The 136983-nt window shown below is 50.1% G+C and overlaps 12 protein-coding genes and 1 pseudogene across 20 annotated transcripts in view; 4 read left to right on the top strand and 9 right to left on the bottom strand.

The window, feature by feature from the left end:
- Positions 1–1869: 1869 nt before the first annotated feature.
- ATP1B2 (ATPase Na+/K+ transporting subunit beta 2) lies at positions 1870–6474 on the bottom strand (the record flags this gene model as incomplete). Its single annotated transcript, XM_079725073.1, has 7 exons — positions 1870–2034; positions 2142–2240; positions 3023–3079; positions 3317–3522; positions 3633–3737; positions 4453–4581; positions 6363–6474. 7 exons carry the CDS (start codon positions 6472–6474, stop codon positions 1870–1872), a joined length of 873 nt encoding a protein of 290 aa, XP_079581199.1.
- An 8298-nt stretch (positions 6475–14772) lies between these two features.
- On the bottom strand, positions 14773–19125 carry SHBG (sex hormone binding globulin; the record flags this gene model as incomplete). The annotated part of the gene is made up of 8 exons (XM_079725559.1): positions 18994–19125; positions 18737–18828; positions 17486–17675; positions 16431–16592; positions 16036–16195; positions 15783–15919; positions 15175–15382; positions 14773–14921 (listed from the first exon to the last, which is right to left on the bottom strand). The coding sequence occupies exons 1-8, from the start codon at positions 19111–19113 to the stop codon at positions 14773–14775; spliced, it is 1218 nt and encodes a 405-aa protein (XP_079581685.1). The 5' UTR covers positions 19114–19125.
- Positions 19126–20412: 1287 nt separating this feature from the next.
- Positions 20413–21865, top strand: SAT2 (spermidine/spermine N1-acetyltransferase family member 2). 3 transcript variants are annotated; one of them, XM_079725253.1, is made up of 7 exons: positions 20413–20519; positions 20690–20741; positions 20898–20981; positions 21081–21182; positions 21325–21365; positions 21499–21610; positions 21695–21865. In XM_079725253.1, exons 1-7 carry the CDS (start codon positions 20454–20456, stop codon positions 21742–21744), a joined length of 507 nt encoding a protein of 168 aa, XP_079581379.1. In that variant the 5' UTR covers positions 20413–20453; the 3' UTR covers positions 21745–21865. The 3 variants fall into 3 exon arrangements, with proteins under 3 accessions (XP_079581379.1, XP_079581378.1, XP_079581380.1); XM_079725252.1 differs by having other exon boundaries at positions 21499–21812; XM_079725254.1 differs by lacking the exon at positions 20898–20981 and having other exon boundaries at positions 21499–21812.
- Positions 21866–31471: 9606 nt separating this feature from the next.
- FXR2 (FMR1 autosomal homolog 2) lies at positions 31472–45191 on the top strand (the record flags this gene model as incomplete). Its single annotated transcript, XM_079726036.1, has 17 exons — positions 31472–31552; positions 37757–37809; positions 38160–38253; positions 38656–38727; positions 38842–38990; positions 39247–39340; positions 39817–39933; positions 41289–41459; positions 41663–41741; positions 42086–42195; positions 42432–42518; positions 42818–43040; positions 43240–43437; positions 43530–43730; positions 43825–43920; positions 44066–44166; positions 44489–45191. The coding sequence occupies 17 exons, from the start codon at positions 31472–31474 to the stop codon at positions 44582–44584; spliced, it is 2022 nt and encodes a 673-aa protein (XP_079582162.1). The 3' UTR covers positions 44585–45191.
- Positions 45192–46416: 1225 nt separating this feature from the next.
- On the top strand, positions 46417–53635 carry SOX15 (SRY-box transcription factor 15). Of its 2 annotated transcripts, none has more exons than XM_079726258.1 (2): positions 46417–47277; positions 53445–53635. In XM_079726258.1, the coding sequence occupies exons 1-2, from the start codon at positions 46751–46753 to the stop codon at positions 53494–53496; spliced, it is 579 nt and encodes a 192-aa protein (XP_079582384.1). In that variant the 5' UTR covers positions 46417–46750; the 3' UTR covers positions 53497–53635. The 2 variants fall into 2 exon arrangements, with proteins under 2 accessions (XP_079582384.1, XP_079582383.1); XM_079726257.1 differs by lacking the exon at positions 53445–53635 and adding an exon at positions 47919–48318.
- MPDU1 (mannose-P-dolichol utilization defect 1) lies at positions 48466–51718 on the bottom strand (the record flags this gene model as incomplete). The annotated part of the gene is made up of 7 exons (XM_079726259.1): positions 48466–49012; positions 49152–49262; positions 49427–49545; positions 49655–49740; positions 50074–50206; positions 50392–50457; positions 51616–51718. The coding sequence occupies 7 exons, from the start codon at positions 51716–51718 to the stop codon at positions 48887–48889; spliced, it is 744 nt and encodes a 247-aa protein (XP_079582385.1). The 3' UTR covers positions 48466–48886.
- Positions 53636–53748: 113 nt separating the features above from the next.
- Positions 53749–55657, bottom strand: CD68 (CD68 molecule). Its single transcript, XM_079726256.1, has 6 exons — positions 55554–55657; positions 54992–55470; positions 54689–54808; positions 54483–54555; positions 54196–54366; positions 53749–53895 (listed from the first exon to the last, which is right to left on the bottom strand). The coding sequence occupies exons 1-6, from the start codon at positions 55600–55602 to the stop codon at positions 53762–53764; spliced, it is 1026 nt and encodes a 341-aa protein (XP_079582382.1). The 5' UTR covers positions 55603–55657; the 3' UTR covers positions 53749–53761.
- A 748-nt stretch (positions 55658–56405) lies between these two features.
- Positions 56406–62921, bottom strand: EIF4A1 (eukaryotic translation initiation factor 4A1). The gene is made up of 11 exons (XM_079724765.1): positions 62884–62921; positions 61468–61516; positions 60884–61016; positions 60285–60424; positions 58847–59015; positions 58400–58509; positions 57919–58062; positions 57699–57836; positions 57508–57597; positions 57165–57244; positions 56406–57040 (listed from the first exon to the last, which is right to left on the bottom strand). The coding sequence occupies exons 1-11, from the start codon at positions 62904–62906 to the stop codon at positions 56896–56898; spliced, it is 1221 nt and encodes a 406-aa protein (XP_079580891.1). The 5' UTR covers positions 62907–62921; the 3' UTR covers positions 56406–56895.
- A 1020-nt stretch (positions 62922–63941) lies between these two features.
- Positions 63942–71993, bottom strand: SENP3 (SUMO specific peptidase 3). Its single transcript, XM_079726074.1, has 10 exons — positions 71268–71993; positions 68797–69036; positions 68588–68699; positions 68052–68199; positions 67875–67922; positions 67383–67460; positions 65226–65363; positions 64956–65039; positions 64783–64833; positions 63942–64326 (listed from the first exon to the last, which is right to left on the bottom strand). The coding sequence occupies exons 1-10, from the start codon at positions 71980–71982 to the stop codon at positions 64216–64218; spliced, it is 1725 nt and encodes a 574-aa protein (XP_079582200.1). The 5' UTR covers positions 71983–71993; the 3' UTR covers positions 63942–64215.
- Positions 71994–73566: 1573 nt separating this feature from the next.
- LOC307068526 (tumor necrosis factor ligand superfamily member 13-like) lies at positions 73567–76205 on the bottom strand (the record flags this gene model as incomplete). 4 transcript variants are annotated; one of them, XM_079726417.1, is made up of 6 exons in its annotated part: positions 73567–74450; positions 74715–74853; positions 75065–75183; positions 75327–75374; positions 75528–75606; positions 75948–76205. In XM_079726417.1, 6 exons carry the CDS (start codon positions 76203–76205, stop codon positions 74341–74343), a joined length of 753 nt encoding a protein of 250 aa, XP_079582543.1. In that variant the 3' UTR covers positions 73567–74340. The 4 variants fall into 4 exon arrangements, with proteins under 4 accessions (XP_079582543.1, XP_079582546.1, XP_079582545.1 ...); XM_079726420.1 differs by lacking the exon at positions 75528–75606 and having other exon boundaries at positions 75327–75369; XM_079726419.1 differs by lacking the exon at positions 75528–75606 and having other exon boundaries at positions 75327–75372.
- Positions 76206–77386: 1181 nt separating this feature from the next.
- Positions 77387–85244, bottom strand: TNFSF12 (TNF superfamily member 12; the record flags this gene model as incomplete). Of its 2 annotated transcripts, XM_079726415.1 has the most annotated exons (8): positions 77387–77572; positions 78014–78148; positions 78327–78451; positions 83378–83413; positions 83501–83554; positions 84226–84298; positions 84878–84925; positions 85086–85244. In XM_079726415.1, the coding sequence occupies 8 exons, from the start codon at positions 85242–85244 to the stop codon at positions 77534–77536; spliced, it is 669 nt and encodes a 222-aa protein (XP_079582541.1). In that variant the 3' UTR covers positions 77387–77533. The 2 variants fall into 2 exon arrangements, with proteins under 2 accessions (XP_079582541.1, XP_079582540.1); XM_079726414.1 differs by having other exon boundaries at positions 77387–78148.
- A 6752-nt stretch (positions 85245–91996) lies between these two features.
- Positions 91997–93291, top strand: LOC307067273 (eukaryotic translation initiation factor 3 subunit E-like; annotated as a pseudogene). Its single transcript has one exon. The product of its transcript is annotated as a eukaryotic translation initiation factor 3 subunit E-like (transcript).
- A 30280-nt stretch (positions 93292–123571) lies between these two features.
- POLR2A (RNA polymerase II subunit A) overlaps positions 123572–136983 on the bottom strand; it is a gene marked incomplete at its 5' end in the record, with an annotated part of 20341 nt that continues 6929 nt past the window's right edge. Inside the window, 25 exons of the mRNA XM_079725560.1 lie at positions 123572–125154; positions 125257–125406; positions 125546–125659; positions 125770–125956; positions 126144–126347; positions 126626–126808; positions 126902–127006; positions 127960–128060; positions 128348–128594; positions 128742–128966; positions 130617–130822; positions 130913–131018; positions 131112–131283; positions 131662–131845; positions 132293–132515; positions 132670–132873; positions 133019–133113; positions 133304–133472; positions 133555–133764; positions 134288–134498; positions 134585–134709; positions 135197–135329; positions 135929–136149; positions 136258–136419; positions 136732–136983. The exon at positions 136732–136983 is cut by the window's right edge and continues 30 nt beyond it. Of these exons, the coding sequence (XP_079581686.1) occupies positions 123998–125154; positions 125257–125406; positions 125546–125659; positions 125770–125956; positions 126144–126347; positions 126626–126808; positions 126902–127006; positions 127960–128060; positions 128348–128594; positions 128742–128966; positions 130617–130822; positions 130913–131018; positions 131112–131283; positions 131662–131845; positions 132293–132515; positions 132670–132873; positions 133019–133113; positions 133304–133472; positions 133555–133764; positions 134288–134498; positions 134585–134709; positions 135197–135329; positions 135929–136149; positions 136258–136419; positions 136732–136983 (5346 nt within the window). The 3' untranslated portion in view covers positions 123572–123997. The remainder of the gene's footprint in view (positions 125155–125256; positions 125407–125545; positions 125660–125769; positions 125957–126143; positions 126348–126625; positions 126809–126901; positions 127007–127959; positions 128061–128347; positions 128595–128741; positions 128967–130616; positions 130823–130912; positions 131019–131111; positions 131284–131661; positions 131846–132292; positions 132516–132669; positions 132874–133018; positions 133114–133303; positions 133473–133554; positions 133765–134287; positions 134499–134584; positions 134710–135196; positions 135330–135928; positions 136150–136257; positions 136420–136731) is intronic.

Raw genomic sequence — 136983 nt, forward strand, 5'->3', positions numbered from 1 at the left:
ATAAGTGTGTCTTCCTGGTGCCTAGAATGCACACAGTAGGCACTTTATAAGTATTGCTGTAGAAAAGGATGTAGGCTTCTTGCCTGTCTTGTATTGAGTGATCTCAAGATAGTATACGTGATGGAGCAGTCTAAGAGGTAGACACTTGGACACTGGTTGGAAGAGATCAAAACTGGGGAGGGGGCCCCCAAGGGCTGGGTAACTCCTGGGTCACCCAAATCCACCCCCACGCCCTTACCAGGGCTCTTCCAAATGCTCAGAAAGGAACAACCTGTACACAGGGCTCCCTGTATGATATATATTTATATATATAATTGCTCTCATTTTATTGTACTTTATCCTCTTTTTACAGTAGATCTGACACAGGCATTAAATAACTGCAGAGAGAGACCACTGGGGTGAGGGGAGTGCAGGAAAACATGGGGACCCAAAGGGAAGAGACTCAGATCCAGTGAGAGAAAAACAGGGGAGAGAGTCCATCTGTGGGGGGGGTGTGGAAGCTGCAGCATCAAAAAAAAAGGAAGTCAGAGGTGAGGAAGTGAAGCACGTGGGAAAAGAAAGAGTTAAAACGCCTCTATAACTCAAGATCACAGGCAGTCCCTCATTTAACATTCTATGGGCACTATGGGGTTGTTTAAGAAGGCAAAGGGGTCTGAAGGAGACGGAGCCAAGAAATTCAGAGCCTTAGATGGAGGAGGTATTTGCAATTTTCAGGCTGGCATGCAGAGAAAAGGGAAGGAGTTAGTGATTAGTTGATAACTTGCTAAGAGAAGCCAGAGGGAGAATGGTGGGGGCATATCGGGCCCAGAGGAAGGAGGTGGAATAGTCCCATAGCCAGCTGACGTTTCCAAGGTGGCCACTGGGGACCTAGCCAAAATGGCTGCCCCTCCCCCAGGGCGCCTGGGAAGTGGAACTTGCAGGATATTCTGGGAAAGCGAACAGGGGGAAGGGAGCCATCAGCAAAAACAAAGTGGACATTCAGCCTAGGTCAACCCCGCCCCTCTGAGTGCCTAGTTGGGTGACAGGAGGGACCAGAAGAGAATTTTCAAGAACCAACATGGACTTCTCCTTCAGACCCTCATTCCCAGCTCACGTAGTCAACGTGGGGTGAGAAGCCAGATGTGCCAGGAAAGAGGGAAAAGGCCACAGAGCCACCTTGTCGTCAATTACAAACGGTCCCCCTTTCAGTGGAGGGAATGGGGATGGAGAAGTGGGCAAAGACTGGCCAGAGGAGCCAGACAAGTCAAAAGCCACTGAGACAGCGACTGCTGTAGACAGGCAGAAGGTGTGGAAAACAGAAGAAGGTGACAGCAGCTGAGCTGGAATGGAGGGATAGAGGGCCACACTGGTGACCACTCTAATGTACAGAAATATTAAATCCCTATGCTGTGCACCTGGAATTAACGTAGTGTTGTAAGTCAATCCTCCTTCAATTTAAAAAACAGAATTGAGCGCCACCTTAGTGTGTGGAAGTAAGGGGTGAAATGAAATGTGTGTGTAGGTGGGTGGGTGGGCATTTTCTATAGCTCTCAGGGGATAAGAGGGCAGGACAGGTGGGTAGCTGTGAGGACACCCCACTCACAGCTACACCAGGACTAGAAAGGCTCCCAACTCCTCTGTGACCGTCTTGGGGTCCCATCTCCCTGTCTCTGACTGAGCTAGGGTGGGAAGAAGATGGTGGAAAATGTGGGTAGCCAGGGAATCACGACAGACATCAGGCCAGGTTCAGAAGTAAAGGAAAAGGGACTCAGTCAAGCCAGAGCTCTGTTATAAAAAATACCTTTGGGGTGGGTGAGGGAGGGATCAGGCAGGGTCAGGGATATTCCAGAAGCATCCGTAGGAAAGAGGTGGGGGCGGGAGGAAGGGGCCTCAGGTTTTGTTGATGCGAAGTTTGAAGGCCACGCGCCCAGCAAACTTGTCGCGCTCGTCGTCAGTGGCGATGTTGGCGGCGTTGACGCGGCACTCCACGTTCACCTCCACGTTGGGGGTCACATTCAGGAACTTCACGGCCACCAGGGGCTGCGTGTAGTTCACCTGGGCCAGAGGAGGAGAGCGAGGCTCCAGGCCCGCGGCAACTCGGCCTCCTCCCCAGGGCCCCGCTCCCCTGCAGGCGCCAGCACCCGGCCTCCCACGGGACTTACGTGGAACTTCTTGCCGTAGTAGGGGAAGTACATGAGGTCGATGTTGCCGTTCGCAGGGAACATGACGAAGTTGCCGAGATTCTCAGCATCTTCATCTCGCTGTGGGGGGCGCAGGAGGGTGGGGGAGAGCATGTGAGGGAACCCAGACGCTCGCCAGACTTCCCTTTGTTCCTCCTTGACCCCCAAATTATTCTGTCTCATATCCGTATCCCTTGAGCGTGGAGGCTGGTGTGTTTGCGCGTGCACAGGAGCGGGTGTCCCATCTCTTCCATCAAACTGGGAAGGCCTCCAGGACGCTAATGAGCCTGAAGCCTCCTACTGCCCTCCCACCCCAAATTCTTACCCCATCCTCAGGAATCGGTTTCTGGAGCGGAGCCAAGAGAGAACAGATAAATGAGTAAGGGCTCAGTAGGAAACAAGGAGGGGGATAAATGAAGAGGGGCAGGAAGTTCCTAGAGAGGACAGAGGTGGGGGGAGCAGGGTTCCAAGGACAACTTAGTGGTGGCAGGTGGTGCCTCCAGATCAGCAGCTACCAGATACCTAAAAAGAATTGAGGGATAGGAGAGACATGGGATGGAGAGCAGAAGACATGGTCAGGGAATAGAGGAGAACATGGAAGGGTTAGGGAGAGAAGCCAGAAGCAGGGCTTTGGGTGGAGTCAGGAAGGGGGTGTCTATCCACACAAAAGAGCAGACTTCTGCATCCTAGAGAGAAGCAAGAGGGGTGGCAGCCCCTTGGAGTTTGAGCCATACTGGAGCCCACTCTTACCCCCTTGTCCCTAGAGTGATGGAGCCTCTGGGAGCAAAGAAGATAGGGAGAGATGGGTGAATGACATGGAAACCATGAAGGACAAACAGGTGCACAACGCCCAACAAACTCACCTTCCCCACACAGGTAACATTCATGCTCTGGTTTGCTCCTGCGTAGAAGTTGATGACCTAGAGCGGGGAGAGTCAGTCGTGAGGGTTAAAGAAAGAAGTTGTCAAAGACACAAGTATCCAGCCTTCCAACCACGATCTCAGCCTCCAATGGCCCCATTTCTCTTGTTCTCTCAGCCATTCAAACATCTAAAAATCTCCCGAAGCCCAAGAGCCCCAGCAAAAGAAAGCAACTGCCAGCAGATGGTAGCCCCAGCTCCCTCCTCCGTTTCCCCTGGGAACTAAGGTCATGAGTACCCGGTTCATCTTGATGAAGACACAGGGCTGTCCTGTGCTGTAACCATAGTGGGTGGGGTCCCCAATGCCAGAGCAGTCGCCCAGCTGGGTCCGGTTGAACTGGCAGGCACGTTTCGGGTAGTTGAGAACTCCGTTATCTGGTTGTTCGTAATAGCGCCCAGGGAGGCAGACATCATTCTTTTGGGCTTGGATGGAGTCATTGTAAGCTACGGGGTGGGGAGGGGGGGGAGAGTCACAGGCCTCATGTTCTGCTCCCAGGGTCCCCAGTCCCCTGCCCCGAGGTCCTGCACAGCCACATCACCAGCCCCGTACTCACGCTCCAGGAATTTGTTGAGCTTCTGAACATGCTGGTCCCAGCTTTCAGTGTCACTGACATTGACAATGACATCTAGGTTCTCAGTCTTAGGGCGAATCATCAAGCCTAGTCAACAAAGGCGAGAGTGAGGGGTATATATAAGATGAGGGATCACACACAGAAGGAAAAAGATGGACATAGGGAACACCAGGGTGAGGGACAGGTGAAGATCCGAGATCGTCTTCCCGGGAGGGAGATCTCCTGTGAACATCTGCCACCTCCCCAGATCACAGAGCTCTCAGCTGTGGGAAATGGGAAGGCAGACTTCAAGAATTCCCCAGGGCTTCCCTGGTGGCTCAGTGGTTAAGAATCCTCCTGCCAATGCAGGGGACATGGGTTCAAGGCCTGGTCCGGGAAGATCCCACATGCCGCAGAGCAACTAAGCCCGTGCGCCACAACTACCGAGCCTGCGCTCTAGAGCCCGCGAGCCACAACTACTGAGCCTGCGCTCTAGAGCCCGCGAGCCACAACTACTGAAGCCCACAAGCCTAGAGCCCGTGTCCCACAACAAGAGAAGCCACCGCAATGAGAAGCCTGCACACCACAATGAAGAGTAGCCCCCACTCGCCGCAACTAGAGAAAGCCTGCTTGGGCAATGAAGACTCAAAGCAGCCAAAAATAAAATAAATAATTAAAAAAAAAAAAAAGAACTCCCCAGCACATGGTGACTGGATCATCAGAACCAAACCTCTGAGAAGAGCTGACAGCCTGTGAGTTCCTTTTGGATACCTGGGGGCACAAGAGCAGTTAGAGTGGCTGGTGGGGGAGCCTCATCACTCACCCGGTGTGGCCAGTCGGTCCTGGTACTTGGGGGTATGGTCAGAGACCGTCTGCAGCATCACCCACATGGTGAGGGTGAACATGGCGGTGAGGAAGCCATAGAAGACGAGGTAGAAGAGGAGGATAAAGGCTAAGGAGGAGGAAACAGGGTCAGCAGGTTCCAGGTCTCCCTCGATGACCTGACCTATCCCCACACACCCCTCTCCCACTCAGAGGTTCTGCACAGGAATGGATCGCAGAGCCTTGGGAAGCCTTCCCCTGGAAGCAAAAGGAGACAAGCTGAAAAACGGCAGTTGTGTCTGGCTTCCAGCCATGACTCCCAACCCTTCCTGGTCCCACAGCACAGTGAAGCCTGACCTTGTGGAGGCCACAAGAGACCTAAACTCTTGTTGCTGGCACAACTCATAGTATAGGCCGCAGTCATTTTGCCACAAATTACGTTCTCAACTCCTCAACCTTCGTGGCCCTGAAAAGGCACAACATCTGATACCACTGTATCGGTACTCATGCTTGAAGCTGTCTAGCACAATGACTTTCAAGCTGGCATTGGCCCCAGTTCACAGCCAAACTCTTACCCCATCCCTCAGGGCGTGGATGCCCACACTCAAATAGCAAAGTTTCTCTCTCAGAGCCCCACAAAAGCCAAACCTTGAATGAGGCTCCTGCCAAGCTACAAAGTCTCTCAGAGACAGCTGTCCAGAACCTTCAACAGTCACCTACCCCCCAATTCACACACAGCACCCAGGGCAGAGGCAGGAGTAAACGTAGACCTCCAATAGCCTTTCAGGCATAGAGCTGGTCCTTGGTGGATGTGACACGCCACTCCGTCACTCCTCAGCCTAGTGTGAGTACCTGCTGTTTCCACCACCCCAGACCCCCAGTCCTTCCATCTCAGAAGACACTTCACTCAAGAAGCCTTCTCAGATTCTCCCAAGCACTCGTGGATCCCTCCAGTCCCAGGGAGTGGACTTCAAATTTCCTGCAGCAAGGACTGCATCGGACCCACCTCAAGTGCCCCAAGTGGCTGGGCTAATGGGGACCGCGTTCAATTAGTGTGGATGAACTGTAAGCTGTGTCACACAATGTCTCCTGTGCTTCGACCTCCCTCGATTCTCCCTTTCGGAAGAATTCCACCCCTCACTGGCACCTATGCCCAGCACGGGACCCTCAACCAGACGCAACTCCCTCCACGCCTCCCCAGTGGCGCCAAGGTATGGGTGGGGAAGGAGCCAAGCCCCGCAAGCCCACAGACACACTGGGCCAGATGATGTACATGTCTCACCACTAGTGACCACTCCCTCCGCCTGCGACATCTGAGCCGAACACCCAGCCCCGAAAACCTCCCCATGTCACCCCGGCGCAACAGCCCCCCGCCCGCCAAGCAGTCACAGAAGGCTCCAAAACACCCGGTAGTAGGACACAGACAACTTCCGCTGTGAAGAACCCCCTCCAACACACTCCCCACCTCTCCAAGGCCCGCCCGCTCATGAACGTTCCCAGGGTCCAAGGGGTGGGCTCGAGCTAAAAATAGACGGGGCTGGCTAGCTAGTTAGAGTCAGAGGGAGGGAAGGGTCTCTCTTCTGGGGAAGGGGGGCGACTGTGCGGAGCTGACCGGCCCCCGACAGCGAGCGCGAGCGCCGCGGCGCGGACACGCGCTCAGAGCCCGCGACCCCCCGAGCGAGGGGGCTCCGCGGGGGGCGGGAAGGCGGCAGTGACCTACTTTCTCCGCCTCCGCAGCGGCCAGCCAGGGAGATTAGACCGGCGATTCGGCGCCCTCCCAGCCCAGAGCCCGGCAGGGGGGCCGGACGCCGGGGACCCGGGAAGGGAGCTAGGGCTGCGCCGGCGGGACCTCGTGTCCCCGGGGCGTCGCCCGGAGGACCCCCAACCCCTCGCGCGGCCGGCCCCGCATACCCCAGCTGGTCCCGGTGCGGCCCATGAACTGGTGCGTCCTCGGGTTCCACACGAACTCCTTCCACTCCTCAACCACCTGCCCGCAGCTCTTCTTCTCTTTCTGAATGACCATCTTGACGGCGGGGGGCGAGTCCCGCGCGGGGCGGGGGGCCACGGAGAAGCCGGGGTGCGGCGCGTGAAGCCCCCTCACGCACCAGAACGCGCGGGAAGCAAAGGCAGCGGGGGCGAGGGAGACCCCCCTCAGATATGCAGCTGCTGCAAATTCCGGGGCGCAGGGCCACACGTTGCGGGGTGCTGGCTGCGCGGCGTAGGATGCACAGAACCTAGCCCCCCCCTGCAATGAAAAGGGGGGTTGTCCGAGCAGGGGAGGATAAAAAGGGGAAGGGGTGCGAACGCAGCTTCACCTTCCAAACCTCCCAGAAGCAAAACGAAAAGGGATGCAAAAATAGACGGCTGCAAAACCCGAGAGAAGCGCATAAAAAATCGGGGTGCAAAGAGGCAGGGAGAGGTGGGGGAGGGGGCCGCCCCGAAATCCGAGATGCAAAGAGGCTGTGGAGGGGGGTCGGGTGACCGTTCAAGGCTCTTCTGCCGATCGGAGACCGCCACACCAGCGGTGGCTCGGCCGCGGGGGTGGGGTGGGGTGGGGACGCGCAGTTGTGGGGGACAGGCAGGGATAGGGGTCCCCCGGGCGGAGGCTCCGCTCTTCAGCAGTGCGGGGCCGGCAGCCGCGGCGCGCAGTCTATATACTCCGCGGCTCCGGGGGTGCCCGCCCCCTTTCCACCCCCCCCAGAGGCCCCGCCTCCTCGCTGCTGGCCTGGGCGACTTCATGCATATGCAAATTTGGAGAAAGGGATTGGGCCCGCCCCCCTGACGCCTCTTCAGGACCTAGAGGTCTCTCCCTTACCCACACCCCAGGTACTGGACTAGATCTGGGTGAGTGGAGAGGATAGAGGGCGTGTCCGGGCGGAGTAGAGGGAAAGATAACCCCCGAGAGACACAGAAGACAGAGAGGAAAGCAGATATATGCTGAGGTGGGGGCCCCATCTCAGGCAGGGAGTTAGAAAGAGACTAAGATCCAGGAGACGGGGCAGAATGTGAGACGAATAGAGAAGGAGCCAGAGATCAAGAAAAACAGATCGAAGAGACCAGCTGAGGTACTACACCAGCCAGGCTGGAAGCTAGAACAGTCCTCAAAGAGATCAATAGAGGCCACCACAGGAGGGAAATTCCCCTTATGGGAACTGCTACCAATCCCCCTCCTTCTCCAGTCCCACTGCCGCTTCTCCCACCACCTGGTTCTCCCCAAGCCTGGGGGCTTCCCTGCCTTCCCACCACATCCCTCATGAAACCCTTCCAGGGACTTCACTGGTGGCGCAGTGGTTAAGACACTGCGCTTCCAATGCTGGGGGCCCTGGTTCCATCCCTGGTCAGGGAACTAGATCCCACGTGCATGCCGCAACTAAGGAGCCAGCCTGCTACAACTAAGACCTGATGCGACCAAGTAAATATTAGGGGGACAAAAAAGCCCTTCCAACACCACATTCCCAGCCCCCAATACTGCCCTGAGACCCCAGCCCTGGAGCCCCATCTGCTTAGGTGTTCTGCCTCCTCCCACCCCCATGTCTGAACTCCCCTTCTCATTTGCCCATTTGGGTCAACAAACATTTATTGAGCACCTACTAGAGACCTTGTGCAATCCAGCGCTGGGGAGGTAAAGTCGTGGTTCTCACAGGGCTCCAGAGACCCACAGTCTAGTAGGGAGGTACATGGGCCTCCAAAGACCTCCTGTTAAGAATTATTATCTGGGACTTCCTTGGTGGTGCAGTGGTTAAGAATCCACCTGCCAACGCACAGGACACAGGATCGAGCCCTGGTCCGGGAAGATCCCACATGTCTCGGAGCAACTAAACCCATGCTCACAACTACTGAGCCTGCACTCTAGGGCCCGTGTGCCACAACTACTGAAGCCCACCTGCCTAGAGCCCGTGCTCCGCAACAAGAGAAACCACCACAACAAGAAGCCCACGTACCGCAACGAAGAGTAGCCCCTGCTTGCCGCAACTAGAGAGAAAGCCCGTGTGCAGCAATGAAGGCCCAACGTAGCCAAAAATAAATAAATAAATTAATTTTTTTAATGTTATTTTCTTTTTAAAAAATATTTATTTATTTTGGCTGCGTCGGTTCTTAGTTGTGGTGCGCAGGCTCTCTGGTTGTGGCGCGCGGGCTCCAGAGCACGCAGGCTCAGTAGTTGCGGCGCGTGGGCTTAGTTGCCCTGCGGCATGTGGGATCTTAGTTCCCTGACCAGGGATCGAACCTGAGCCCCCAGCATTGGAAGGCGGATTCTTAACCACCAGACTACCAGGGAAGTCCCCAAAATGTTATTTTCTTTATCTAGAATAACATTAAATAAATTTAAAATACCATGAAAAGTCGAGAGAAGAACCATGGAAGAAAGGAAAATATTTTATATTTTAACACCCCAACGACACTTTTTTTCCTGCTTCTTTTTTTTTTTTCGGTACACGGGCCTCTCACTGTTGTGGCCTCTCCCGTTGCGGAGCACAGGCTCCGGACGCGCAGGCTCAGCGGCCACGGCTCACGGGCCCAGCCGCTCCACGGCATGTGGGATCTTCCCAGACCGGGGCACGAACCCGTGTCCTCCGCATTGGCAGGCGGACTCTCAACCACTGCGCCACCAGGGAAGCCCTTTTACTGCTTTTTGAACAAGGAATTCCACATTTTCATATTGCACTGGGTCCCACAAATTATGCAGCTGGTCTTACTTCAGTCCCTTCTGCAGCAGACTCTGGATTAATTTTCTCAAAATACAGTTTTAATTAGGCCACCCCTCAGCTCAAAGTTCTTCGGTGGCTTCCTGTGACCCTGCAGGATGCAGTCCTGATCCTTCAGTCTAACCTTCAGGGTACTCCATATCTAGACCCAGTCTGTATCCCCAACCTCCTTTGCCATTAGGCCCCAACTAGTCCTCTGCTGGAGCTGAGCCCGCCACTCCTGGGACAGGCTGTGCTTACTCTTGACTTTACACCTTTGTCCATTTCATTTCTGCATCCTGGAAGACTGCCCACCCTTCAGAGTCCAGCCCCAACTCCCATTCATTCATTCAATGTGTACCTAATGAGCATTTGCTTAGAGCCAGGCACTATTCTGGTCCTTGTGCTGCTGGGACTCCCATTCCAATAAACAATAAAAACAAACAAATAATGTTAACATTATGCAGAAAAAAATAAAACAGGGTGATGTGCCAGAGTGCCTGCATGGGCATGGATGGCCTTACTGAGGAGATAATTTTTAATTGCCCCAAGGAACCCAAAGGAGCCATAGGTACAGGTAAGGGAAGAGCTTTCCAGGTGGAGGGAAGGGTGAGTGCAAAGGCTGGGCTTGAAGGAGGGATAGCAAGATTCGCACAGCAAGAGATCTGAGAGGTAGGCAGAGGCCAAATCATGCAGGTCCTTGTATGCCAAAGGGAGTAGTTTGGATTTTAATCCAACCATCACAGAAACAATTTGAATTTTTCTGTGGGTTTTTTGTTGTTGTTTATTTGTTTGTTTGGCCACACTGTGCAGCACATGAGATCTTAGTTTCCCGACCAGGCATCGAACCCATGTCCCCTGCAGTAGAAGCACAGAGTCTTAACCACTGGACCGCCAGGGAAGTCTTAATTCTACGGTTTTAAGCAAGGGATCGACATGATTAAATTTAATGAAAATCACCACGGCTGCCGTGTGAGGGTGGACCATGGGAAGCGAGGAGACCAGGTAACGGGGCTTTGCAGCAGTCTGGGTGGGAGATATGGATGGCCTGGACCAGGGCAGCAGCTTTGCAGATGGAGACAAGAGGATGGGTTCAGAATCTATTTAGGAAGTAGAATGATGACCATGGCTAGTGCCTAGGCTTTTGTCTTGAGCAACTGGGCTGAAAACTCTTGTATTTTATCTTTTCAGCTAGATTGTAAGCTCTTTCAGAGCAAGGCTTTCTATATATCCTCCATACCCAAGCAACCCACAGAGCTACCGAAGATAATGCCTGGTTGCTGAATTGGGCTTAAACATGGAATGGCTCCTTCTACGAGAAACCTCAGGGAAGCAACTTGCCTTTTCCTTCATCGGTTAAGGAGCACGGAAATGGGCCATTCTCAATCTGGAGAGATGAGGCCTGGATCTTACCCTCAACACACACAGCCTGGCAAACACAGGCCTGCAGATGGCCTCCAGACTGTTGGTTCAGTCTCTGCCCTGTACCCCAGGCTCACTTGGAAAAGAAAGAATGAATGTCTTCTGTACATTTAGGGCAGTTCTGGGGTAAGGCTGAGATAGTGTTGCTCCTTTCCATGCCTTCTCCTAAAGGTGAGGGTCAGCATGAGGAGGGCTGGGGGTAGGGAGGAAAGAACACTCTACTCCGTGCAGCATTGGTGTTCACAGGGAGACAAGCTGAGGCAGGAGTGAGGGGGCAAAGAGCCATTACAAACCTCCAACCTCTTTCCGGAACACAGCCCTCCCTCCAGCATCTCCAGAAAAGAGGAAGGGAATAAGAGCTCCCACACCCCCTCTCACATACCCAGAGCCTGTCTTAGGTCTGTGCCCAATGATTCCCTTCCCCCTACCAACCAAATCCCAGGGACTCAGCTGTTTGGGTTCCCAGCAAGATGGGTCTTTGTAGAGACAAGAACAAGGAAAGAAGAGAGCTCCAAAACACAGATATGGCGGGGTGGGGGTGGGGGGCAGTGGGAGGAAATGTAGCGGGTTATTATTTAATGGGTACAGACTTTCAGTTTTACAAGATGAAGAGTTCTGGAGATGGATGGTGGTGATAGTTGCACAACATCGTGAAGCTTAATGACACTGAACTGGACACTTAAAAATGGTTAAGATGAAGGGCTTCCCTGGTGGCGCAGTGGTTGAGAGTCCGCCTGCCGATGCACGGGACACGGGTTCGTGCCCCGTTCCGGGAAGATCCCACATGCCGCGGAGCGGCTGGCCCCGTGGGCCATGGTCGCTGAGCCTGCGCGTCTGGAGCCTGTGCTCCGCGACGGGAGAGACCACAACAATGAGAGGCCCGCGTACTGCAAAAATTAAAAAAAATAAAAATAAAAAAGGTTAAGATGGAAAAAGACTGAGGAAAACTGACTGGCTTGAATTTACTATTATAACACCTCTCCTTTCTTGCAATTGTAATGGCCTAGAGCGTCTTTGTTTTATGTGGTGAAGGTATGTGTGATATTATGAAGGTATATATTTGTATTCTGTAACCGTTAAAGACTTAGCCTGACTTTAAACCATGCCACCTGGAACTAATATATAAATGTTTTTTATCTGTTGGCTTTTCATTTCATCCATGTATTCAATATATCTTGATTAAATTGTAAATTTCTCAAAAAATTGGTTAAGATGGTAAATTTTATGTTATGTGTATTTTACCACAATTAAAAAAAAAGAAAAGAAACACAGATGTTCCTGTGCTGACTAGATCAAGCCCCAACTCCTCAGCAGGACATACAAGGCCTCTCACCCCGTGGCCCAAGGAGCCTTCCCAGTCTTCCCTCATTCCATCTCAGCCTGCCCCCAGTTCAGCCACATCACACACCCTTCCTTATCTTCCATACCCGGCAGGCTCAGACTTATATTTCAAGAACTATGCAGGAGGCTAATGATATAAACAAGAGCAACATCTCTCATACAGGGAGCACTTTCTATATGCCAAGCATTGTGCTACACATCTGACTTACATGATTCCACCAAACCCTCCTGGCAACCCTGAGTAAGGTGACTTGCCCATTTTGTAGATGGGGAAACTGAAAGGTAAAGAGGTTTAGTCATTTGTTCAAGTTCCTGGCACTTCCTAAGAGATCCCTATTAAATCATTTTACATATCTATCTCTCTCCCCAGACCCCTGTTCTCCAGGGCCAGGACCAAGTCTTATTCATGTCTGGAGTCCCTATGGAGTACCTAACACAGTGCTTGGCATACTGTCAGGGTCCAATAAATGTTAGTTGATAGAAAGAAAGAGGGAGGGGGAGAGAGAGAGAGAGAGAGAGAGAGAAGGAAGGAGGGAAGGGAAGAGAAAGGTAACACACAGGGTGGAGTGAGTGAGTAGACCAGGTTTGGAGACTACAGCATATGCTGTCAAGCTCCAGAATGGTTTTTAGGGGTGTGGGAGAGGCAGGGGACACTGGGCTGGCATTGTCGGTGCCCTTGGTGGGAGCCTGGCAGAGTCTGTGTAAAAGCAGAGTCAGTCTTAATGAAAGAGTGTAGACAGCTCTGGATGGTAATCAGGAATCTTGGAATCTAGGGCAGGCTGGAGAAAGAGAGGTTGGGAGCACAGTGTCCTGGACAGGATGGGGTAGAGGGAGGAGAGAAAAGCTAGCCCTTGGGAGATTCCTCAGGGACACAAGGCCAGGAAGTTGCCACTCAGAACAACTCCCTTGGTGGGGACCAGGTGTGTTCAAGCCCTTGAGCCTCTCTCCCCACTGGCTTGCTCATACCCGAGACCCCCATAGGACTGGTTTCTTTTCAGGTTTCTATTCAGGTCTCTGCTCAAGTGACACTGCCTCGGAGAGGCCTTCCCTGATCACCTGGCTAATGCTGCCCCTCCCCTACCACCCTTGATTCTACTACAGGATTTTATTCCCTTTATAGAGACAACCACTATCTGAAATGACCTTGCTTATTTATTTTTGTTTATGGACTATCTGGCTGTCTCCTCTCTTATACTGTGAACTTCATAAGGACAGGGATTGTGTCTATCCTTTTCATCAATGCATTCTCAGTGTCTAGAACAGTGCCTGGCACACAGTAGGTGCTCAGTAAATATCAGTTGAATGAACTTATTCAAGTGGCCCAGGCTGACCCTGAACATTGCCCAGGGGACCAGAGTTGAATTTGGGCTCTCTGGACATGCCGAGGACTCTCCTGCAAAACACTCTGACTGGAAGGAGGCAGCCATAGACTTGCAAACTTGAGACTGTGGGGGTCCAAGGAGGGGCCTAGGATGTGTCTTCCAACCCAGAGACTCTCTGGGGTCACTTAGGTCCTGGCTAATCCTTGTAGAAGGGGGACAGCAGGTCCAATGAGTGACTCACCCTGTTGCCTGGGTTACTGGTAGGAAGATCCTCGTAACCTAGGAAGCTGGGACATTGGGATCCCCATGGGGTCTGGAGATGGGGGATGGGCATGAAGTTTTCCAGGGAGCTGGGGCTGAGGCAGGAGGGTACCCCAGGGATGAGATGGGGCACCAGGATTCTCCAGAGGTCTGGAGGCTGAGTCACCATATATTCTTTGAGGGCAGAGATATTCCTGACTCTGTCTGTTCTTTCCAGCTGGGACCAGCACAAACCAGTTCCTGTTTAATGGAGTAAAGACAAATTCGTCTGGGAATGCGGTTAGTGGGTCGAGATGAGGAGAGATAGAGGCAGCCTTCTCCCTCTGCTCTCCCCCCCTTTTCTTTCTCCCTGCTGCCTCCACCCCTTTTCCCAAAGGCCTCCATCTCTCTATGACCCACTCACGCCCCCTGCTGCTCCTTTCTTGGATAGCAGTGGCCTGTCTAAAGGACAACAAAATCCCATCTCTTCCCTTCCCTCCTGATTTCTGGGGACCAGCCCCAGAGGAACAAAGCTAAAGCCCCAAGGCAGCAGCTGCGGGGGAAGGAGGTGGGCTGCTGGCTCCCAGGAAGTGACTCGCATCTGGGGTGTGTGTGTCTGTGGGTGCTGTTGCTGGGATCTCAGCCTAAGAAGTCACCACTTCCTCAGGAAGCCCTCCTTGATCCCCAGCCTAGGTCAAGGCCACTGGCCTTCAAGCTTTCTCAGTACCCTGCCTGCTCCTTTATGGCGCATATCAGAGTTCCCAATTATCCACTCACTTGTTAGTCTTTGATGGATGCCTGCCTCCCCCAGGGGACCACAAGCACCGAGAGGGCAGGAAGCAGGGTTAGTTTTTTGTTTTGTTTTGTTTGGCCACAATGTGCGGCATGCAGGATCTCAGTTCCCCGACCAGGGATCGAATCCAGGGCCCCTGCATTGGGAGCTCGGAGTCTTTTTTTTTTTTTTTTGCGATACGCGGGCCTCTCCCGTTGCGGAGCACAGGCTGCGGATGACGCAGGCTCAGCGGCCATGGCTCACGGGCCCAGCCGCTCCGCGGCATGTGGGATCTTCCCGGACTGGGGCAAGAACCCGTGTCCCCTGCATCGGCAGGCAGACTCTCAACCACTGCGCCACCAGGGAAGCCCGGGAGCTTGGAGTCTTAACCACTGGCACTAGGGAAGTCCCGAAGCAGGGTAAGTTTTGCTCATCAGTGCAACCCGATGCTCAGCACAGTGCCTGGTACATTGCAGATGCACAGTAAATATTTGTTAAATAAATGAATGAGTGACATTCAAAGGAGGTTCTTAGGTGGGGATTTAACGGGTAGTGTCAGTGCCATTGCCTGGGCTCTGGGGGCAGCTGTGAGTCCAGATGTCCTGGCTTCTGCTCAGGGCCCGGTCCATGTCCAGCCTCTGGCCTTGTGCCCAAAGGCCATCCAAGCAAAAGGATGCAGAAGAGGCCTCTCCTAGAGCGAGGTAGTATGGAGGGGGCATTAGGGTGGCCAGGGTCCAGAAGCTCCTCCCCACTTTTCCAGTCCTTTAACCTAAATTTTTTAAAGCACGTCCTCCCACTGTCCCCTTATCCTCTCTCTTCTTGTGGCCTTCTCCTCTTCCCTCGCAGAGATTTCCTTCCTCTAAAAATGCATCCCTTCCCACCTCTTCCCCTCCCCTTAGCTGTTTCCCATGGTGTGCTGAGAAACTTCAACATCACTTTGTTACCTGGCAAAGCCCCCAGGAAGAGACGCCCCTGTGTCTGGGCCCAGAGGTTGAGGAGGGAGCCAGGGTCCATGGGAGGCAGAGCAAGAATCTCCTTCTTTGTCCCCTGACTCAAAACCACCCTGGACACAGTCAGCTTCAGCTGAAGAGTGATCCCCAAGATGAGGGGCAGATCCAGCCCTGGCCCTGACACAGAAGACAGCACCACTTTCTGCAGAGTGTGTGGGAAGGGACATAAGTTGGGGAGGAAACAATGAACTGCATCTGCTCCGTGTGGCTCCACCCCTGGCCGCCTTAATTCCGTCTCTTAGCCATGCAGTCTATCTACTGGCCATTCCCACCACCTCCATCCTGCCTTAACTCTCCTGGCTTGGCCTTCTATAAAACCACACCCTCCCCAGGTAAATATATAATCTAACAGAAGTCACTGTTTGCTGTGGGCAGCTTTAATATGTGTCTCTGCCCGCCCACCCCAACCCTTAAACCATCGTAATATTGACATTTTATTTTATTTTTATTTCTTTATTTTTTCGTAATGTTGACATTTTAGAGTCCCCTTTTCTCCCACTGCTCCCAGGCTCCACTGAATACAGGCAGCATCCCCCTCTTACTTGATCTCGGAGGTGGAGGCTGAGCCAAAAAGGGTTTTCTGGGGTCCCAAGGGCAAGGAGGTGGCCTGAGCCTGCTGCTAGCTGGAGTCCCAGGTCCAAGGAGAAGGCCCAGGGCTCTACATGAGGCCGGGGAATGTCTGGGGGGAGAAATGATCCTCCTGAGGTCTGAAGGCTGGGGATTCATGGAGGGAAAGGGCTAGTGCTGGAGGGAAATGGACACAGAGCTGGCCATGGAGGGGGAAATAACCTTTACCTTGGAGACTGAATTCTGCACCAGTCCCTGGCGGGAAGAATATCCCAGGTTGAGACTCTACAGCACAGCTTCTGAGACTAGTGGGGACAGATGCTGAGGTCTGGGCCTGCTGGTCCAGCCAGTCATCCCGGCGCAGGCAGCCATCCAGGTCAGGGACCAGCTGGAGCCCGTTGGGGGAAGGGAAGATGCAGGGGATGCTGGAATCAGGATATCTGAGCCCCAGTCCCAGACTCCCACCCTGTTTATTCCCCTCCAAGACGCAAGCATTTGGCCTCCCCCATGCAGCTCTCACCCCATACCCCCTCCTTGAAGTGTGGACTTAGACCCCCATGGCCACCCAGCCAGCAATGCTTTATGAGCTTTGGTCATGGTTCCTGCTCCTGTGACGCAGTTACCGGCAACCAGAGTTTGGAGGCAGGGAAGAGCAGCACCCCCAGAGCAATCCTCATGGTGGGCTGGGGTTTGTTCGCCAGTGGCCCAGAGACCTGTCTCAGATGCAGCACCTCCTCCCCATCCAGCCCCAGCATCACAGAATCCACATGGATCTTAACTTCCATCTGCAAGAAGAAAAAGAGAAGAAGAATCAGAGGTTCCTGGGGCCTGCCTCTACCACTTTCTTCAGAGGCAGTCTAGAAAATGCCATACTGAAGATGGCAGAGTAGAAGGACTTGAGCTCACCTCCTCTCATGAAGACGCCAAAATCACAACTAACTGCTGTACAACCATCTACGAAAAAAGACTTGAACCTACCAGAGGCAGTCTAGTATGGCAGAAAGAACACGTACTTGAAGAGTCAGCTGGCATCCCCAGCTCACTCTGGACTTGTCACTTACATATTAACTAAGCCTCAGAACTCCCTTCTGAAAAAACGGGGACAAGAACAGCAACTTCTGGGACTTCCCTGGCGGTCTAGTGGTTAAGACTCTGTGATTCTGGGACTTCCCTGGTGGTGCAGTGGTTCAGAATCTGCCTGTCAATGCTAGAGGACACGGGTTAGATCCCTGGTCCCGGAAGATCCCACATGTCTCGGAGAAACTAAGCTCGTGTGCCACAACTACTGAGCCTGTGCTCTAGAGCCCATGAGCCACAACTACTGAGCCCGTGTGCCACAACTACTGAAGCCCGCACGCCTAGAGCCCGTGCTCCGCAACAAGAGAAGCCTGCGCACCGCAACAAAGACCCAATGCAGCCAAAAAAAAAAAAAAAAAATTATATTAAAAAAAAAAAAAGACTCTGCACTTCCACTGTGGGGGGCACGGGTTTGATCCCTGGTCAGGGAACTAAGATCCCGCATGCCAAGCGGTGTGGCCAAAAAAAAAAAGCAATTTCATGGGGCTTTTGTGTGGATTCAATGAGATGACAATGGTAAAGGGATGCCCAATAACTTGGTTCCATTCCCTTCCTCACACCAGCTCAAGACACCCCTCCCTCAGGACCAGATCTGGATTACCTGGTGCCACCTCCCATTGTCCAGCCGGGGTCCAGCGCCCACTGTAAGTTGGGCCCAGTGATTATGAAGTTGGATCTCAGGCCTGCCATCCCGAAGTCCCAGCACAAACCATTCATCCTCTGGGTTGGTATCACCATAAAAAATCACTCCCTCTGGATCCCAGGTCCGAAACTCAAAGGAGGAGATGGTTCTGGAAGGAAAGAAGGAAAGACTGTGTATGGGGTGTGCTCTTTGAGCATAGATGTGAGGTTGAGGGAAGTGGAGTTCAGGGAGAGAGAAGGACAGGGAGACAGGGAAAAGAGCGGGGCTGGTGCACTGTTTATAATAGCTAAGACATGGAAGCAACCTAAAGGTCCACCGATAGATGACTAGATAAAGAAGATGTGGTACATATATGCAATGGAATATTACTCCGCCATGAAAAAGAATGAAACAAGGACTTCCTTGGTGGTCCAGTGGTTAAGACTCCAAGCTCCCAGTGCAGGGGGCCTGGGTTCGATCCCTGGTCAGGGAACTAGATCCCACATGCTGCAACTAAGACCCAAATAAATAAATATTTAAGAATGAAACAATGCCATTTGCAGCAACATGGATGGACCTAGAGATTATCATACTAAGTGAAGTAATCAGACAAAGACAAAATACCATATGCTATCACTTACAAGTGGAATTTAAAAATGGATACAAATGAACTTATTTGCAAAACAGAAACAGACTCACAGACCTAAAAAACAAACTCATGGCTACCAAAGGGGAAGGTGGGGAGGGATACATTGGGAGTTTGGATTAACAGATACAAACTACTATATATAAAATAGATAAGCAACTTCTGTTGCTTATTCCTTGAAATGTGCCAGCTTATATTTTATCATCTTTTTTTTTAATCACTTCTTACTACCAAGTTTGAGCTCTGCTTTTTGCTTCTGTTTTAGGAGCAATGACCTCAATAAAGAATATTTTTGGAAAAAAAAAAAAAGATAAGCAACAAGGTCCTACTGTATAGCACAGGAAACTATATTCAATATCTTGTAATAAACCATAATGCAAAAGAACCTGAAAAAGAATATATATATACTATGTATCATAAATACATATATATATAAAATTCAATGACTTTGCTGTACCCCAGAAACTAACACAACATTGTAAATCAAATATACTTCGATTAAATAAAGCAAAAAAAAAAAAAAAAACAAGAGAGGAGCTGATGGAGAGAGGGGACTAGGTCAAAGAATTAGGTCAACCCCATACTTTATGATCTTGGTGAGGTTAAAGGTCATGATGGTTACAGGTTCTTGTCCAGGGCCATTGCTGAGGTGCAGAGCAGGCCGGTCCTGAGTCCTCTGCCAGAGAGAAAAATAAACAAGCTGAAATAAGACGTGCCAGAGACAGACAGGAGGGAGAAGCACTGCTACAAGGCCAGAGGAGGAAAGAAAGGAAGAGAGCAGAGCTACAGTGTAGCTCACTTAAACACACACAGGGCTTAGCACCCTGTCCTGCTCCTGCACCTGTCTGGGGAGAGTATGTCTCACGGCCCGTCCTTCATGGCTGGGAAGCAGCAGTAGCAGCAGCAGCGGCAGCAGCAGCGGCAGCCCATGCCATGTGGCCGGTGGACCTCCGCTCTCCATAATGAGTCGCGGTCCTCTCTGCGTCTCAGACAACTCTGAGGAGAATGCGTGGGGGCAGGCAGCGTCGCACATGGTTGGTGGAGGGTTAAAGGTTGCCCCGGGGGAAGACGGGAGGCAGGAGACAGGGCCACTGACCCTACGGCCCCTCTGAGGACAAATGGAGTGAGGGACAGAGTTCCTCCACTACCCTCCCCCACTGCTGAGAAAGTTTCTGAGCTGGGAGAGGACACCTCACTTCCCCTCTCCTTCTAGAGCCTGACCTGGGTCCTCCAAGCCTTCTGCCCACCTACGGAGGCTGCCTTGAGGACAAACATGAGATCTAGAAACAGACATGCCCGGATCCCCAAGTAGCATCCTCCATAAGGCCTAGAGCTGAGACATGGAATCCCAAATACTAGCTGGGTGACTGTGGGCAAGTCACCCTACCTGTGTGCTTTAGTGTCCTTGTCTGCAAAATGTGAAAAATACTTACTTTCCGGAGTTACTGTGAATGAGGATGAATTGAGATGATACAGGCACAGTGCCTGGTATCTGCTCTGAGCTCCTCCCTTAGTATTTTCCCAGGCTTCTGAGGCTTGCGGCATAGGGAGGTATTGTCTCTGAGTGTGATTCAGTGGATACTAAGAGTCCTGGTCCCTCTCCCCCATTATCGTCTCTTAGCCGTGGACTACAAGGCCTAACCATTTACCAGTAGAAATTCATCACCCTCTCCCTGACCCACCTTAAAATACAAATGCCCCCAAGAGGAGTAACACTTTGAGCCAGTAGAGCTGGAGGTCTTGGGGCTCACCCCGAGTCTGGATGGGCTGGAATGGGTGAGTTGGGGTGAAGGGTAGAGCAGGTATCACTGCACACTTCAGGGAAAGAAGGAGGTATCTTTTGAGCCGTGGGGTTTCTCCAACGGAGGCTGGAACACCCAGATAACAACAACGAGGAAGCCTCGGCAGTCCAGCCTTGACCCCGGCGGGGAGTGCAGTCAAGAGACCCGGCCATAGGGGCAGAGCTGGGGGTGGGGGGTGGGGGGGCGCGGGGGGCGGGGACATTCCTGCTCTGCAAGCTGATTGGCTGGCAGGTGCGCGCTGGAGGGGCCCGAAATTAGGGGCTACCAGGCCGTGAGGACCATTAGTCCCACCACTCTCTCCGCCCCGCGGCAGCCGCAGCCGGAATCGGGCTTCTGCTTCCCAGCCCGTGGCGCCCCCACCACCTCGCTCCCCACCACTCCCCCGGCTTTCCGGGATCCGAATTTGGAGGCCCCTTAAAGGGTCCCCGTTGCTCTTCGCCCGGTCCTGAAGAGCGGAAGTGGAGATCCTGGACTTCGGTTCCAGACGGTGGAGATCGGGATGGCTTCCGTGCTGATCCGAGAAGCCAAGGAGGGAGACTGTGGAAATATCCTGAGGCTGATTCGGGTGAGGGCTGCGGGCCGGAAACCGGGGTCCCAGAGGGGGTCAGAGCGGCGCAGCTGGAGTGGGGACGGGAAGGAGGAGGTGGGAGCAGAGGGAGGAGCGCGCCCAGGGCTCCTGCTTAGGGAGCAGTGAGGCCCTCCTGCCTTAATCTAGCCTCTGTCCGCACGCTGTAGGAACTCGCTGAGTACGAGAAACTCTCAGACCAGGTGAAGATCAGTGAAGAAGGTACGGGCCCAACACCTGAGTCCTGACGGACGCTGGGGTGGAAGTGACGGAGGCTGGGGTGGAAGTGACGGATGGGCTCCCAGGCAGTAACTCCAGACTGGGCACACACCCAGGCCTTCTTTCTCTATCTCTTTGTCACAACTCTGATCTCTGCAGCCCTGAGAGCAGATGGCTTTGGAGAGAATCCTTTCTATCACTGTTTGGTAGCAGAGATTCTTCCTGCCCCCGGGGAGTCACAGGGTAAGAGCACCCTGATCTCAGAGGTGCCCTCTCCAGTCAGCCTCAAAGGTCTCTTCCCCAGGTGCCCAGCGGCCTGACCCTTCTTTTTTTCTCTCTCAGGGCCCTGTGTGGTGGGCTATGGGCTATACTACTTCATCTACAGCACATGGAAGGGACGAAACATTTATCTGGAAGACATCTACGTGAAGCCAGAGTATCGGGGTACTGGGCAGAGGCCGGGATGGGAGAAAAGCAACCCATAGACTGGACCACCATCCCTTGCCTCTTAATCCTAGCCTATGGTCTTTTCTGATCCCCTTCAACTCAGACAATCCCTCTTTTTGCCTTTTTCTCCCCACATCAGGTCAGGGGATTGGCTCCAAAATAATCAGAAAAGTGGCTGAGGTGAGGAGAGGGATGGGGCTACAAGCTGGGCCCTGGCAAAGCAAAGCTGTATGGGAGGCACCTGGGTTGAATGGAGGGCGAGAAAGTCTTTTCCTTTTTGACCCAGGAAAGTGAGTGGTGTCTTCTCCCACAGGTGGCCCTGGATAAGGGCTGCTCCCAGCTCCGCCTGGCAGTCCTAGACTGGAACAAGGGGGCTATGGACTTGTATAAGGCCCTAGGAGCCCAAGATCTGACGGAAGCTGAAGGTTGGCACTGCTTTCGCTTTGAAGGAGAGGCGATGAGGGAGTTGGCAGGAAAGTGACGCCATCCCTTGGGGATCTCTATTTCAGCTTCTTCATCCCCACCAGCTCAAGCAGTCCTCAGAGACTGTCTCCACTGACCAAGTCTTCCCTGAAGGAAGGGAAGGAGGTTTGGAAGTGAATATTCCCAGATGGAAAGAACAGAGGTGAGGAAGAGGCAAACCTTCCCACCTCCTTGTTAAGGGTGAAAAATAAATGAGAATTCCCATGTGTTGATGTGGTGTTGGGTGGAGGAATTGAGGATGTGACAAGCTTCAGCTATTACGACCCTTCCTCAGTGTTTTCTGGTCAGTGGATGTTGCTCCTGGGGATAAAAGTGGGCCTAAGATGACTTTCACCCACAATGGACCAGAGTATTGGCTCTGGCCTCTAGCATATATATGAGGCTTGTTGGTCGGGTTTGGGACCCAGACAAAGGCCTCCAGTGTCTGGACTGGGCTGTGTGGAATCCGAGACTGAGGCAGGCCCACCGACTCAACAGATGGAGCAGGCTGCCACCTGGTGGCGACATTTTAGGGACACTGGGAAGGACCACTGGCCCCAACTTTTTAAAAAATCCGCTCAGCTAGCGAGTGCTTTTTCTTTTTCAAAAGTCACAAAGCCTTTATTTTCAGTTCAGCAGAACCAAAACAAACCTTTAGGACCCATGGAGACAAGAAGGGAAACAGGTTCATTTCCTACTTTCATAGTATTTTATTATACAAGTAATGCAGGTTTGTTGTAGAGAAGTTTGAAGGGACATATTAAAATAAAATCCATAGGGCTTCCCTGGTGGCGCAGTGGTTGAGAGTCCGCCTGCCGATGCAGGGGACACGGGTTCGTGCCCCGGTCTGGGAAGATCCCACATGCCGCGGAGCGGCTAGGCCCGTGAGCCATGGCTGCTGGGCCTGCGCGTCCAGAGCCTGTGCTCCGCAACGGGAGAGGCCACAGCAGTGAGAAGCCCACGTAATGCAAAAAAAAAAAAAATAAAATAAAAAAATAAATAAATAAAATCCATAGCCTTACTTACATCTCTACTCTTAACCCTTTGGTATTGATTCTTTAGACTTTTTCGATGTACATATATACATATAATTAGTTAAGTGTGTGGGGATTTATGGGATCAACTCTTTTGCAGCCTGTTTTTTCATTTAACAATAAATCAGAAACATCTGCCTAAGTTATTAAACACATCATCACTTTCAGTGATGACATATTATTCCTTTTGTGGAGGAACCATTGGTTAAATGGTCATAATTTAGACACTGAAAGTAGACAAGCAGGTAACATAAATGTGTAAATTGTAAAAAACAGGATCAGTGGAGTCTAGAGAGTTGAAGATCCATCTTAAAATTCAAAAAAAAATACAATTCAGCCAAACAACACTTCAAAGGCCCAAATTCTTCCAGAGTGGTGCCAATTTTGGGCCCTTAAAACGAGTTTACAACAGATGGGCCTTTAGGACAAACTTGATTGAGAAATAGTGAAGCTTGTCAGCCCCTTCCACAGATGGGAGCCAGAAGAATCCAGTTTCATGCCCTTGGCTCATCTAATCTGGCAGGGATGAATATCTTTTAAACATGAACAAGTTATCTTTTGATGGCACTTTTTAAACTTAACTCAGAATGAATTATTTCTGGAAGGACACACAAACAAGCAGAGAGTGGTTGCTTCCAGGGAGAGGAACGAGGTGTCCAGGTAACGGAAGGAAGGGGACTTTTCCCCATATCACTTTGGATCTTCTGAATTTTGTGCCTCACCCATGTAGTACTTCAGAAAAATGAATAAATAAAACTTTAAATGCTAATGCAGAAGAAAAGAGTATGAACTAGAGGGACTTCCCTGGTGGCGCAGTGGTTAAGAATCTGCCTGCCAATGCAGGGGACATGGGTTCGAGCCCTGGTCTGGGAAGATCCCACATACTGCGGAGCGACTATGCACGTGTGGAGCCTGTGCTCCGCAATGGAAGAGGTCTCGGCAGTGAGAGGCCCGCGCACCGCAACTAGAGAAAGCCCTCGCACAGAAACGAAGACCCAACACAGCCAAAAATAAATAAATAAATAAGAGTATGAACTAGGAAACTTAATATTTCCAAAATGTATCTTGCCCCCATCCTGTTTTGTCTTTGCTTTTCGGAGTTTACACTTGTTTTTTTCCAAAATGTATCTTGCCCCCATCCTGTTTTGTCTTTGCTTTTCGGAGTTTACACTTGTTTTTTTGTTATTCGCTCACCCTGACCCAGATCTTACCAGTTTTCATAGGGTGTCTTTGCACCCCAGCATCAATCCATTCTGCAGCCACCCCATGGTCTCCCACCTACTCATCACTTCATTAACCTCCTGTAGGGTGATTCTATTGAGTGCTGGGGCTGACCAGTATGGAGTGAAAATCACCTGGGTTCTGGCCATTCCAGGGAGAACAGAGGGGAGGGCATTTAGGGGGAGGGATTTTTAAAGAAAGAATAGAGAAAACTTAAAATATCTCTCAAATCTGTCCACATCCCTAACCCCACTTCCACTATCACCTCTCTTTGAAAATTCCTATAACCTCCTAACTGATCTCCCAGCCTCCTTCTGTAACTACCCCCTTCCATGAGGTTATTTTATTTTTAATCATAGATATACAGTATACTATTTAAAGTGTCAAATATCTCTACAAGACCTATATAAGAAAACAGTAGTCTCCCAATTCCCCTAACTCTTCAGAGTCAATCACTTTCAATTGAATTTTTAAATTGTATTGTTATGGGGGGAGTTGTATTCACCTTCATATTTCAAATTCAAAATGGCATACAGATATTGCTACTTTTTTTTTTTTTTTTTTGGCCGCATTGGGTCTTCGTTGCTGCATACGGACTTTCTCTAGTTGCGGCGAGTGGAAGCTACTCTTCGTTGCGGTGCGCAGGCTTCTCATCGCAGTGGCTTCTCTTGTTGTGGAGCACGGGCTCTAGGCGCGTGGGCTTCAGTAGTTGTGGCACACGGGCTTAGTTGCTCTGAGGATGTGGGATCTTCCCGGACCAGGGTTCGAACCCGTGTCCCCTAGCATTGGCAGGCAGATTCTTAACCACTACGCCACCAGGGAAGTCCAGATATTGCCACTTCTTGATGTTTCTGTTTCGAGCACTGGTATTGACCTCCCACTGCTAACCCTCTTTTCCAACCCCTCTTTCACCCCATCCCTACTTCCCAACCTCCCATCCTTCCAATATTATATCATAACTCTGGATGGATCTGTGTTTCGTGTTTACGTGTTATGATTATGCAAATGCTCTTCACAGTTGAGCCATGTGGATTGTTATAGGTGTTTTTCTTTCCTTCTTTTTTTAAAATTTATTTATTTATTTATTTTTGGCTGCGTTGGGTCTTCATTTCTGTGCGAGGGCTTTCTCTAGTTGCGGCAAGCGGGGGCCACTCTTCATCGCGGTGCGCAGGCCTCTCACCATCAAGGCCTCTCTTGTTGCGGAGCACAGGCTCCAGATGCGCAGGCTCAGTAATTGTGGCTCACGGGCCTAGTTGCTCCGCGGCATGTGGGATCTTCCCAGACCAGGGCTCGAATCCGTGTCCCCTGCATTGGCAGGCAGATTCCCAACCACTGCGCCACCAGGGATGCCCTTCTTTCTTGCATCATTTTTGTTTTCCCTGAAATTAATACTTGCCTTGTCTCCTTTATTCTATTCGTTTGCTTAGTTTTCTGTGTACTCTAATTTATCCCCCAATTCTCCCTTAGTTATGTTAATCTCTTCTTAAGAATATACAAACACGTAAGGAATTTGATCTATTTCATTTTGAAGAACTTTCTCACGGAGCCCTTAGACCTGCTCCAGCACACAGTCTGATCTTTAGGCTGCACTGTTGGAGTCCCCTTTCACATCCATCTTAGGGACCTTTGCCCCTCTCTTGACAGCCTGTTTCCCAGAACTTATGTACTCACATTTCTCGGTTTATTTTTTTTTTATTTTTTTGGCTGTGTTGGGTCTTTGTTTCTGTGCAAGGGCTTTCTCTAGTTGTGGCAAGTGGGGGCCACTCTTCATCGCGGTGTGCGGGCCTCTCGCTGTTGCGGCCTCTCTTGTTGCGGAGCACAAGCTCCAGACGCGCAGGCTCAGTAGTTGTGGCTCACGGGCCCAGTTGCTCCGCCGCATGTGGGATCTTCCCAGCCCAGGGCTCGAACCCGTGTCCCCTGCATTGGCAGGCAGATTCTCAACCACTGCACCACCAGGGAAGCCCTCTCGGTTTATTTTGATGGAGCTTCTTGAGAAAGGATGACTGGGAGGTAAATTTGTTGGAACCTTACAAGTCTGAAAATGTCTGTTCTACTCTTGTACTTAATTCACAGTGTGGATGGGTATCAAATATTAGATTGGAAATAATTTACCCTAAGAATTTTGAAGGCATTTCTCCATTGTCTTCAAGCTTCAGAAGCTGAAAGTTTGCTGTATTGCTGTTCAGAAACCTGAAATTTTTCTTATTCTGAATCCTATGTATGAAGCTTATTTTTATTTTCCTTCCCTCTTTCCCCAACCACAGCTTTTAGGATCGTCTCTTTATCCTAGCATTCTGAAATCTTCCATGGAAATGTCTTAGTGTTTTCTCAGTGGGTCTTTGCAATCTGGAAACTCATGTTCTTCAGTTATGGAAACATTTAAAATTTTTATTTTTTTATTTTTGGATGATTTTCTCCCTCCATTATCTCTGTGATCTCTTTCTGGAACTTTTGTTGTTATTCAAATGTTGAATCCCATGGACTAATCCTATAACTAAAAAAAATTTTTTTTTTCTTCCTTTTTCCCCATCTCCTTCATTTTCTGGCTCTACTTTCTGGGAGATTTCTTTAATTTCTATTTTCCAACCCTTCTACTGAAATTTTTTAAATCCTCTAATTGATTTTACTTATTTATTTTTCTTCCAGTTTTTTTTTTTAAATTAATTAATTTATTTATTTTTGGCTGTGTCGGGTCTCCGCTTCTGTGCGTGGGCTTTCTCCAGTTGCGGTGAGCGGGGGCCACTCCTCATCGCGGTGCGCGGGCCTCTCACTGTCGCAGCCTCTCCCGTTGCGGAGCACAGGCTCCAGACACGCAGGCTCAGTAGTTGTGGCTCACGGACCCAGCCGCTCTGCGGCATGTGGGATCTTCCCGGACCGGGGCACGAACCCGTGTCCCCTGCACTGGCAGGCGGATTCTTAACCACTGCGCCACCAGGGAAGCCCCACTGCGCCACCAGGGAAGCCCCTCCAGTTTTAATGAGATATAATTGACATAACAGCACTGTATAAGTTTAAGGTGTGCAGCATAATGATTTGATTTACATACATCATGAAGTGATTATCACAATAAGTTTAGTGAACATCTATCATCTCATATAGTTACAAAATTAAAGAAATAAAAATTTTTTTGTGATGAGAACTTAACAACTTTCATATATAACATACAACAATGTTAATTATATTTATCATGTTGTACATTACATACCTCCTTCTACTGAATTTTTATTTTTGCTCTCATGTTTTTAATTTCTAAGAACTCTCTTTTATTCTCTGCATTTTAAAAACATTCTGTTTTTGTTTCATGGATATATGTTCTTTTCTTATCTGAGAATATTCATCATAGGTTTTTTTTTTTTGTTGTTCTTTTTTTTGCGGTACGCGGGCCTCTCACTGTTGTGGCCTCTCCCATTGCGGAACACAGGCTCTGGACGCGCAGGCTCAGCGGCCATGGCTCACGGGCCTAGCCACTCCGTGGCATGTGGGATCTTCCTGGACCGGGGCACGAACCCGAGTCCCCTGCATCGGCAGGCGGACTCTCAACCACTGCGCCACCTGTTTGTATTTCTTCTAAATTTTTCTTTCTTTCTTTGTTTTGGCCTCTGCCTTTCATTTTAAAGGCTTTCCTCAAATGTCTGGTAATCCTCAGTTGTCTGCTCATATTTAAGATCGGGACACTAAGGTACTGATTGGAAACTGTGAGTGTATCTGTATGGGATGTAGGGAGGCATGTGGACCGTGAACTTTACTATAGGGTGAGCCATGAGGCCATTTCCTTGAACCCCTGATGTCAGTACCATTAGGTCTTTTTCCTTGTCTGGTTAGATTTCCTAGAGAAGATGCTTCCAAACTCCTGCCTGGAGGGTGTAAGCCTTGTTGTAGGTAATCTCAGAGCTGGGTGAAGAGGGAGTCTGGGGCAAGTCTCAACATTCAATCTGTAAACTTTCATTTAATCTCCATTTTCAGTATCTATCTAGCCATCCATCAATCTATCCATCTTTCTAACTTCCTCTCTCAATCTCTCTGTGTATTTAGATGACCTAAGGCAGGACTATCCTGGTGGTCCAGTGGTTAAGACTCCGTGCTTCCACTGCATGGTGCATGGGTTCAATCCCTGGTCCAGGAACTAAGATCCCACATGCCATGAGGTGCCGCCAAAAAAAAAAAAAAAGAAGTCCTAAGGCAAGCTGGGGCATTCTGTTGACACATTCTGTATAGTCCAGCTAGAATAATTTCACCTACAGGCAATTTCACCTAAAGGCAAGGTGGCTGAAAATCCAGTCACAGCTCCCACTGCTGTCAGCACAAAGTCCAAACTTCTGGCTAATCCCTCCAGGCTCTGGCCAAAACCTCCATTATCTGAAACATTATTCCAGCCTTTTTCCCCAGCAAGTCAGTTCTGACCATGTTAGACTCTTTCCAGTACCTCAAATGCACTGTAGTCTCCCCTTTGGGCCTTCTGTACATGCCATTTCCCCATCTGAAATGCTGTTCCCCCTTTTCCCCCCTCATCCTTGGCCTGAATGAACAATGACTAGGGCAGATGAAAAAGCGCAAAAGTCAAATCTGAGAAGACTGTTGCTGCCAGAGGCTTGGAAATTGATGATGGTGCCATTTCCAAGACAAAATCCAGCCACTCCTGTTGCTTAAGGGTCCAAACCCAAACTTTTTAGTCTGACAACCAGCACTCCTGATAATCTGTCCCACTTAATTTCTCTAATTCTCCCTCCCTACTCCTTATCAGAATCACTGCGGATAGTCTAGTCCCTTTTATTATTTCTGCTACCCTCGTTACTGATGTTCCTTCTCAGGCACTCTTGAAGGCACCTCTTCTTCTGCCAGCCCTTTATTTATTTATTTGTTTAATTTTTGGACACACTGCACGGCATGTGGGATCTTAGTTCCCCAACCAGGGATCCAACTGGTACCCTGCAGTGGAAGCATGGAGTTCTAACCACTGGACCACCAGGGAATTCCCTGCCAGCCCCTTAAATACTGTTGTAGTTGAGAGTTTTATCATGGACCCAATCCATTTCTAAGTCACTTTTCTTTAGACGTCTAATTTTCTCTTATAGCTTTAACTATGTCTAATACGCTGATAATTCTCACATTCACCTCTCTAGCCCAGATGCCTCCTGGGCCACACACTTGTGTGTCCATTGACCTACAGGACATTGGTTCCTTCAGTTAATATTTGCCATGCCAGGAACTGTGCTAAGTACTGGGTATACAATGCTGGGACAAACAGACCTGGAACCCAGTCTCTGATCTCATAGGGCTTACTTATAGTGTAATGGCAGAAGACAGATGCTGGATAAATGATTAAAATTACAACCATGATGTGTGCCACAAAGGAGTATAGGATGCTTTGGCAGTGTGAGGCAGGGGACCTAAACCAGTGTGGGCATAATGGAAGGCTAATGAAATTATATTTAAATTGGGATCTGAAAGAGAAGTTTGTTGAAGACAAGGGAACATGACCACCTGGATGGTGGACCCTCAAACTCGAAGAGCAAAATCAAACTCATTGAACTCATCAACTTCTCCAAACTTTTTCTCATATGCTCTCTCTTCCATGACTGGCATCACCACGCACTCAGCAATCCAAGGTAGAAATCTGTGTTCCTCCCACTTCTTCACTGACTCCACCCCATCCTTATCACCAATCCTTGTTGATTCTATTGCAAATTTAACAGGCTCAAATCAACTTGTACCTCTGTTGCCCACAGCCCTAATCCAAGGCGGTCCTCAACATCTTTCTCACCTGCAACAGCTCCTCACAGCTCTCACTGCCTTCTGGAATGCCCTTTCTCTTTAATCTATTCCCCACAGTTGTAAAACATAAACTTATTACATTATACTACTGCTTTAAATCTTTCAGTGCCTCTCCAGTATTGATAAAGTGAAGACCATTTTCCTTAACCTGATTTACAAGTCCTTCACAGTCTAGCTTCCCTACTTCAAGCCAAACGCTATTTGAACTAGTTGTGGTTCCCCAAAGGACATGTTCTTTCTGCTCCTCTGCACCATTGTAGTCCTTGTTCTCTCAAGAATACTCTTACTGCACTTTTCCTCTAGCAAATGCTTATTTACCCCTCAACTCTCAATTTGCATCACCTCCCCTGCAGTAGTCTTTCCCTATCACTCTGAAGAACAACTGACCATTGTTTGTCTCCTTGGGATTCCCTCAAAACTTAGTCCTTATCTTTATCCCATGTTCAAATTAACTCCATGCACTTACTTGCTTAAATGTGTTTGTCTGCTCCTTCCCCAACATATTATAAAATCCTTGTTTTGGGGACCACATCTTGTCTTTGTACCCTTACCACCTACCACAGTGGATGGAACACAGTGAGGGCTAAATAAATATTTGCTAAATGATTACTGCACAACACATGATCCTAATTTCTTGGCTATTTTATTCACTTCCACCGAAATTTCTTATCTTAGTTTATGAATCCTAAGTTTCCCCTCTACTATCCTTTCTCCGTAACAATTTTTCCTCTTTTGAATTTTCTCCGCATTTAGATATCAAATCTTGTGCTAAGTTGCATTTGACTTTCGGTATTGCCTTGAAATCTTTCTTTAACCTCTCTTTGTACGCATGATCAGAATCTTCTCAAGGCAAGAACGTGACTCTTAAACCGCATCGTGCAGAGATACAGAGGCTCAAGAGTCCAGTACGCCTTGTGGACCGTAAAGCCCAGCGCATGCGCACCAGGCCTTTTTTTTTTTTTTTTGCCTTTCGACAACTCCTTTTTTTTTTTTTTTCCCTTCGGAGCGTGCGCACCAAGAAAGACAAAGGTGGGGAAAGTGACCAAGCAATCATTCAGGCGCATGCCCATCCCTAACTTGTACAAGCCTGGTGGAGCGCACCGTGGTGAAGTGGGTGTGGTCTGACCAGGAGCATCAGAAGTCCAATCCGATTGAGCGAGCTCCGTCCCTCCCTCCCCATGATTGGTTAGCTCTCAGTGTTGTGGGGTGGGAAAAGGAAGAGACAGGGGCCGTGGAGAGATGGGGTGGCGAGGAAAAGAACCAGTCTGGTTCTGCGCAAGCGCAAGTAAGCGACCAGGAGGGGGCGTGAGAGAGTGAAGAGGAGTGTGGAAGCCCTGATGCGCTGGCCGGCGCGAGCTGGGTCGCCAGCCTTGACGCCTGCGCCTTGGCCCTCGGGGCCCGCGCGCGGCGGGCGGGTGCCCGGTGCGCCTGCGCAGTAGGCGGCGGCGGCAGGGGGAGGTGGAGGCCGTGGAGCGGCAGCGGCAGCAGCGGGTCCCGGGACTGAGGCAGCAGCGGGGGCAGCGGCGGGCGGAAGCTGAGGTGACGAAGGCAGCGGCGGCGGCGGCCGTTTCTCTCACGGTGGCGGAGACCAAGGCGGCGGCGGCGGACGGGGAGCGGCCCGGCCCCGGCCCCCTGCTCGTTGGCTGTGGCAGGGCCGCCGTGGGGCCGGCCCGGCTCCCGCCCCCCGCGGCTCCCCCTCCGGCTCCTCCTCCGGGGAGACGCCGGGGACCTGGCCCGGCCCGTACTCAGAGCGCTGCTGCAGCCGCCGCCGGGGGAGTCGGAGGCGGTGGCGGCGCCATGGGCGGCCTGGCCTCTGGGGGGGATGTGGAGCCGGGACTGCCGGTCGAGGTGCGCGGCTCCAACGGGGCCTTCTACAAGGTGAGGCGGCGCGCCGGCCGGGGACGCGGTCTTCAGCCCCCTCCCTCCAGCCAGAGCAGGGAAGAGTGGGGTGGGATCGACATTCTGGAGCTAAGCCCTGACCCTTAGAACCTTAGACCCACGCTCCCACCCGCGGCCCTCCTGGGGGGAGACCTCTATAAGTTAACCCCTTCCTCTTATTTTTGGCCCCTCTATTACACCTGCTTTTACCTGCATCTCAGGCATTGAGCATCAGGGCATTATTGTACTTGGTTCAGCTCCCCCCCAACCCCCCAGAAGAGACCCCATTTACCCAGCGTCTCGTTGATTTTTCCTGTCTCTAGTAGAAGACCTACCTTGGATCTGAATCACGTCTTCCCCACAGTCCAAGCACATGGAGAATTCTCTTTATTCTCCCCTATTACCCCCTTGGGAAGGCCGTCCCATATTAGATCTTTTCATCTTCCTCGGAGAGGCCTCTGCTTACTGGCTCTGGAAGACTCACCCCACTTTCATCTTATATTTCTGTTCCCACCCCAAGGAGAAACGGTCAGAATCTGTTTATGACATTTAGTAGCTTTGACCTCAGGAACTCTGGGCTGTACCAGTCTAGTTGCCTCATAGCCATAAGGTGGCATCTTTTCTCAAGTCTCTCGCCCCACCCCTTTATTCCAAGACTAGCTGGTTTACTGTTCTACCCAGGGATGGTTTTGTATTTGTCATCTCACTTTGACCTCATACATTTAGATCATTCATACAGTTTCTTCATCTTGAGGAGTGTAAGCTTCATATCCCTGATCTCTAAAAGGGGATCTCACAAGGAGTCCCTCTGTTTATCTTCTTCTTAAGGATTTCCACTTCTAGAAGACTTTTTGGCCAACTCGCCCAGTTTGGGAATCCACTAGCCTTTTTTTAAAGGAGACTATCTTTAAAAGATCCTTGTTTACTTCAGCTCCCTCGTTGCCCAGGATTGGGTTTTTTAGAACTCCTTTTATTACCACCTTTTAAATCTGTTCTAAATCTTATTTTTTAGGACATTTTTTTCCCATTTAGATTAAGCCAGAGGGAGACCCCTCTTGCCTCTCAGGAATTTTTCTTTATGTGACTGTTGTTATTTTGAACCTCTTTGGACTTTATGCCTGGAATTGTCTCAGAGACTTTCCTGATTCCTGTCTTCTCTCATTTTACCCTGAGGAGCAAGAGCAGAGTTATCTTATCATAACATTACTTGTGAGGAGAAGAACCCCCTTTCCTTCACTTCCCCTCAAGCCTTTCCTCCCATAATAGACCTCTCCACCTTCATGCCCTTGGAAATGACTTTCTCGAACTCCTTCCCTGTGAAGTCATATCTTGCTATAACTGGAAAGGGTCTCATATTTGCCCTTGGAGTAGGTTTCTGCCCCAACTTCGATTGATAAGTTCAGTGTAGTCATTTTTGACCCATTCTAAATGCCTATTCATTTCTGCCTTACTTCCCTCACCAGATTTCTTTATATTCTTCAGTGCCTGTGAGTACCCACATGTATCTTAACTTAACCTCTCAATATAAGTCTTTAGCTTTTTTTCCTAATATTTCTGTGTAATCCCCAGAAACTACCTATTCCATTACCCAGCTAAGATGGAAGAAGGAAGCTCCCAGCTGATCCCTTCTGTCATTTTTTTCTGCATCCTTTCCTAACTCATGGGACTTTTTCTTCTAGCCTGCCTCCATAGCATTTCTGTTTTCTTTGGCAAAGTCTCTTAATTCCTTTCTGATACTGATAGAGTGCATTTGTCTCTTATATCCTTTTCCCCCAAACTTGCATTACCTTTTTTGAAATACCCTTCCTCATAAGATTTTAGCCTCATTTCCCACAGTATCTTGTCCTTCATCTGGGTCCTTCCCATCCCTAAGAAAAGTGATTCTTAAACTGAGCCTGAGATCAAGATATGATGTTTGCTTTTGTTCTAGGAAGCATGGGAGTCAGACACAGCTGGGAAAGATTGGTATCCAGTTCAAATTAACTGTGTGAGACTGCTCGGAAAGGACATGTTTCCCTTTCCACATATAAGTGTCCAACAGAAAATGTGTCTCTGGATCTTTCTTCTGTGGGCTATGGCAGTGATAGACTTGATTGAGGGAATTGGGGCTAGGATGCTTTGAATCAGAGAATAGAGTTTGGACCTGAGCTGAAAGCCAGGTAATGTGGATTTTGTGTCCTGGCCACTTTGGCATTTTCTGCCCCATGCCTCAGTTGAAAACAACAGTAAATCCTTAAATTCAGACTAATCTTTCTTCAACGTTTAGTGCCATATAGATACTTACCCAATCTGTCCTTGCTGCTGATTTAATATTCATGACTCAGCAAACTTCAGTGTGGTTCAAGGAGTGTTTACATTGCTTCTAGAACTATAAATTTGGGAAGGTTCCTTTCATCGCTCTCAGAATTGGGTCCTAGTGTTGTTGATCTTCTTCCAGGATAGAACTGCAAATGTCAGATCTGGGATCTGAGTTATCTTTTAGCTATCCCATCAGCTCTTCCTTTTCTGTCAGAACTTAATGTGTTTTGTTCTTTAAGCGGTGCTCTCCCAAATGAAATATCTGTTCACCTTCCAGGGCACAGTCATCCAACTTTCCAGACCTTACCTGGATATCCCAATTCCAATTCCTTTGTTAAGGAATATGGCATCCTCACCTTCAACACGTGATTTTTATCCAGACCCTTCCTGATTTTCTTCTAGTATTCCCTCGTTTATTTTGAGAACCCAGGACTAGAAGATAGGTTGAAGGTGGGACCTAATTTTGTATCTTATAATTTGAGGAAAGTGAAGTACTTAGGAACCTAGGGCTCTCACTTCTCTGTCCAGTCCTAGGCTCTATAAGCCAAAGCTCCATATGCCCTGGCCATTGAATTGAATTGAGTTATCCTTTGGATCTAGGTAGCCTTCTAGAGATTCACTCAACTGCTCTTGCCCTCCTCTGCTTATCTTCTCAATGAGCATGGACTGAGCAGAACTAGGAGCTCACTTTATACCACTGGTATTTTTGGAGGAAAAAAACTGGGGTAATGTGGGTGGAATTAAGGAGCAGAGACTGACTTGGAATATGAAGTTGAGGAGAAAGCTTGTTTTGGAGAATCTTTGAAGGAAAAAGACCCTAGAAGTATAAGAATGAGTGACGTTTAGTTGAACTGCTGAGTTATGTGAGGGAAAACTCCATTCTGAGCTTTGCATTTCTGCCTTGGGATCATGGTAGCTGGAAAAACCAGGATAATGTTGCTACCTCTGCCTGAGGGCCAACCCTGACACGTTGGAGGAGAATTGGATTAGAGCTTTAGACATATCCTTTGTGAATGAGTGTATCTAGGAGTGGGGAACTCTTCACAAAAGAGGCAGGCAAGTGATTCTCTTCCACTATGTTTTATCTCATCCCTGAAATGTTTTGAAAATAGCTAACTCTCTCTTGATAAACTGTTTCTAAAGCTTAGAGGTAGACATTTTGGATAAATAATTGGATAAAGTCAGCTGAAGAGGCTAGATGAAATGTTTAGAGAAATCCTTATAAAGGAAGAAAAGAGGAGGACACTTAAAAAGGAGCTAAGGAAAAAAGAAGAAAAAGAAAAAAAGAGAAGAGCTAAGGGAAGAACCCAAAAGGGAAGAGAGGGATTTGGGCAAATAGAAGATGTGAGTGGAGAAGAGTAGGAACGGGTATTGATGGAGCTGAATGAAGAGTGGAAAAAATATTACTGAAGAAGGGAGTGGCAGAGAAGGCTAAAGCATGGGTAAGTCAGAGGCTAGGCAGTACCAGGAGGACTAACGCCTTGGGCAGAAGTGAGGCTCTGAGTAGTAAGACTCCATAACAAGATCCTTTCCCGAAAGAAGAGAAAGATGGCTGGTATCAAGAGAGAAATTTTAGGTTTAGATTTAAGGAAAAAACAGTGTATTAAGTGTTTATGATTGATCAGTTTTCTGAGGTGGGAGTGACACAAGTGTACACTTTTGGTGTTTTCTCTCCTAAGCTCATATTTTGTTCCTACCTGCAAAGCTCAGGAATAGTTCTTCATATATTAGCTTTTGGAAACCCCTAATTAAAAAAAAAAAAAATCTAATGAGGCATAATTGACATACAATGAAGTACACCTATTTAAAGCATACAATTTGTTAAGTTTTGACATATATATAAAACAAACCATCGCCACAATTTCTATCAATCCCAAAAGTCTTCCACCAACCACCAATGCCTTTTGTCATTATGCATTAGTTTGCATTTTCTGATTTTTGACAGAAGCGAAAAGGCAATTCAGTAGAGAAAGGATAGTCTTTCAACACATTGTGCTCAAAGAACTGCACACTCATAGGTTAAAAATGAAGTTTGGGGCTTCCCTGGTGGCGCAGTGGTTGAGAGTCCGCCTGCCGATGCAGGGGACACGGATTCGTGCCCCGGTCCGGGAAGATCCCACATGCCGCGGAGAGGCTGGGCCCGTGAGCCATGGCCGCTGAGCCTGCGCGTCCGGAGCCTGTGCTCCACAGCGGGAGAGGCCACAGCAGTGAGAGGCCTGCGTACGGCAAAAAAAAAAAAAAAAAAAAAAATGAAGTTTGATTGTATCTGGCACCATATACAGAATTTAACTCAAAATGGATCATTGACCTAAATGTAAAATAAAAACTATAAAACTCTAGACAAGGACATTAGGTAAAGATTTCTTAGATATAAAACCAAAAGCTCAGCTACAGAACAACAAGTTGAAAAATTGGACTTTATCAAAATTAGCAATCCCTAATTTTGAGTATGAAAAACAGGAGAGAAGGTAGGAAAATTGGGAGCACAGGATTGAACGCATAGCTTTGGCTTCCTCAGGAAAGACATAGAAAATAGGAGGTGGGGAATTCCCTGGCAGTCCAGTGGTTAGGGCTCAGAGCTTTCATTGCCTTGGCCAAAAAAAGACAGAAAATATGAGGTAGACCAGCGATTCCAGCTATTCAGTCATCCCTGTTCCTCTCCCTTGTCTTCATCTCAAGTTTGGGGTCTTCTACAAATTTTATTACTCTTTTCAAATTCTTAGCAGTGTCCTAGTCTAGCATTTAGAAATCTCACATCTTTTATTTATTTATTGGGCCACACCGCTCAGCTTGCAGGATTGCAGGATCGTAGTTCCTGACCAGGGGTTGAACCCTGGCCCACGGCAGTGAAAGTCCTAACCACTGGGCCATCAGGGGATTCCCTCACATCTTTTATTTTATTTATTTATTATTTTTTTTTTTTTGCGGTACGCGGGCCTCTCACCGTTGCGGCCTCTCCCGTTGCGGAGCACAGGCTCCGGATGCGCAGGCTCAGCGGCCGTGGCTCACGGGCCCAGCCTCTCCGCGGCATGTGGGATGTTCCCGGACCGGGGCACGAACCCGTGTCCCCTGCATCGGCAGGCGGACTCTCAACTACTGCACCACCAGGGAAGCCCCCTTACATCTTTTAAATCCTAATTTTTCCTTCTGTAAATTGTGTTTGTTTCGAATTTCTCCAGTGTTCTGATTATTTTCTTACGACCCAGGCATCAAGGCACCAAGTTCGCTCAGGCCTCTTGCTGTGTAGGAGCTAGACCCTTTCTCTCTTGGCAGATCCTGATGTCCTCTAGGTGTTCCAGGACAACCTCACACTGTCTCATGGGATATTCTTAGCTTTGCTGAATGTTGTTGGTATTTTAATTGAACTCTGGCAGGCTGCTCAGCACTGCATGAGGCAGACAGATAGGGAGGCCTCTGTGGGAGCCGTAGGAGACCACTAGTTTCCCAGCTGTTCTGATGCAGGTGATGTTTCTCCCTTCTACTTAATTTCTGTCTCATCTTATTTCTGGATTTTGCAACATTTCTTTCCCTGCCAGTATTGTTTCCTTTTTTGCTGTCTCAACATTCGTATTCCTTCACCAATACAGCTTTTTCTAGCCCTGTTTTTAGATTGCTTGTGTCCCCATCTAAAACTCTAGTTTAAAAAAAGAAAAAAAAAAGGAGTTTCTTGGTGGCCCAGTGGTTAGGCCTCTTGGCTTTCACTGCTGTGGCCCCGGGTTCAGTCCTTGGTTGGGGAACTGAGATCCCGCAAGCCACAAGGCGCGGGCCAAAAAAAAAAAAAAAAAAAGCAAAGCAAACAAAAAAACTAGTTTAAGGCCCTCTAAAACTGTCTGTTCCTTTGATGGCTGAGGTGGTGGTCGATTGTCTTTTTTTTTTTTTTTTACTTTGTTCTAAAATCCATTCTAGGGCTTTGTGAAGGATGTCCATGAAGACTCTGTCACCATCTTCTTTGAAAACAAGTAAGACCTTGGGAATAGAGAATCCAGCATACTAGGTCCTAGCAGGAGAGTGGAGAAGAGGGGGCGGCTGAGTCCCATGTGGCATATATAATAGGTGGGGGAGAGCCAAGGGTTTGGGTGGGCAACTTATATGGATCCCAGGAGAGGAAATGGTGAGAGTGGGGGTCATTTGACTCCATATTTAGATTCTAGCAAGAGATGGAAAGCACCACTATGGAGCAGGGCCTGGAGTTTAGCTTCTAATCACCAGGGAAGGTAGAAAATGCCCAGTGGAGGAAGTAACCTCTTCCTGAAGAAACGGGCAACCACACCAGCCTGAATAGCTTTCATATCACTGTTTTCCCTTGCAGCTGGCAGAGTGAGAGACAAATTCCTTTTGGGGATGTCCGGCTACCACCTCCAGCTGACTATAATAAGGAGATCACAGAAGGGGATGAAGTGGAGGTAAGGGCCTTGGAGTCCACCTTTTCTAAATGTCCCTTTTCCCAGGATTCTGTATCTCCCTTACCCTGATACCAGTACCCTAGGCTCCTCACTGGTTGGTTCACGCTCCTTCCTCCATCTAGCTAGGCAGCCTGTGGAAGAGTGAAATGCAGCAGTTTTCTGTCCATCATTGCTGTGATCAGTCAAGCTCTCAGGGAGCTTCCTGTTTTCAGGGGATTCACTTTTCTTCGATTTATGATAACAGCATCTAAAATCCAGTGTACTCTGATTTTAATTAGCAGCTCCTTCCTCTAGATTCCTTTATCTTAATTTAGGATGCCTCCCAAGTGTCTTAATGCTCATTCCATTCTTGATGTTTTTGGATGGTCCTCAATATCTCTTTTATTTTCAACTTCTCTTCAGGTTTATTCTCGAGCCAATGAGCAAGAACCTTGTGGCTGGTGGCTGGCCCGGGTGCGGATGATGAAGGGAGATGTGAGTGATTGTCAAGGCCTTTGGAGAACTGCTGAAACACATATTTTAGTCAGAGAAAGGTGGGAGATAGAAACTCAGGTCATCCACAGCTTCTCCTTTCTTTTCTTCTGCCAGTTCTATGTCATTGAATATGCTGCCTGTGATGCCACTTACAATGAGATTGTCACCCTGGAACGGCTTCGGCCAGTTAATCCCAATCCCCTTGCAACCAAAGGCAGCTTCTTCAAGGTTACCATGGCTGTGCCTGAGGATCTGAGAGAGGCGTGAGTGTTTGGGATGTCGGGAGTCGGGGGCCCTCTTTATGGTCCTCATCTCTGCCCTTGTTTGTCTCAGGCCCCTCTCCCAGTTTCAGTGTTCTGTGTTCCCTAGGCCCTCCCTAGAGTCCCTTTTGCTCCCAGTTCCTCTGTTTCCTCATCCCTGTTCTTTTACTGCAGTCCTTATTCTTCTCAGTCCCTCTCTCTCTCCCCTTCAACTGTACTCTACACTCTGCCCCCTGAGCACTGTTCTCTTTCTCTGCAGCTGCTCCAATGAAAACGTCCATAAAGAGTTCAAGAAAGCATTGGGAGCAAACTGCATCTTTCTCAACATCACAGATAGTGAGCTCTTCATTCTGGTGAGTTTATTCTGCCTGAATTTCACCTAAGCCCTTTTCCCCTTTTAACTCCTTTGCAAGAAGAGAAGAGCTAAAATGTGCTTATATTTATTTGTCAGAGAGGACTTTATTGCTCCTGACCTCTGTGGACCCAGGTTAGCCTTACCTTTCCTTAGTCTTTCTCATGTATGACCTTAATTTTTTTTTTCAACCTGACCATCATATTTCAGTCTGGGCTGGGTACCCTTCCTTGCATATTTGGACTCTCAAAAACAGACAGTATGATTCTCACCTGCGCTTGCTACTTAAAATCACTTCCCTTAAGCACCCAGTTAGTAGGCCCCTGTGAGACTGACAATGATTTTTCCTGTTCCTCAACTTTGTTTCTTAACTCCCACCCTTTTCCAGAGACTCAGGCATCCTGATTCCCAGTTCCTGGATCTCCTCTAAAATGTAGTCAGTCAGTTTTAATGACTTTTCCATTGGTTTCTTTGCAGTCAACCACAGAAGCCCCTGTGAAGCGAGCATCCCTGCTGGGTGATATGCATTTCCGAAGCCTGCGCACCAAACTGCTACTCATGTCCCGCAATGAAGAAGCGACCAAGCACCTCGAGGTAAGTTTTGGCTTCACTTTATACTGCTGATTGGTATTGTCCTTCTCCCCTCCCACCCCATCCTCCACCCATGCTCTTGTGAACAGACATTACGGTCTTCCTGGGCCATTAAACCTGGGTCTGCTATTTTACCTCAGACTCCTCCAGATGGCAGAGCTCCATCATGTTTTAGTACAAGCTTTTTTTCTTTTTTTTTTTAAGCTATGGGACCCTTTGATCACGTGAAATTTTACTTGAAAGCACGATGCATAAAACAGATCAATCAGAACAGGTCTGTCTAAAAGTGCAAGAGGGCATGGCTCTTACCTCCACTGGCTGCCCCCAAATTACCTCTGAGAACCAGACTGCTTTGTGGGATATGTTTGGGAACCATTTGTACACTGGAAAGACCACTGGACTTGGAATCTATCCTAAGTCTTGCTTTGTCAAATAATTTGATTTCAATGAGCTGCTTCTTCTTTAGCTGTGACAATGAGGTAGTTGAATGTGAGTGTTTCGACAAGGTCTTTTTGTGTTCTGACATCTTATGATGGTCAGATTCCCTTAGGAATTATACCATCCTAAATGAGGATGGTATATATACACGTGCTTGCACGCACGTGTATGTGTGTATTTGAACATCTGTTTCCTTTTTATCAAGTGAACTGATCTTTTCGGGAGCCTGTGCAAATTCTGGACCATGGTAATCTTTACTTCTCCAGGGATGCTACTCAGGGCACTGCCAGAACCTTTCCCTTTTCCTGCCCTTGTACTCAGGTATCCCTCTAAGGACTGGTTGAGAAATGAAGTGGTAGCACGGTGTACCATAACCTCTTTTTATGCTTTTCTCAACCTGTTGCTTTCTGTTCAACTTTTCATGTTTTATTTTGGGAGTTGATATTGGTTTGGTTAAGGTAAATAGTTCCTTACACTTGCATTTACCTTGTGAAAAGTCCTTTCTTTCATACCAACTTTATTTAATCCTCTTGTTAGTCTGGGAATAGGGTAGGTCAGGTGTAATCATTTAGCAGATGACAGAACAGAGGCACAGAGAGTATGTTTTGTTTGGGATCACAGAACCAGATAGTGTTAGAGCCAAATCCGGATCTTTGATGGATCTCAGCCCAGATTCGGCCATCATTACCTCCCCTCCCCACCAAGCCATTGGTATTGGGAAGGTAGGAGTGGAATGAAAAGTTCCTGAATTCTTCACAGGTCCTGGTGGTCAGTGGACTCCCAGGTAGTTCTGGCTTTCTTTCATACAGTCTTTTCTCATTTAAGTTATGCAAAGCATCAGGTATCTGGGACAGGTGTTCTGAGATTTCTCCATGATTCCTATAGTCCAGTGGTCCAGTGCCTTTTTTTTTTTTTTTCAGACAAGTAAGCAGCTGGCGGCAGCTTTCCAAGAGGAGTTCACAGTGCGGGAGGACCTGATGGGACTAGCAATTGGGACTCATGGTGCCAACATCCAGCAGGCCCGAAAAGTACCTGGGGTGACTGCCATTGAATTGGGTGAAGAGACCTGCACTTTCCGCATCTATGGGGAGGTCAGCAAAAGATACCTGTTGTCTAGGTCCCTTAGGGGATAGAGAGAAGAGAGTGTGAAATAGAAAGGAAACCTGTCGTGTTGACCTCCCTCCCTGACTTCGGTGGCAGCACATTTTCCCAAAGACAGAGAGTGGCAGGAAGATCACTGTTTGAGATCCAGGTGTTCTGTTTTATTAATGACTCCCCACTCCTCTTCTCTTAGACTCCCGAGGCGTGCCGACAGGCCCGGAGCTACCTTGAGTTTTCTGAGGACTCCGTGCAAGTGCCCAGGAACCTGGTTGGTGAGTTGGGGATGTGTATGTGTATAAGAGAATACAGTTGGGGACCAGATGTGAGATGCTCTAAAGTGATTCTGGCTTGGCACCTCCCTGTGAACTTACAGTTTCACAAGGACAGAGCAAACAGTCTGCAGTAGGAGTGACAAAAATGGGAGAACAGATTTCTAAGGATTGTGATATTTTGTCCTGTGAAAACACACCAGAAGCTTAGAAGCAAGAGAATCATTAAACAGAATCCTTATATAGCAGCTGGAAGACTGTTTACCTTGTCTGTTTTTACTCTTCTTTCTTTCCTTTGGGAAAAAAAAAAAAAAAAAAAAGGCCTAATTCCTCCTTTACCCATTTAGGCAAAGTGATTGGAAAGAACGGGAAAGTGATCCAGGAGATTGTGGATAAATCTGGTGTGGTGAGGGTTCGAGTAGAAGGTGATAATGACAAGAAGAACCCCAGGGAGGAGGTATGGGGCAGCTGACACCTAGAGATTGGTTGCCAGAAGTAGATGGGATTATTCTCCATGCCATTCCCTTGAGAGATGGGATTTCTGGGGGTTAGGGCATGGGAACTTTGGGTTTTCCTAGTAGATGTAGAGCCCAGAAAGATCCCATTTGGGTGGGCTTCTGTAGGAGACAGGGTGGACTTAATACTTCATTTGAGTCTCTTTCTAATCCATCTGTCCTTTCCTCTGCTCTCCAGGGAATGGTTCCCTTCATATTTGTTGGCACCCGAGAGAATATCAGCAATGCTCAGGCTCTGCTGGAATATCACCTCTCCTACCTGCAGGTATCCAAGCCAGAAGCCTGGGAGGGGAGAGATCCACGTGTACAAGGGGACTAAGGATACTGGTGGATAAAGTTAAAAGTGGTGGTTCCCAGTTTGTGTCTCTGAGTAGAATAGAAACCATTAGGTGGAAAATTGGGGCTGTGGAGTTGGAAACCAGAATTTTCCCTGTTTTAAGCCTTCTTGCATTTCTGAGAGTTCAGATCCATAGGGACAGTTAGGGCAGAGAAGCAGGAAAAAGAGACTGTTCATTGATCTTATACTTATTCCTCCTTGTTTTTCTCCATCTTCTCCCCAACCAGGAGGTGGAGCAGCTTCGCTTGGAGAGGTTGCAAATTGATGAACAGCTTCGGCAGATTGGGCTGGGCTTTCGCCCTCCTGGGAGTGGGCGGGGCAGCGGTGGCAGTGACAAGGCCGGCTACACCACCGATGAGAGCTCCGCCTCCTCCCTCCACACCACACGAACCTATGGGGGCAGCTATGGGGGCCGGGGCCGGGGCCGGAGGCCAGGCGGTCCTGCCTGTGGTGAGAGGGAGGCGAGCAGTGGTGTGGTGTGTGGGAGGCAGAAGTCTGGGTGGAAGTTTGAGGAAAGGGTGATGGAGAAGATGAAGAAGTGGTTGGCTGGGCGACTTAGGAGTGAGAGGGAGAGTCTTCCAGCCTGGGGGCTGGGATGGATCTTGGGGTAGGGTGAGTGACCCTGTTTGAACCCTACTGTGTTCTTCAGGCCCCATCTCAGACCTATCCACAGCTTCTGAGACCGAGTCAGAGAAGAGGGAAGAGCCCAACCGAGCTGGGCCTGGTGACCGGGATCCCCCGACCCGGGGGGAAGAAAGTCGGAGGCGGCCGACTGGGGGCCGGGGTAGGGGACCCCCACCTGCCCCCCGGCCCACCTCAAGATACAACTCTTCATCAATTAGCTCAGGTACCGGAAGCAGACAGCTAGGTTCACGAATGTGGGCCAAAAGGAAAGATGATGGACACCTCACTCCCAACTCCTGTCTTTTCTCTAACCAGTGCTGAAGGACCCAGACAGTAATCCCTACAGCCTACTGGACACATCCGAACCAGAGCCCCCAGTTGATTCAGAGCCTGGGGAACCCCCCCCAGCAAGTGCCAGGCGCCGCCGCTCCCGCCGCCGTCGCACTGATGAAGACAGGACTGTCATGGATGGAGGCCTAGAATCTGACGGGCCCAGCATGACAGAGAATGGCCTGGGTAAGGGGTATACCTGGATCTGAAAAATCAGAACTGGGCAAGAATTGAGGGATGGGAGATTGATGCACAACTCTCATTTTCCCCTGCCCCACAGAAGATGAGTCAAGACCCCAGCGTCGTAACCGGAGCCGCCGCCGCCGTAACCGTGGTAACCGGACTGATGGGTCTATCAGTGGAGACCGTCAGCCAGGTCAGCTCACACAGGATATCAGCAGACTTCCTCAGAGAACAGGATGCCTCCTATCCTGTGAAAGCTAGGGGTTGGGGTTCAGTGGGTGTCTAGGGGCTGGGTACCTGGGTTCCTTCTGAAACTTTTGGTCCTCTGCCTTCCCCAGTGACTGTGGCTGACTATATCTCCCGAGCAAAGTCTCAGAGCCGCCAGCGGCCACCCCTGGAACGCACTAAACCTTCAGAGGATTCTCTTTCAGGACAGAAGGTAGGCAAGCAAGATACAGTTTACCCCACCTCCTTTTTTGTTTTTCTGGGGTAGGGGGCACAAGAAAACTCCCAAAGAAATCTCTCATTAAATTGCAGAGAAGGCATGTCTGATGGAGTTTAGACTGCATTTAGAATAGTGAAAAGTTTGAATAGAAGAGAATTTGGTTCATATTTTCTGGATCCCAGTAAAAGTGACTACAGGGGACCACCCTGGAGATGCCTGGAGCATTTAGATGGTAGGGAATGGAATGGCATTACCTGAATTTCTACTGACCTTTTTCTTTCCTTCCTCTCCATTTTCTTTCCCACTCCCCCCTCAGGGTGACTCTGTCAGCAAGCTTCCTAAGGGCCCCTCAGAGAATGGGGAGCTCTCTGCCCCCCTGGAGTTGGGTAGTTTGGTGAATGGGGTTTCATAAACCCTCCAGCCCGCACCCCTCCCTTCTCCATCTCGCTTGCTGCCCAACACCATGGCCCTCACAGGCCCAACTGACCTGCGCTGGAGCTGCTCTTATCTAGGGGGGCGGGGGGTGGCACAGCAGCTTGGGTCCCCCCCCCCAGCCTCCAGGAGCTAGTGGAGGGGTGTGTAACAGGGTCATACCCCCCTCCCTCTTGTCCACCCTACCCCCAGGGTGAGGGGAGCCTCTCTCCTTCCCCATCAGACTGGATGTGCCTTTATCCTCTAATGCCCCAATCTCTCTCTGAACACCCCCATTCTCCGCCTGTTGGTGCGGGGTGCTCCTTGACCCACCCAGATTGGACAGTTCAGGGGGGCTCCCCTGCTATCCCTCCTCCCGTCCTGTACCCCCCATTTCTGGGGCCTCATCACTGTGGAAGACGGGGATAGTAAGGGTATAAGTGGGTGGGAGGCATGGGGAAGGTTTTGGAGTAGAACCAGGGGTGTGTATGAAGGGGGGTGACAAGGTCCCCCAGGGGAGGGGGGACCAACCTTGTCTGGTGGATGAGAAGGCGTATTTATTTTTCACTGTACAGTATTTAAAAAGAGAATAAAAAAATCCAAATGGCCCTCTGGTTCCTGCACCTTCCTTATGCCCAGTTTGGTCCATCTGTTTGTGTAGGACTGACCTGCCTTGACCCTTGTTTCCTGTATCTCCACACCTAGCTTCTCTGGCATTCCAAAGATGGTCTACTTCTGGGAATTTCTGACATTCCTAAATTCTCCAGGCCCAGGTACCCTCCTGGTCCAGAGGAGAGTGGCTTGTGCCTTGCTGCCTCTCCCTTCCCCCAGGTTTGCTGGTAGAGGGAGCTGGGCCACTCCCGTACCCTGAGTCACAGTGGGCTAGGTAGGGCTGCGCAAAGCTGGAGCTGTTCCTGCTAAGAGCTGAGAGCCAAGGCAGGCTGCTTAATCCGATTACCTGAGGCCTGGGGCTTGGGCTGGGCCTTGGGCAGAGTGGGGAGCAGGGTTCCCTCAAGACAGCCTCTGGGACCTAGGTGTCCAGCCCTCAGTCTTGCTGGTTCTCTGCCCTGGATCCAGGCTTTTTCTCCAGCATCCACATCACTGACCTCTCAGCCTTAGGGGTCGTCCTGGGCTTCCTTGCTCCTTGCCTCCCAACTCTGAGGATTAGAAATAAAACATGCAGTGGAGAAACCTAGGTTTGAGGGCTATAGTGGGGAGGGTTTAAATTTTCTCACCTGGAAAGGGGTTGAATCACCGCCCAAGCACCTCAGGAAACAAAAATGGCCTGCCTACCTGCTGACTGCCAGACTTTTTTGCCCCGGGCCAGGTCAGGGGTTTGAAGAGCAGGGAGGCACCGGAAAAGGGTTTGGGTTTGGATTGGGGGGTTGGGTGTCCTCACCTCCCTCCCAGCACAACTGTGAGCCTGAGGGCTTTTGATCACCAGATGCCGGATCCCGTTGTGCAAAGGCATTGACTTTAAACTGCCAGTACTTAAGAAGGGAGGGGTAGCTGTTCAGAGCCACTGGGGCTGGAAGGCCTGACTTGGGTCTTGGGTGGGGAGGGGGCGTGGTCCCCTGGGGGGGAGTGTTGGGGGCTGGGAAGAACAGGACACCTGGTTGGCCTAAGGGAGGGGGAGGTTGGCGCCCTTCAGGAGGCGCGGTCGGCTGGGAGGGAGTAGGGAGGAGTCAGTCGTTAAAAGCAGTTCCCGGGCCTGGCGCACCCGGCAGCCACAGACGCTGAGGCCAGGTGAGAGAGGGCTGTGGCATCCGGGCTGTGCCTCCTGGCAGCTGTGGGACCCTAGAGCGCGAAGGTTTACCGCCTTCACCGAGGCCCGGGCCGGTGGCCGGCAGGTAGTAGGGGGAGCGAGGCTGGGTCGGGGACCTCGCGGCCACAAGGAAAGAGCACAGCCTATCCAGGACTGGGTACCGGACAGCGGATTTTGCGCTCGACTCCCCAAACGTGCCGGATTGGTTGGTGGCAGGGGCTCCATTATAAGGACTCTGAACTTGGGGACGATATATATACCTTTTAAGGACACGAGTCTCTCTGTTACGACTCCGGACTAGGAAGCCACTTCCATTTTAAGGATACCGGGTTTGGGGATCAACGTTTCACTTTGGAGGGGAGGGCGTGTAGGACGCCCTCTTAAGGCTTCCCTTCACTCCTGATGGCGCTACCCGGCTCCTCACAGGCCTGGAGCCTGGAACCTCCCACTCCCACGGCCCCTAACTCCTCGTCCTCGGGCTCCCAGGAGCGGGAGGGCGCCGGGAGCCCAGTGGTCTCCGGGGGGCTTCCCTTGGAGAAGGTGAAACGGCCCATGAACGCGTTCATGGTGTGGAGCTCCGCCCAGCGCCGCCAGATGGCGCAGCAGAACCCGAAGATGCACAACTCTGAGATCTCCAAGCGCCTGGGCGCGCAGTGGAAGCTGCTGGGCGAGGACGAGAAGCGGCCCTTCGTGGAAGAGGCTAAGCGGCTCCGGGCCCGGCACCTGCGCGACTACCCCGACTACAAGTACCGGCCCCGGCGCAAGACCAAGAGCGCGGGCGCCGGGTCGCCCCACTTCGGCCAGGGAAGCGGCGGCGTGGCTGGCGGCGGGCCGGTCTGGGGGCCCGGGTACACGACCACCCAGGGGAGCAGAGGCTTTGGGTACCAGCCCCCCAACTACTCGACAGCCTACCTGCCTGGCGGTTACGGGTGAGTGCCCGGGGAGCGGGGTGAGGACGTGCCCCCCTCCTGCAGCCTGGGTGGGGGCGGATACCAGAGGGCCTGGCTGGCAGGGGCCCCGAGCCCACCCAAGGGGACACACCCGGAGAAGTTTGGGGGGCGCCCCGTGAAGGGTGGGAGAGTTCCGGGGAGCCAGGGTCTTCCTAGAGGACGTTTCCATCACAGTCTGTTGGTGGTGGCACCGCAGGAGCAGACCACAGCGCCCTGGATATGACCGTGTTCTAAGTTACCAGAATTTCCCGTTTCCCACCCCCGATTCTGGCCCTCGTGTGACCCAGCTTCCTCTCCCAGCCCCCGGGGCAAGGACAGGCCAAGCCCAGCTCTACCCCTTCCTGGCCTGCCGCCCCAAAAGAGGAAAACAGGCGCGCAGCACGCAAGCTCGCTCTTGAGCGTGCCCCAACACGGCTGCGGCGGCGCTGCTCTAAGCCGTCCTGGGGTCCGGTTCCCTACCGGCAGGACCCAGGGAGCCAGGGATGGGTAGGTGGGTGACAAGTTATACATGTCTGCGCAGAGCTGCTCAGAACCACCCCCACATGCGAGCTGGGGACCCTGCTCGGCACCTCCAACCCAGGGGACCAAGTGCCTTCTAACCCCGGTGTTTCTCTTTGCAGCTCTTCCCACTGTAAACCGGAAGCCCCCTCGCCGTGCTCTCTCCCTCAGAGTAACCCAAGGCTCCAGGGGGAGCTGTTCCCCCCTTACAGCCCCTACCCACCCCCAGGCTCTCCCACTCTGTACAACCCTCCCCTCCCAGGGGCCCCCATGCCCCTAACCCACCTCTAACCCTCATGGACATGGACCTCCCAGAGAGGTTTCCATCCTCCTTTTCTACCCAGAAACACCCCACTACCACCACCACCACCACCATTCCCAGGCTGCACACCCTGTTCTAGAACTGTGTTGGACCACAGTTCAGAGGAGGTGGGCAGTACCCCCCAAAGCCCTGAAAGCCAGTGGGAACAAAACAAGACAGTTTTTTTTTTTTTGTAGGCTGAACACAGTTTTGTATGATTACACCACGTCTCTGAGTCTTTATTGTACCATCTCTGTTCGCCTTTACTGCAGCAGGAACCAGCAGTCTCCACTCCCTTCCGCCTGGACCTGCCAGAGCAGGAACCTCCACACCCCACCCCGGGGCCCTGCCTGAGTCAGTCATTCTTCTGTCCCCCTTCCCCCTTCCCCCACCAAGCACTGGGGTCCAGGAGACAGTCTGAGCCAGGGTGCGGGAGGGAGGAATCCACAAGCACCTATTCCCTTCCACTGTCCAGCCTCTGTCCTCTAGGGTCAGAGGGAAGTGGGGAAATGGGGGGGACAGGATAAGAGTTTTGCCCAGAATAGGTAAGTAGCTGGAAACTTCTGCTAAAGAAAGAATCTCAGCTAAATGATTAAATGTCAGCCTGTAAATCTCTTCCCCTATCGTTTCTAAGGATCTGGGTCAACCAAGCATTTCCACTAAAGCTGCAATTGCAGAAGAACAGGGAATGATTAAAAGTCACACCAGCAGACTGGTTCAGATGGTAAGGATCCCAAGGTTGGGTGGATGAATAGAAACATGGAAGGTACTCCAGGAGCCAGCTCAACTCTACTGCTCCTTCTTCTTCTTGTGGGGAGCCTTTGCATTCCAGTAGAAGAGGAGCTGGGCAGCGATGAGGCCGTTGCAGAGGGAAGAGACTACAAAGGTTCCAGCCATGAGGGGGTCTCCAGTTTCCTGGGTGAGAGACACAGCTAGGGTTACTCTTCCGCATAGCCAAAAAGGGCTCCAGAGAGGGAGCAGCTTCAAGTCCACGGGGAGAGAGAGAAGTAAGGTGAGGTTATGGTGCCCTCTAGAGGGGAGGAGGTGCACTCACCTGAATGGAGGTGAAGATTCGGGCCAGGGAGCCCCCAAAGAGCAGAAAGACTGTGATGGCTGAGAGCTGGCCTGTGTGCCCATTGCGGTAGTTGGTGGCTGCCTGGAGCAGCTGGGGAGGAGTTGAGACCCTTCGTTTTGTCATCTGAACTTGTCCAATGTTCCCATAACATTTCTGCACTCCCCTCAGTCCAACACCCCCAAACTTTGGGTTTCCCCTCTGCTCCTCACCCAGTCCCCCTTCCCAACATCCTCTCCCTTGTTCCCAGCACCCACCCTTCCCACCACCACAGCAGGCATGTTGGAGGCCTGGAGCAGGGTGACTACAGCCTGGGGCGTCAGTGGTGAAAGCAGCACCAGCAGGACCAGGGCGGAGCACACTAGGAAGGCAACACCTGGGAGACAGGGAGATAAGGAGTCCTCATCAACCTCCGAGTAGGCAAACCTGCGTTCCCAGCAGGGCTCCCAACAGCTGCAGCCAGCTCCTGGCTCAATCCTCAGCACCTTTCACAGTCTGTCCTCTGTAGTGCAGGACCAGGAAGGCAACGGTGACTGTCTGGAGCATCAGGAACAGAGCTTCACCCCAAGAGCTGCAGAGTCAAGAGTTGGGGGGAAGAAACGTGGGCCTGGAAAGAGGCAGGGAAAGCCTCCATAGCCCATCCATCTTGGGGACCCAATTCTGATTATTCCCTGTCCTCCACAGCCCTGCTGGTTCCTTACCTCCTGCCTCCCGGCAGCCCCCACCCGCTTGACCCAGGATAGGAAACTGGGCATTCTTGGGATTCTCACCTCCTCTCATCACCATAGATGATGGCTAGAGTTCCAGAAGGGCTTAAGCTTTCCTGCCCTTTTACCTCCCTCACCCTAATCCTTACTAGAGTTGTGAGCACTTACCCTTGGAGATAAAGGACGGGGCCCCTCACCTGAAGGGGAAGTTGTTGGTGATGCTGTAGACCATGGTCCCAGTCAACGCCATTAGCTCTAGCATTACTGACTGGAAACTCAACCCCTCCGCGCTCTTGGCTCCCAGGATTTTAAACACTTGGGGTAGTTTTACTGGAGAAAGAGGATGAAAAGGGCAGGGCTGAGGGGCTGACATCCCTTGGGAGCGCAGCATGACAGCTACAGAGCAGACTGGGAGGCATGTTAGCCCCGCTTCTGGTTAAGGGACCCATCAGGTTCATGGCATCTTAGCACTCCACCCACCTCTCAACAACAGGAAGGGAAGATAAGAAACATACCCAGAAGTGAGCCAGCCACAATGCCCAGCCCCAGGCCTTTGCTGAGGAGAATCTTGAGGCAGGGAACTAAGAAGAGAAAAAGAGGTAAGCAGAGATGACACTTATGGAACCCAAGCCAGGGGTTCCAGGAGGCAGCTCAGGCCTAAAGGCTTGAAGTGCTCCTTAAGACCTTGACATACCCACACAACGGAAGCCTTGGGTGGTCTGGAGGCATGTGAAAAAGGCCTAGTTCTTCCTACTCCAAATCATATCACGTTCAGACAAGGTGACTTTCCAAAACGGCTTTTACCATTCCTTTCCTCTGACCCAACCTTCCATTCCCTGCCATCACATCTAAACTCCTTGATCTGACTTACAAACCTCTCCCTTGCTTCCCTGTATAGAGCTGAGCAATGCCCAAGAGTCCTCTGATCCTTTATTGCCCGCCTCTGAGCCACTAGGCAATCCACTTCACATGTCTTCTTTCTCCAAGGATAGGTTTCCTCTGTATCACTCATTCCTGAACACTGTCTCTGGCCCCTACTCAGGGACTTGACCCTTCCAGGGCTTGCTTTTATGCTCTAGCCACCGACATCTTCCCTAGCCTTGAAGTCCTATCCCCAAGGTGCCTGGCCCAGTAGTAGTCAGATTCTCGTGGGTCATGAACGCGGCTAAAACATTGTCCCGGGAGCACAGCTGGGGTACCAAGAACTGACGGGGGCAGACCGCGAAAGCTTCCCTAAAGGTCTGATGTCAGAAGCAGGTTTTGCTCTGGCGTCGCCTCGTAGATAGGAGGAGGAAGGCAGACAAGTTAATTCCAAAATTCGACCATGAGCAAACGTGGAGGCTGGAAGGAAAGCCATTGGGATGGCAGGATTCTTGGGGGCGCCGCAGAAGGCCTGGATTCATGAGAAGCTTTGAATCAAGTGTAGCCTTGCTTCTGAAGGTGTAGAGATCTATTAAAGGTCGGAACGATCTAATCAGATTTTAAACTTTGTTTTGTAAAATTTGAGTCTTTTCGTCTTTCATCGTCGCTAAAGCAAAGAACTACTCCCACCTGGCGACTCCCCCCTCTCGCTCAAATATGGAGTCCTCCCTCTACGGAGCCCAAGACATATCCGCCCTTCTCAGAAGCGACTTCCGCCCCGCGCGCCGTGGCAGCTGTCACTTAGCCCGCACTCACGCCCCACTTACGGCCGGAGGGCTCTGAAGCACAACTTTGATCGGATACCGAATAAAACTCACCGTGAAGCAGGTCCCACTGGATGAAAATTTGGTCGTAGCATTTCTCAGGTAAAAGAATCGGCACCAGCACCCGTTTGAGCAGCCCGTCTACCTCGGTCGCCATATTGAAAAGCTAGCTTCCGCCAGCCCCTCAAACCGCCATTGACTTACGTTGCGCATGCGCGCTCCGGGCACTCCGCCTCCCGTCTTCTCGCGATTAAGCAGGGCTGCTCCGGCCTTACTCCATCCCACCTTCGTTCGCGTAAAATAGGTCTCGCCCGGAGACCACGTTTTTGGACGCGCCCACCCTGCTGCTCGAATTTTAAAGCGTGCCAAAGCTGTACGCCTGCGCAGTTCCATCATTCGCGCCTTTGTTTACGCTTCCGCTTCGGCAACAAGATTTATCCTCCAGCCTTTCTCCGCTCCTCCGGCTCGGCGCCATCTTGTTTTCTTCCAGCTGACTTTACATTGTACGAAGTTGAGAGAGAAGGAGCGTGAGTCTGCAAAATGGCGTTGGGCGGGGGCTATGTAGCGTTCTCTCTCCTGTGCTCTCGGCGTCTCCAGAGGACACGGCACCGACGGGAGGGGGATAGTCTGAGCCAGGCATCCCTCCTTAGGCGCCGAGCCCATGCTTCTTCCTCCTCAGGTTCGCCCAGGCCTTCGCAGATGGGTGCGCCAGCAACTGCTGGGCCGGGACAGTGAAGCAGAGGAGGGGGAGGTGGGGAAGGTGAGCCCAGTTTCGGGGGACGGCAACGCCCTTAACCCCCTTGCGGGCCCAGCCCTGGCCGCCCCTGTGAAACGAGGGCCCTGGGGTTCCCTCTCACCCCACTGGCCCGAGGGCGCCACCTCTAGGCCAAGGCCCGCTCCTCGGCCTCCTGCGACCGCGTGCTGAGCCAGGGCTTGGGCCAGGCGGAGGGGGCCCAGTAGCTAGCCTTGGGAAAGGGCATCTTGGATTAGGCCCTCCGCCCCCCAGCGCCGGGACACCAGCTCTCGGCCATCTCGGTGGAGATGGGCCTGGCCATCACGCTCTGGTGGCTGGGCGCCTGCTGGGAGTACCACACCCTTCGGGGACTGCCGCACCACAGTCGGCAAGGTCATAACGGGGTGTCGGCGAGGCGGTGGTGTGGTTGTTGGGTCCCTGCCACGTGCTGCCCTCAAAGGGCTGGGTCTGCAGGTCCTGGCGGCTGCTTTCTGTAGCCTTACACGGCTCCTACAACTGGAAGGGTCCCACTCTGGCCCCGGGGATGCTCATAGCTGACTGTAAAGGGTCTGGCACTTCTTGGTCGGGGAGGTCCTTTGAAGAATCTGGATTCAGGCTGCCTTGGGGGGTGCCATCCACCACCACTAGGTGCACCACCACCAGGGACTTCAGGGTTGGCTTCGCGGGTCGCCCAGGCTGGAGGCATGTTGTTCCCAGGAGCATAGAGGGTGATCGTATGTGGAGTTCAGAGTACGCATTGCTCCCGTGGTTGATGAAAACCCTTTGCAGGTGAGATAGGAGCATCCCAGGTGCGGGGAGAGTTTAATCCAGGCTGTTCGCTAGGCCTGGGCACAGTGGGTAGGGCAGGGCATTTGAAACAGGGCAGGGCAGGGCTGTGACCTTCCCACCCACACTCATGGCTCTTGCTGCCTGCTTCGCCTGTAACTGTAATCTGAAGGTTGGGAAGAAGGCTGCTGGGATGGGTGGCTCCCCTGGATTGGAGGAGAGAGGGAACTGGAGCAGCCAGGGGCCCCAGAAGAAGAGGAGGAAGGGAGGTGAGGCCGATTCGACACCAGCTGTGTCAGGCTTCGAAGGATGAGCCCGTGAGGGCATTGGGCCACACAGTGACATTTTCATCCCTCCTCACCAGCTGTTCCTGGCTCCCCAAGACTCAACCATGGAAGGTACAGAAAGGTGTGTGACAAGAAACTCGTGGCTTTTAATCCTGGCAGGAAGGACAAGGAAAACCAAGAACAGAGATTTGATCAAGTTTTACTATGCTCCCACTGGATATGGGGGAGGGGGAATCAGTCATATTTAATAAACATCTCTCTCCTCATCCCTCCCGATTGCATTATCTCTACTTTTGTTCATCAAGACAGGGAAGGAAGATAACTTTGTCTCTGAGTCAGTTGAGTGGTGAGAAATGAGGGCACCTCCTGGTGCCCTGGCTGTTGGGACAAATGCTCAGAGGGGCTGGTAAGTGGGTGGGCGTCTCCGGACGACGCAGAAGGTAACAAGCACCAGGATGAGGAGGCCGAGTAAGATCAGGCCAATGATGAGAGGCAGCAAGTTGGATTGGTCACTGGGGCAAGAGAAACCTGGCGGAAAGATAGGGCAAGTAGGCATCACGACGGTGGTGGTTGGGATAAAGGTGGAAGGAGGGAATGTGATGTTGGGAAGTAGGAGATTGGTGAGGGGCGGGCTCACCTAGAGGACTCGGAGCACCAAAAAGGGGAGCCTGGGCAGAGTCTTCTAGAGGAGGGGAGGACAGTTACCCTAGCTCTGACAAACTTGAGAGGGGGAGGAAATTTGGGGGTGCAGGAAGGGAGATTATAGGCCTGGGGGGGAGGGCTTTCAGTGCAGTGGGGAAATTCTGGGAGGGAAGGAATAGGTCTTACTTGGTCCAAAGGCCCCTGTGGGGGGCAGCTGAGCAGCTTGTAGCTTCAGGGAGAGCAGGTCAATGTGGAAAGCTGGTGAAAGAATGACGCTTGCGTTTCTGCAACTGAAGCTCTGGCCCAGAGGGGTTTGGAGATCTCGAAGGGATGAATTCTGAACAGAGAATGTCCACTCTGAAAGAACGAGGAAGGGTCAGCTCCATAGCGACATCCCCACCATGCCCCCAGCCTGGGTCCCTTCAGGAGCCCAGACATCTAGTGCAAGTGATGAGAAAGGGAAGGTTACTCACGCGCTGCCTGGGGAAAGGATACGTTGTACTCCACAGTCATATGGTTCAGGTAGACGGTTCTCTGCAGTGGCTCCTGGGGAGGTGACCAGGAAGACTCAGAGCAGCAGGGGAGAGTGGCATCCAGGTACACAGAGTAAGGAGTGCGGCAAGAAGTTGGTAGGGGTAGGGCGCTTGGAGGGTGAGAGTGAGGGATGAGGGTTAAGTACCTGCTTGAATCCAAAGCTGAGCTGTCCATAGGGAAATGAGAGGAGCAAGTGGGGATGAGCACCCTCACAGCCCCCTTGGGCCTTGGTTTTGTTGGGGTTCAGAACAGAGATTCCCCAGGCCTGCAGAAGTTAAAAGACGAGAGAGGGTCACAAGACTACACAGCTGTGCCATCCAAGGTTCCCTGTTCCCTTTGTCTTCACCCTGTGTTCGTCTACTTCTTTACTCTTCCTCCTTCCCTTCTGAACCGTAGCAGAAGGCCTCATCCCCTTCCCCTTATGTCCTCTACTGTTTTTTAGCTTTACCTCTCCTCCACCCTGGGTTGGGTACAGAACTCGAATCTGAATCTGGGCTTGGAGCCGGATGCAGGGCTGGGAACCGTTAGTCCAAGTGTAGTCTCCTATTGCCTCCTTGGAGCCTGGGCTAGGACTTGGAGAGGGTGGAGGTGGTCCTGGGCGGGGGGATCTGGTGGAGGGTCCTGGGCTGGTGGCAGTGCTGTTGCTTGTTGGATGAACCGTGGCATTTCCGTGACTGGTGGTGGTAGCAGGATGGTGAGTCGCTGTTGAAGACTCGTGGCTGGTGGTGCCTGTGGTGGTAGTTTTATGAGTGGTGGTAGCTGTGTAAGTGGTCGTTTTGTGGCTCTTGGTCGTTTTGTGGCTCTTGGTCGTTCTGTGGCTGGTTGTTCCAGGGCTTGTTGTGCTTTCTGTAGCTGTAGGTGTCACCGTGAAGGATGGCAGCAGAGTGGCCGATTTTTTATGAGGACAGTCATTCCCTGTCCCCTGGGCTTTCAGAGGAAAGACTGGTTAGCACCCCGGGGGCAGGCTCCTTCCCAGGGGCCCCCTCCCCTTCGGTCCCCTTTCTCCTTACCTGCTAGTAGACCCAGCAAGGCCCCAGAGAAGAGCACAGCCAACCTCATGACAGAACAGCCTCCACCCAGAGCCCAGCTTGGTTCTGTGTCGGTACCAGCTGCCTGCTCAATCAACCCTATACCCTCTGCCTTCGTTCATTTGGAAAAGAGGAAATAAATCTTTGACTTCCTGTAACTGAGGTAACCCAACCCCCCGCCTGACTCAGGCACCTCAGCCCCAGCCACCAATCTCTTAGTCATTAAAATTTTGTCATTGAGTTAGATGATTGGCCCTGGTGTCACCGAAGTAGGGGCTGTCAGCAACATGTGTCATGTGGCTAGCGAGATGGAGTTTTGGGTAAGTGGATCCTTGGGGATTCATTTGTCTGCCTCAGCAAAACATGCTTAGTGGTTGTGACAAGTGATTATGGAGCCAGCAGCCCCTCCCTGTCAGAGTTCAATAGGATGTAAAACTTGAACATTTATTTCCACTCCCTTTCCTCTGTTGCTTTTTTTTTTTTTTTTTGGTACGCGGGCCTCTCACTGCTGAGCACAGGCTCCGGACATGCAGGCCCAGCTGCTCCGCGGCACGTGGGATCTTCCCGGACCGGGGCACGAACCCGTGTCCCCTGCATCTGCAGGCGGACTCTCAACCACTGCACCACCAGGGAAGCCCTGTTGCTTCCGCTTTGTTGAGACACGTGAGGTACTTGTGATGGTCTTTGCCCAGCCCCTTCCAGAAAGGTCGTATTATCCAGTTAACACGACCATTTTCCAGTCAACAACAAAGCTCACCAGAAGGGAGCAGAGCTGTCTGTACCCGAGAGCAGATGGGAGGGAAGGGGAGGGAAGAAACGACAAGCCGAGGCAGGCAGTTTCCAAGTCATTTTATTCAGAATTTTGTCTTTGTTTCCTGAATCAATAAATACTATACAAAACAATGTAAAAACGGCTACCATTTTCTCTCCCCTACTCCCCCCACCTGGGGACAACCCCCTGGGCCACCTAACACGGGGGGGGGTTCTCCCTCCAGATTTGGTCCAGCAAATGAGGTGGACTGAATCATTTTCAGAGGAATTCAGGTGGGGTGGGGAGAGCCTCTGGGGTTTGGAGGTGACTAGGTTAGGGAAATGGATTAGTGTTTTTGGGAGAAGAGACGGCGCCTACCCCAAAGAAAAGGGTGTCTAAAATGTTCACGGTTCCTTCTTTTGCCTCAAAAAGTGACATTTATTCAAAGAAAAAAAAAAGAAAAAAATGACAAGATGTCCATCCCTTGACTCCCTTCCCTCCCCCCTCCTGCTGCTCCTCAGCGCCCCCCAAGGACTGAGCCCTGGCTGGGGGGCCAGGTAGCAGAACAGCCCCTCAGATGAGGTCAGCAACATTGAGGGGCATCTCCTCAATGGAGGTGTTGTAGAAGGTCTCAATGTCTCGAAGAGTCCTCTTGTCTTCTTCTGTCACCATGTTAATAGCCACACCCTTACGGCCGAAACGGCCACCTCGACCGATTCTGGAAAACAAGGACACCTTAGAATAAGCGAGGATAAGGGAAATGGAAAAAATCAGACGCTTCCATGCAGGGAGGACTGGGCAGGAGGGGGTCGGGCTGGTTAACAGTCCAGATCTGCGTTTACCTGTGGATGTAGTTTTCCCTGTTGGTGGGGAGGTCATAGTTGATGACTAAGGAAACCTGCTGCACATCGATGCCTCTGGCCTATGTCCAGAAAGAAGGCAGCTTCAGTGTGTGAATGAGAGGACACCGTAAGTCTATCCAGAAGAGACTTAAGCATACATGTAGGCAGCCAAAGGCAGGCAGGGAAACAAACATCCACTCTCCCCAGAAACCTGAGGCGTGCCAGATTTTATTCCAAGTTGCTACTTTCCTGAAGAGGGGCACTAGCAGGCCCCTTGGAAGAGGGAATCACCTTGGATTCTCCCATCTTCCTTCCCCTCTTGTCCAGATGCCCTTCTACTTACCAGCAGGTCAGTGGTGATCAATACTCTGCTAGAGCCAGAGCGGAACTCCCTCATGATAACGTCTCGTTCTTTTTGGTCCATATCTCCGTGCTAGAACAGGAAACAGAAGTAGGTGCGTTGGTTCTGAGAACTGACTGTGAGTAGGACCCTGACATGTGACTCTGCTGGTAAACAAGGTGGAGAAACCTCACCATAGCAGAGACGGTGAAGTCTCGGGCATGCATCTTCTCAGTGAGCCAGTCCACCTTCCTTCGGGTGTTGATGAAGATGACTGCCTGTGTGATGGTCAGGGTTTCATACAAGTCACACAGTGTGTCCAGCTTCCACTCCTGGTGGGGTGGGGGGAGGAGATCAGTCAGGGGCTATACCCAACAACTTACCACCAGGCCCGCCTCCTGCACTGGGCCCCACCTCTCGTTCCACATTGATGTAGAATTGGCGGATACCCTCCAGCGTCAACTCTTCTTTCTTGACAAGAATTCTAATTGGGTCCCTCATGAACTTCTTGGTCACCTCAAGCACATCGGAAGGCATTGTAGCTGACAGCAAAACCACCTAATGGAAAAAAAGAGCAGTCTCAGGGTAGGGGAAACTCCAGAACTCCATGGTTCCCCTGGCACTTTTGGGTTTTTTTAGATATCTGGAGATCATCCCAGATTTTTTTTTTTTTTTTAAACTTTTTGGCCACAACACGTGGCATGTAGGATCTTAGTTCCCTGAGCAGGGATCGAATCCATACCCCCTGCATTGGAAGTGCCGGGTCTTAACCACTGGACTGCCAGGGAAGTCCCTCTTTTGGCACTTGATAATGCTCCAGCATCACCCCAAGCACACCACAACCTATACAAAGCAACTGTCACCCATGCAAGCAAGACCCCAATGTCCTCCTCACCTGGGTGTTGCTATTGAGCTTTTGGAATATGTCATAGATCTGGTCCTTGAACCCACGGCTTAACATTTCATCAGCTTCATCCAGTACAAACATCTTGATGTATTTGGGAGCTGCAGAAAGAAAAACACCAACAGGTAGTTACTAGGAAAGTGTGAACTACACCTAACTTTCCCGATAAAAAAAAACAGGGACAGGCGGTCTGCTCTCAGAAGACAAAGACTGATCCTCTGCCTGGGACCCCCTTGCCAGGCCAGACAATAGCCCTGGGAAGTAGAACACTACATGGGCTGAGATGACAGGGAAGCCAGGCTCAGATGACACGCATGGGGTTCATCACAGAGCAACTCTCAAGAGGGTATCATTGGGAATCAAACCGTGGCCACGTTAAGAAACTGGAAAGGCATGTATAAGGAAGTGACCCAGAGGACTAGAAAATTGTACACTCACACAAGTATCTCCGGTTAAGCATGTCGAACACACGGCCTGGGGTACCCACGATGATATGGGGAGCTTCCATCTGCAGCTTCTGCACCTCAGCACGCACATTGGTACCCCCAATGCAGGCGTGGCACGAGGCACCCATGTAATCTCCTAAGGCCATAACTACCTTCTGTATCTGAACCAGAAAAACATAAGTGCTTGTATATTAGCTACAACTGCCAGGCACCATTTTAAGTGCTATGTATTTTATTCTTTCCAGCTCTGAGACAAACACTATTAGGCTCACTTTTTTTTTTTTTTTTTTTTTTTGCGGTACATGAGCCTCTCACTGTCGTGGCCTCGCCCGTTGCGGAGCACAGGCTCCGGACGCGCAGGCTCAGCGGCCATGGCTCACGGGCCCAGCCGCTCCGCGGCGTGTGGGATCTTCCCGGACCGGGGCACGAACCCGTGTCCCCTGCATCGGCAGGCGGACTCTCAACCACTGCGCCACCAGGGAAGCCCCCTAAGCTCACTTCTTAAGCAAGAAACAGGTAGGTTAAAAAAATCTAAGATTAGACTGCTAAGTGGCAGTCTCAGAATTTGAACCCAGTCTGGCTCCTGAATGTACACACTGATTCACAATAATGGCCCCCTGAAATAACTTCAACATGGCTTCTTAACCAATTAGACCTCACAGCTTTCTGGAAGTCAGCTGTGTGACCCATTTATTTGATGGGTCACAGCAATTAGTTTTATGTGTGGAATGACATCTATGTACTGTTGTACTCCTGCCTACGTTGGATAGCATGTTCACTCTTAAAGCATGTTCTAAATGTTAAGGGCCCTCCTACTGTAACTTCTTGCTTACACTCACTGCCTTTGTTCAGAAGTCAGGCACAGAATGACCACGATACCTCCGTAGAACACTGTAAGAATACATTCCCCTAAACTCAATAATCAACTTATGAGACAAGTGTTTCTGATCTTTTCCCCCTCCAAGACCCAGGAAAATAGCCCAACATTTTATGTGCCCCAGCCATGAAACAGCTCTGGCCACCAACCCAGGCATCAAGCTACGATGAAGATAGGACTAGACATCTGCTTTGCCCCTGACTGATACAAGAGCACCACCACCAATCAGGTGTCTCTTTGCCCATTGCCAGGGGGTTTTGTTCATAAAACAGCCAAACTTGCCCAGCCAGCCAGGCTCCACCCAGCAGCCTTCCTCGTCTGACTCAGGAAATGGGTGGAGTAAGGGATGCTTACCGTGTTTGGTGAGGAAAAGGCTTACAATTAACCTACTAAGTCTTGAGACATAAAAGTCATCAACTGACTTTATATCATCTCTTTTCCCCATACTTCAGTTCTTCCAAAAGTGGTAGGAGTTGGGGCACATAACTTCTGATTTCTGGTTTATGTTAATCACTTCTAAGTAAGTCCTTCAGGGGAAGAAAGGTAAACTCACCTGCTGAGCCAACTCTCTAGTGGGTGCCAGGACCAAGGCCTGGGTGGCCTTTAGATCCAATTCAATCTGCTGCAAAATTGATATGGCAAAAGTGGCCGTTTTCCCAGTCCCAGATTGGGCTTGAGCGATCACATCATAACCTAAACACAAATTAGGAGAGAAATTTGGTATGGTAGAAAGCATTCTTTGGACTCATGGGACATTCAACAGCCCTGCTGAATGAGATCAGTAAGCAACCAATAGAGATATGTGCCCAGCAATAAGTGCTTCAGACTCTACATGACAACATAGTATCCAAACAAAAACAGATCAGGAAAATCAGGCCAGGTTTCAGTCATTTAGTACTGCACAAAATTGGGCTAAAAATACAGCTGTAAAAAGCCAGCATGATCTGGTTAAAACACTACCTTGTTGAAATTAAACCAGCAATCCATGTTTCCAGGGCATGAACCAGACATGGACACGAACCAAAAGCCAAGCTGGGATAAACAAGGAGTTACTTTGTCCCTGGCTGATATGAGACAGGCACCACCAACCAGGCGCCACTCTACCCAGGCCAGGGACAGTCCAGAACTTGTTCTGGGGCGGAAGGGTCTTACCCTTGATACAAGGAAGAATAGCTCGCTGCTGGATGGCAGAGGGCTTCTCAAAACCATAGGCGTAGATGCCACGGAGGAGTGACTCCGAAAGGTTCATGTCATCAAAGCTGTCAACAATCTCATTCCAGTTACTCTGTAGAAAACAAAGAAATTAAAGTAGGAGAAATAGGGCTGTGCTCTAGCATTGGAGTAAACAGGACCTTGTGCCTGCACCACAGCTTCAGAGCCCACAACCTCTCTTCTCCCCATGGAAGCCAGATGGTTGATGGTTCTACATGACCTGGGAAACCCCCCCAAGGGGCCAGCCCACTTGTGAACAGTGAACCCAGATGTTGTAGAAAGGGGAACAGAATCTGAGTGACATGTTTTAAACACACTTTAAAAACTTTAAACAAATTTCTGCAAGGGAGTTAAGGTGTCATGTCTTAACTACCTGGGAGTTTTATGTTACGTAGTACAGTTGGATCCTGGGTTTCAATCACTGGTGTATTCACTAAACCACCACTTCAACAGCCAAAGAACAATGCTAGTGGCACTGCCTTTCCCAGAGTTAAAGGATAATGGTGGGAGGGGTCCAACCTCACCTCGATGACGCCTTCGGGCTCCATCCCATCGGGGCCATTGTCTCTAGATCTGTCGGTTTAAAAATACAGTATGTAGAAATCCTGACAGCCAGCCTCTTCCTACCAGCAAACCAACTTTGCATGATGCCATCAGCCTTCACTCCCTAATCCAAGCCCCACGTGTTCCCAAAAAACAGAATAGTTATTTTACAACTGAGTCAGGCCCCATCTCGGGAGCGGCTCAAGTCAAGCCGACCCCGACATGATAGAGTAACGTTCCTAGAAGACCCAGAGGCTGGAAGGAACCGACCTGCGCTTAAGGGGCGCGGAGGTGGTGCCTGCCTCCGGGCCCACGTGTCCTGAGCCTGACGCTCCAAGCCCAAACGCGTGCACCTCCCACCGTGGCCCCTGCGCGCCGGAAGTCCCGCCCTCCCCTCCCCAGATGCCAGGGTAGGACATCCCCTTCCCCCCACGTCATACAGCCCGCGCCCTCCCCCACTCCCTCGAGCCCATCTCCCCCCCTTCGCAGTGCCCGGATGTGGGAGGCCGCGGGCGGTGGCGGCCTCGCGCACAATGAGCCCCAGCCGAGCTAGCAAAGGGGGAGATTGCACAACACTTAGAAGCGAAGCGGACTGGGGGAGGGGAACACCTCGGGACGCCATGTGCTTGCTCCCTCGACCACTCGGCGGCGTCCCCACCCCACCCCGGAACAAACCACATCCCGCCCGCCCCGTCGCGAAATGGCGTCGCCCTCCCATACCTCAGGCCGCTCACCCCCGAAGGAAAGTGGACCTGACCATCCGCAGTTTGCCAATTGCCCGGCTTGTGCGGCAAAATGGACCCGCCCGCCCGGCGCCGGGTGGGCTCCTCGTGCCTCACGCGGCCGCTCCTCGGGGTTAGGGTCGGTCCTGGCCGTCAAGAAAACCAGCACACAGAACGGCCGGCTTCTTCTCCCCCGACCCATAGCTCCACGCGACTCAGCGACTGGATTTGAGGACGCAGGCACCCCCGCCTTCGGCGAGTGGTACCGTCAGAATCCTCCGGAATCCGATCGCGCGAGCCCTCCCTCCGGCAGTGAGGCAACCGGACCGGCGGCTCCGGGCCACGCACGGTCGCCTCTACCTCTCTTTCCCACGCCAGGTTGCGACCTCGCCGCCCGACTCAACGCCGGGGCTTCGCGCACCTCGTCGGTCGAGCCCTCGTAGCGCACCTCGCGCGCCGAGCCCCGAAACCTGGGCCGTCCTCGGCCTCTACCTAGGCCCTGGAGGCAACGTCGGCCGTGGACCCGCCCCTCACCCCCCCCCAAGGGTGCTCCCGGCTTGGTCGCCCGCAACCCTGGGGGGGGCCTAGGGCGATGGACCTCAGCTTCCTCCGGTGGGGTCCTCGGAAGGGACAGCAGGGTAAGTAGCCACAATCTCTTGCAAATGTCTTTCTTACCGGGAATCCTGACTCGCAGACATGATCCTTAGAAACTAGGGCGGAGTGCCCGCCTATCGACAACTTATAGAGAGCCCAGCCCCGCCCCAGCCATCGCATTGGCTTGGCCTCCTCGGCTCCGCCTGCCGGCCCTCAGCAACCCGGCGTGACGTTCATTCGTCGGCGCTCTGGCACGCAGCCACCATTGGATAGCTTGAGTGCCTACCAAGGTGAAGGCCCGCCCCGCGGCCTCATTGGCTAAAGGGCCCGCCTTTCTTGCCGGTACGGAAGTGACATACAGGACTCAGGCCTCGAGGCCTGGCAGCCATCTTGGTGCCCTGCACCCCTACACGTGCGGAGGCGAGAGTGCCCTGGTCATGTGGCCTAGCAAACCCTATCACGCAAGGGGGGCGAGGTTTCAGCCTCCAGGGACTTCCGGGCTCCCGGGACCAGCACTTCCTTCTACCTCTGCTCCAGGTCTCCACTGGACCCACATTTAATTTCATTCTCTCCTGCAGCAAAGATAAATCGGACACCAACTCCGAATGTACAGGGATCATGGAATCAAGGGCCATACCCCTGGGCTGGAGGGAGAAAGGATGAAGGAACTGACGTAACGGGCTTAAGAGCATTTGGGGTTGCTGTCATGAATCTTGGTGGGCTCCTTTAAGTATGCTGTTTTCCCAACTTCAGCACCTCTCAAGCTCCCATATTTTTGAGGCTTACCTACTCTCCCTCCTTCCAGCCCTGGCTCCCCCTGCTGGGGGATTCTTTTGGTTGAAGACATGGTCTTGAGATGGAAAGCTGGCCCCCACCTAAGTCTCAAGACCCATGAAAGAGTAGCTAACAGCATTGACTGGAGGAAAACCGGAGAGCATATCCACTAGTTTGAGGCCCCTTAAGGAAAACCACCACTATGTATCTCCAAAGGATCCTTTATTGACCAGAGAAGGACCATGGTATTTATATATATATATATAAAAAAAAGTTTGAAGATCTGGCAGGCAGTAATCCCGTTGCCCGCCCACCACCCCAGCACAGATTTTGCTGCCCCCCCGCCCTGCACATGGAAGGGAGATGACTGCCCCACCCAGGCCACAAGGCCATACTCCCCTGTAGACAGAAGGAAAAAGGGGATTTTCCATGGCCAACCCCTGAACATCAGAAATCAACAAATATTCTCTCAAAGAAAAAAAAATACAGAAATCAATTAAAACATTTAAATATGAAAATCCAAAGGGAATTGGGTGGGAAGAGGCTAGAGACAAAGGAAACTGGAGTTTTTTGGGAAGGAAGGGTCTCCCATGTCCCCCTGCCCATTAATGAATGGGCTTGAGGCCTGGAATACGAGGCTCACACAGTGAGTTTGCAGTGACACAGCTCCTTGTAGATCTGCCGACGAAGTTTGGGCATGTCCTGCTGAGTGAAGCTGAATGGCTGAGACAGGGCCAGGTGCTTGCAATACTGGTGTTAACAAAGCAGGCCGTGAGAACCATCTACTGAGCATCTCCCCCAAATCAGGACCTGTGCTACATATTTTGTATGATACACATCTCACTGGATCTTTCCGAGAACATTCCCATTTCACAAAGGAAGCCAAAGTCCTATAGACTGGGGCTCAAAAGAAGTCTGACTCTAAAGCCAGTGTTCCTATTTGGTACATAAAATACCTAGTGTTAACAGAGAAAATACTTTGCGTTAGGGGACCAGGAGGCAGCTATATCAGGGCCAGAGACCAAGGACCACACACCCAGTCCCAATGCAGTATGGAGAAACCAAGAGAGGACAATGAAATCAGGGTTTCTGCATTCTAACACAGAAGCTTACTCCTGCTCCCTAAGTGGCTGTGAGCCAAATGAGAAAGGCAGAACAGCTTCCCGCCTCCCTCCCAACTCTTTAACCCAACTGGTATCTGCTTACCTGCAACACAAAGGCGCCGCAGTCACTGTCATTATTCTGCCTGGCCACATTCTAGAGAATAAAAAGAAGGTAAGCCCTTCTCCTGGGGGAGACCCTACACGTATGGCTTCAACTTCTGCCTCCTACCATGCCCCCAAAACCCACCCCCCATAAACCCTCCTCTAGAAACTGACCATTTTGAAGTAACCTTTCCAGCCCTGGTGGAAATCCAGCCGGTCTTTCTTCACTGCCTCTGCCTGTAGGTACTTGGCAATATGCTATGTAGATGGAGAAACGGAGGAAGTGATGTCCCTACATTTCCCAACTGAACCCAAGTCGTGGTGGTCACAGGCACCAAGCCCAGGTTGCTCCTCAGAGCCTCCAAACCCACCCTTCTGCCTGAAATGCCTTGCCACTGGATCTCCTCCCCACATCCTGCCCATCTTTCCCGTTCCCTCTCAAACCTTAGGGCAGCGGCGGTTCAGGGTGCGCTGCGAATCAAAATAGGTGATGGTGCGCCGCCTCACGTCAACAGAGATGAGGGACCAATGCACCTCCAGGTGGATGGGGATTAGCAATAGCTCTTTATTGAAGATGTCCACCTAAGGAAGCAGTGCTGGAGGTCAGGAAAGACAGCACAGGAATCTTGCCTATTGCCAGGAGGATTCTAAAGGAGGAGCAGGCAAGGAGCCAAGTGGGAGAACTCAATACCCAGCCCCTGGACTGTGAGGCAAGGCTCAGCATCTGGATGTCTGGATTCTTGGGCTTAAGGAAGAAGGCAGGACAGAGGAGGTGGTGCAGAACAAACACTCGAGAGCCCAGGACAGGGCCAGGTACTTTTCACACATTAAAGGTACAAGTGCTTAGTAGCTAAGAACCCAGGCTCAGGATCCTGGAGCCAGACTCTCAGGGTTCAAACCCAGCTCTTCCATTTACTAGCATATGACCACAGGCAAGCTACTTAATAACTCTCTGTACCTCAGTTCCCTTTTCTGTAAGAGGGTGAAAATAACAGCACCTACCCTCACCTGTTTGTTATACAGATTAAACTAATTAATATCCATGATACGCTAAGAACAATGCATGACACCTAACAGATGCTCAATCAGTTAACGCTCACAACAATCCTCTGAGAAAGTTCGCATCAGGAAACTGTGGCTTGGAAAAGTAAAGTCACTTGCTCAAGGTCACAGAAGTAAGAAATGGCAGAGATGGGATTTAAACACCGGCATATAGAAAGCCAAGTTCTTTCCACTGCATGTCACCCTGCCTCTGCCAGAAGAAGGCCTGCCAGGTCCCTGCGGGTGTAAAGCTCTTGAACCTGGAGACAGGAATTAAGAAATGCTGGAGTCAAGGGCCCTACCTCACTATAGAAATTTCCTGGCCTTTGAATCAGAGGGCAGGTAAACTACCTGGACAGGGGAAAAGAACTCCCCACCAACGCCAAGCCGGCTCCGCTTCCCCTTCATTATTTTACCCGGGAACTTAGGCCAAAAACCTAAGCATCATCCCTTGAATCTTATCTTTTCTTCATTTCTCATGTCCAATCCATCAGAAAGTCCTATTGGTTCTACTGGCAAAATTTATCCTAGATAAAACTACTTCTATTTCTACCTTTACCACTCTGGTCCAAGTTTCTCATCTGGACTTCTCGGCTACTCCATTTAGCCTGCCTGCTTCCACTCTTCCCTCTTTCAATCTATCATTGAAACAGGAGTTTAAAACGTGAGGCACTTCCCACCCTGCTTAAAACTCTTCAATGGCTTCTCAGAACACAAAGAATAAGATCTACCCCCCTTCGGGACTTCCCTGGTGGCGCAGTGGTTAAGAATCCACCTGCCAATGCAGGAGACGCGGGTTTGATCCCTGGTCCGGGAAGATCCCACATGCTGCGGAGCAACTAAGCCCGCGCGCCACAACTACTGAAGCCCGCGCACCTAGAGCCCGTGTTCCGCAACAAGAGAAGCCACCGCAATGAGAAGCCCGTGCACTGCAATGAAGAGCAGCCCCCGCTCGCCACAACTAGAGAAAGCCCGCACACAGCAACGAAGACCCAACGCAGCCAAAAATAAATAAATTTATTTATTAAAAAAAAAAAATCTACCCTCCATGCCTCACATTATCTACTCTCTGACCAAATTTTCTATCGTTTTCCCTTTGCTCACTCTGCTCCAACCACACAGGCCCTCTGACCCTCAAACGTTCTTTCTCACTTTGTGTCCCATGTACTTGCTGTCCCCTTTGCTTAGAACACCCTTGCCCCAGATCTGCACAGGGTTAGCTCCTTGTCATTCAAGTCTCAGCTAACAGAGGCCTTCCCAGACCACCCAATCTAAAGTACCCACCCCCATGCTACCGCATTACTGTTTTAACTTGTTCACAGCACTTATCACTAGCTGAAATTCAGCTTGCATATTTACTCTCACCCCATAAAGGCGAGAAGTTTTCTTTATTTAATACTGTATCCTTAGTGCCCAGAACAGCACCTGGCACACAGAAGACATTTAATAAATACTTGAAAGTTTGAACGAACAGGGTTGAGGAAAGGGCTCACAGGAAACAGAACTCTTCATTAGAGGCAAGCAAGGTGTTACACAAGTAGAGGTGAATTCATAACTCACGTTTTTGGTCCACCTTTTCACCCCATCATAACCCTTGGTACGGAGTTTATCATAGAAGAAACTGTTGAAGAAATGCACCTGTGCCAATGATACAAAGAGCTGGATGGAATTAAAAGACCTCAGGCCCTCCTGCTAAGTGTCCTCTCCCCAGCCCACTCCATTTCATTATGGCTCTGAGGACTGGTTTCAACAAACTCTAGTCCAACTCACTGAGCGTAAAAACACAAACTATTTTTAACCTCATCTTATAGCTTCCCACCCCAATCTGTGGGGTTAGCCATCAGGGAAAAACACTACAGACTGGAGGAAAGGACTAGAATTGTTAAGTTCAGGACCAAGATTACAGATTTGAATTGAACAAATTACCTTCTACTGCCTCTCCCCAGGGAGAAAGACCCTCTTTACGTAAAATGGAAGAGATGAAAGGGACTGAAAAAGCTGCTTAAAACTGTGGAAGTTCTTCCAGGGACTGAAGTATCTGGTTAGGCCTACCTTTTCAGGGACCGTGTCCATGACGAGGTCTCCATACATGTTCATCACCTGGGGAGAAGATGGGAGGCCACTTGCCATGGAGGGTGTGGCATGGGTACAGGGCTCCCCCATGCAGAGGGCCCCAGACACCCTGCTCCCTGAATCCCCTCTTGGGCCTGTTTCTGCACGCCTCCTTACCTGGTCATTGAGCCAGTTCTGTCCATATAAGGTCCCCAGGTCGTCCATGGTCAGCACATGCCGCTTATAGGCAACTCGGAAACCCCTCACCATGGCATTGCCTGGCATCCGCTGGTATGACTGGATCAGCTGCAGCACCAGGCCCTTCCTGGGTAGGCCAAGGGTGGAGTCACACAAGAGACGAGGGGGCTAGGGCACACAGAAGTACCTTCTACTGCCTAGAATAAGAATCTAAAACTAACCTTTTTTTTTTTTTTCTTTTTTTCGGTCATGGGTCCTTTTGAGGACTTGCTAAAGGCTTACTCCCCAGTAAGAGGCACATGAATACTTAGGTACACGTGGTATTTCAGGGTCCCACGTAAAGCCCCTCCCGGTTGGCTCACAGGGGCCTGGCACCTTGCCTGCAGATTCCTGCCCTCAGTTCTAGCTCCCTCCTCCTCCCCGACTACATCCCTATGGGAGAAAAGGCAGCAGCATTCTCACCCCATCTCCCCGGTCCCAGCCCTCTTCCAAAGAGCATCTCTTTCCTGCCTCACCTGGAAGGTGTAGAGAACTCCTGCTGGAAAATGTCCTCCAGTTTCTCCACTACCTCATCAGTGCTGAGGGGGATGAGGCTGCCGTAAGTTTGAAGGAATTCATCCAAGATGCCTGAGTGGAGGAGAGAGAGAGAAGTGAGGTAAGGCCTCCAGACTCTGATCTAGGAGTCAGCTGTGGGGAAGAGACCAGATCCTCTAGGGTTCCTTACTCTGCACACAGGTGACATGCTCCTCCCGCAGGGGGCTGTGCTGGCCAGCTTTCTCCCCAGGCCGCTCAGCCTCTTCTGCAGTGCCCAAATCTGAGCCCTGAAAAAGCTCCTGGGCCACATGGTCCCCGATGCTGCACACATTGCTGATGAGGATGCTGGCATCAGGGGGTGCCAGGCTTCGCTCCCCTTCTGGCCCAGGTGGTCCCCCAAAGCCGTTGGGCAGAGTACAAGAGAGGAGGCCTGCAGGGCAGGGGAAACAGAATGGAGGCAAGAAACTGGCTCAGATCAAAGGCCAATGGGAAGATTAAATGATGCACACAAATTATAAGACCACAAAAAGGATGAATTGGAACGAAATCTACCAATATAAACTCTAAAGGATGAAAACCCTAAAGCATGAGATAATTATGTCCAAGAGATTATAAAAGACAGAGAGGACAAGTTACTACAGGCATACCTCAGAGATATTGCGGATTCACTTCCAGACCACTACAATAAAGCGAATAACGTAATAAAGCGAGTCACACAGACTTTTCGGTTTCCCGGTGCATGTAAAACTTATGTTTACTATAATCTATTAAGTGTGCAACAGCATTATGTCTAAAAAAAAAAATGTACGTACCTTAATTTAAAAATACTTTGTTACACATGAAAAGATGCTCAACATCACTATCAGAGAAATGAAAATCAAAACGACAATGAGGTATCACCTCACATCAGTCAGAATGTGCACCATCAAAAAGTCTACAAACAATAAATGCTGGAGATGGAGAAAAGGGAACCCTCCTACACTGCTGGTGGGAATGGAAATTGGTACAACCACTATGAAGAACAGTATGGAGGTTCCTTAACTAAAACCAGAACTACCATATGACCCAGCAATCCCACTCCTGGGCATATAACCAGAGAAAACCATAATCCGAAAAGATACATGCACCCCAATGTTCACGGCAGCACTGTTTACAATAGCCAAGACATTGAAGCGACCTAAACGTCCATCAACAGAGGAATGGGTAAAGAAGATGTGGTATATATACACAATGGAATATTCCTCAGCCATAAAAAAGAATGAAATAATGCCATTTGCAGCAACAAGGATGGACCTAAAGATTATCATACGAAGTGAAGTAAGTCAGACAAAGACAAATATCGATATCACTCATATGTGGAACGTAATTAAAAAAAAAAGGTAAAATGAACTAACTTACAAAACAGAAACAGACTTACAGATATCAAAAACAAACTTTATGGTTACCAAAGGGGAAACGGTGTGGGGGGACGGATATATCAGGAGCTTGGGATGAACATACACACACTATTATACATAATACAGATAATCAACATGGATATACTATAGAGCACAGGAAACTCTACTCAATATTCTGTGATAACCTATATGAGAAAAGAATCTAAAAAAAGAATGAATATATGTATATGTATAACTGAATCACTTTGCTGTACCCCTGAAACTAATATACTGTAAATCAATTATATGCCAATAAAATAAAAATATTTAAAAAAAAAACTTTACTGCTAAAAAATGCTAACTATCATCTGAGCCTTCAGTGAGCTGTAATCTTTTCGTGGGTGGAGACTTTGAAATATTGCGAGAATTATCAAAACGTGATACAAGCATGAATTGAGCAAATACTGTTGGAAAAATGGCGCTGACAGACTTGCTCTACTCGGTGTTGCCACAAACCTTCAATTTGTAAAAAATGCAATGTCTTTGCATTGCAATAAAGCAAAGCGCAATACAATGAGGTATGCCTGTACTCATGAACACGAGGAAAGCAAGAAATACTAGGAATTCAGAGACATGTAAATTTCAGAAATATTTCTCACCACTATATGCCTAGCACCTAGCATAGTACCTGGCATACAGCAAAGGCTCGATAAATACTCAAATAATTAATAAAGAAATAAAAAACCTGCCGCAACTCAGACCCGGCACAACCAAAATAAATAAACAAACGTTTTAAAAACATAGATAAATAAACACATAAATAAAAAGAAAGCCTGAAGTTGTTTAGTGGGGTTCTCCGAAAGAAATACTCTGAGTGAGAATGTCACACACAACTGTCCAGGTGATGTACTCCACTACTCAGAGAGATCCCATCCCACCACTATAAGAACGGCACTCTCTAGAAATGTACACGCAGGGGCCCTTATCCTGAGAGGCCACACGAAGAGGGACTCAAGCGGACATGACTAACTTTTCTAAACCACGACTCCCTTTCTCATCTATGCACAGGACACCTACTTATGGATCCTGTATCCCGGCCGCGACTCTCTTCCCAGACTTAGTTCCTGCTCAAAGTGGGGCTGAAGGCATTTCACTGCTGTTCTGGACCCTCCCGCTCTCTGCCTTCCTACTTTCCTTAGACCCAGTTCTCACCACAGCAAGAGGCTCCTGGTCTCCCAGGATCTTAGCTCTCCCCATGCCCTCCTCTGCCCCATTCCCACCTTACCCGAGTCAGGGTCCAGAGGAGACTTTGGAGTCCACCTTAATCCATCTTCCTCCATGGGGGGCCCAGAGGGCACTGGTGGAGACCCTCTCACCCCATCCTCAACCATGAGAGCACCTAGCAGACCCAGCCGGGGGGGAGGTGGTCCCCGGGGGGAGTCAAAACGACAGCAGGGGGATGGAACCTGTGGTGTCACACCCCCTTCCTGGGGTGAAAGATGGTTCTTGGGGTGTGCAAGGCTCCGCCGCCGGCCCCGGTGGCGCCCCCAAAGCTTCCAGTGGAATGTCAGCGAGGTGCTTTTTGAGTAGAGCAGCATCCGGAAGGCTCTCATAGCTCTGCGACGGCGCTGTGAACACGTTTTCCGATGAGCAGGGCGGGGAGGGCGAGGACGCTGGGAGGCTCCCAGCTGACCCCACCTGGGGGGCAGCCTCCAAGCTGCCACTTCCTCTTCCTCATCTTCATCCTCGTCGTCCTCTTCTTCTTCCTCCTCTTCACTAGCTGAGGCATCAAAAGAGGGCCGAGGGACAGGAAGGCGTCTGGTTGGCACTGTGGTCCCTGACCCAGGATCTGGCCCAAACCCTCCACCTGATTTGAGTCGGGGTTTGGGGGGTGGGGGCCAACGAAGACGCTCCCGCCTGGGACTTGAATAAGCTGGGGCTATGCCGGGTCCGGGAGGCTCAGGCCCCCAAGACCCGGTCCCTTGTATAGTCTCTTTCATCTTCCAGTAACCTGTAAAACAAAGGTTAGAGCATCAGAATCCAAACATCCTACACCCCGGATTCTGCCTCTCTTCCTCAGCACGCCTCTTCTGCAATCAAATGCAAATAAACTAAGGAAAAGAGAAAAAACTTCAAAACTCCTAACTTCATATCTTCCTAGTTAATATGGTCCACAAGGTGCCTTTCAGAGTCTGTGCCATCATCTCTCTCTTGCCCAGATAAGAGGCAAGGAAGAAGGGCTAAGCGGCAGGCCTCGAGGCTCTTATTTCTCAGATCCCCAGATCAAACCTAGTATTTTCAGGCTCCACTTCTCTATTTTAATACCACCAGGGATGTCCTAGCTGAGAGCCTAATAACGGAGAAGGCTCAGTACGGGAATCCTGACATGGTACAAAGACACCTGAGGAGAACACAATTTCCGCAGGAAAACCGTGATCTAGAGTGGGAAGAGAGTTCTCCATCACCGTGGAATGAGTGGGGTGTGTAGGCATGCTCAGGTAGTCTCAGGAAGGAATGGGGATACCAGGAATATGGTTCAGGTGGTAAAATCTAATGGAAAGGGAATGATTTTAGAGGAAACTGAAACAGAACCGAAGCGGCGCTTAGGCAGCCGAATCAAGGCGCGCTGGGACTGAACTGAGCCGAGCTAGGTTGGCCCAGCCCCCTCTCCTGCTCCGTCCCGGGGACCAGAATGCGTCCCAGCACCGGTAGGATCCTACAGGCTCGGGCGGCTCGGCGTGCAAGGGCCTTAAAAAGCCCCTTCGAGGGCCTCCTGGGCCCCGGTTAGGTAGGAATGGGGTCCAGGAATGGGAGAGGCCGTGGCAGAGCTGGGGGGAGGGGAGGGGGCGTCCTCACCGGGAGCGGGGAAGCCGGGCGGACAGGCCCGAGGGCGGGCGTCTCCGGCCTCAGGCTTCCCGGCTCATCTCTCCGGCGACGGCGGCTGCCCCGCCACTCCTGCTGTCTTCAGGCGTAGCCGTCTCAATTCAGGATTCCAGTGCTTCTGGGCCGCGCGCCGCCCCGCCGAGCCGCCCCGCCGCAACCGCCTCTCGCTCTGCTTCAGCCTCCACCTCCACCACCTCCCCCTCCTCCTCGTCCTCCTCCTTCCCCTCCCGCGAGCCCCAGGCCCACCGGCGGTGGTGGCGCACAATTATTACGTCACAGCCGGCGAACAGCGCCGCCGCGGCCACCACGCGCCTAGTCCCGCCTGCGCGAGAGCGCAGACGCCACGGGACCGTCCCGCCCATGATCCCCACGCCTGCGCAGACCCGCTTAACCCGAGCCGTGCGGGGCGGTGCCTCCACTTGCTCTTTTGCGCCTGCGTTTTCCGTGACGCTCTCCCGCCCTCCGCCCCCGCGCTGCGTAGCCCTGCGTTCCACGCGCCGCCCGGCTTGAGCTGGGGACCCTGACTCCTCGGTCCAGTGAGACGCCTCGGTCCAGTGAGACGCCTCGGTCCAGTGAGGCGCTTCGGTGGAGGGCCGGGAGGGCCGGGAGATCCTGGTACGGGGACGGAGCTGAGGCACAGCAGCAGGGGAAATGGATCCGAGGTTCCATTTATTCTCTTTTATTTTTTAACTTTAGGCAGGGCTTGCGCAGAAAGGAGAGATCAGAGGAGTGAGACAGGATCAGGACTAGGGCGTACGATTTATCCGAGGCTCCCCGGCTCCCCTCCCAGTCCAGAGAGGCTTAGAGTGGCCTGCCGCGACAGGGCAGTGGAGAGCGTGAAAGGCAAAAGTTGGCACCCGAAGAGTAATGATGTGGCTGCAAGGGCACCGTCGTCGTTGGGCACCTTCTGCAGACGGGCGCGTAATAATTACACCTCTGGAGACAGTGATGGAAACTGGGCCCCAACAGATGGAGAAAGGAGAGTGAAGATGAGGCTTCTTGTGGAGTGGAGAGGCAGAGGATACCTAGAGAGGTGTGGTGTAAAGAACCAGGAGTTCTCCTGAGTGGCAGAAGGATTCATGGCCATCAGCCAATAGGCAGGATCATTGTCTCAGATTGCCGCTAGATGGTGGTGCTGTTCTGGAAGCATTCCAGTGGGACCCAGAGCAAGTCTAGACAATGCCGGGCATTTCCCACCCCCACCCAACTCCCTCAAGAATTGGGGGCTGGATGGAGACTAAGAGCAAGATATTCTACTACCTCTTTAATATCTATGAATTCAAAGTCCTGGGGGTGGGTGGGGGGGAGAAGGGAGGAAGGGAGAGTCATGAGCTGTCAAACCTGGGATTCCAGTCAAACCCAGAAGAGGCCTCTGTTCCTGACTGTTCCCTGTCCTTTGTCTAGTCAGCTCTTGGCTGTCTCCAAAATGAACCCACCCTGGTCTTCCAAGCTCAGAACCACCTTTTACAACACAATCACAGTTTCACAAGCCCCAGGAAGGTTCCATGTGGAGAGAGGCTAAGTTTCGCCCTTGCCCGGGGGATTATGACACTCAGGGTATCCCCCTGGTGTAAATGGAAGACACCTGAGAAAAAGGAGAAAAGAGATGCTCAGTGAAGCAAGGCCATAAAGATACTCTGATGTTTCACCCTCGCTTCTCCAGCTCAACCTTGTTTCTGCCTCCTGTAAGGACCAAGGTATTCTGTCCTTCACTCCTCAGCTCTGCCTCTACACCCACGCTTCTTCCAACCCCCTGCTGTAGCCCCCCACCACCAGTGCCCCCAGGTCAGAGATCCCCTGCTCTCCTCGCATCCACCCTCCACTGCTCACCCACCTCTCAGGCTCTCACCTGCGCTGTAACAGCTATTGTAGGCCCAGTCGGGGTTGGAGGGCATGCTTCGTATACATCGGAATAGAGTCTCCTGCCTTCCCTGGCCCTCCCGGGATACCACCTGACCCATGGTGAAAGTCACATCATGAAACAAGACCTGGCAGGGAAGGGAGGAGATGAAGAAAACGGGATAGTGTGGCTCAGGTCTGGGCGGCCTCAGGAGCCCTGACAAGGGAGCCGAGGAATGAAGAAGGGCCCTCTAAGTTGGGTATGCATCGGAGTTGGGAACCCTCAGTGCTGGGGCATAAGGCTTTGGGAGAACAGGCCTCCAGGCCCTCAGGTGAGGCTCAGGGGGTGTTTGGGGTTACCTGGCTGTACAGCAGATAAATTCCAGCATCCCAGACTCGAATGACATATCCTTGGGCCTCCAGGCCTCTCCCACGCCAGAGAGCTGGTTGCCACATCACCTCTGTCACATCAGAGTCCTCTGGAGGCAAGGAGTGTGGCAGTCAGGATTTCTGTGCACACTCAGACACTTTGTCCTCTAACGTTCTCTTGGGCCCACGTGCCAGCCCCACAGTTCCTAGATTTTGCCTCTCCTCAAAAGCCATTATTGAAAATAGTGCTCACCCTTGGAGGTGATGTTAACGGGAACAAGATGAAGGACTGAGCGCTTCTCTGGGGAGAGAAGGAGGAAATCTCAGCGGCGCCCACCTGCCCCCGTTGCCCTGTTGTCAGCCCTCCACCCTCACCCCTGGCTCAGGGTCTCAGTCTCCAAATCCCCGTGCTGCTTGATCACCTCCCACCCCTGCTGCACCCCGGGGGCCTCACTCTTCTGTTTTTTGGTGAGCACTGCTCTCCTCCTCCGGGATCTCTCCCCATTCTCCCCGGCTTCCACGCCATCAGAGCTCTGCCCATGGAAAGAGGGTCAGGGTTAGGCTAAGATGCAAGGGTCCCAGGAAGCCTTTCCCCCAGGCCTCCCCCGCCCCGCGAATGCCTCACATCTCTCCTGCACCTTTCCCCAGCAACCTGAGTCTTGGTGCTGGCTGTCCTCCAGGATCTGTTAGGTACGAGAAGCATTAATCTTTAACAATTTCCTTTCCTGGAATGGTTGCTCCCTTGACCTCCAAACCTGGGACCCTCTCTTGCACCCACTGAAAACTTTGCAGACCAGGCGGCTGGAACCAAGAGGCCTGGAGACCACCCTGCCACCCATCCTTCTCTCCCAGACACCCTTCTCCCCTCACTCACCTGCTCCCGGGGGCTCAGCCACAGATACCCTTCCCCCTTCTCGGAGGGCCCTCCGGTCCTCTGCAGCCGGCTCACCTCTCTCCTTAAGGTCTGCAGCTCTGTTTGTTGGGTCAGCAGAACCATGGCACAAGCCACAGCCCCCAGAGCCGCCCCCCAACTCAACCAGAGGGCAACTGAGAGTGCCGGCTCTCGGACTGGGCCCCCCATGTCTCCCGGGGGCCCTTTGGGGGCTAGTAAAGAAGGAGATGAGGTCGGCATGAGCTGGGGACCCTGCCAACAGCTGTAGCCTCAGGAGTGGGGTAGCAAGGAGGTGACGGGGAGGGTCGGGGTGCAGGCAGTGGTGCAGAAGGGAAGAAGGGCGTTACGCAAGGGAGAAATAAAAAGGAACTTGAGAATAAAAAGGAGGGAGGTAGAAAGCAAGCTCGGGGCACTGTTGGTGCTCCTGGCACCCCGCTGCGGGGCCAGTGTTGTCCTGAGACCCCTCACCCTCCTCCAGCCTCAGGAGAATTTGGTGTCAGTCTCTCTAAGAAGGACAGGGCTGCCAGTGACACCCAGGAGGAGCGGCCAGAGCGCAGGAACCCCAGGGCGGCCCCAGAAGTGGGGGAGGGAAGGTTGGCTGGCTATGGGGCATGGTGCCAGGAGCCGGGATGGAGGGACGAGCTGGGCAGCATTGAGGGTCAAGGGGTGAGAGTGGAAGACCCTCTGGCCCGGGCACAGGCGAGATCTCTGAGGCAGTTTGCTGAGAGAGACCAAAGGTGGGAAAGAAGGGGAGGGCGTCAGCGGGGAGGAGAACCAGGGTCGCGGAAGCAAGAAACTGGCTGAGTTCTGGGGTTAAGGCCAGGCCGGGTGTGTTGGAATAAGGCCTGCACTACTCCCTGTGTGCTGAACTTGGCAGGCAGGACTTCCTGTTTCCCAAGAAAAGCTCTTACATAAGGCTCTGGACAAAGAGAGAAAGAGACAGCCCATGCACCCTGCCACTGTAGGATTCCTCCCTGGCCCCGAGGACGCAGGTGTCCGTGTTCCCGGGCCCTGGCGTCCCGCTTCCTGCCCCTGAGCCCCCATGCTGGGCCTGCTCCCACCCCGCGTCCCAGCCAGGGCTTGTGCCAGCACCTGCTGAAGTCTCCGAGGCTGCCAGGAGGAAGGGCTGCTGTTCCTCCCAGCCCAGGGATTCCCCGCAGGAGGAAGCCCGCCTCCTATAGGTAAATGAGGCTGCTTCTGCTGGACCTTGGGCAGAGGATTGATTTTTTTTCCTGGCAGTTTGCCTTTCGACTCTCTGCTCATGCTTGGGGGTTAGAGGCACGTAGGTCCCCACTCCCAAGCCTGGACATCGCCCTGGAATCCCGGGCGTCCTGACCCCCACTCCCCAATTCCCAGACCCCCTTCGCATGGCCCTCAGCTACCCCGAGGATGTCCCCTAAGGCCCAATAAAGAGAGCGACCATGACTTATTCTCTTTAATATCCACTTATCAACATTTTGTCACAATAATAATAAAAATAATATCTGTTTTAAAAATCCACAGGGAATTATCAGGGGAGGGATTATCATGTCTTGGTCTCTTACCCCTCACATTCGGGAACTCCTGGCCTAGTCCCCGTCTCTCTGGCATCCAGCCCCTCTCAGTGCCTGAGGAGGGGTATTCAGGACCCATCGTCACCCAGAGTACAGTCAACACTGTGTCCTGGGGGGCTGCGGCCAGGGTGGGGAGTCAGGAGATAAATGGGGGTTTGGGAGCTAGTGAGGTGGAGCTGGAGGTGCGGGGGAGCTGTCAGAGATGAGGGGACTATTTCTGTGGCATGGACATCTCTTGAGCGTGCCCTGGCAGCCTACAGAGGGAGAGGCAGATCTGGGGGAGGGGCCGCTCAGGGTGGGCAGAGGGGACTGGGGTGCTCAGAGAGCTGCCGTGGGGAGCCAGCGGCCTTGGCAAACCATCGGGAGACCAGGGCCCCCTCAGTGAACTTGGAAGAGTCCAAAGTAGGTGAGGAAGGGGGCAGCCTTGAGATGGGCCCAGGGGAGGGTGCGGATCCGCAGGGAGGACCCTGGCCGCAGGGGCAACAGCCCGGACACCTGGCACAGACGGAGCTGGGGCCCGAGGGAACTGGCCGCTGTGGCCGAGAACTCCTCCAGGCAGCGCAGGGCCAGCGTGTCATCCACCAGCAGGTCCAGCTTCAGGTAGACAGCCTTCCCCTCATCAAAGTGCACCTGGGGGAGGGGGGAGGGGGAGGGGGCGGGGGGCGGAGTCCAGGCCTCTGCTTGCCCTGGGCTCCTGTCCAGCCCAGACCCCAAGCTCCTCCTCCCCACCTTTAACTTGCCCCCACCCCTTAAGCCCAGCCCTTCTCCCTCAGTTCCTGCTCTACCCGTGGAGCCAGGTGGGGCTTACCTGACAGTACAGGTAGTACAGCCCAGCCCGGGTGACCATAAATTGCCCGCTCTGGCGGTCATAGCGCAGTGGGTTGGAGCTGTTGATTTTGGCCTCTTCCCAGCCACTCACCGTCCCGTCCACACCTGAATGTGGATGTTCAGAGACAGGGGGAAATCCCTTTATAGAACTTTCTCACACTCCCCAGCCACTGAGTTTATAAACCTTTGGGCCTACCTTACCCAGAAGATATCTAGAGGGCCCAGGGCAAGGGAGGCTCCAGGGCCTAGGGAGCTGGGAGTGTAATAGGAAGTTCGGTGAAGAAACCCAGCATATATGACCAGAACCAAACAGGGCAAGTTGTCACCAGCCACTTCTGGGGAGAAGAGGAGGACTGAAGAAGCATGGGGGCTTTTATAGTTTGTGTCTGTATTGTTTGCTCTTCTAGTTGGAGAATGTATCAATGCATTACTTGAATCATACGTTACTTGGATTATTAAAATTAAAAATAAGAGAAAAGGAAAATATGAAAACAAAGCTAAAAAGAGGGGAAAAAAGAAAAAAAAATTAAAAATAATAAAATGGTACCCAAATGTCCATCCATTGATGAATGGATAAGGAAAATTGCGTTAAGTCCATACGGTGAGATATGATTCAGCCATAAAAAGAAATGCAGTAATGGGACTTCCCTGGCAGTCCAGTGGTTAAGACTCTGCACTTCCACTTCAGGGGTTGCGGGTTCGATCCTTGGCTGGGGAACTAAGATCCCACAAGCCACGCGCTGGGGCCAAGGTGGGGGGCGGAAAAAAGAAATGGAATACTAATACACACTACAATATGAAGGAACCTTGAAAACATTCTGCTAAGTGAAAGAAGCCAGTCACAAAGGATCACGTATTATATGATTTCTATGAAATGTCCAAGTAAGCAAATATATAGAGATAGAAAGTAGATTCGTGGTTGCTTAGAGCTGGGGGGATCACGAAAATAGGGTGGTGGGTAAAGGGTACAGGGTTTCTTTTCGAGGTAATGAAAACTCTCTAAAATTACCGTAGTGATGATCTCACAACTCTGTGAATATACTAAAAACTTAATTGTACACTTTAAACAGATGAATTATATAGAATGTGAATTATATCTCGATAAAGCTGTTACCAAAAACAAAAAAAAAAGTCTAGAGTGAGGGTAATTGCAAATTGTAAAGAAGATAAATAATCAAATGACAGAGCAGCGTCTCAAGTGGCTTCCCAGGTCCTCTATGGGCTGCCCCTGTTTACCTCTCGCATCTAATCTCACACATTCCTCCAAGTCACAAGACTCTAGCCACTCCGGCCCACTTTCTGTTCCTGCTGCGCACCAAGTTCACTGTTTCCACAGGGCTTTTACTGCTCTTCCCTCCCCACAGGATTCCTCCCCTGCCTGGCCCCTTCTGTCAGACTGGTCCCTCTGAGAGACCTCCCCAGTCCTCCCAGCCTGAAATAGCTCGTCTCCGATAATCTCTCCTCCACCCACCCCGTTTCTCTCACAGCAGTCACCAAGGAGGGAAATCATTTTATTTCCTTCTGTGATAGTTTGGGGTCTGACTCCCCCAGGGGGCAGAGGTATTGGTCTTGTTACTGCACCCCAGACCCTGGAGCTGGGCCTGCCCTGAGTGGGCACCAAGCACACGCTGATGGGAAGATAGAGGGAAGGAGGCGGCCATGGCAACAGCTCTCTCGTTTGGGTCCATGGGCCACTCTCCAGGGCTTCACTGGCTTCATCTCAGTAGCCTGGCCAGCTTCCTTCCCCAGCAGCCCCACCCTCTGCCTGCCCCAGAGCGCTGTCCTTGTTGCTTTCTCAAGGAGAACATAATGCTCGCAGGGCATTTTCATCCCCACCTAGGGGTTCCCTTGGCCTTTATTTTGCAGACTCCAACCTGAGTCTCCAGCCCTGCCCTTTCCTGCCCCTCCTGACACTGCTACCTGCCTGCCATCAGAATAGCCCCTGGCACCTCAAACTCACCTAGATCAAAACTGAGCCTGGTCCTCCCCCATCCCAAACTTGCTTGACTGTCTGCATCCCACACTGGGTTCCTGGTTCTACCTCTTAACCAGGCACCCAAGCCACTCTTTCCTTTACCAGTTTCATTCACTGATCACCAGTTTCTAGCAATTCTGCACCTAAATAGCTCTGTCTCCCTCCCTGGTCTGGCCCCTGCCACTTCTCACTGGGACTCTTCCCAGCCTGCTTCCTCTTTGGACTCCCTGTTTCCAGTCTTGCCTGGTCCAGTTTACTCGCTACGCGACACAGAGCCACAGAGTGACGTTTCTAAAATGCAGATGCGAGCCTGTCTCTCTTGTTTTGACCTCAGGATAACTTCCAGATTCCATTTGTGACCTGGCTCCATATTCTTCTCTGGCCTCACCCCATGTTGCTCTTCTAGTTCTGTCTCCTCAGCCCCATCGAGCTGCTCCGGTCCCCCAGCCTCATCATACTCTTGGCAGACTTGGGGCTTTTGCACAAGTGGCCCCTGCCCCCTGTCCATCTCACACTCACACTTCAAGGCCCACACCTTCCTGGGGAAGGAGTCCCGTACTCCATTGTAAAGTGGTCTTCCTCTGTGCCACCATGAGCCTCTGGCTACTTTCTTTATTGTTCTTGTTGTATCACATTGTAATTTACAAATTTATATGCTTGTCTCTTCTCCTGGACAGCAATTCCTTGTAAATAGGTCTGGGTATTATTCACTGTGGGCACCTAGCCGGGTCCTTACAAACAGTGGGATCTCAGGGCGTGTGTGTTGAGTCAACGAATGAATGAATGTCTGGGTAACCGCTGAAATAAATGGTCCATAGAAGGGAGGAAGGTCGTCGGCCTGGGGCAGGAAGAGTAGGGGGAGAGAAGGAGAGAGGGCATTCCTGGCTAGGGAACCAGTTTGAGCTGGTTGTGGCTAAGGGCATGGTGTGTCTGGGACCGTGGTGTCACTCAGTTTCACAGTCACAACTCATTCCTTACTGCATGGCAGTCGTCTTTCTTTCCCCCACTACGGTTGCTTTAGCACCATCTCTCCTGCCCCTGTCTCCCTCGTTCTCCAGAGGACCTAGAAGTCATCAGGTAAGGGCTCCCCCACGTCCTGCCACCGAAACCACAAACCAACCTGTTCTAATGGTTGCCATTGAGCCTCTTATGGTGATGGCATGATGTGTCCCTCTCTTCCTTCTGGAACCCACCCCCCTCCCACCTTCCTGATGTTGCCCTGCAGGTTCCCCCACCCACGCACCAGCAGTTGCCTCTCATACAATGTCTGGAACACAAGCACACACTAGCTGGGTTCAAATCCTGGCTCCACCTCTTAGAATCATCATGACCCGGACAAGTTACATCACCTCTATCTGTAAAATGGAGATGATTGGATTATCTTCCTTTCAGGACTGTTTGGAGGATTAGATGAGATTAAACACTGAATAAGTATTAGCTAAGACTCATGCAGTATTGTTTATCACTAAAAGGACCAAACTTTTCCTTGATTCACATCCTCCTCTACCTCCTGGCCCATTTCTCTGCTCCTGTCACAGAGAAACTTCTGGAAAGGGTTGTCACTGTCTCCGATTCCTAGTTCCCATTTTCTCTTAACCTAATCCATGCTGGCTTCCATCCTAACCACACCACTGACACCGCCCTTGTCAAGGTCACCAGTTGACTTTTAATGTTTCCAAACCCAGCGGTCATTTGTCTGTTCTCATCTCATGTGACTGGTCATCTGCATTCAACACAGCCACATCCTCCTTCTTCAAACTGTGTCCCCTCCGAGACTCCAGGACACCACCCTCCCTGGGTTTCTCCCCCTCCCTCTGGCTGCTTCTCAGTCTCTGCTGGGTCCTCCTCCTCTGCTCTACTTGTAAAGGTCCAAGAACCTCAGGGCTTCGCTTATGGAGCCCGTCTTTCCCCTGGGTATCTCATCCAGACCTATAGCTTTAAATACCCCCATCTGGTGATGACTCCTGACCCTACACATCCTGCCCAGGATGTGTACTCTACCGTGTGCAGCCATCTATTTGTGAAACTCACTTGTTTATTATTATGTAGCCACTTAGTTATTATTAGATCTCAAATTCAATTATTAATTTACACACCTCGCAACCTATTTCCTCCCTGGTTAACCCCCATTTTAATAAATGGCACCATTATTCTCAAAGATGCCCAAGTTAAAAATCTAGAAGTCATTTCTGATTCCCTCCTCTCCCTTATTCTTCTCATCCCCCCAGCAAACCCTATTTCAAGCCACACACTGAATCCATCTACGTCTCTCCATCTCTGCTGCCAGACCCCTAGACTAAGCCACTCTCATGTCTTGCCTCCTGACCTCTCACATGGAAGAGCATTCCAGGTGAGAGAACAGGATGTGCAAAGTCCAGACGAGGCACGCTGATGGGGAGGGGGTGTCAGCCCAGCAAGTGTGGAGAAGGCATAAAGGTGTGCCAGGAAAAGAGGTTGAGAGCAGACCAGGGAGAGGCTGCAATCCAAGCAGGAAAGCAACAGAATAATGGAAGGCGGGCTTCAGGGGGCGCTTAGCTTAGCAACACAGGTGGGACAGAGTAGGCGCGGGGAAAGTCTAGAATGGGGAAGGGACTGGAGAATGAGTTTGAGGTTCCGAGGTCATGGCGCTGAGGTGGGGAGTGGGGTAGGGATGGAAAAGAAGAGCAGAGACTGGAAACATTTGGAGAAAAATGATCAGAGCAAGAAGACTCTTGGAATATGGAGGGCAAAGAAGAGGAAAAAAAAATCAAAGATGTTTCTTGGAGACAAGCGAGGGCTAAAGGAGAAGCTGGGCTGGTGGTTTGGTCGGGGGAATCTGCCTGTGCTCTGGGAGGGGAAGGGGCCTCCCCCAGGGTCCTATGTCTGAGTCACGGAGAAAGTTCAGGTTCGGGAGCCTAGAGAAGCGAGCCCTAAGCACTTTCCTGAACTGGCTTCTGGGGTTCTGAGGCTGAAGGCGGGGATGAGGGTGGGAAGTCAAGGTTTTGGGCGGGCCCTTGTCTAGAAGGCCAGTGCTATGGAGGTCAGGGAAGAGCTCAGAGGTGGGGATGGGGTCTCACCCGCCTGCGCTCCGTCCTGTCCCGGTTGTGGATGAACTGTAAGACACAGGAAAGGGTTGGTGAGCCCTGCCCTGCCCCTCTGCCACCCCTTCTCCCTGGGCATGGTGGCTCAAGGTCACCCACCTTCATAGTGGGCTGCAATCGCTCTGCGCGCCCGTGGTTTCCGGCCTTTAGGTGCTGAGAATCAAAGAAAGACAGATGGGCAAAGCAGTCCCCACGTCTAGAGGGGCCAGGAGCTGCTCTCCCAGCCCCATCCCCCCCAAAACTCTGGCATCCTTATTCTCGTCTAGACTCCTGGCCTCAGAACCTCAGGCCTTATCTTCCTCCATAGGTAGAGCCGCTGCTAATTTATCATCCAAACTGGGATGCTTCTGAGAGCAATAGGGGTGTAATTAATCATCGCTCTGAGCCAACAGGTGTAAGCCAGGACAGCGCCCCGCAAACCTGGATACGTGGTCACACGGTCACCCCAGTCATCAGTCTCTTTGCTTCTTGGGGTTCAGGCCTCTGACTCCCCCACCTCATCTTCATCAGGACCCCAGGGGTTCTCCTAACTCCTGGCCATCCCACCTTCACATCTGGGGTAGGGTCTGAAGTGAGAAGCAGGTCTATGCCATGGAAGGAGCTTCAGAGGGAGGGTCAGAATTCTAGGTTCGAGTTTCCATGACTCTGAACCCCCTCCCTCTACTCTCAGGGCCTCAGTTTCTCTATCCGTAAATGAGGATAATGGGTTTTGCTCTGCCTGCTTCACGGGGCTGTTATGATGAACAAAAGCAATAATGAGTCCAGAAGCCACCACAGACCAGCCGCTATTATTATTCCTGAGGTTGGGATAAAGGGCTGCTCACCACTCCTGCGAGGCCGAACCAGTTTCAGGAAAGGCAGGGTATCCTGGCGCTCCTCTGTCTGGGGATTCAGGTCCTAGGGACATTAAGGGCAGGGCTAAACCAGGATCTTGCCAGGGACTCCCAGAGACATAAACTGAGACCGACAGGGGGGCCGTCACGAGAGGCCCCAGCCAGCAAGAGGCACAGAAGTCTTAGGGAGGGATCAAGCCTCTCAGCCAAGAGTGTCCAGGGCCATGAGGAGGCAATTCCAGGGTCAGGCCGCAGCCCTCGCCCCTCTTCCCACAACCAGCCACATCCCCCTATTCTGCTCCGCCCAACCAGCCATTGGTACATTGCACACACGCCCACACCCAGTCAGCATGCACAGTGGGTACACGCACCACACACACAGCCAGCATCCCTCTCCCACGCAGACTCCCACACACTCCCACTTCCACCACGGCCACTAAACACTTCATACTCGGCTGACACAAGCGCGGCACAAACCTCTCACACACAGTTGTCACCCTCTCTCTCACGTACCCATGCCCCACGGCGCGGCTGGTGCACACCCCCCGCACACGGCTGGCACAACCGGGGCACATCCTGCATCCTCACCCGGCACACACTTCCCATGCCCAGCAGCCCGAGGCCAGCACCCACCCCCACTCACCAGCGGGTCGGGGTCCTCCTCTGCCACCAGCTCCCCCTGGGAAGGCTCCTGCTGGGAAGGAGGCAGCGTCACCCTGTCCTTCTCCACCTGACATCTCACCCTCCACCCATCTTCCTGGCCCCCTGCCCTCGGCCCACCCGGCCCCATCAGCTGCTCGGCAGAGTCCGCTCCTGCTCTACCCAGGGAGGGGTGTGCAGGCGGGCCTCACCTGGGCAGACAGCGATGCCCGGCTCCCCAGGCTGACCACGGCCAGCAGGAGGCCAAGGCAGGCCAGCGCCAGGCCCAGGCCCAGCACGAGCGGGACCAGCAGGGCGGTGCCCGGCTCCCCCCGGCGCCCCCTCCGCCTCTGGCTCCGACGGGCGGCCATGGGGGCGGGGGGCTGTGCCTGCCTCACCGCCCCCCCATCCCGGGACCCGAGGGATCGGGGGAGGGGGAGCCGGCGGGCGGATCGGGCTGGAGAGAGGGAGGGGCCAGGGAAACGGGGCGGGAGGTGGGGGGGTGATGAGGACAGGAAGCCGGACACTGTGTGTGTGTGAGATTAAACTCCGAGCCCGGCCGAGAGCAGTGCACGGAGCGGGGCGCGCGCCGCTCCGCGTGCAGACCACAGAGCGAGTCCCTGCCGGGGGGCACGCACCGCCCGGGCGTGGAAAAGCGGGGCAGTGTTTGTGTGAGTGTGCAGTGGGCGAGATGGGGTGTGCGGCTGAGCGCCCTCCACGCGGCCGGCCGGCGGGAGAGAGGGAGCGAGGACTGAAAGGAGCAGAAACTCCACTCGGGCTGTGTACGGGTGGCCGGGGCGACAGCACTGCAGCTCCTGCAGGTCTAGTCCTGCCCAAGCGAGATTGCTAATTTAGGCCGCCAGACCAAGGTAACTAGGCAATCCCTCAGTCAACACGGTCAGAGGCCAAGGCGCATTTGGATTTTAGCAGCGGCACGAAAGACAATTCTTTCCTGCAAAGGACGGAAAGAGCCTGAGGGCATCCATTAGCGCGGGTTGGGTTTTCACTTCTTTTAGCAAATCAATTGGTAGTTGATTTAAAGCCTGGGGTCATGCAGCTGGGGAGAGCAAGCTTCTAGACCTGTGTGCCAGAAACATCGCCCCCCCAACCCCGCCAAGTGTGTTCCCCAAATGCACTTCTCTAGAAACACAGAAGCCACTTAAACAAATAATAGGGCTAACCTGAGCTCAACTGGAGCTACAAGAACTCTTTAAATTTAACGTGGCGCTAAGCCACGTTGCAAAACCAAAACGTAATACCTAACCTAATTGCAGTTACAGCCTCTCCCAGGAGTTGAGTTTTCAACCAATCAGTCTGGAATTTCCTGATCCACTCTAGTGAGGTAGCCTCCAAAAGACTTCCTGGCCCCAAAGGCAAGGGGACCTTGCCTGAAACAATCCTTTCTTTTCTTTTGCTAATAAATGCCTTGGCCCTATAAAAGATCCATTTGGTTCAACTCCTCAGAGGCCTTTCTGCATGTTAAATGAGATGCTGCCCGATTCGTGAATGTTGAATAAAGCCAACTAGACCTTCAAATTTACTCAGTTGAATTTCATAAAAGCTGGACCCTTTTTGCCATGAATACACTTTTGTAAACGGTAAGACCCTCCAAAGTTCATTTAAACTATGCAGTGTTCACCTCTGCATATTTGCAAAGAAAAGTACTGTATTAGAAAAAAATTCTGTTGCAAAAGTCATAGTTAAACAACAAGGTAAAGCAGTGGTTCTGAACAAGGTAAGGATGTGGAGACCCTTCTTCCTTCCCCCTCTGCTCAGTCCTGCCCACTCCCCCGCTGCCCTCCTGACTTGGTTTCTTTTCCATTATGGAACCTTTCTGAACCACCTTCCTGCTTCAGGGTCTCAACACCAGTTATTCCCCTTACTTGGAACACTCAGACCACCCTCACCCCTGGTTCAAGTCACTTCAAAGAGAGTTTTCTAGATCATCTTTTAAAATTAGGTTCCCAACTTCCCCCGTTCTCTATTCTTTATTTCCTTCTTAGTTATTTTGTAATGATCTGTTTGTAATTTGTAATGATCTGTTTGGCTACTATCTCTCCAACTACATTGTAAAATACAAATTACATATTTCCTGGTTTATCTGCTTATCGTCTATCTCTAGAATGTAAACTCTATGAGGACATCAGTCACTACTGTGCTCCCAGCACCTTGTCAAATGCTGGCTCCCCAGATATCACGAGAGCAACCTCGTGATATCTTTTTTTTTTTTTTTTTTTTTGCGGTACGCGGGCCTCTCACTGTTGTGGCCTCTCCCATTGCAGAGCACAGGCTCCGGACGTGCAGGCTCAGCAGCCATGGCTCACGGGCCCAGCCGCTCCGCGGCACGTGGGATCTTCCCGGACCCATGTCCCCTGCATAGGCAGGCGGACTGTCAACCACTGCGCCACCAGGGAAGCCCTGATGATATCTTTTTGACAAGATAAAGATATCTCTTTATTGACAAGATAAAGCCAGGTTTATTGCTTACCCCTTGACAGTCTGACAACACTTCACAGGGAGATGAGTAAGGCCATGACATTTACTGAGACTCTGAAATCTCATTTAAAGGGAGAGAGTCTTTCCATGATGGGGTAGGAGCAGGGGTTGATTAGGGTTGGGGAAGGGTCATGGCGTGATAGTTTAAAATGAACACAGAATAATGAGGATTTTGAGGTGAGGGGTTCAAACAGTCTTAGGGTGCAAACTGTCGGCAATAAATAAGCAATAAAGTTAATTTGCAACATTCATCTTTCTGGGCAAGTCTCTTGGAAAAATGTTATGCCAATGAAGGCAGTGGAATAGTCATGTTAATATCAATGTTAAGGGACTTCCCTGGTAGCGCAGTGGTTAAGAATCCACCTGCCAATGCAGGGGACATGGGTTCGAGTCCTGGCCCAGGAAGATCCCACATGCCACGGAGCAACTAAGCCCGTGCACCACAACTACTGAGCCTGCGCTCTAGAGCCCGCGAGACACAACTACTAAGCCCATGTGCTACAGCTACTGAAGCCCGTGTGCCTGGAGCCCATGCTCTGCAACAAAGAGAAGCCATCGCAATGAGAAGCCCGCTTGCCACAACTAGAGAAAGCCTGCGTGCAGCAACAAAGACGCAACGCAGCCAAAAATAAATAATACAAAAAAAATTTTTTTTTAATCAATGTTAAGCTGAATGAGTATCCCTGGTTTCAGTTCTCAACCTACATAATAGATGCTTAATAAACATTTGTTGGTTGATTGAACTGAAAGCCCCAAGGGGACAGGGACGACATATGTCTTCTTCTCTGTTTATACTTGGTGACTAGCGAAGTATCAGGCAAACAGGGAGCACTCAATAAATATTTAATGAATGAAGGAACGGACAGATCTTTATTGGGGATTCTAGTGGTTCACATTTAATACAGGAAGAAGGAAGAAGCCCAGGAGGCTTTGGTGGAAAGCCCAGAAGGAATTCTGGTCATTTTCAGGATTTATATCACTTAATGACACTGATTTAAATTTAATTTTACTTCAAACTTGTGACTTTCCTTTTTCCCTTGAAGCAAGGTTTTCTCTGTCATTATTCTGTGCTTAATAGGTGTGATTAGGGTTTTCTGGGTGCATACAAATGAGATGAAGAAAGGGATGACAGAGTGAAAAGGGATTATCTGAGGTTATTGGGCAAGAGTTGGAAAAAGTCAAGGAAAGAATAGCAAGATGCAAATTGGTACCAGACACCATTGTCTGAGCCAAGGTGAGGAACTGAAGAAAATCTGAGGAATTTGTGTGCACTCCTGAGGGTGGCTGGCTCTTCCCACCAGGCCTCGAGCTGAGGAAGGTCTTGGTTTTGTCAGCCACGGGGATCTGTTCCTGCACAAGCCCCCTTCCTTCAGGTGACCAGAGAGACCTCCAGCTGGAAAAGCCTGACCCACATAAAGGCAGTGCTTGTGTTTTCTTGAAGTAATTCGGTTTCCTTCCTCAGTTTACCCACTCTCTCCTCAGCTCTGAGGCCAGAGCCCTGAGATGAACATGCGAGCCTTGTGTTTAGAGATGACCCGGATATTCATTAAATAGTTCTTTGATTTTCACTGAGCTTGATGAGTGAGCCATTACCGTGGGCCTCTGTCAGTCTGGGTATTGGACGTGTGGAACAATTAGGAAATAAAACAGGATTTCTGATCCCAGGTCAGGCATACTCCTCATCACCAATCTCCCCTCAGATCCCATTGAAATCAAAGCAGACAGTATCAAAAGGAAAGAGAGCCAAGATGGAGGGGGTGTCCAGCCAAGGCTGGCTGCTTAGGCTGCCAAGGAGAGGCCACGTTCTTGGCCAACAGGCAAAGGAAAGTGGGAGAAGGGGGACTGAAAACCCAGAATTGATTGAAGGCCTGGAAGACAGGCCACCAGCATCAGTTATAACTCTACTTCCCTTCCTCACCAGAAGGCATTTTCCCTCAGACAAAATGTCAGACATCTTGTCTCCAAAGAAATGGAATCAATTGTCTGAGGGAAGTTAATGCTTCTGGTATGAATGTTGGAGGTTCAGAATAAGTGTTTCTCATTCTAGCATTTGGGGTGGCCCACTGCCTGACAGTTGACCATCAACCTTCCCTACCCCAGTTGAAGCCTTTCAGTTGATATGTCCTATCTTGATGCACAAAGAATTTCTAGGCCAAAGTTCCACCAGGGAAAAACCTAGAGGAGAAAGAGTATAATTTATATACCAGCAGAGGAAATCCAGGATACCTAGGTAGTTCTTTATTAAATATTACCAAGGATCTACATGCATATGGGAGAACCAGTAGCATGCAAAGAAAGGCCAAAATAAGCAAACAAAAAAACTGACACTGGAGAAAACAGGGATAATTCATAGTACAAAGAGAACTATCTAATATACTTGGAGATTCAAGAAGACAAAACATCCATAAAGCAAGAACAGGATGTTGTATGAGAGAGGAACAATCAGAGAACAAAAATTATTTTGCAGAGACTAAAAATGTGGTTGCAAAAATAAATGTTGAATAGAAGGATTACAACATAGAGTTAAGAAAAAAAATCTCTAAAAATATAGAATAAAAAGAGGAAAAATGGGGGACTTCCCTGGTGGCGCAGTGGTTAAGAATCCACCTGCCAATGCGGGAGACATGGGTTCGAGCCCTGGTCTGGGAAGATCCCACGTGTCTTGGAGCACCTAAGCCCGTGTACCACAACTACTGAGCCTGTAAGCCACAACTACTGATGCCGTGTGCCACAACTACTGAAGCCCACACACCTAGAGCCCGTGCTCTGCAACTAAGAGAAGCCATTGCAATGAGAAGCCCACGCACCGCAACGAAGAGTAGCCCCTGCTCGCCACAACTAGAGAAAGCCCGCACATAGCAACAAAGACCCAACGCAGCCAAAAATATAAATAAATAAATTTATTTTAAAAATGAGGAAAAATGGAATCGGAGAAAAGATAGCAAACACAGAGGACCAATCCAGAAGGATCATACAGTTATTAGGAACCCCAGAAAATAATAATGAATAAATTGAAAGGAAGGAAACTATCTTAGAAAAAAATAAGAGATAACTTCCAGAAAAAGTCATGTCTTCATTCTGAAAGGGTTTATTGTATGCTCAAGATGATGAATGAAAAATTATCCATATCTAGATACTTCCTCATGAAATTTCAGAATGTCAGGAATAAAGGGAAGATGTTAAAAGTTTCTAAAGAGAAAAACTATTCCTCTCCAAAGGAACAAGAATCAAAATGGCTACAGACTTTGCGTCAATACCACTGAATCCTAGAAGACTGGATGGAGACATGCCTGCACAATTTTGAGAGAAAAGAATTTCTACCTAGAATTCTATATCTGGTCAAACAGATAAAGACTTGTTCTGACACACAAAGTTGGCTTCCACACACACTTTTCTAGAAAATTGAGGATGTATTCCAGAAAATGTGGTAGCAAACCAGAAAGAAGACAAAATAATATACAGGAAACAGTGGATCTAAGCCCAAAGATCAGGGAATGAAGGATGATGACTTAGGGAGTAATGGGTTCTAACTGGAGGAGGAAGCAAAAATGTGGCTTGAGTTGTATAAATGGTATGAACAATAACTCGGGGAAAAAAAGACATGCTATAGGTAAGGAGTACAAGAAGAAAGAAAAGCCATCAGAGTCTCTAGGAAAATTCCAAAACTGAAGAAGAAATTCTTGATTTAAATAATAGGCAAGGGACTTCCCTTGTGGTGCAGTGGGTAAGACTTCACACTCCCAATGCAGGGGGCCCAGGTTCGATCCCTGGTTGGGGAACTAGATCCCACATGCATGCTGCAACGAAGAGTCCGTATGCCCCAGCTAAGAAGTCTGTGGGCCAACTGAGAAGTCCGCATGGCACAAGTAAAATAAAAGATCCCACATGCCGCAAGGAAGATCCCGCGTGCTGCAACTCAGACCTGGCGCAGCCAAAATAAATAATAGTTTAAATGATAGGCAAGTTATAATATGACATGATGGTATTTAATTGACATAGTATTAATCAATGACCTTAATGCTTGAAACATTATCCTGGGTTGTGGGATTGAGTGCATTGAATAGAAAGTGTAATCCTGGGACTTCCCTGGTGGTCCAATGGTTAAGACCCCGTGCTTCTACTGCAGGGGGCACAGGGTTCCAGCCCACTGTTTGAGTGTGACCAGTATTCACAAGGCCCTCATAATGTCAAGACTGTTCATTGGATCTTAACCTTTGGAGTCAACATCGAAAAATCAAGAAGACTTGTTGTGGCTGCAGGAACAATTGTACATGCCCCAAATCTTGACTTTGTACAATAAATGTGAAACTGAGAGAAGTTTGCATGTGGAAGTGAGGAGAGAAAGAGGAGTTACAAGCTGGCATCTCTTGCTAGAGATGCTGAGGAAAGTAGATGGAACTAAAATAATTAATATAAAAACCAAAAAAATAAAATAAATAGTCATCATTGGGAAGAAGAGAGGGAGAGGGAGGGTAAATGAGTTAAACGCCTCATGTTTTATATTGGAAACTCAACATTCACTAAAATTGATATATAAAAAAATAAAGTACTGGCATTTGAGCTAGGATTTTTGGAAACAACTTCCAAAAGAAATAAAAACAGAAACCATTAAAAGGGGTTGCCTCAAATGCAGTCAACCAGGGATGGTCAGATGCTGTTTGACTACCTGGCAGACAAGCATGGTTTTAGGCAGAAATATTTAGATACACTCTACAGATATGCAAAATTCCAGTATGAATGTGGAAATTACTCTGGAGCAGCAGAACATCTTTACTTCTTTAAGTGTTGGTTCCAGCAACGGATAGAAATGCTTTGAGTTCACTCTGGGGAAAACTGGCCTCTGAAATCTTAATGCAGAATTGGGATGCAGCCATGGAAGACCATACACCACTAAAAGAGACCATAGATAATAATTCTGTGAGTTCTCCACTTCAATCTCTTCAGCAGCGAATGTGGCTCATTCATTCGTCTCTGTTTTCTGCAATCACCCTAAAGGGTGTGATAACATTATTGATCTCTTCCTTTACCAGCCACCGTATCTTAACACAATTCAGACAACGTGTCCACATATTCTCCGCTATTTGACCACAGCAGTCATAACAAACAAAGATGTCTGAAAACGCCGGCAGGTGCTAAAAGATCTGGTCAAAGTTATTCAACAGGAGTCTTACACATATAAAAACCCAATTACAGAGTCTGTTGAATGTTTATATGTTAACTTTGACTTTGATGGGGCTCAGAAAAAGCTAAGGGAATGTGAATCAGTGCTAGTGAATGATTTCTTCTTGGTTGCTTGTCTTGAGGATTTCATTGAAAATGCCTGTCTCTTCGTATTTGGACATTTTGTCGCATCCATCAATGTAGCAGCATAAACATGTTGGCAGATAAACTGAACATGACTCCAGAAGAAGCTGAAAGGTGGATTGTAAATTTGATTAGAAATTCAAGACTGGATGCCAAGATTGATTCTAAATTAGGTCATGTGGTTATGGGTAACAGTGCAGTCTCACCCTATCAGCAAGTGATTGAAAAGACCAAAAGCCTTTCATTTAGAAGCCAGATGTTGGCCATGAATATTGAGAAGAAACTTAATCAGAATAGTAGGTCAGAGGCTCCTAACTGGGCAACTCAGGACGCGGGCTTCTACTGAAGAACTGTACAGAAAAAATGAAAAAACTATAAAAGAAAGATGAAATAATAAAACCATTATACAAAGGTGAAACATTTTAGAAACAATTAACATATTGAGCATAAATTTTGGAGAATTTGAATAAAATTGGCTGTTTCATTTATGTCGATAAAAAAAAAAATGGGGTTGCCTCTAGGTCACAGGAGGGTGTTGGGTGGAACAGGATGGGAAGGGGTGAGGCACTGTTGTTTTTCACCATGATCTCCTCTGTTCTACTTGATTCGTTATCAAATGAATGCAGCATTTCAATTTGTAAAAAGAAAAAAAAATTGCAAAGCAGGAAGCCTTGCTGAGGAGGGAAAGTCATTACCCGCCTCTGCCAGGCCTGTGATCACACCTGCTAGTGGAAAAAAACAGGGATTGGACCCTTGGAGACAGCAGATCATCCTCAGAGCCTTTAACTTTGGCTTGAAAAATTAATTCAATGCACTTAACCTTTTTATTCTTGGTTTGCGGCCAAAATTAAAATTAACTTGCATTTTTTTGGACACTGATAGGAAGTGACTGGGGAAATGTGTAGGAAAAATACTGAAAGGAAATCTGCCAGTGCGATTTTTTTTCTCTGCCTTTGTACACTTTTCTTCTCAATTTTTCTACCATTATAATGAGGGAAAATAAGATTTTTTTTAAAAGAGGCCCAGTTTGATTAATACCACTTCAATGCAAAGAAGGAATTTCTCGTGGTCTATAAGGGTCGGGGCTGTGTCTGCTTTGCTGGCCATCATATTTCCACCGCCAGCAAAAGCTTGTTGAACGAATAAATATAATGTAACCTCCCAGGCTGGCAGTGACCAGTTAATGTCGGTGGGAGCAACCTGGGAGTGGACAGTAACCATCCCAACTGGGAAGGTTCCCAGGATGAGGGACTTTCAGTGCTAAACCTGGGACAATCCCAGGCAACTGGAGTCGGTAGCAAGCCTAGAAGAGGACTAGCTGTTTATCACCACCCTCCCAAGTCACCACCACACACACTTTTTGTCAAAATTCGGAAGCTCAAAACTTCAATCAACTTTTTTTTTGCCTGTTTTTGTCAACGTCTTGAGGCTTGCGGGATCTTAGTTCCCCGTCCAAGGATTGAACCTGTGGTCCCTGCAGTGGAAGTGTGGAGTCCTAACCACTGGACTGCCAGGGAATTCCCTCAATCAATTAATAAAACAACTGAAATCCTCTACTCGTACTCCACATCCCCATCCTTCCCCAGGCTTTCACAACCATCCCTTCACTGATGACTCCCTGGCCCTCCCTCCCACTCCCCGGCTGACCAGATGCTCCACCAAAGTCCCCTTTACTCAACCCAGCAGATACACCGTAGCGCACATCTTACTTCTTTGCAACATCTTTGACTGTTTTTCAGTCTCATTTTGAAACCCTTTTTCCCTGGCCTCTACCCCTCTGGCTTCTCATTTCCTTCATTAGTCATTTTAAGGAAGATAAATGCACTATCTTTAAATTGGTTCATTCATTATTTTACCAAACTTGGTATCACAAATGGAGTTGATACAGAAATTTCACACTTGATCACTGAATACAGTCCAAAGTATTTTAAATTGGGAATGTTTTTAGCTTTTTATTCTTTATTATTTTTTAAAATTTATTTATTTTTAATTTATTTTTGGCTGCGTTAGGTCTTCATTGCTGCACACAGGCTTTCTCTAGTTGTGGCGTGCGGGGGGTACCCTTCGTTGTGGTGTACAGGCTTCTCATTGCAGTGGCTTCTCTTGTTGAGGATCACGGGCTCTAGGCACATGGGCTTCAGTAGTTGTGGCACGTGGACTCAGTAGTTGTGGAGCACAGGCTTAGTTGCTCCAAGGCCCAGGGGATCTTCCCGGACCTGGGATCGAACCCATGTCCCCTGCATTGGCAGACTGATTCTTAACCACTGCACCACCAGGGAAGTCCCAAAGTATTTTCAACTGGAAATGTTTTTAGCTTTTTATTTTAAATTTTATTTTGAACAATTTTAAACCTGCAGAAAAGTTGAAGTATAATACAATGAACACCCTTAGACCTTCCCCCTGTATTCACCAATAGTCAACTTTTTTCCACATTTGCTTTGTCTTTCTTTTCACACACACACACACACACACACACACACACACACACACATATATATATATATATATATATATATATATATACACTTTTTTTTTTTTTGCGGTATGTGGGCCTCTCACTGTTGTGGCCTCTCCCGTTGTGGAGCACAGGCTCCGGATGCACAGGCTCAGTGGCCATGGCTCACGGGCCCAGCCACCCTGCAGCATGTGGGATCTTCCCGGACCGGGGCACAAACCCGCGTCCCCTGCATCGGCAGGCGGACTTTCAACCACTGCGCCACCAGGGAAGCCCTTCACATATATTTTACATATATATACATGAATATACTTTCTCCTTCTTCTTCTTCTTATTATTACTATTGAAATATGTGAGAGTAAGTGGCAGACATCATGACCTTTTACCCTACATACTTCAGCATTGGATCTCCTAAGAACAGGATTTTTCTCTTATCTAACTATAATATAAATATCAAATCTAGATACTTAATATCTATACAACACCATTATCTAGTATACAATCTATATTTAAATTTCCCCAATTATCCCAATAATGTCCATTATAGCAATTGTGTCTTCCAATCCAGGATCACAGGTCACACTCTTATGCCTTTGTAGGCGCCTTTACAGTAAGTCCCTTACATACGAATCTTCAAGTTGTGAACTTTCAAAGGTGTGAACATGCATCTGGTTCCAGCAAGGAACCAGACGCTGTGCCTTCAACGTCAGGCATGAGTGAAACTGCAGCTTGCCCTCCGTCTCCTATTGCTGACGACCCTTCAGCTCTACCATCTCCCACCTCCTCTCCCTCCTCCAGTCAGTAACTCTTCTTGCCTGTTCACTTGATGCCAGCCCCTGTATGTTAGCTGTCATACTGTACTACTGTGCTTTTCAAGGTACTGCACTGTAAGATTAAAAATGTTTTCTGGGCCTCCCTGGTGGCGCAGTGGTTGAGAGTCCGCCTGCCGATGCAGGGGATACGGGTTCGTGCCCCGGTCTGGGAGGATCCCATGTGCCGCGGAGCGGCTGGGCCCGTGAGCCATGGCCGCTGAGCCTGCGCATCCGGAGCCTGTGCTCCGCAACGGGAGAGACCACAACAGTGAGAGGCCCGCGTACCGAAAAAAAAAAAAAAAATGTTTTCTTTATTTTTTGTGTTCGTTTTTTATGTATTATTTGTGTGAAAAGTATTATAAACCTATTACAGTACAGTACTATATAGCTGATTGTGTTAGTTGTATACCTAGGTTAACTTTGTTGGACTTACCAACAAATTGGACTTACGAACGCACTCTCGGAATGGAACTTGTTCATATGTAGGGGACTTCTCGTAATTGCGAACAGTTTCTCGGCCTTTCTTTGTCTTTCAAGACATTGATATTTTTGTGTCTGGGCCAGTTGTTTTAGAGAAGGTATAAAGGAAAAACTCACTTCCTGTTGTGTGTCTCCTCTATCCTCAATACTTCTACAATACCATATCACTTCTGATGCCAGATGTGTGGTTTTTCCACACATCAAGCGTTTCTGCGACACCAGCTGAGTGTCCTACAATTTAACTCAATTCCGGGCCATCTACCTGGAAATAGTGTCAGATCCTGCAGATTAAGGGCTCAGTCCTATAAGACTGTCCCTTCCCCGCATACAAGACACCAAGGGAAAGTCCAGGTTGATAACTGTGTTTCTAACCAACCAGCTATGAATCAGTCGTTCCCACCACTTCTTCCTTAGGTTTGATTAATTTGCTAGAGAGGCTCACAGAACTCAAGAAAACAGTTTACTGGACTTCCCTGGTGGTCCAGTGGTTAAGACTCTGTGCTTCCCCTGCAGGGGACGCAGGTTCGATCCATGGTCAGGGAACTAAGATCCCACATGCCACACACTGCAGCCAAAAATAAAAGAAACAGTTTACTTACTAGATTACCAGTTTATTACAAAAGGATACAACTCAGGAACAGCCAGATGGAAGAGGTGCACAGGGCAAGCTATGTGGGAAGGGGCGTGCCACCCTCCCAGCACCTCCACATGTTCATCAACCCAGAAACTCTGTAAACGTGGTCCTTTTGGGGTTTTATGGAGACTTTGTTACATGGACACGATTGATTAAATCATTGGCCATTGGTGATTGAACTCAATCTCTAGTCCTTCTCCCCTCCCTGGAAGTTTGGGATTGAAGATTCCAACCCTCTAATCACATGGTTGGCTCCCCTGGCAACCAGCCCCCATCCTTAGGGGCTTTCCAAAAGTCACCCCATTAACATAAACTCAGGTGTGATTGAAGGGGATTTGTTATGACACTTGTTATGACACAAGACACTCCTTTCACTTTTATGGCCCTGGCATTATTTCAGAAACCAAGGACAAAAGACCAAATACTAAAAGAAAAGATACTCCCATTGCTCTTATCAATTGGGAAATTCCAAGGGTTTTAGGAGCTCTGTGCCAGAAATGGGGACAAAGATGAAATATATATTTCTTATCGTAAATCACAATATCACATAATGTCCCCTAGGTTATTTGTTGTTGCTCTTGTTTTATGAATAAATCAGGTTGCAAATTTTTGACAGGCAAGCCTAGAAATGCTGTGTGTCCTTCTTGGTGCCTCGTATCAGGAGGCACAGGACATAATTCATCCCATTACTGGTGATGTTAACTTTGATCCCTTGGTTAAGGTCACTTGTGCCAGGCTTCTCCACTCTAAAGTTACCTTTATCACCTTTGTGATGAATAAGTAGTCTGTGGAGGGAATTCCCTGGCAGTCCAGTGGTTAGGACTCCACATTTATACTGCAGGGACCATGGGTTTGATCTCTGATCAGGGAACTAAGATCCTGCAAGCCATATGGCCAAAAAAAAAAAAAAAAAAGTCTGTGGAAAGACGTTTGAGACCCTGTAAATACCCTGTTCTCCAACAAAAGTCTACCTAAAGATTTTAACATCCTTTAATGTTTCTTGCCTGAATCAATTATTACTATGTTGGGTTCAAGACATGAATTTCCTAATTCTTCCTCTGTATTTATTAATTACAGTCTACTGTAATTTCCCTTCTTCTCCACTTATTATTTGTTTTTATTTTTAGGATAGCCATGTGTTCATTGATCATGTATTATATAATGTATTATAATCTATTAAGTCATTATCCATTTTAATATGTATATTGTTCCAGATTCATCCAGTGGGAGATTTTTCCATTTGATTCCTGTGTCCTCTTCAGTTTTTGAGCTCTTCCTTCTTGTTTTCCTCCTCCTTTTCCTCTTCTCCTTCTCCTCCTCTTTCTCTTTCTTCTTCTCCTCCCCACCTCTCTCTTCCAGGCACCCTTTGTACTTCCTCTGTACCAACCCTGGGAGCTCTTCAAGGAGTTCTGTTTCCCGTCACAGAGAGGTCTATTAGAAACCAAGATCTAAACACAGGGTAAACTCAGTACTTCTAGAAGTATCACTGCTTCTAGATCCTTTATCAGACACAGATAGGACATATAAATATTATATAGTAAATTCATATGACACCTTTAAGTGTGGTCCAGCACAGCAAGTTTCTTCCTCATCCTCCCTCCCACATTTGTATCCCCTCCCCAACCCCAATGTTATTCTTTTTTTTTTTTTTTTTTTTTTTTTTTTTTTTTTTTTTTTTGTGGTATGCGGGCCTCTCACTGTCGTGGCCTCTCCCGTTGCGGAGCACAGGCTCCGGATGCGCAGGCCCAGCAGCCATGGCTCACGGGCCCAGCCGCTCCGCGGCATATGGGATCCTCCCAGACCGGGGCACGAACCCGTATCCCCTGCATCGGCAGGCGGACTCTCAACCACTGCGCCACCAGGGAGGCCCCCCCAATGTTATTCTTGATCACAACGCTGTGTGTTGCCATCATTGCACTGAGCACAATTTATATTTACTGTCTATCCCCTCACTGGAGTGTGAAGTTCCATGAGTCTGTGCTGTGGATCACTGTATCTCCAGTGCCTTGCTTGGTGCCGGGCACACAGTAGACACTTTATATATTTGTTGAGTAAATGGCTACTTTTCCTTGGTTGGTCCCAGGGAATTCCCCAAAGGATTCTGCCTGCACTTTTCAGGTCCCTTCACATCCTCTGCCTGGTTAGGGCCTCGCTCTGTGTTCCAGCTGCCTGTGCTCACCTGATCACAACACCCTCCCACCATGATATCATCTGTTGGCTCCTGTGACCCTCTATTGTCAGCTTCATGGGTGCACAGGCTGTGATTTATTTGTCTTTGTTCCCCAAACCCGGCTAATGCCTCACACATAGTAGGCGCTCCATAAATATTTGTTGAATGAAAGAATAAGTGATTTTGCCAGGAAGTGGAGGTACCAGAATTCAAACTTGGGTCTCCACAGTGACCTCCTCTTTCCCCACGTGATCCATCACTCACTCCCCAGAGGAGAGGAAAGAGGACCTGGCCTTGAAGACCAGGTAGGATTTGGTGAGTAGAGAAGAGGAATCAGCTTTCCAAGGTTAGGTGGGCAGTCATTAACCTGACAGTCATCTACTGCTTTGACTTTGTACCTTCTTTATTTCAGAGTTTCCTGGTTACAAGGTTTTTACTTTTATCCTCAGCTCTCCATCCATTTCATATCTGCCTCAAAGTAAGACCCCACCCAGATGGTACTGAATGTCAGGGAGGGGGCCAGGCTCCCAGATGGTGTGTGCACTGGACCCCCCTACCTGGCCTGGCTCTGTGGCCTGAAGCTCAGACTTGGCTGTGTTGGCAGCATGGTGCTTGGTGCTTGACCTGACAGGTAATGTGATCAATCTAGTTTGGCCCCTGGCCCTTGGCACCTGCCTCAGCCTTGGCCCTGTGCTGCAGCTTGACTCAGTTCTAGCTTGGCTGCGATGGTTCAGACCATCTGGCCTCTCTCCAAGCAGGCGAGAATAGTAACAACAAACACAAGTCCGATACCTCAATGGCAGCCGCCTCAGACCTTTTTGGGAAGGCAAATGTAAATGCACAAATCAATCAAAAAAATACACTCGTCCTGTCTGCCAACAGCCATTAACCCCTTGGCTGGAGATGGGTTGGGAAATGGGAAACCTGGATTCTGGGCTCCACTGGCTTAGGGCCTTTGGTAAGGCCTTGGATGAACCACCCAAGTCTTTGAGTCTCAAGTGGGAGAATGGGCTGAAAAGAAATCAGGCCTGGGTGTGGGGAATGCCGCTAGAGTGGAGAGTTGGGGCCATATCATGGCATCTTTAAAGCAGTGTATTTTGTCATTGTATGATTGCTTGTGGCCAAAAAATCGTGGACAAAACCTAATGCACACAGGCAGCCATTTAAGGAACAAGCTCTATTATATACTGTTAAGTTAAAAGAGCAAAGATGTAAAACACACATGTACACAGACACACACACACAGACAGATGCACATATAACTTGCATATGCACAGCCTATGTTTCTGGAAGGAGACACACAAAACTGGTGCCAGGGTTTCCCCTGCAGAAGGGGAACTGGGTATGTGCGAGTCTGCAGTGAGAGAGAATTTGTGTCATATACTCTTATTCCCATTTGCATGTCTCATCTAGTCTAAATAAATGAATACAATGAGGAGGGAATTATCAACTTTTTTTTTTTTTTTTGCAGTACGCAGGCCTCTCACTGTTGCGGCCTCTCCCGTTGCAGAGCACCGGCTCCGGATGCGCAGGCCCAGCGGCCATGGCTCACGGGCCCAGCCGCTCCGTGGCATGTGGGATCTTCCTGGACTGGGGCATGAACCCGTGTCCCCTGCATCGGCAGGCGGACTCTCAACCACTGCGCCACCAGGGAAGCCCTATCAACATATTTTTAAAATGTACATTTTCAAAACTTACCTCAGTTTAAATCTAATTCAAATCTATATGATTACATATACACACACATATTTAACACACACATAAAGTTTTATATGATATAAATATAGGAAGAGAGATAATTTTGTAGTTATATACATGTATGAATATGTATAAATATACATATGTGTGTGTGTATATATATATATATATATATATATATATATATATATATATATACACACACACACAACTTGACATAAATGTTTCAGTGCAGAAATATGAGCAGCAGTCTACTCTGGTCTGAATGAGTTGGAAGTTCAATTATGGGCAGTTTCGAGGGCAGAGACCATATTTGCCAGCTCACTGCTGGGTCCCCTCTGCCTAATGCAGCCCCCGCCCACAGTCAGAGCCCAGGCCTGATGAGAAGCCCACAAGTGAGCCCTACCTCACCTAGTGTTGGTATCTAGGTGGAATATTCTTTTTTTTTTTTTTTTTTTTTTTTTTTTTTTTTTTTTTTTTTTGGTTGTACGCGGGCCTCTCACTGTTGTGGCCTCTCCAGTTGTGGAGCACAGGCTCAGCGGCCATGGCTCACGGGCCCAGCCGCTCCACGGCATGTGGGATCCTCCCGGACCGGGGCACGAACCCATGTCCCCTGCACCGGCAGGCGGACTCTCAACCACTGCGCCACCAGGGAAGCCCTAGGTGGAATATTCTTGAACGTTTGTGTTTTACTTTGTGTTTTCATAGTCTCATGTTTTAGTTTGGACAAAACATTGCTTTCATAGTTTATCTTCCTTGATTCTCCAGACAAGCCTGGGAGGTGAGGGTTGTTATCTGCATGTTACAGAGGAAAAAATGAGGCTGAGACACTAGGGGCCCAGCCCAAATTTGCACAGCTGTCCACTAAGAGGACTACTTGCAACCAGTCTGAACAGTGATGGCTGCCATTTCCTGTGGGACCGTCACCATGCTTGGCACTGTATGTGTACAGTGTTACTTAATTTAATCCTCACAAAAAACCTCTGTGGTGATATCATGATCCCCAATTTATGGATGAAAGAATGAAAGAAAACTAGACTGAGAAAGGTAAGGCAAATGAGTACAAAGCCAACTAGTCAAGGGCTAGAACCTGGTCTCTGCTTTCTGTCTGTTGCTTTTTCTGCTGCACATGGCTCCTCCCTTAAGCTCTACGGCAAACTTTAGGGTGCATCTGTGTCTCCACCTAGAGGGTTTGCTGGGCCCCTCCAGCAGCATTTCTTTTTTTTTAAAAATTAATTAATTTATTTTTGGCTGCGTTGGGTCTTCGTTGCTGCGCGTGGGCTTTCTCTAGCTGCAGTGAGCAGGGGCTACTTTTCGTTTTGGTGCGTGGGCTTCTCATTGTGGTGGCTTCTCTTGTTGCGGAGCACGGGCTCTAGGCGCATGGGCTTCAGTAGTTGTGGCACGCGGGCTCTAGAGTACAGGCTCAGTAGTTGTGGCGCACGGGCTTTGTTGCTCTGCGGCATGTGGGATCGATCTTCCCGGACCAGGGCTCGAACGTGTGTCCCCTGCATTGGCAGGTGGATTCTTAACCACTGCACCACCAGGGAGATCCTCCAGCAGCATTTCTGATTCTGTAGGTCTGGGAAGGAGGATTTGCATTTAAGGTTATGCTTCTGCTGCTGGTCTGGCACCTCGAGCTAGGACAGCCTCTGACCCCACTGCTTCAGAGTCCTGCTCAGGCTCTGCTGGAGGGGTCCCTGGGGCAGAGCCTGGGCCTGGAGCTGATGCGTGGCTCTCAGACGAGCAGGACACAAGACCTCCACCTCTGCCCCAAGTTCTTGTCTGTGGCTGAGCCGTTAGCATTTTCAGCAATAAAAACCATCTCTGGTGTTTATAAGCAGAAAAGCAGTTTATCAGAAGGCCATAGGCTCCCAGAATCACCAGGAAGCCTGGATAGCCAGGTCAAGGGAGCCGCAGCATGGACACAGACCAAAGCTCCCTGCAGATCTGGCCTGGTGAGGGTATGCCAGCCACAGGCCCTGCAGGACACACGCACAGCCAGGACCTCCAGCACCACTGGCCCTGGACGCTGGAGGCTGCTGCTGGCCCTGGGATGGATGTGCTTCTTGTTGCTTTGTTTCTCTAGCCCTCAAACCAGAGTCTGAAGGGGCAGTGGTCTACCTGGCTCAGCCTGGGTCATGTGACGCCCATCAGATGCAAGGGATGCTGGGAAAGTGAACCTCTGGCTTTAGGGTCTCTAACGAGGGTGGATGGCTCCACCTCCTAGCAATGTGCATATGGTAGGAAATTGCCCAGACAAGAGGATCAGATCCCGGGCCGCCAAATGACACCAAATGCCCATGCTGGTGGCAGCTTTGTCCTTAGGCTTTTGGTGGAGGTTAAGGCTTGTTTGTTTGCATGTACTTAAGTCATGTTTGGGCTCATCAGTTAACAATTATTGAGGTACCGCTCTCTGTTCACCGCTATCAAATAGCTATTGAGCCCTCACTTGTATGCAAGGAGTGCAAAGCAATTTTCATTATACAAAGAGGACATTGTAGTTGGATACAAGGAACATACTCTGTAGTCTGTCTGACCAGGCATTATTTTGAGAAAACATATCGGTCTTCTCCCCTAAACTGAAATGGAGGGGCAGGCCCCATTTCTCAGGGAGCAAAGAAAATGCCTGATTGAAGCATTCATTCGCCTGACCTGTCAGCTCAGGGGCTGCTGTGTGTCCGGCTGTGCAGTGCAGGCATGGCAGATGACAAGGACAAAGATGAGGTGTGTATATGGCCAAACTCACGTGCATGACTCGTGCGGGAAACAGGATCACACCGGGAGGCTGAGCAGCAACCAGTTATTTCTGCCCAGGATATTCTTAGCAAAGAGTTTAGCAAAAGATGGAAAGACCATAGCACTTAAGCAACGATCTTGGGTCTCAGACAGTGTGGTTCTCAACCAGTAGAATTTTCCATACTGGCCTTTGTATCTCCAGCATCCCCTCCCCTCACACCCATCGTTCACCCTGTTGCCAAAGAATCTTCTAGTGACAGTATTTTATTATGTCACAGGGTGGTTCCATCTCCTCACTGGTTCCCCTCATTCTCCTGGTCAGACTCATGTACCCAGTATAGGCCGGGCCCACCCAGCCCCCTTGGCCACAGCTGCCTACACGGCCCTGCTCCAGGCAGTCTGGCCACCTGCTCATGTCTGGCGGCCTTGCTCAGTCTCACCTCTGAGTATATGCTGTTCCCTCCAGCTAGAAGGCCTTCCCGAACTTCTCTCCTCTCCAATCTTTTCCTGGCCTTCCTGGATCAGACCTCTCCTCTTTCTGGCCATCCAGCTTTAACTTCCCTGCGTGCTCACCCTCTGTCCCATTCACTTAACATTGGCCATTCATTCATTCATTCAACAAAAATGTACAGAGGCCCACTAGGTACCAAGTGCTGTGGTGGGTGTTAGTCCTGAAGTGAGAACAAGAGGCTCCTGCCTTTAAGATGATGAACGTCCACCAAGTAAAAATCTCGCTACACTGGGGAAAGTGCCACGAAGGGGAAGTTGTACTATGTGGGCCATGAGAGGATGTCACAGGGCAGCAGGAAGGCAGCTGGGATTAGATAAGGCCTCCTGGGGAGGGGTCATTTACGCAGGCAAATTTGAGTTGGAGTTAACCAGGGAGAGAGAAGTTTATGAGTATTTCCAACTACAACTCTAAAACTCTTAGAAGAAAACGTAGGGGAAAAGCTTCATGACTTTGGATTTGGCAATGATCTCTTGGATATGATACCAAAAGCGCAGGCAACAAGACTAAAAATAAGTAAACTGGACTATAGCAAAAATTCAACTTCTGTGCATCAAAAGATACATCAATAGAGTGAAGAGGCAACCCCACAGAGTGGGAGGAAATATTTGCAAATCACATATTTGATAAGGGGTTATACATTATAAAGAACTCCTTCAACCTCCTCCAAAAGAAAAACTTGATTAAGAAATGGACAAAGGACTTGAATAGACGTTTCTCTAAAGAAGATTTTAAAAATGGCCAATAAGCACATAAAAAGATGCTCAACACCTCTAGTCATTAGGGAAATGCAAATCAAAACCACAATGAAATATCACCCCACAACAGTTAGGATGGCTAATATTAAATTTTAAAAGCCCACAAAATAACAGGTGTTGGGAAGAGTGTGGAGAACTTGGAACTCTTGTGTGTTGCTGTTGGTGGGAATGTACAATGGTACGGTCACTATCAAAAATAGCATAGCCATTCCTCAAATAATAAAAATAGAATTATCATATGATCTGGCAATTCCACTTCTGGGTATATACCCAAAAGAATTGAAAGCAGAATCTTGAAGTGATATTTCGACACTGATGTTCATAGCAGCATTAATCATAATAGCCAAAAGGCGGAAGCAACCCAAACGTCCATGGACAGAAGAATATATAAACAAAATGTGCTATATCCATACAATATTACTTGGCCTTTAAAAGGAAAGACATTCTAACACATGCTACAACACGGATGCACCTTGAAGACATTACACTAAATGAAATAAACCAGTCACAAAAAGACAAGTACTATATCATTCTACTTATATGAGATACCTAGCGTGGTGAAAATCATAGAGACAGAAAGTAGCATGGTGGTTGCCGAGGGCTGGGAGGAAGGGGGAATGGGGAGTTATTGTTTAAGGAGTACAGAATTTCAGTTTTGCAAGATGGATAGAGTTCTGGAGATGGATGGCAGTGATGGTTGTACAACAATGTGAGTGTCCTTGACACTACTGAACTGTACGCTTAAAAATGGTTAAGACAGTGAATTATATGTTACGTGTATTTTACAACACCTAAAATTTTTTTTTAAACCTATAAAATATATTTTAACATAAATAATATATCTCCTGGGAGGGGAAGAGCATCCCTAGAAGGCAGATGAAGGCCCAGGAGTGGGGAAGACCTGGCGGAACATGGTGTGGGAGGGGCAGCAGCCGGCTGGGAGGCTGGACTCATTTGGGAGTTGATCTGAAGGGCAGAGGGAAGCCATTATACCAGGTTCAGGCCATGGAGGGAGGAGATTTTGCTTTAGAAAGATCACGTGGCAAAGATTGGAGGGAGGGACAAGAGGCAGGGAGCTGGCTGGGGACTCCAGGAGAAAGAGGATGGCAGTTAGCACCGAGGAGGAGGCGTGGAAAGGGAGAGACGCGCATGGCCTTGAGACATATTCATAAAACAGAACAGCAACGTGACTTGGAAATGGTCCCGAAGGAGAGGAGGACCCAAGGGCAGCTCGGATGGCTCAAGCACCCGGCTGCATGTGGGTGCCATACATCAAGATGGGGACCTCCAGAGAGGAACGGGTCTGAGACAAAGAATTCCATTCTGATCGTGTTAGGTTTGAAGTACCCATGAAATGTCCAAGCAGAGAAGTCTGCCTAGTGCTTGGGTATTTCGGGTTGGAGCCAGGCTGAGGGTATAAATGATATTTTAAATAAATGCTATTGAAATCTGTGGGAGGGGATCACCCAGGGAGAAAGGGGAGGGGGAGAGGAGAAGTAGAGGCTGGCTGAACCCTGAGGAACTCCAGAAGACTGCAAGAGGAGCCCCAAAGGGGCAGGAGGGGAGGATGGAGTGTCAGGGAGCAGGGAGGGGTCGGCTGTGTTGATTTAACAACATGGAGGTTAGAGCAGTTTTGGTGGAGCTGGGGAGGCGGAAACCAGACTGCAGTGGGTGAAGATGTGGTTTGGCCGCAGAGGGATGGGGTGGGGGATGGTAGCTGAACGAGGGCTCCAGGACCAGTGGGAGGGGGTGTTTATAGATTTGATCATTTTTGTTAATGTTTTAAATTCTCCCCTTCTGTTTTATCTGGAAAAGGAATGCCTGCTCATGGCAAGAAGAATTCACGCTGTGAGGTGGTGGGAACCCCTAGGATCTTTCATAACAAAGGGACTCAACGGTTCAGAAGGCTGGCACTCGATGGTGACCCCCTTCCAGAGTCTCCTGCCTTGCAGGACAGTTCTGCCTCTGGGGCTGGTTGGTTGGTTTCTCACATGGGAGATACCGGAGCGCACCTGCGCATTGAAGGGATGGACCGGAGGGGAATCCTGGGCCCATGCCTGGGGCTTGGCCTGTACCCTGTGCCGGGAAAGGAGGGTGAGCAGAGGGTGCAGGGGCGGGAGTCCCATCCACAGCTGCTGCTTTTTCTCTGAGGGCTGAGGTCTTCAGCCGGGAGTGAAAGGGGGAGGGATGGGGGACGGGGAGGAAAGAGGAGAAAGTCCAACTTGGCTCTCAGGGTCACTGCGTTGATCTCTGGCTCTCGGTCCCACAGCCTGTTCTCAGCAGAGCAGCCTGCCGGAGCCTCTAAAACCTTCAGCGAGATGACAGCACTCCTCCATTTCAAACCCTGCAGTGACTGCTCACATCATCATCACTCGCCTCCCTGCCCTGCATCAGCTGGCCCTTCCCCCTCCAGCCTTGGCTCCTGTCTCCTCCCTCCAGCCACAGAGGTTCCCAGAGTTCCATGAGCACCAGGCATGCTTCTGCCACAGGTCCTTTGCACCAGCTGTTCCCACTACTGGACCAGCTTCTTGGCCTTGGCACTATTGACTCTTTGGCTAAGTTTTTGTCGTGGGAGCTGTCCTGTGCATTGTAGGATGTTTACAGCTTCTCCCTTCTAGATGCCAGTAGCACCTCCACATACACAGAGTTGTGATGACAAAAATGTCTCCACATGTTGGCAAAAGTCCGCTGGGTAAGAGGGAGGAAACACCACTGGCCTGAGAACCACTGGCCTAGAAGAGGTTTCCCTAGATACCCACTAGATCTCCTCCCTCCCCTTTTCATGTCTTTGCTCAAATCTCTTCTGCTCAATGAGGCCCACCCTGACCACCTCATTTATTCCTGCATCTGGCCCTGGTCCCAAATTCCTGGTCCCTCATCTTGCCCTTTTCCTTTTTGCCATAGCAGTGATTACTTTCTCACATCCTACTTGATTTACTTATTTCTTACATTTATTATGTGTTTTCTCCCATTGCAATGCAAGCTCCCCAAGGGCAGGGGGCCTCAACAGTTTTAATTACTGATGTGCCCCAAGTGTCTAGAACTGTGCCTGGCATACAGCAAACATAAAATAATTTTTTTTTTTTTTTTTTTTGCGGTACGCGGGCCTCCCCCTGCTGTGGCCTCTCCCGTTGCGGAGCACAGGCTCCGGACGCACAGGATCAGCGGCCATGGCTCACGGGCCCAGCCGCTCCGATGCATGTGGGATCCTCCCGGACCGGGGCACAAACCCGTGTCCCCTGCCTCGGCAGGCGGACTCTCAACCACTGCGCCACCAGGGAAGTCCAAAATAAATATTTTTGAATGGCTTAATAAACTCGAGGACCTTAGATTGCTGTGGAGGGCCTCGCTGAGGTTGATGCGTGTAAATTCACGGTGATTCTCCTTTTCTGAGGTCACATACTGCCTTGTATTGTAAGGTGACTTTTCCACATGTGGGTAAGCAAGCCCCTTACTTACCAGAGGGCCAGAACCATCTAGGCTCTGTCTTTGTGTCCTCCTCACCCGGTGCAGTGATGGGCGCGTAGAAAAAATGGTTTGTAGGATAAACTGTGATGACTAAGTTTGGGGCTGGGTTGAAGGAAGGGGAGGATCCATGATGATCAGAGATGGAAAGGGACAATGAACAAAGGCAAGAGTCACCCATGAGGAAGTGTCCTGGGAAGCACCCCCAGGCTGGGTAGTGAGATACAGAAGGGGCTTCCAGTTATGCAGAGGGAAGGAGGGCCTGGCCAGGAACCCGGCACGTGGTCAGAAGGCCTCAGATGGTGGGATGTAAGCGTCCTCTTTGGGTGTCGTTCTCCCAGGTGGGAGGTAAGCTTTGTAAGGGAATGAGCCAGGGCCGGGACCTCTCCACCACTTTAATATCCTCATTATTCATCCCCTTTCTCATTCCAAGAGAGAATTTAAGATATTTAAAAGACTACTTGAAAAACAATAAGAGACTACACTAAAAGCAGGGAAAGGACAGTTTCAAGGTGAGGAGTTGACAGTAAAGGAATACAAGGGGACTTCCTGGGTGATTGAAATGCTCTGTCTCTTGCTTTGGGTGTTGGTACATGGGTGTCAACATTTGAGTTGTCAAAACTCATCCAGTTGTCTGCATAAGATGTGTGCATTTCACTGGATGTAATTTTACCTCAATGAAGCAAAGAAGGCGAAAGAGGAATGAAGAAGCAAGGTGGGGCCATCACACGCCAGGAACAAGTATAAAATGGGTACCACAATGCCCCAATTGCTTTGTGTTGGGGGAGAGGACCACAAATCTGCTTTAAATATCCCAGCAGCTGATGTAGGAAGGGTGACTTAGTCAATAACATGATTCTAGGAGTCTCTGAGATTAACAAACAACCAGTTGCTCAGGAAAACTCCTCCTGCTCTTGGTATTAATATCAGTCCTGGGGCTTCCCTGGTGGCGCAGTGGTTGAGAGTCCACCTGCCGATGCAGGGGACACGGGTTCGTGCCCCGGTCCGGGAAGATCCCACATGCCGCGGAGCGGCTGGGCCCGTGAGCCATGGCCGCTGAGCCTGCGCATCCGGAGCCTGTGCTCCGCAACGGGAGAGACCACAGCAGTGAGAGGCCCTCGTACCGCAAAAAAAAAAAATCAGTCCAGGAGGAATTTCTCCTGAGATCCTCCTAGCAGGGTGGGTAAAGAATTGGCCTCCTGGTCAGTCTCCCAAAGCAATAGAAATAAAAACAAAAATAAACAAATAGGACCTAATCAAACTTACAAGTTTTTGCATAGCAAAGGAAACCATAAACAAAATGAAAAAATGACCTACCGAATGGGAGAAAATATTTGCAAATGATGTGACCCACAAGGGCTTAATTTCCAAAGTATACAAACAGCTCATACAACTCAACAACAACAAAAAGGAACAACCCTATCCAAAAATGGGTAGAAGACCTAAATAGACATTTCTCCAAGAAGACATACAGAAAGCCAACAGGCACATGAAAAGATGCTCAACATTATTAGAGAAATGCAAATCAAAACTACAATGAGGTATCACCTCACACCAGAATGCCTTTTTAATGATGACCATACCTCAGAACGGCCATCATTAAAAAGCCTACAAATAACAAATGCTGGAGAGCAGCTATCGCCAACATTTTTGGCACCAGGGACTGGTTTCGTGGAAGACAATTCTCCATGGACGGTGGTTGGTGGGGGCGGCGCGGGGGGCGGGGCCAGGCGGTAATGAGAGCAATCGGAAGCGGCAGATGGAGCTTCGCTTGCTCAATCGCCTGCCGCTCACCTCCTGCTGTGCAGCCCGGTTCCTAACGGGGGGGCGGGGCGCGGGGGGGACCCCTGCTGGAGAGGGTGTGGAGAAAAGGGACCCTCTTATACTGTTGGCGGGAATGTAAGTTGGTGCAGCTGCTGTGGAAAACTATGGATTTTCCTCAGAAAACTAAAAACAGAATTACCGTATGATCCAACAGTCCCACTTCTGGGCATATATCCAGAGAAAACTATAATTCAAAAATATACACGCACCCTTATGTTCACAGCAGCACTATTTACAATAGCCAAGACATGGAAACAACTTAAATGTCCATGACAGATGAATGGATAAAGAAGATGTGGTACATATACACAATGGAATATTACTCAGCCATAAAAAACAGTGAAATAATGCCATCTGCAGCAACATGGATGCAACTAGAGATTATCATACTAAATCAGAAGGAGAAAGACAAATACCATATGATATCACTTATACGTGGAATCTAAAACATGATGCAGGGGCTTCCCTGGTGGCACAGTGGTTAAGAATCTGCCTGCTAATGCAGGGGACACAGGTTCGAGCCCTGGTCCAGGAAGATCCCACATGCCGCGGAGCAACTAAGCCCGTGTGTCACAACTACTGAGCCTGCTCTCTAGAGCCCGCGAGCCACAACTACTGAGCCCATGTGCTGCAACTACTGAATCCCGCGCACCATAGAGCCCACACTCTGCAACAAGAGAAGCCACCACAGTGAGAAGCCCACACACCACAATGAAGAGTAGCCCCTGCTCGCCACAACCGACAGATAAGCTCTGTCCCCTGGCAGACCCTCTGCTTCTGGGCTTGGCCCAGGCTGTCGCAAGAGAGCAAGAGTTGTCAGAGGCGCTGAGCAAGGAGTTCTACCTCCCTGACCCCGTTTCTCCTGCAGAGCTTGGAGCCTGACAAGTGGCAGTGAAGTGGCAGTAGGGGCACCAGGAAACCCCCCTGGTTGGTGGAGCACAGACTCTGCTTCCTACAGACATGAAGGAGGAGTCAGGCTCACAGACTCTGGGGAGAGTCGAGGAGTGTGACCAGGACTCAGGCCTGGGAAGAAGCGCTCCGACCCCTACCCCAAGCCTGTCCTGGAGCACTAACAGTCGGGTGACAAACCATCCAGATTGTCTGGGATTGAGGTGTTTCATAGGACCTCAGAATTTCAGTGTCAGACAAATAGAGATGACCTGGTCACCCTAGAAAGGGATTTTTCAGGCAAAACCAACACCACAGAGAAAACCTTCCTTGGAAAGAGCTGCAGCGGGGAATTCCCTGGCAGTCCAGTGGTTAGGACTCCAAGCTTTCACTGCCAAGGGCGTGGGTTCGATCCCTGATTGGGGAACTAAGATCTTGCAAAAAAAAAAAAAAAAAAAAGAAAAGAAAAAAAAACAGGGGGCTGCAGGGAGTCCTGTAGGGACCAGGTACAGGGTGCTCAAATGCTACAGCGGCTTCAGGGATTTTGGATCTGCAGAGACAGACATGGAGCAAGTAAGTAGGTAAATAATTAGATATAGAGGGTTGTGAATGGGGGTTTGGGGATCACATTACAAAAGCCCTATCTAGGGCTTCCCTGGTGGCGCAGTGGTTGAGAGTCCGCCTACCGATGCAGGGGACACAGGTTCGTGCCCCGGTCCGCGAAGATCCCACGTGCCGCGGAGCAGCTAGGCCCGTGAGCCATGGCCGCTGAGCCTGCGCGTCCGGAGCCTGTGCTCTGCAATGGGAGAGGCCAGAGGCCACAACAGTGAGAGGCCCACGTACCGCAAAAAAAAAAAAAGCCCTATCTAATTGGGTACAGAGAGTGGGGAGATGGTCAGGGAAGGCACCACTGAGGAAGGTAAGTGTGATTTGACATGTTAAGAATGAGTGAGAATTAGCAAGGTGTAAAACCTTACATTTATGGCCAACCAATTTTTAATAAGGGTGCCAAGTCAATTAAATTTGTTTTCAATAAACGGTGCTAAGACAACTGAAGTGCCACATGTAACAAAAGTTAGCCCCAAATAGATCATATATCTAAATGTATGAGCTGAAACTATAAAACTTGTAGAAGAAACAAGACTTCCCTGGTGGCACAGTGGTTAAGAATCCGCCTGCCAAGGCAGGGGATGCTGGTTCGAGCCCTGGTCCAGGAAGATCCCACATGCCGCGGAGGAACTAAGCCCGTGCTCCACAATGACTGAGCCTGAACTCTAGAGCCTGCGAGCCACAACCACTGAAGCCCGTGTGCCACAACTACTGAAGACCCTGCACCTAGAGTCCATGCTCTGCAAAAAGAGAAGACACCGCAATGAGAAGCCTGTGCACCACAACTAAGAGTAGCCCCCACTCGCCGCAACTAGAAAAAGCCCGTGCACAACAACGAAGACCCAACGCAGCCAAAACAACTTAACAATAAAAAATAAATAGGGCTTCCTTGGTGGCGCAGTGGTTGAGAGTCCGCCTGCCGATGCAGGGGACACGGGTTTGTGCCCTGGTCCGGGAAGATCCCACATGCCACAGAGCGGCTGGGCCCATGAGCCATGGCCACTGAGCCTGCGCCTCCAGAGCCTGTGCTCTGCAGCGGGAGAGGACACAACAGTGAGAGGCCCGCGTACCTCAATCAATCAACAAACAAAAAAGAAAACATAGGCCTACATCTTTGTGACCTTGGATTAGGCAATGATTTCTGAGATATGACACCAAAAGTACAAAAGTCAAAGAAAAACTAGATAAATTGGACTTCATCAAAAGTAAACACTTTTTTGCTTCAAAGGATACCACCAAGAAAGTGAAAAGACAACCCATGATTTGCAAATCATGTATCTGATGAGACTGTATCCAGAATATATAAAGAATCCTTACAACCCAGCCATAAAAAGACAACCGAGTTTAGAAATGGGCAAAGGATTTGAATAGACATTTCTCTAAAGAAGATATACAAATGACCACTAAGCATAGTTCCTCAAAATGTTAGACAGAATTCCACGTGACCCCACAATTCCACTCCCAGGTATATATCCCAGAAAATCAAAAACATGTTCATACAAAAATCTGTACACAAAAATCTGGCATTATTCATTATAGCTCCAAAGTGAAAACAACTAAAATGTCCATTGACTGATGAACTGATACATAAAATGTGGTATAGCCATACAATGGAGTATTATTCTACCATAAAAATGAATGAAATACTAATATGTGTTACAATATGGATGAAACTTGAAAACATTATGCTACAGAGAAGAAGCCAATCACCACATATTTTGATTCAATTTATATGAAATACCAAGAATAGGCAAATCTATAGAGACAGAAAGTAGTGGTTGTCTAGGGGTGGGCAGAGGAAGGAATGGGGAGCAATTGCTAATGGGGTTTCTTTTTGGAGTGATGAAAATGTTCTGAAATTAGTGGTGAGCATTGCACAACTTTGTGAATATCCTATAAACCACTGAATTTTACAATCTAAAAGAGTGAATTTTGTGGTATACTAATTATATCTCAATAAAGCTGTTATTTAAAAAGAGAGAGAGAGACACTTTCAGTTTCCTGTCTGGCATGTAAGGAGCTTGGAAGTTTTCACTCCATCCTAAGGAGTAGAAAGCTGACCAAACTGAATCAACAATTTTTCTTAGATCCATTAGAGAATTGGGGTCACAAGGTAAACCGCTGCTTCCTCCCTCCCCTCAAAATTGGAGAGGCAGGCACATACAAAGAATTACAACTTACTAGAGCAGAAACACATGAACAGAATCCTGCACTAGAACCCTCTCAGGGTAGGAAAATCAAACGAGCATTTGAATTGCTGGAGGCTCAGTGTGGACAAACCTGAGAGTTAAAAACTCCAGGGGGCTCAGTCTTAGGGGGAGTAGTCTGTTCTTTGTGAGTTTTACCTCCAGGAGTTCCACCAGGTCCTTACAGTGAAGATCAGAGGAAAATCTTCTTCTGCTTCTGGCAGGAGGAGGGGAAAAGTAGCCATTTTGAAATTCACCCAGAGCATTCTGTTCCTCTTAACAAGGTCTGCTCTCAAGAGAAACTACTTTACCACAGCCTAACCCACCTGGGAGGAGGGAAATACCCAACCCCAGCCCCCTCTAACGATCTCCTCCCACTTCAAGGGAAGAAAAAGCTAAGAAACACCTGTGAAGTTTGCAGCCCAGGTGCACAGGCTCACTAAAATATTGAGACCTCCTCATAGGGCTTGTAGAATGCTTCCCTTCCCGCAAACCTCAAGGCCGCATCACTGAAGGCCTACTTATAACAGTTCCTTTTACCCAGTGCATCTTCTCTGGCTTTCAACAACAATTTACAAGGTATACTAAAATTCAAAACAGTTTGAAGAGACAAAGCAAGCATCGAAACCAGACTCAGATATGGCAGGGATGAAAATTTAAAACTGTAGCCGGCACTTGGAACCCTGAAAGACTCTCTTTTTCTGCTTCCAACTAGGATTCATGTATGGTGTTGCAATTTTGGAAATTTTGAGACAAAATAAACAAAATTAAATTTTTGGTGGCTTCACAGCATGTTCTCGAATGTAATTGTAAACATAGGAAATGTAGGGCATTTCACTGGGTTTATGATTATCCTGTGTGGTAATAGAGCCTGGTCAGTTTATGATAGTAATTCAGAATTGACAAACCTTAGAGGGTCCGTGAGTGACGTGGAAATTGTCAGTGTGAGGTGGCAGGTGTGGCAACCTGTCAGGGGCCAAGCTGGCAGGGGCATGGCTTTCCCATTAGTCATCCCTCTGCTTCTCAAGTTCCAATGGTGTTTCATGTGGTTCACCATTTATTATTATTATTATTTTTTGCTGTATGCGGGCCTTTCACTGTTGTGGCCTCTCCCGTTGCGGAGCACAGGCTCCGGACGCACAGGCTCCGGACGCACAGGCTCAGCGGCCATGGCTCACGGGCCGAGCCACTCCGCGGCACGTGGGATCTTCCCAGACCGGGGCACGAACTCACGTCCCCTGCATCGGCAGGCGGACTCTCAACCACTGCGCCACCAGGGGAGCCCTGGTCCCTCACTTTTTAATGCTGATTTAATCACATATAAGTGTAGCGCTAAAATATTGCTTAATTTTAGTTAAATTTTAACATAATAAAAATGATAGTGGGGGCTTCCCTGGTGGCGCAGTGGTTGAGAGTCCTCCTGCCGAGGCAGGGGACGTGGGTTCGTGCCCCGGTCTGGGAAGATCCCACGTGCTGCGGAGTGGCTCGGCCCGTGAGCCATGGCCGCTGAGCCTGCGAATCTGGAGCCTGTGCTCCACAATGGGAGAAGCCACAACAGTGAGAGGCCTGCGTACCGCAAAAAAAAAAAAAAAAAAGATATTGGGACTTCCCTGGCGGCACAGTGGTTAAGAATCCACCTGCCAATGCAGGGGACATGGGTTCGAGCCCTGGTCAGGGAAGATCTCACATGCCGTGGAGCAAGTAAACCCGTGCACCACAACTACTGAGCCTGAGTTCTAGAGCCCACGAGCCACAACTACTGAGCCTGCATGTCACGACTACTGAAGCCCGCACACCTAGAGCCCATGCTCTGCAACAAGAGAAGTACCACCTCAATGAGAAGCCCGTGCCCCGCAACAAAGAGTAGCCCCCGCTTGCTGCAACTAGAGAAAGCCTGCGCGCAGCAACGAAGACCCAGTGCAGCCAAAAATAAATTTTTTTTAAAAAGCCAATAAAAAAAAATCATGTAACCTTTTGAGATTACATTCTTCATTTAACATTAGATTGCTAAGATTCATCTATGATGTTAGCGTTCAAACTACTTCTCTTTTGTGAGTGTCACAATTGATATATTCATTCTCCTGCCTCTAGACATTTGAGTTGTTTCCATGTTTTTGCTATTAGAAACACTGCTTCTATGAACATGATTCTACGTGCCTCCTGGGGCCCGAGGGAAAGTTCCTCTGAGCACAGAGCTAGGATTGGAATGCAGGTCCTGGGGAACGTCATGTCCAACTTTGCAAAATAACATCGAACTGTTTTCCAAACAATTTGCACAAATGTATAATCCCTCCCTTGAGCCATGTGGATACTATGGATCCATATCCTCTCAACACTTGGTATTATCAGACTTTTAAATTTCTGCCCGTCAATTGAGTATAAAGTAGTAGTTAACTATCATTTTGATTTGAATTTCCCTAGTTACAAAGAAAGTTGAACATCTCTTCATTGTTTGTTGTTTGACTCCCAAATCCCTGTTCACGTATTTTGCCCATTTTTATATTGGTGGTTTATTCTTTCCTTATTCATCTTTAGAAGATTTTTTAAAATATATATTCTCTGTCAGTTGTATGTTACAAGCCTCTTTTCCCAGTTTTGCAACTTACTTCTTTTTACTTTATTCATGATGTGTCTTTTTTTCGTCCAGTTTTATTGAGATATAATTGACATCCAGCACTGTGTAAGTTTAAGGTGTACAACAAAATGATTTGACTTACATGCATCATGAAATGATTATTAAAAAAGTCTGGTGAGGGCTTCCCTGGTGGCGCAGTGGTTGAGAGTCCGCCTGCCGATGCGGGGGACACGGGTTCGTGCCCCGGTCCGCGAGGATCCCACATGCCGTGGAGCGGCTGGGCCCGTGAGCCATGGTTGCTGAGCCTGCACATCTGGAGCCTGTGCTCCGCAACGGGAGAGGCCACAACAGTGAGAGGCCCGCGTAACGCAAAAAAAAAAAAAAAAAGTCTGGTGAACATTCATCATCTCATATAGATACAAAATTAAAGAAACAGAAAAAAACTTATTTGTCCTCGTGATGAGAACTCAGAAACTTGAGTTGTTTCCATGTTTTTGCTATTATAAGCACTGCTTCTATGAACATGTTTTGTTTGTTTGTTTGTGTGTTTTTTGCCTCACCGTGAGGCTTTCAGGATGCTAGTTCCCCGACCAGGGATTGAACCTGGGCCACGGAAGTGAAAGCCCTGAGTCCCAACCACTGGACAGCCAGGGAATTCCCCTTGTTTATCTCATAACTGGAAGTTTGTACCTTTTGACTGCCCTCATCCAATTCATGATGTCTTTTGATGAATAGCTGTTTGTAATTTTAATTTTTTCAAATGTATCAATTTTTTTTAGCATTAGTACTTTTTTGGGGGGGGTTCTTATTTAACAAAAATTTCATTAGTCCAACCTCAGAAAAAATGTTACTCTATTTTTACTACCTGTTTAAATTTTTTCTTTCAACATTTAATTCATCAGGGATTGGTTTCTGAGAATGAGATAGGAATACACTTTTATCTTTTTTGCACATTTGGTCAGTCTTTTTTTCCCTCATTAATTGAATAGTTCCTCCTCTCCCCACTGATCTGCCATTCCATTGCTGTAATACATCATAATTCCACATATGCATGGGTCAGTATCTGGGCTCTCTATTCTATTCCACCATCAGGTGATGATGCCTATTGCAGCTGCTGGACCAGATGCGATTTCATTGCTTAAGTAAATTAACACATCCACTGATACCTGGTATGAAGCTATTGACCTAGCAAACGCCTTTCTCTCGGTCTCTGTCCATAAGACTCACCAGAGGCAGTTTGCTTTCAGCTCAGCAATACACCTTCACTATCCTACCTCCGGGATATATCAACTCTCCAGCCCAATGTCATAATTTAGTTTGCAGGAATCTTGATCACCTTTCCCTTCCACAAGCTATCACCCTGGTCTACACCAGTGATGACATTATGATCTAGTGACATTATGGACCTAGTGAGTGAGAAGCAGCAGCTCCTCTAGACTTATTGGTAAGACATTTGTGTGTTGTAGGGTGGGGAATAAATCCAACTAAAATTCAGGGGCCTTCTGGGGGTCCAGGGGGTGTGGAGTATGTTGAGATATCCCTTCTAAGGTGAAGGATAAGTCATTGTATCTGGTCCCCCCCACATCCAAAGAAAGAGGCACAATGCCTAGAGGGCTTCTTTGGCTTCTAGAGGCAATATAGTCCTCATTTGGATACGTTACTTTGGCCCGTTTACTGAGTGATCCAAAAAGCAGTTTTCGGTGGGGTCCAGAACAAGAGAAGGCTGTGTGATAGGTCCAGGCTGCTGTGCAGGCTGCTCTGCCCTTCAGGTCACAGGATCCAGCAGATTCAATGGTGCCTGAAGTGTCCGTGACAGAGAGATGCTGTCAGGTTGATGACACTGGATGGCTTCCACAATGGGCGGGGCAGTGTTTTACTCTTACTGGAACAGACCCTCTGGATATGTTTGGCAAAATGCAATGTTGCATGCAATGCTTCTGCCAAAACTACCATCCCTGGACTTATCCACATGTCATGGTAGTCCATACCACATTGCTTCTGATCAAAGAACTCACTTCACAGCAAAAGAAGTGTGGCTACAGGACCATGCTCATGGAATTCACTGGTCTCGCCATATTCCACACCACCCTGAAGCAACTGGCTTGAAAGATCTATGTAATGGCCTTCTGAAGACTCAGTTACAGTGCTAGCTAGGTGGCAATACCTTGCAGGGCTGGGGCAAGGTTCTTTGGGAGGCTGTCTTGCTCTGAATCAGCATTTGATATATGGTGCTGATTCTCTGATAGCCAGGATTCATGGGTCCAGGAATCAAGGGAGTGGCACCACTCACTATTACCCCTAACGACTCACCAGCAACATTTTTGCTTCCTGTTCCTATGACTTTATGCTCTGCTGACCTAGAGGTCTTAGTTCCAGAGGGAAGGATGCTTTCACCGGGAGACTCAACAATGATTTCATTGAACTGGAAGTTAAGACTGCCACCCAGCCACTTTGGGCATCTTATGCCTCTCACTCAACAGGCAAAGAATGGAGTTATGGTGTTGGCTAGCTGGGGTGATTGATCCTGACTGCCAAGCAGAAATTGGACTACTATCCACAATGGAGGTAAGGAAGAATATGTGTGGGCACCTCTTAGTATTACAATGTCCTGTAATTAAAGTCAATGGAAAATGACAACAATCCAATAGAGGAAGAATTAGTAACGGTCTAGCCCCTTCAAGAATGAAGGTTTGGGTCACCCCACCAAGTGAAGAACCATGACCAGATGAGGTGCTTGCTGAAGGCAAAGGGAATACAGAATGGGTAGTAGAAGAATGTAGTTATAAATACCAGCTATGACCACATGGCTAGTTACAGAAATGAGGACTATAACTGTTATGAATATTTCCTCATTGTTTTATGAATGTTTGTGTATGTGTATCTCTCTTTGTTTTCTTTCCTCTCTTATTCCCTTATCATGTAACATAAGATGTATTGACTTTATATTATCATAGTATTTAAGTATTGTTAATTTTACATCATAGTATTTAAGTTATGGCATATCAAGAAGACTAAACACTACTCAAGGACTTCACCTCTTCTTCTGGGGAAGGGGTTAGTGTATTTTCAGTTGTACACATGACAGTTGTATCATGGAATTATGATCTTGTTATTGTCTTTATTTGGAGATTAAGTATGGTTTAAAGAGGTGCATATGGGTACAAATTGAAAAGGGGTGGACTGATCATGGTTAAACTTATGTGTCAACTTGACAGGTCACAGGGTGCCCAGATTAAATATTATTTCTGAGTGTGTCTGTAAAGGTGTCCTTGATGAGATTAGCATTTGAATTGGTAGACTCAGTAAAGCCGATGGCATCATCCAATCCATCAAAGGTCTGAATAGAACAAAAGATGGAGGAAGGAGAAATTCACTCCTTTTCTTTCCAGCCTCACTTGATTGAGCTGTGACATCTCATCTAATCTTTTCAGGCCTTCAGACTGAATTACACCACTGGTTTTCTTGGGTCTCCAGCTTGTAGATGGCAGATCATGGGAATTCTCAGCTTCCATAATCCTTGAGCCTTGAGTCAATTCCTCATAGTATATATACATACATACATACATACATATATATATATATATATATATATATATATATGAATTTACCTGTTTATGAATTTATATATATATATAAATTTATTTATATATATTTATTCATTCTACTGGTTCTGTTCCTCTGGAGAACCTAACCAATACAAAAATCAAGCAATGTCCACAAAATTGTGAGGGAAAGAAATATCCAGCCAAGGTGTGCTTCAATTTTGAAGGCTACAGGAAGATAGTCTGAAAATAAAAGATTAAGGGACTATAATGAGGTAATTATGAGCCTTTTCTGAAAAACATTCCAGACAGATGAATAAAAAAGATGACAGCAGGGAAGCAGTGGTAAGAAGACTACAGATGAGCCATTTAAATACATTGATAAGGGGCCTCCCTGGTGGCGCAGTGGTTGAGAGTCCGCCTGCCGATGCAGGGGATACGGGTTCGTGCCCCGATCCGGGAGGATCCCATATGCCGCGGAGCGGCTGGGCCCGTGGGCCATGGCCGCTGAGCCTGTGCGTCCGGAGCCTGTGCTCCGCAACGGGAGAGGCCACAACAGTGAGAGGCCCGCGTACCGCAAAAAAAAAAAAAAAAAAAAAAAAAAAAAAAAAAAAAAAAAAAAATACATTGATAAGAGTACATAACTGGGGACTTCCCTGGTGGCCCAGTGGTTAAGAATCCACCTGCCAATTCAGGGAACACGGGTTCGAGCCCTGGTCGAGGAAGATCCCACATGCCACGGAGCAACTAAGTCCGTGTGCCACAACTACTGAGCCTGCACTCTAGAGCCTACATGCTGCAACCACAGAAGCCCGCATGCCTAGAGCCTGTGCTCTGCAACAAGAGAAGCCACCACGATGAGAAGCCTGCGCACTGCAACAAAGAGTAGCTCCCGCTCGCCGCAACTAGAGAAAGCCCGCACACAGCAACAAAGGCCCAACGCAGCCAAATTAATTAATTAATTTTTAAAAAATGCAAAGGGTTCCCAGGTTGCTAGTGCAGCCGCACGCCAGGAGAAAGCAAATACACGTTCTCTCTATAGGTATGCCACTTCGATCAAGGACTCAAAGTTCTCCCACAGATAGAGTTCCAAGGAAAAAGGGCAGCTCACAATCTAAAGTTGTAAAACACACAAGCAAACAAGGCTTTGTGAGTCCTCGAAAGAGATGTGAGACCACAGAACTACACCTGCAAAGATCAGGGCCATGCCAAGTCACATCGGGGCCAGAGGCAAACGGGGGAAAATCATTCATCTGGATCCTTTTTAAATTTAAACTGTTACTATTTCATTCATCATGGACTTTTACATTAATTTTGAGTTTTAAAATATTGCATTAAAATATTATTTATCTTGATTATGTGATTTTTTTTGTTGCCCCTTAAATTTTGCGCTTGCAGAGAGCACTGTGCTTGCCTCACCCTGGCAGATTTCACTTCCCTAATTGCCATTTGTGACAAGATGGATGGACCTTCAGGGCATTATGCTAAATGAAATAAGTCAAACAGAGAAAAAAGAAATATTATACAGGGACTTCCCTGGGGGTCCAATTGTTGGGACTCCACGCTTCCACTGTGGGGGGCTCAGGTTCGACCCCCTGGTCAGGGAACTAGGATCCCTCATGCTGCATGGTGCAGACAAAAAATTATAATAATAGGGCTTCCCTGGTGGCGCAGTGGTTGAGAGTCCGCCTGCCGATGCAGGGGACGTGGGTTCGTGCCCCGGTCCGGGAAGATCCCACATGCCACCGAGCGGCTAGGCCCATGAGCCATGGCCGCTGAGCCTGCGCGTCCGGAGCCTGTGCTCCGTGGCGGGAGAGGCCACAACGGTGAGAGGCCCGTGTACCGCAAAAAAAAAAAAAAAAAAAAAAAAATTATAATAATAATACTATATAATCTCACATGTGGAATCTAAAACAAATAGAACACAAACTAAACTCATACAAAAGGAAATCAGATTTGTGGTTATGGGGGTGGGGCATGGGGTGGAGGAATTAGATGAAGGTTGTCAAAAGGTACAAACTTCCAGTTGTTAGATAAATATAAGTACTGGGGATGTCATGTACAACATGATGACTATAGTTAACACTGCTGTACAGTATATTGGGAAGTTGTTGAAAAAGCAAATCCTGGGACTTCCCTGGTGGCGCAGTGGTTAAGACTCAGCACTCCTTATGCAGGGGGCCCCCGAGTTCGATCCCTGGTCGGGGAACTAGATCCCTCGTGCATGCCGCAACTAAGAGTTCACATACCACAACTAAGGAGCCCACCTGCCACAACTAAGACCCAATGCAACCGAATAAATAAATACTTAAAAAAAACCAAAAAAAACCCCTTAAAACAAAAAAAGTAAATCCTGAGTTCTCATCACAAGGAAAAAAGCCATTTCTTTCTATCTAACCTTCTATCATTCTATACGGTGAAAGAGCTGTCTGGAATTATGTTCACCAATTGCCAACAGTAATTCAGGGGATTGGGAAGATGTTATTCTTTTTTCTACCGTGCTTGGATCTTTTATAATACCCTTTTATAAAAACAAGTCATCTCTTTCAAAACAATTTAAGATCTGGATTAAATACTGCAAAATGGTATCTACCACCTATAATCTTAGTGATAAATTAATAGATCTTGGCCATGTTTCTTCTTTTTTTTCATATTTATTTTTATTTATTTATTTTGGCCATGCTGGGTCTTAGTTGCAGCACATGGCATGCGGGATCTTTTAGTTGCAGCATGCAGACTTCTTAGTTGTGGCGTGCAGGCTTCTTAGTTGCACAGCATGCTTGTAGGATCTAGTTCCCTGACCAGGGATTGAACCTGGGCCCGCTGCATTGGGAGCACAGAGTCTTACCCACTGGAAGACCAGGGAAGTCCCCATGTTACTTTCTAAACTATCCTTTGAAATATTTCAGGGAGTTCCCTGGTGGCCTAGTGGTTAGGATTCTGGGCTTTCATTGCCGTGGGCCTGGGTTCAATCCTTGGTCAGGGAACTGAGATCCTGCAAGCCACATGGCCAAAATGAAAAAAAAAAAAAGGAACTAATAGAACAAAATATGAAATGGCCAACTGAAAATAGCAAATTATCACCAAGTTCTTTAACTTCAGCTTTAAAACATATCCTAGTAACCATAATCTTCTCATTGTTGGTTTGAGGCCAAAACAAAGACTGATTAGAAACAGGTAGGAAAAATACCCAAAGAAAACATGCCTCCTGGTGGTGGTGTTAAGGGCAATAATTTTTCTGCTTCTGTACTGCACCTTTCTGTACTTCTCTAAATTACTTATTATGATAATCAGTAAAATCGGTTAAAAAAGATGTTATGTCAATATTGCTTTAATGCAGGACAAGGCCTGTATCTATCTGTTCAACCACAAAGCCGGGACAGAGCAAAGCCTGGCACAAAGTAGCTGTTGGTTCGGTGAATGGACTGTCTGTGCTCGTTTTCCTGCCCCTGCCCCATTAGCGGGGATCAGCTAAAACACGACAAACGGACAGCAGCCCAGGCAGGGAGTAGGGGCCTGGGTATTCCTGCCTCCTAATAAAGCACTCAACAGCCACACTTCTGGTCAAAATTAGTAAACTTTATTTCAACTTCAAAAAGTAACAAACAAAAGGCAGCTTTCACTTTGTTCTTCTGGAGGATCAGATTTAACCCAGAGCAGGAACTACCCCCAAAAAGTTAAAATACCCTTTACCCCCTGAATCAAGCCATAGGCAAGGAGGATCCTGGATTTGGGGACAGGCCTCGGGTAGGTAGAGCGAGAAGAACACCACTGCAGGTGAGTGGGTTCTGAGACGGCACAAGTGGAGAACAAGACAAAAGCCCCGGCAGAAATGGGACCAGAACCTCAACAGGGAACTTTGTCACAAGGAGCTATGTACAAGGGAGGTGGACCGGGGCCTGCGCCCCTCAGGGAAGGGGAGGACTGCACAACACCCCGAAGCCGCCCTTCGCCTAGCCGGCTGCCACTGCGCACTGCGCACACTCAGTTCTCCTCATCACTGTCATCGGGACTGATGGCTGGGCTGGTGAGGCTATAGGTGGGGCTGGTGGGCGAGTAGCCAGGGGAGGTGGGCGAGTAGGTCGAGCCTTTGGGGGACGTGGGCGAGTAGGTGGGGCTGGTGGGCGAGTACTTGGGGGATGTGGGCGAGTAGGTGGGGCTGGTGGGTGAGTACTTGGGGGAGGTTGGGGTGTAGACCGGAGAGGTTGGTGAGTAAGTAGGAGACGTCGGCGAGTATTTTGGAGTGGTGGGCGAGTAGGTGGGGCTGGTCGGAGAGTACTTGGGGGAGGTGGGCGAATATTTCGGGCTGGTAGGTGAGTACTTGGGAGAGGTTGGGGTGTACTCCGGTGAGCTGGGGCTGTAGGAAGGACTGGTTGGGGTGTACTTCGGCGAAGTCGGGCTGTAGCTGGGTGAGCTGGGGCTGTAGCTGGGTGAGCTCGGGGTATAGGTGGGAGACTGTGGTGTGTATCGTGGGCTTGAAGGGGAGTAGCTTGGTGAGGTCGGGGAGTAGCTAGGTGAAGTCGGAGAGTAGCTTGGAGAGGTTGGGCTGTAGTTGGGGCTCGTTGGTGTGTAGTTGGGACTAGTAGGTGAGTAGCTGGGGGATGTTGGGCTATAGCTGGGTGACGTCGGGGTGTAATTGGGACTGGTTGGAGAATAGTTAGGGCTGGTGGGCGAGTAACTTGGGGAAGTTGGTGAGTAGCTTGGTGATGTCGGCGAGTAGCTTGGAGATGTCGGCGAGTAGCTGGGTGAGGTGGGCGAGTAGCTGGGTGAAGTTGGCGAGTAGCTGGGTGATGTGGGCGAGTAGCTGGGTGATGTGGGCGAGTAGCTGGGCGAGGTCGGGGAGTAGCTGGGCGAGGTCGGGGAGTAGCTGGGTGAGGTCGGGGAGTAGCTGGGCGAGGTCGGGGAGTAGCTGGGTGAGGTCGGGGAGTAGCTGGGCGAGGTCGGGGAGTAGCTGGGCGAGGTCGGGGAGTAGCTGGGTGACGTGGGGCTGTAGTTGGGGCTGGTTGGAGAATAGGATGGAGACGTAGGGGAGTAGGAGGGTGAAGTGGGGGAGTAAGAGGGACTCTGGGGCGTGTAGCCCCCAGGGGAGCGGGGCTCGTAGGCAGGCGACGTCGGGGAGTAGCTGGGAGACATGGCACCCCCTGTGGGAGAGAAGCAGAAAGGCATTAAGTGATGGAGAGACTCACCCAGAAGGAAGATCAAGGAGGAAATGAACTTGGCCTTCACAGACAAGGACAGCTCACCTGGTGAGGGGATATACGGGCTTGAGGGGCCAGGGGAGCCCGGGGAACCCGGCGTGGGAGACCAGGCCGGGGAGTAACCAGGGCTGAAGCCACTGGCATCTGAAGCAGCACTGGGAGAGAAGCCTGCTGCCCCCGGGGTCATCCCGCTCCCTGCGAAATGAGAGAAACGTTAGTTAAAACCAGAGCTGGAGCCCAACACACTCCCAGAGCCCCCAGTGTCTCCACATGGGGACCCCTCATGAGCCCAGCCCACCCGCCCTCTGAACCAACCAGAGGGCTGTCTACTCACCAACACTGGGGGACCAGGCGCCGTAGGCTGGGGTTGCGCCCTGGTTCCAGGGTGTCATGGCTGGAGAAATTCCTCCCATGGGACTGGGGGCCGAGCCGAAGAACATGCCGGTGGCTGCAGAGAGGCACACGGTGACCCACAACGAAGAGCTCCGGGACTGGCCGCCGCGCCCACGTGCAGCCTCCCCACCGCCCCACCTCCTCCTCGTAGCCCCTTGTACTCACGTCCGGCAGCCCCCAAGCCGGGGATGTTAGTGGGGATCTCCATGCCATACTTGCACTTCTCTGCATCGAGCAGGAGGTCAAAACAGCCAGTGCCGGCTGGAGCCAGCTGGCCCAGCATGATGTTCTCAGACACCCCCTTCATGGGGTCGCTCTCTCCATGTGCGGCTGCTTCCATAAGCACATCCACCTAAACCTCGGAAGAGGGGGCGTGCCATCAGGCCCCGCCCCCCCATGTCCCACCACTGTTACAGCCACCCACCCAACCACGGAACCGCACCGAGGCCCATCACACACAGTGGAGGATGCCCTCTTCCCACAGCAATCCCTCCTCCCTGCTCTCTCTCCTTCCACCCGCTCAGAACTTCTGCCATTACCGTTTCCTCAAAGGAGCACTTCATGAGAGGTCCGGTATCCTGGCGGTTGACTCCGTGTCGGGTGATGGCCATCAAGTGGCCACGACAGGTCATGGTATCACACAGGAGAGCCAAGTGCCGGTAATTGACGTAGGAACCATCGAAGGAGATGACGTGATACAGCTCCCGCTCCAGGGCCTTCCGCACAGCTTCTATGCCCAGCACCTGGCATGGGGATTGCGGGGGTGGGGGTGGGGAAGGGTCAAGACCAAGTAACTGCTCTTCTCCTGCGGCCACCACCACCCAGATCCACAGAGGGACAGTCAGGAGTCAGTGAAGCCCAGACGCAAAAGTGGATTCAGGCATAAAACCACCCGACCAACCCCTCTCCTGAGGGGAGAGCACTGACCACAACCACTGCCCGAGACCTAGGGAGGGGGCCTTGAGCCAGAGGGACCCAGGAAGAAGGCTGAGCTCTGGGAAGAAGACTCTGAGGGGCTCACCGTGAAGATCTCCACGATGTCATTGGACGTGGTGCGCACAGGGTCCACGTCCTTCTCGCTCAGCACCCGCATGAGGCTCACGCCATCCGTCTCCAGGATCCACTCCTGCAAGGCCTTGAACTCCCCGTCCTCTGTGATGATGATCTTCTTCTTGTTGTCCGTCTGCGGCAAGTGCATGTACACCTGCAGGGGGACAGAGCGAGCTCAGGCTGGGCGGGTGGGGGTGGGGAGGGAGGGAAGCGGGGGTGGACAGGCTGCAGGGAGGGAACGGCTGACCTTGCTGATCTGCTCGATGCCCTGCAGGGTCATATCTGTCAGCATGTTGGACTCGATGCAGCGCAGGAAGACGTCGTCATCCATCTTGTCCACCACCTCTTCTTCCTGCAACAAGAGCGAGTCAGCCCTCCTAGGATCCTCCGGTCTCTCCCCGCCCTCACCCCAAACCACAGCCTGACCTGGAGAGCCAGGTGTGGCCCAGACCTGCCCTCTTCAGTTCCAGTGAGGTTACTTTCTATTGTGTTTTTTACGATGCTATTTAAAAAAAAACCTCAGAAAAGGCAGCCACACTCCACCACCTTAACACAATTCCCACTCTGTGTGCGTGCTCCAAGGGCTGTAACAAAGCGCACAGCACCTCTGCTCTCGTCCTGGCACTCACCGAGCATTCGCCCGCTCACTAACGCCTTGACGTGTGATCTCTAATGGACGTGTATCCACACAATCTTATCTACTCTCCTCCAGTTCAATAGTAAGTTCTGAGTTTTTATTATTAAGGTATCCACATCTGCTGAACAATTTTTTAGGAGCCATGCCCAGGAGTGAAGTCACTGGTCAAACATTTTCCTGGGTCTTGTTTCACCCGCTGTCACACCACTTTCCCTAGGACACAGCAATTCCTACTGTCCGACCTGCCCTCACACAGGAGCCGCAGGGAGGAGAGAGCCAAGTGACCAGGCTATGGGGACACCCCCAAATCAACACCGTCTGTTTTGGTGCTTTTTTTTTGGCTGCGCCCCACAGCTTGCTGGATCTTAGTTCCACAACCAGGGATTGAACCTACACCCTAGGCAGTGAAAGCGCGGAGTCCTAACCAGTGGATGGCCAGAGAATTCCCCAACACCGCCTGTTTTATCTATATGGCTGCTGCTTCACATTTCAAAGACCTTTTGCTGCCAAAAGTTTTGCAGATCATTGCTACCCGCCCTCCCCCCATCTCTACTTTAGGTGGTGTGACTGGCACTCAATGCTGCTTTCACTTTAATGTCTTTGGTCAGGAACCAGATTTAACGGTTTTCTATGTCTGACGTATAAATTTCTGCTTGGGTCCCATTTACCTCTTGCATCTTGTTTTCATCACTGTTCATGATGCGGATACGGAGCACCAGCTTCTCTGCATTATCATCGTTAAAGATGCAGTTCAAGTCATCACCGAAACCTGGGAAAATGAGAACTGCAGCTGCAGGACTGCTTCTGCTCACAGCTCGTCCGCAGCTCTCCCCATATGGGCTCTTTCGGCTTTCCCCTCCTTCCCACAGAACCCTTCTAGAAAGAGGGAGGGGAAACAATGAGAAGGAAAAAGCTGTGCAGACGGGACCTGGAGAAGGGGTGCCCTGGAGGAGCAGAACCAGTGAGTGGAAGGTGGTGGGTGTGGGTGCCTTGTCTGGGATGAGCACAGGGACAGGACAGGGCGGGCAGGGGCCTAGGCAGGACCCCCAGCCTCACCAGCATTGATCTTCTCGGCAATCTGCTCCATGGTCAGCTTCCGATCAGTCATGTGCTTCCGGTCCAGTTCCACCCGCAAAAGCCAGGGGGAGATTCGGGCCACATCAAAGTCAGGCATCTCATAGTAGACATTCACCCACTCCTGATCCTCTGCCACCACCGTGCTCTGGGGGTTGGGGTCATAGTAGATGGCCGTGTTGGCAGTCACCTTCCTCAACGTTGTATGTTCCAGGCGGCACAGAATATCCTGGGGAAAAAAAGGGATTCATGACAGGCATTTGGGTGGCTCCAAAGGCCTCTTCAAAGCCACCTGCAGAGGGACTGCCAAACCCTTTACTTAAGGGAAGGAGTCCCCTCCTCCTCCTGCCAGGAAGCCCGTTACCCTAAGCCGCACCTTGGCTCTCTCAGCATCTCGAGCAGACTGGCCCAGCAGGAAGACAGTAAGTGAGGGGGTCTTTGGCTTCTTGGAAATGTTGATGAGCTCCTTAAGTCGGGGCACACCCAGTGTCACATTCTTGGCGGACACACCAGCATAGTGGAAGGTGTTCAGGGTCATCTGGGTGGCAGGTTCTCCAAGGGACTGTGCAGCCAGAGCTCCCACCATTTCCCCAGGATGGGCCTGGGGAGTAAAAAGAGCTGGCCTCAGAAGAGCAAATCCCTCCCCACTGGTGAGTGAGAGTGAGACATGTCAGGGCTGGGCAGAGGCGTTTGGAAAAGGAAGAGACTTAAATAAATCAGAGTCTTATTTGATCATCCCCTTCCTCAGATGGCATTTCAATTTACACCCGCCATTCAGCCCCCGATGTGCTGCACACCCAGGAATAGGGACTATGTCATCTAAACCCCACATTTCTAAAAGTGCTGTGTGCTAAAGTCACAGGGTAAATATTCATTTGATAATAGTCTTCTAAGTGGGAAGCTCCCCAATGCATTCTTTTTTTTTAAATAAATTTTTTAAAATTAATTAATTTATTTTTGGCTGTGTTGGGTCTTCGTTGCTGCACGTGGGCTTTCTCTAGTTGCAGCGAACGGGGGCAACTCTTCGTTGCGCTGCGCGGGCTTCTCACTGTGGTGGCTTCTCTCATTGCGGAGCACAGGCTCAAGGTGCGCGGGTTTCAGTAGTTGTGGCGCACGGGCTTAGTTGCTCCGTGCCATGTGGGATCTTCCTGGACCAGAGCTCGCACCCGTGACCCCTGCGTTGGCAGCCGGATTCTTAACAACTGAGCCACCAGTGAAGTCCCCCCACCAATGCATTATTTTAATTGAGATATAATCACATACCATAAAATTTAATCTTTTTTTTTTTTTTAAGTTTTTTTTTTGACATGGACCATTTTTAAAGTCTTTATTGAATTTGTTACAATATTGCTTTTGTTTTACATTTTGGTTTTTTGGCCACAAGGCATGTAGGATCTTAGCTCCTGGCCAGGGATCGAACCCGCACCCCCTGCAGTGGAAGTGCGAAGTCTTAACCACTGGACCGCCATGGAAGTCCCTAAAATTTAATCTTTTAATTGGAATCATACAGTATGTAGCCTTTTCAGACTGGCTTCTTTACTTAGTAATACTATTTAAAGTTGATCACTGTCTTTTTATGGCTTGACAGCTCATTACTTTTTACCACAGCATAATATTCCCTTATCTTGTTCATCCTTCATCAACGGATGAACATTTAGGTTGTTTCCACTGCTTGGCTATTATGAATAATACTGCTCTGAACATCTGTGTATGGGTTTTTGTGTGGACGTGTGCTTCCAATTCTCTTGGGCATATTCCTAGGAGTGAAATTGCTGGGTCATATGGTAACTCTATGTTTAAACTTTTGAGAAACTGCCAGACTGTTTTCCAAAGCAGTTGCAACATTCCCACCAGCAGTGTGTGAGAGCTTCAATTTCTCTATATCCTCGCCAACACTTGTTTTTTTCTAGTCACCCTAGGGAGCATGAAGTGGTATCTCATCGTGGTTTTGAACTACATTCCCCTGACGGCTACTGATATTGAGCATCTTTTCATGTGTTTGCCTCTCCAAGGTTCACTTTTTGTCTCTGCAACATGGGACTAACAGCCCCTCCCTTACTAGGGTCTTCTTAGGACTGCTAAGGAATAAAGGTATAAAGCCTCCAACACAGGACTTGGTTCACAGCAGTGTCTCAATGAATGAGATCTATTATTATGCAGTTATGGGCAGAGGTGGGCTGTTCTCAGAACCCAGAGAAATCAATAGATCAGAGGAAAGAACCAAGGCTGCGGTGAGGAGTATAACACTCACAATGGCTTGGTTGAACTTGGACTCGATCTCCCCGAGCAGCCAGTCGAAGGCCTCTCCGCTGAGCCGAAACTCCTCGGCCATGCGGCGGGAGCACAGCGTAGACCGCAGGTGGATGTTGAAGAGCAGGGTGGCATTCTCCTGGGCCTGCCGGCTCAGTGGGTCGTCCCCATTCACAATCACCAGCTTCTTGCTCAGCTCCTTGACACCTAAGGGCCAAACGAGGGATGAGGAGGTTGTAGACCAGGACGCTGCTAGCAGAGCCTGCCTGGCCTGGCGGTCCTGAAGCAGGTACTGACCATCTACCACCTTGATGGGGTGCAAGTCAGAGGGAAGGCGAGGGTTGATGTGGAAGATCTTCTGAGCGTTCCAGATCATGCGCAGCAGGTTACAGGGGAGGACAACCTGAGGCAGGAGGGAAGGAGGCAGGACCCCAAGTCAGGGCCAGCCGTGCAGGGCCAGCACTTCTCCAGCCCAGCCCTTCCTGCCCACACGCACCTTGCTGTCACCAGTTGGGAAGATGACCCTGAGCACCTCCCGGTCCTCACGCATCCGCTCAAATTCTCGCTCCAGCTCATTCTGAATGTGTGCGTTGCTCAGCACGTCCTTCACCACGTCCTCCTGCAGGGTGCGCCGCAGGGCCCTCTCATTGGTATAATCAAAGCGGAACCTGCAGGTGACAGGGGTGGAGTCAAGGGGCAGGAGGGCCCTGATCAAGGAACAGTGTGAGGCTCCTGAGGTCTGCAGCCCACAGGAACAGGGCTGTGAAGAATCCTGGGTGGGGAAACATAAGATCCAGACCCAAGGATGTGCAATGGCACTTGAGCTTACGCTCACCCCTCTGTACAAAGTGGGGGCGGGTCTCAACTCTGGTCTCCATCCGTCCTCTCCCATCTTGCAGCTGCTGCCAGATGGGTGGGGAAGGGGCGGTATAAGGTCCACTGCAAGACACGGTCCAGGTGATCTCACCATGTGGGGGGAGGAGAACCCCTACAACTCTGGCCCTGAGCCCAGGGGCAAGAACCACCCGCCTGCCGGTGGTTCTCACTTCTTCTCGAAAGCCTTGTTGGAAGGCTTGAGGGTAGCCAGGTTCTGGAACTCAACGCTCTCGCCCGCCAGGCCATCTTCGCCATAGCGCAGCTGTACCACCTGATTGATGGAGTTCCGCACGGTGGCATCATACTTCACCATCACCGACTCCATGGATTTGATCAGCCGCCGCTGGATGTATCCTGAGGGGGAGGAAATCAACTGAGGGACCCAGAGCAAGAAGAGGAACCTCCCTGTCTCAGGACAAGACCTGCTGGCCACTCTGGTCCTCAGGAGAGCCAGCTAGTAGCCTCTCATCCCCAAGGCCTCTCAATGAAAGCCATGCCCACCACCAGATGGACCCAGGGTCCAGTAGAGACCCCTAGGAAACACTGTCCATGTGACAGGTCAGGAGCAGAAACCATGAGGCTCTAGCCCTGCGTCATGGAATGCTGCACGGCAACCAGAACAAGAGTGTTTGCCTAACTCTTGACCTTTAGTCTCTATTCTTTCCACAAAGGTCAAAATTACTTCTCTGGGGATAGAAGACTTTAGCCTGAGAACCCCGCTCAAACTCTCCAGGGGCTTCTCTGCCTGCGGTCCTCTCTGTGGACCAGCCCGTGGAAGGGCCCTGGATCCGAAGTCCTCACCAGTCTCAGCAGTCTTGACAGCTGTGTCGATGAGCCCCTCACGACCCCCCATGGCATGGAAGAAGAACTCGGTGGGCGTGAGGCCGGCCAGGTAGGAGTTCTCCACAAAGCCACGGCTCTCAGGCCCATAGTCATCTTTGATGAAGTGAGGCAGAGTCCGGTGCTTGAACCCAAATGGGATCCGCTTGCCCTCCACGTTCTGCTGCCCGACGACAGCAATGACCTGGGAACAGAAAAGGTGGGGTGCATCCAACTCCCTCTGCCTTGAGAGTAAGAGTTCCCCATACTTTTCCCCCAACTCCCCCAGCAGCACACCCCTTCCCTCCTCCTCCCCACCTTCAGTGTGGCCCCAGTTCTGGAAAGACAAGGCTCCCCACCTGGGAGATGTTGATCTTGGAACCTTTAGCCCCGGATACAACCATTGACTTAAAGTTGTTGTATTCAGACAGGGATTTCTGAGCAGAGGAGCCAGTCTTGTCTCGGGCGTCGTTGAGAATGCGGTTCACCTGGTTCTCAAAGGTCTGCCGCAGAGTGTTCCCCGGAGTGGGCTCCAGCTCGTTGTTATGCGCCTTCTCGATGACCTGGGTGCACAGAAGCAGGCTGCGTTCTCAGGGAGACGTCGATCTCTTCTGGTCCCCGTCTCTCCAATCCCAATGTCCCCTTCACTCCTCAGTTCAAAGCCACTGAGAGCCTCTTATTCAGTCTTTGCCCAGCCTTCCCTCTCACCTCTATTACATCCTGCTTGGCCTTCTTAATAGTGTTCTGAATGTCTTGGTAAGTCTTAGAATCAGCAATGGAGTCCCCAATGCCAATGGTATGACCTAGAAATAAAAGAGAAGCATCAGCAACACCTTCTTTGGACTCCCAAGAAACATGGGATGGAATCACAGCCAAGAGAGTAGATGGAGGGACACCAAATCCAAGGGGGGGAAGAGAAAGGGATGGAAGAAGAGCAGTAAGAAGTGAGATGGACAGGATTTACAGAGGACCTGGTAGAGCCCCTAGGCTTACCCTCAATGAGGAGCCAGTTGTTAATGACAGTCTGAATGTTGGAGTAGAACAGGCGGGTGACATCATGACCCATCTCTAGGTAAGAGATGTGGACCAGGGAGCCAGCTGATGTGCCCAAAGACTTCTTACAAAGGATGCCCATGATCAGCTCCCCGTTCTCCACCACCACCTGCAGAGAGCACCATTCACAGCCCCTGCTGTGGCTTCCATGTCCAAAGCCCTTCCCCGCACAACCTGAAGCCAGGCCCTACCTTGGTGTCCCCAGGAGAGATGTGCTTGTAAGGGCCACTGTCCTCATCGTCGGGATGGGTGCTGTGGGTGCGGATACAGTTGATGTGGCCGGGTATGATGAGGGAGAAGATCTGCTTCCCTGTCCACAGGGGCCGGGGCTTCAGGATGGCTGGCTGTGGGACCTTGCCGTCCCACGTGGACAGGAACATCAGGAGGTTCATCACCTCCCCCTGGAGAAAAAGAGCAAGAAAGACAAGAAGTCAGAACTGGAGGTCTCAACTCTTGGGAATGTCAGGGGAGGCCTCACTGCCCAAAGGGGAAAGCCAGACTTTGAAGGCAAAGGGATGGCAAGAAAAGTGTTTTCCAAACTTTTACTAAAAACTTAACTGTGATAGTGAGACTTTGGAATTGTTTTTTCTTTAAACAGTAAGTACAAATTACTTTTAATAATTAGGAAATAAAGAGAAAGTAAAAAAGAGATAAACAGAACTTCAACAAAGTCTTATTTCACTCTTTGCTTTTACTTTCCAGATGGTACCTAAAATTACATGACATTTTGAGGAATTAAATGGGGAGCTAAAGCCGTACACCATTTTTGGCCTCGATCTTTGCTCACTCCCTTTCCTTCTGCTGTCTCACACACAGGTCAGCGCAGAGCAAGTCAGGGCATAGGTCACTGCTCCTCCCCCAATCCTTGCTGTGCTGGGCCCCTGCCCACCCAGGCTAGGTTTCCCCCAGCCAGGGACCACACACCCGCTCCAGGAAAACGTCCCTCTTGGTGAATTTGCGCACTGCGGTCAGCGTGTCCTGCACAATGCCCATAACTGGGCGATTGCTCTGGGGGGTGACAATCATGCGTGGCACCATGGCGAGCTCCTGGATCTCAGCCCGCGTCTCCAGGGACTGTGGCAGGTGCAAGTTCATCTCATCCCCATCAAAATCGGCATTGTATGGAGTTGTCACACTGTAGTCAAAGAGGGAAGTGAGTTGGAAAGATGCCACAGTGAGACCCAGGGAGCAGCCCAGCCCAGCCCCAGCCGGCGGACTGACCTAAGATTCAAGCGAAAAGTAGACCAGGGCAGGATGCGAACCCGATGTCCCATCATGGACATTTTGTGCAAAGTTGGCTGCCGGTTGAAGATAACAATATCCCCATCGCACATGTGCCGTTCCACCTAAGGAGGTGAAGTGTGGGAAAAACCTCAGTGAAGGAGGTATGCTAAGAATGAAGTGATAGGGGACCTAAGATGCTCTGAAAAAGACGACACTGTGGTGTTATTTCACTTGAAACGCTTATCAACCCCCAGCTTTGGGCCAGGCCCTGGGTTAGATTCCAGGCTATCAGAGAAAACGAAGACGTAGTCCCCAAACCTCAGGAAACTCAGCTGGGAAAGAAAACCGTGAGACTCTCTGAACATGAAGCCTTCTGCTCTGTTCCCCCCGGATCTCTTTCTGCCCTGTGTCCCTCTTGCTGCCCGTGGGTTTACATGACCCCCACCTTGAATGCCAGGGGCTGGCAGCTACAAGCTTGCCTAGGACAGCAGGAGTCTTTTAAGCTTGGATTCTAACGAACAGGACAGCCTCAGACGGCCCACTCCAGCTGGCCCCCAGTCCGGAAAGCTTCCTGCTCAGCTAAGAGAGGCCCTGGCCTATTACACATGCCTTATAGCCAGTCTGCAGGTGAAGGTCACTGGGTTTGGGGTGGAAACGCAGGTCAATGCGATCACCGTTGTCCCGGATGATGTACTTGGCCCCTGGGTACTGGCTGTTCCCCCTGCGCACTAGTTCCTGAAGTCTAGGAAGGAAAGGGATGCAATGAACAAAATGCTTCCCACAAAGCCCTTGTTGCCACCCTCACCCCAAAGCCCCAAGTGGGAACCCAAACTTCTAAACTTCGACACTTGGGACTTCCCTGGTGGTACAGTGGTTAAGAATCCGCCTGCCAATGCAGGAGACACGGGTTTGATCCCTGGTCTGGGAAGATCCCACATGCTGCGGAGCAACTAGGCCCGTGCGCCACAACTACTGAGCCCCTGTGCCCTAGAGCCCGTGTGCCACAACTACTGAAGCCCGCGTGGTCTAGGGCCCGCGTGCTGCAACTACTGAGTCCGCATGCTGCAACTAGAGAAAGCCCGCACACCCAGAGCCCGTGTTCCCGCAACAAGAGAAGCCACCGCAATGAGAAGCCTGTGCGCCGCAACGAAGAGAAGCCCCTGATCATCGCAACTAGAGAAAGCCTGCACGCAGCAACGAAGACCCAACGCAGAAAAAAATAAAGTTAAAAAAACCATAATGATGATAATAATAAACTTCAACACTCTCTCCTTCTTGCTCCGAGCCCATTCCCCCCACCCTCCCCAACCCCTCCAGGCAGGGCTTCTGAACTGAGCATACCTGTCAATGTTGAAGGGGGTGACGATCTCCGCAAAGGTCATGTTGGCGGCAATGGAGCGAGGCACGCCAACCTGGTCAATGGAGAGGTTGGGGTCGGGGGTGATGACAGTGCGGGCCGAGAAGTCCACCCGCTTGCCCATCAGGTTCCCGCGCACACGGCCTTCCTTGCCCTTCAACCGCTGCTTCAGGGACTTGAGGGGACGCCCAGACTTCTGCATAGCCTGTGAGGAAACGCAGGGTGGGGGGCACCCCAGCAGTTAGCACCGGCCCCCACCCGGGCCCCCTCCCCCTTCCTCCAGGCGCAGGGCACAGGGAGCCTGTCCACTCACACGAGGCAAGCCAGGCAGCTCGTTGTCCACCATGGTGGCCACGTGGAACTGGAGGAGCTTCACGTCCTCAGCGATGACATGGGCGGCCGCGCCGTTCTGCTCGTTGCGCCGAAGCTGATTGTTGATCTTCACGATGTCGGCCAGTTTGTGTGTCAGGTCATCCTGAGGCAGGAAGTCAGAACCATCACAATCCAGCCAAGCCTGAGCGCTCAGCCTGCGTGTGCCAGCACGCGGTGCCTCTCGCCCTCCACTCACACCACCCTGGGAGGCAGCTCTGGGCTCTCGGTTCACAGATCCAGAAGCACCTTTGTGAGCTCTAACCTCCTTAAGGGGCTCACACAGCCAGCAAGTGGCAGGGTATCTTCAGGCCCAGGTGACCCGTCCGTCACCCTCGCATGCCTTCGCCCCCACCACCGGCCTCCCTCCGCGCAGACACCTGGCCTAGCTGAGCGGCAGGGCCCTGAAGGCGCTGACCTGGTTGCGGGCAGAGCCCTGCATCACAACGGCAGGCCGCACGGAGAGCGGGGGCACGGGCAGCACAGTGACAATCATCCACTCGGGCCGGGCGTAGCGAGGCTCCATGCCCAGGACGAAGCATTCCTCATCTGAGATGCGTTTGAAGATCTCGTGCACCCGCTCAGGACTCAGCAGGATCTTCTTCTCCTGAGAGTCCTCGTTGACGTGCTTCCACTCTGCGTACAGCTCCAGGCCGGAGCGCCGGATCCT

This window comes from Hyperoodon ampullatus (genome assembly GCF_949752795.1).
Source record: "Hyperoodon ampullatus genome assembly, chromosome: 19".
Classification (NCBI taxonomy): domain Eukaryota; kingdom Metazoa; phylum Chordata; class Mammalia; order Artiodactyla; family Ziphiidae; genus Hyperoodon; species Hyperoodon ampullatus.

What these genes read in the sequence shown, in the direction of transcription:
- CD68 (XM_079726256.1), bottom strand. Translation starts at nt 55,602, where the DNA reads ATGAGGTTGGCTGTGCTCTTCTCTGGGGCCTTGCTGGGTCTACTAGCA. An exon ending in CAACCCAGGGTGGAGGAGAG is followed by an intron (nt 54,809 to 54,991) that starts GTAAAGCTAAAA and finishes TAACTTCTGCAG; the next exon opens with GCCTGGGGAATCTCTGTTCT. An exon ending in CACAGGGGCCTTTGGACCAA is followed by an intron (nt 53,896 to 54,195) that starts GTAAGACCTATT and finishes TCTTTCCGCCAG; the next exon opens with GTTTCTCTTGCCCCAGTGAC.
- SOX15 (XM_079726257.1), top strand. Translation starts at nt 46,751, where the DNA reads ATGGCGCTACCCGGCTCCTCACAGGCCTGGAGCCTGGAACCTCCCACT. An exon ending in TACCTGCCTGGCGGTTACGG is followed by an intron (nt 47,278 to 47,918) that starts GTGAGTGCCCGG and finishes TTCTCTTTGCAG; the next exon opens with CTCTTCCCACTGTAAACCGG.
- SAT2 (XM_079725252.1), top strand. Translation starts at nt 20,454, where the DNA reads ATGGCTTCCGTGCTGATCCGAGAAGCCAAGGAGGGAGACTGTGGAAAT. An exon ending in GGTGAAGATCAGTGAAGAAG is followed by an intron (nt 20,742 to 20,897) that starts GTACGGGCCCAA and finishes TGATCTCTGCAG; the next exon opens with CCCTGAGAGCAGATGGCTTT. An exon ending in TAATCAGAAAAGTGGCTGAG is followed by an intron (nt 21,366 to 21,498) that starts GTGAGGAGAGGG and finishes CTTCTCCCACAG; the next exon opens with GTGGCCCTGGATAAGGGCTG.
- EIF4A1 (XM_079724765.1), bottom strand. Translation starts at nt 62,906, where the DNA reads ATGTCTGCGAGTCAGGATTCCCG. An exon ending in AGCCCGAAGGCGTCATCGAG is followed by an intron (nt 61,017 to 61,467) that starts GTGAGGTTGGAC and finishes TGTTTTCTACAG; the next exon opens with AGTAACTGGAATGAGATTGT. An exon ending in TGATCACCACTGACCTGCTG is followed by an intron (nt 57,245 to 57,507) that starts GTAAGTAGAAGG and finishes TTCTGGACATAG; the next exon opens with GCCAGAGGCATCGATGTGCA.
- SENP3 (XM_079726074.1), bottom strand. Translation starts at nt 71,982, where the DNA reads ATGAAAGAGACTATACAAGGGACCGGGTCTTGGGGGCCTGAGCCTCCC. An exon ending in TCCTCTGGACCCTGACTCGG is followed by an intron (nt 69,037 to 71,267) that starts GTAAGGTGGGAA and finishes CCTGCCCTGCAG; the next exon opens with GCCTCCTCTCTTGTACTCTG. An exon ending in TGGACACGGTCCCTGAAAAG is followed by an intron (nt 67,461 to 67,874) that starts GTAGGCCTAACC and finishes TCATTGGCACAG; the next exon opens with GTGCATTTCTTCAACAGTTT.